Source organism: Pelodiscus sinensis, chromosome 6 (genome assembly GCF_052426305.1).
Source record: "Pelodiscus sinensis isolate ZL-2025 chromosome 6, ASM5242630v1, whole genome shotgun sequence".
NCBI classification, from domain to species: Eukaryota; Metazoa; Chordata; order Testudines; family Trionychidae; genus Pelodiscus; species Pelodiscus sinensis.
Window position 1 is genome coordinate 33,491,407 of NC_143057.1, and position 144,179 is coordinate 33,635,585.

General features: G+C 42.4%; 3 protein-coding genes across 6 annotated transcripts; 2 read left to right on the forward strand and 1 right to left on the reverse strand.

Annotated features, from left to right (window-relative positions):
* Window positions 1-219: 219 nt before the first annotated feature.
* On the reverse strand, window positions 220-54,285 carry PTAR1 (protein prenyltransferase alpha subunit repeat containing 1). 2 transcript variants are annotated; one of them, XM_089779231.1, is made up of 8 exons: window positions 54,153-54,285; window positions 44,823-44,992; window positions 32,448-32,514; window positions 26,036-26,140; window positions 17,394-17,607; window positions 9,545-9,861; window positions 6,368-6,705; window positions 222-1,365 (listed from the first exon to the last, which is right to left on the reverse strand). In XM_089779231.1, the coding sequence occupies exons 1-8, from the start codon at window positions 54,236-54,238 to the stop codon at window positions 1,358-1,360; spliced, it is 1,305 nt and encodes a 434-aa protein (XP_089635357.1). In that variant the 5' UTR covers window positions 54,239-54,285; the 3' UTR covers window positions 222-1,357. The 2 variants fall into 2 exon arrangements, with proteins under 2 accessions (XP_075787813.1, XP_089635357.1); XM_075931698.2 differs by having other exon boundaries at window positions 220-6,705.
* Window positions 54,272-67,388, forward strand: LOC102457766 (uncharacterized). Of its 3 annotated transcripts, none has more exons than XM_006137841.3 (12): window positions 54,272-54,410; window positions 57,686-57,922; window positions 58,019-58,150; window positions 60,253-60,339; window positions 60,751-61,042; window positions 61,985-62,267; window positions 62,416-62,652; window positions 63,914-63,990; window positions 65,262-65,366; window positions 65,461-65,672; window positions 66,011-66,175; window positions 66,850-67,388. In XM_006137841.3, exons 2-12 carry the CDS (start codon window positions 57,699-57,701, stop codon window positions 66,971-66,973), a joined length of 1,938 nt encoding a protein of 645 aa, XP_006137903.2. In that variant the 5' UTR covers window positions 54,272-54,410; window positions 57,686-57,698; the 3' UTR covers window positions 66,974-67,388. The 3 variants fall into 3 exon arrangements, with proteins under 3 accessions (XP_006137903.2, XP_006137905.2, XP_025034646.2); XM_025178861.3 differs by lacking the exon at window positions 54,272-54,410 and adding an exon at window positions 54,502-54,756; XM_006137843.3 differs by lacking the exon at window positions 65,262-65,366.
* Window positions 67,389-76,255: 8,867 nt separating this feature from the next.
* Window positions 76,256-113,173, forward strand: CFAP95 (cilia and flagella associated protein 95). Its single transcript, XM_006137840.4, has 6 exons — window positions 76,256-76,930; window positions 82,850-82,958; window positions 89,838-89,959; window positions 91,796-91,864; window positions 99,471-99,528; window positions 112,878-113,173. Exons 1-6 carry the CDS (start codon window positions 76,833-76,835, stop codon window positions 113,073-113,075), a joined length of 654 nt encoding a protein of 217 aa, XP_006137902.3. The 5' UTR covers window positions 76,256-76,832; the 3' UTR covers window positions 113,076-113,173.
* The last annotated feature ends 31,006 nt before the right edge of the window (window positions 113,174-144,179 follow it).

Sequence of the window (144,179 nt, forward strand, 5' to 3'; positions counted from 1 at the left end):
CGCGGAGCAAAGCCGCGGAGGGGCTCGGGCAGCGGGGCAGCCCAGGCGCGCCACGGCTGTCCCGCTACCGGCATCCTCAGAGGCTTTGCTCCCGGTGTCCCTGGTCTGCTGGAGACCGTCTCCAGCAGACCAGGGACACCGGGAGCAAAGCCGGGGAGGCGGAGGGGTCCCGCGCCTCTGAGGCTTTGCTCTGGCAAAGCCTCAGAGGCGCGGGACCCCGCCACGGCTGCGGCTTTACTCCTGGTGCCCCTGGTCTGCTGGGGACCGTCTCCAGCAGACCAGGAACACCGGGAGCAAAGCCGGGGAGGCGGAGGAGAGCTGCTGGTTGGCCTCTTAAGGGGGGGTAGTCTTATACGGCGAGTATAAGACGAAAATCTATCTTTTAACTAGAAAATTAGGGGGTCGTCTTATACGCCCAGTCGCCTTATACGCCGGAAAATACGGTATCTCTCTCTCCTAATTAAGCTAAAAAAATTTAGATTAAAGTGATGGCTTTATGAAATTATACAATGCTCATTGGTTCACATGGATACTACAATACTGACTTAAATATTTCCAGTACCATGGATTCCAATACTATCTTAACGATTCTCCAATTTTTCTATTATATTTCAACATTACCAAGCACACTGCTACAAAATGAGAACACTGCAATAAACGTAGCCAATTCACAAAGTAAAAACCTGAACAAAGGGAAATGATCACAGTAGGTGTATTTTGCCCTGTAAGAAACATTTTCTTCTGATATTTTATATCACAAATGACACTTGCAATACTAGATAATGAGACTCTATACTATAGATTTATCCATTCATAATGTGTATGTATAAGAAACCATTCTGTAGTATCTAGGTGTCAACTTTATTCACATCTTCTGTGAAATGTTAAGTCTTCCCAATAAAACCTCTCTTGCTTCATCATAATCATCTTCCACTTGAATATTCAATGTGCACAACATATAGATATGTTAGTGTTTCTTTAAAAAACAACAACATGTATTTACTAGTCTTATGAACAAGTTCCAGACAGTACACAGAAGAACGCTTGAATAAAAACTCTTCAGTCAAGAGTTCTGCTCTTTAGTCAAGCTGTAGGATACATACACTGATGAATAAAAACCTTCTGCCTCAGAAAAAGAGGTTTGATTCTAGTGTTCAGACTCAAAGCATGGTTTGGAAAATTAAAAAATATATCATGTGTCAACAAATACAAAATAGATACATTTCTCCTGGTATGCTAAAGCCTGGCTCTGTGAGGTGCTGAGTGCCTTCAATTCCCAGTCACATCGATGGGACATGACCATGGATGCACTTGGGAGGTATCCAAAAGGTATCCAGCGACTTTCAGGATCCGGCCCCTATATCACTATAGAGAAATTTAAGATTCGGAGTAAAGTTTGTGTATAGAAAGTGAGTATTGGGGACAAGTGGGAAAAAGGCTGGCCTAAAGCAAGTAAATAGCTACAGTTTTAGTTAGTGACTATATACACAATACTATTCTAGACTAAACATTTTAAGAGCCCATTATAGATTTATTACTTATGTTTTTTAAAGCCATTGACTATACATTGTAAAAATTCACCCTAATTCACTAAAATAATCTCTGCCCTGAGAAGTAACATTACACACCAAGTAAAAGCCACAAGGAAATATCCAGTTTATAATCATTGAGCATATTAACATTTTGAAAGCATAAACTGACAAACAAAGAATTTTCTTGGAAGCACAAGTTTCTTCCAATACAACGTTCTGTCAGAGGAAGTAGTTGGTGAGGCTATGTTTTTATTTTATTTTATTTCCTCTAGATTTGTTTCTATATGGCCTTACTGAGAAAAGCTTTTGCGATTTGGGCTTAGCCTGAGATTGTGAATGAACCTGATGAATTCCACTAAAGTTAAGGGCACTATATCACAGCATTTTTGGGAGGTAGTCAAAGTATCCTTAGGTTAAATGAGGCCACCTCCCCATAGCTTCATCACATTCTTTGTTAGATGGGGAAAGAGGACTAGCAGTTCAGAAAGAACCATTCTCTGAGTACAATGGGAAAGAGAAGTAAAAACACGGTAGAGAATACAATGGTCTTCTTTTGTTACTAAGCTGCATCTTAAGAACATTTTCAAATGATATATAAAGAAGCACAACATCAAAGCTGACAAGAAAACATCAAAACAGAGGGGAACCAGTACACATGTAGCTACCATCTACCTTTGATTTCAAGATCTCTGTAGAACAGGTATTCTCAGACTGGGGGTCACGAGGTGGTTACATGGAGATTGTTAATTGTCAATTCTGGGAGGCTGAGCGCCCAGAGCCCCTGATAAATTAAATTACCACCCCCACCATTTTTAATTTATAAAAGTGGAGGGCCACAATCACAGGCTTGCTGTGTGAAAGGGTTCACCTATACAAAAAAGTTGAAAATCACAGCTGCAGAAGACTGAGTTTGCCAGCTTATTTTTTAAATAATAGTATAAAGGACCAAAAAGCTCAGTATCACTTCTGTACCTTGGAAGCTGCAATACAGGTTTATAGAGGGGATGTGGGGGAGCCTCATCCAGAAGTTTAAATAATAAAATCCCTGTAGCCCAAAATGTTTCAGTATTCCACAATTGCTGTATTTGGTTCATTTTTAAAATAAGCCTTCTTATGAGATTTGATAGCGGGGTTTGATTGAGCAGAAAAGGCCCTTTCGAGATCCTTTGAATTCTGGTTGTGAATATTATGCAGTACTGTTCAAAGACTCATTAAAATTACCTACTTCAAGGTGAAGAGTACAAAAGGACTCATACATAATATCTAAAGTAAACACAAGACACTGAAATGCTTAAGCTAATTTCAGTTAAACAGAATCACTATGCTCTTTTAACTAGTAATAAATTACTCATTCAACTGACAATTCAATTTTCTCGTATTAAAACAATGAACATATTTTAAAGACTAAGCATTCAGCCAAGCATTGTAGTCATCCATCACTACAGTCATCTTGGATGCACTGTATGTTTTGCCCTACTGACTTCACCACATAAGATGAAAAACCAATTGCTGATGCAATACTAGGCAATACTGCACTATCCATCATTTTAAAAATGTGATTGTTCATTCTGACTTGATTGAAAATACAACTAACTACTTTTGGAATTCCAAATGACATTCATTGTTCAAAGACTTCGATTCATTTCCAGTGCAAAGATGTTACTATAAGACCGAGTCAGCACATGAAAAATGTCTGCACCGATGTAAATGCCATACAATATAATAAAGGACAGAGAGTTAACAGATACTGAACCTTAAAAAGGACCCAGACAGTTTAGTGCTGGATAAAGCCTGATTTATATCTATATTGCCTTTCAAAAAAGAATCATAAAAATGAATGTTTGGTGCTGCATGTCTGCAGTCAGATGATTCATCCAGCACAACCTCCATTTAATTATGGAGTTAGAATGTTCTGACCTATGAAACAGTAAATGCCAAATACAGTGTTACTTAATACTGAGGAGATGTGCTCAGCAACTTTTATGCATCTTAATTACCAATGGTATGCATCTAAATTTTTACTACTATTTATTATGTACCTCCTTCCCCAAATTGGGACTTTAAAGAAACTAGCCAAATTAAAACTAAGTAGTCATGTCTGTGAAAGATCATGGTTACAAGTCATCATAAAACTCTAAATTTGAAGATATACAGTACTCCCAAAGAATTATATTAATCACTTCAGATAAAAGGCTAATGGGCACTGACGTCTGAAATTTTATTAAAAAGACTATTTCCTTTTCTTTTTTACCACCCCCATAGATCTTTAAGATTAAAATAATTTTTAAAAATATACTGTTTTCCCTGGCAATTCTGTTCATTTAGTTTGTTCATTTCTATCAAAATTTCTATTTTGCTTATAGATTCCCACAATGTTGAGTCTTCAATGATGCAAGGTTTGGGTAATGCAAACCTGCAGGAAAGGAGTATTTTATTTACTAATGTAATTGTTTTCTTTGAAATTTTATAGCAATTGTGGAAATCAGACTTTCACTTTCTGAAACCTATTAGGACATCTTTACAGTATGAAAATGCATATCAGGTCTTAAAATGTATTTTTGGTTTGTGTGTGTCTTCCTACACACATGCTTAATTCCCAGTGACAACAAAAGAAGTTGTACATATGTATGAAAGGACAGAATTTGACCCTACATGTTTATGATGATGGAAGGGCTGTCAAATTCAATATCAGAATATTTCTACTATACAGCTCTAGGGAGCTAATTGAGACTTCAGTCTAAAAGTCCAGTAAAAAATAATGAATTTCAACTCTTGTTCTACCACCCACTCTTGACAATCTCTCTCCCCCAAAACAAAGAACTTGCACTAGGGTACAAGCAGAAGAGGGGACTCCCTCTCTCAACTCCCTCATATAATAATTTCCTACTTCACAAGGCACAAATTATCTTCACTTTTCTCCCTCCTCCAATACCTTTATATTAAAAAAGGTAAACTTTGAACCGATAAGACACAAAATTAGGTATTTTCACACTTCTAGGCTTCCAGCAATCACCAGGAAGTACATACAATTAGAAGTATTTCTATGAACTCATTGTAGCCACTGAAGAGCTATGAGAAGAAATGCCAAGTGACAGGAGGCAGCCATCTTTGCAGAGTTAAAAATCTAAGGGGGGAGTTTAAATTTAGAGACTCTGTTGAACCTATGATGGCTGTTTCCTGAATGACCCCACTGGTTGCTCTTTTCCCAGAAGACTGTTAAATTCAACCACATTGCTAAAGCCATACAAGAGATTGGTTTTCCCCTTGACATGCACGAGAAACTCTAGTAACAGAAGATTCTTAAAGGGACTTGGGATTATAGGAATCACATGTATTTCCAGTGCCTTTCTACTGCCCATAGTACTCTGAGCAGCAAATGCAGCAGCATGACACTGAGCATATCGGGGAAGCACATGGTGCAAAGGATTGTGGCAAAGGAGCTCTCCTGAAGCTCTGGTTCCTCTCAGCTAGTTTGTTCTGTTTGCAACAATGGTAAAAGTTGCCTTAGTGCAAGGCTCGCTTTAGAGTGACACAATGCTTCTACATGAGGGATTTGTACTTGCACGACTACACAGATGCTACTGCATGGGTACAGAAGTCCCTCATATAGATTAAAGTTCTGATAAAAATGCCAGTACAAGTATTAATACATACCTGCACTGGTAGCCGAAAGGAAAATTAAGATGAAAAATAACCTAAAACTGTGTAACTTGTCCATCCAGCACACAGATGCTTGAGGGTTGGATGAGAAAAGTTTCATTGACAGAGAAAAAAAAAAGAAATTGATGCCCTGCTTAGTGGGAGGAAGCAACACACACAGGCATGGAGGGGAAGACACCACATATTTTAAACAGTATTCAGAACTGTCAGCATAACTCCTTTTTTTATCCCATCATCTAAGATACTCATATGTCCTTAAAAAGCTATAGAAAAACTAACATGTACTGTTTAGTGGGCTTTGTAGAACTCTGTAGTGTACCTAATACATTCAGAAATTTAAATAAAGTGTCTTAACTCTGGCTTATTGGAGGCAAAAAATGACAAGTATGACATAAAAGAAAGAACTCTGCCTACAAATGCCGCACATTTAACCATACTTCTTCACTACATTTGTGAAACATGGTTCATTTTCCTGCATCTACCAGTAAGTATTTGACTTGACAAGGTCAATTTTGTAGGCTTTGATATCAATCATGTACAATAGATGTGGAAGGCAAATAAAATGCCACAGACAATAAACAAAAAGCACAATTCCAGTACTGTAGAAATATGTGCCCTTACAAATAATGAAAAAGGGGAACTAAAGACAGGAAAAGTGCAGCTTGATCTTTGCTACACAGCAATTCAGAAGAGCTATGATTGAAAAAGATGACTCCACCAACTTTAAGAGTAATTACCAACATTCACTATTATAAAGAATAATTTGGAAGATGGTTCATGTTACAACAACAGATCCACCTATTAGTTTTCCAGACATTCCATTTGGGCCAAAATAATTTTAAACTTTTTTCTGTAAAGCCCTATGGTTCATAGCCATGTTAGGATTAAAAAAAGATTTAAGTAGGACAATGATATGTATGAAGTCTGACAAGTAAAAATATAAATTGTGTAAAGTTTAAGTAAAACTAAATTTGCTTAATAAAAAGGTATGCCCGATTTTTTAATAAATAAAACAAAAGATTATTATTCTGTATATGAAGTTTAGCACTGACCATAAAGAAAGGTGGGAAGTACATGGGTAGCAAACACTTGTGACCATGACATGCATTTGTGTTTGATAAGAGAATATTGCACTAAAAGAGAACCCTGAAGGTTGCAACACTTCTTTCACTGACCTAGAAAAGAAATTAGCCATTTCCTGTAGGCAGTAGCAAACCTGGCCTGTTCTACGTCTCTGCAATTTGCTAAAATGTTATCAATGAATCTGTATTCCATTTCCAAGCCAAGAGAATCCTGTGTAGGGGCACGCTTCAGGCGTTTAGTTTCTTGAGTATAGCCTTGTTTGCTTGAATCATTTAAACCGTCAACATCCATGGCTTGACTCACATGACTGACTGCTGTACTGGGGTGTGAATTATTCAAAGTTCCATCATTGCTGTCCACAGAGATCAACGGTACAGTTGTAAGAGGAAGTTTGTTGCTTAAATGGTGCTGAAGATAGAACACATGCCGTCTTCAAAGGAAGACCAGGGAGGAGAGAAAAAAGTCATATATTGAAAAAAAGCAGCTGCCACTACTAAAGGTATTAAAGTAATAGAAATTACATTTCAACATGTCCTCTGAGCAAAACTCACTACAAAAATCAGCTTATTTTGAAGAGGGATGACTCCAGTTAAATAACGAGATATGAAGCTTTTCACTTCTCTATGACTTATCTGAAGAGTAACCAAAAATCATTACCATTTAACAGACAGTACTTGACATCATCTGTCAGCTGAGTGGGTAGTGTCATTTCCTTTCCTTGCACTAAAATCACCATCAGAATTTGACATTCTGAGTGACAAGTTCAACAGACTTCAAGCACTGAGAATTCAGAATGGGTTCCTTAAGTACAAGTGGATATACATGCTTCCTTTCATTACCCAGGAAGTGTACTTTTATTGTCCATGTTGCACAAGACCCCAGGTTAAAACAGAAGACTTTGTCTCTAGGAGACTTCTGTTAATCTAGTAGGCTACGTCTACACTGGCCCCTTTTCCGAAAGGGGCATGCTAATTTTCAACTTCAGAATAGGGAAATCCGCGGGGGATTTAAATATCCCCTGCGGGATTTAAATCAAGATGTCCGCCGCTTTTTTCCGGCTTGGGGAAAAGCCGGAAAAAAGCGTCTAGACTGGCCCGATCCTCCGGAATAAAGCCCTATTCGGAGGATCTCTTATTCCTACTTTGAAGTCAGGAATAAGAAATCCTCCGGAATAGGGCTTTATTCCGGAGGATCGGGCCAGTCTAGACGCTTTTTTCCGGCTTTTCCCCAAGCCGGAAAAAAGCGGCGGACATCTTTATTTAAATCCCCCGCGGGGGATATTTAAATCCCCCGCGGATTTCCCTATTCTGAAGTTGAAAATTAGCATGCCCCTTTCGGAAAAGGGGCCAGTGTAGACGTAGCCGTATAGTCTTAAAACTGGCATTGCCTACTAATTCTCACTGAAGGTGTGCACTTGTAACCAATTGATCAGCACATGTATTGTGTGTTGCACTCCATGCCTGCCTGCCCCTCAGAGCATATGCATTTCTTATAACTTTCAACTAGGGATCACAATTCTTTGGCTCAAGCAATACCAAGTCATATTTTCAGGTCAGAGGTTCCCACCTCGGACCTTAATATCAGGATGGAGGCTGTCACAAACACAAGGATTTGATTCAGAAAAATGTTTACATGTACACAGTAAGTTTTCTCCAATACATTTTCCATATTTTCTGTACAAGATCAATGTGATGTTTTATATTAACTGATGGGGATACTAAATATTTTTTTAAAAAAACATGATTTTATTGTTCATGACAGGTGACAGATCAGTAGCAGAAGCATACCCTACGTCATACTACCAATGTGCCTCAATCCCGTCTTGTTTCATTTTGTAACTTTTTAACTCAGAAAGTGTGAAGTGCACTACAGATGAGAGGAGAAAAAAAAAAAACAATCAGCAAGATTTCTCACCAGCTATATTCACTTAAAATATGTCTACACTGCATACTTATTTCAAAATAAGCTATTCTGGAAGAAATACTCTGAAATAGCTCATTTCGAAATAGCACGGCTACACTACAAGGAATCCTCAACATTAGTCTGGGCAGGCTTCCCTAATGTGAATGTCCTACCTCAATTTAGAGCCCCAGGAGGCACTGGGGAGTAATTACTTTGAATGACCCTACGGAGGAGCTATTTCGAAATAGCAGTGGGAGTGTCCACAATACTGCTAATCTGAAATAGCTATTTCAGAAGAGGAGTTATTCCTCATGCAATGAGGTTTACAGAAGTCAGAATAAGGCGTCCGTTGTTTTGAATTTATTTTGAAATAATGGAACTGCTGTATAGACGCTCACATTGTTATTTTGGAATAACTGCTGTTATTCCAAGGTAACGCTGCTGTGTAGATGCACCTTAGTGTTGGAACAAGCTGAATGTTGACACTGCGAAATCCCAGAATAACCTGAATGATGACTATGTGAATTCCTGGCCCCACTGAGGTCAACATAAAAGCTCTCATGGATGTCAGTGGAGCCAAGAATTCACGCAGTGCTATGCGAACTGGCATATCACTAAATGGCAAAGAAGCCATAAGCTGTAATTTGGATTTCTTCAGTAAGTGAAAAAGTGAATGTACAAATAAGTTTGTTTCTTTTTGCTACTATTAGCCTCATCCAACCAGCACATCCAAGAAAGAGCAATTTGGATTCTACTCTCTCTTTTGAAAGATAATGGTTTACTGAATTCAAAGTACAGGACTATCAGTTACATCTGTACAAATACTCCGAAGGCAACTGTTACCTAAGGCAAAATATAGTGATGCTATGTGCGAAGACCCCTTTTGGCTATTCCAATTCCAGATTTGGTTTAGGGTTATTAGTTTAAATAAAAATACTCTCTCTAATGTAATAAACTTGATATTGATATCAATGGAAAGCAACCACAGAGTGCCACAATACTGCTGTTACAGTCCCAGATCAGAGTAGAATCAAATATGGATCCAAGAACTAAGGAAAGGGGCAATTATTCAATTACAGTTAGATTTCTGAGCCAATTTAGTGAATGTGTCTTTGACTACACTGTTTCTTTTATCTAGTCAGGCACATTTGGAGACTATGCAGATCATTTGCCTTTTATTCTTTAAATTTAAGCAGTTAATCTCCTAACATCCAGGCTTTATCCTGATAATACTGTTCTATGGAAGGATGTAGATAGCTTATTCCAACAAGGTACCAAAGTCCAATCAGAATTAAATTTGGTCTTTAAATTCAGATTTAAAGCAATTAAATCATTCAAAGGGATATTTTATTGACAAGTCCTCTTACCTGTGACACCACAGCGTTTCATGCCCAGGGAAGGTATCAATAAGATCAGTGCAGAACTCCAACTCTTCCTCTAGAAGATGGGCAAGATCTATCCTCTGATCTTCTGTACTGGCAGCTTCAAACACTTCATTTTTTTCATTCTTTGGAAGACTGGGGGTTTGCTCATTTACCAGCTGATTTTGCACCAGTATAGAATTGTTGGTCACAGTTCTGCTAATCAAGGACTTTATTAAGAACTTGCGATAGTGGAATCCACTATGGTCTGAAACATGCATGGACACCCAATGTTTAGTGGAAGAAAGTTCATCAAGGAGAATCTGAAAATAAGAATTAATAAAATTAACCAGTTCATATGAATAAAGAGTTTATAGGAAACAATATTATCCAATCCTGCCCACCAATAATCCTTCCTTTAATCTTGCCACCAATTCTGTCACCATCACCACCTCCTATGAAGAAAATAGTAAATTTAAAACAATACTAAAAATGAAAGTATCCATTTAAATAAACACTTTCCCCGAGCCATCCTATTATAGACACTTTCCAACATAGAATACTTATTCATGGGCAAGAGAAAAATGTTTAAATGAACATTGTTACCATACAAGTAATTCTGTATTTGTGGAATTAAGATTTGCTTATTTACCAACTACTACAAAAACATTTGTAGCTTTTCTACTCTCTACAAAGGAAGGAAAGACTATCTCAGAGACCTTCCTCAAAGGTGTGAAAGTAGTACCTGTGGAAGAGGTCTAGCACCAGAGTGAAATTTTATGGGGCATAAAGACAACAGACTGAGAGTTTTAAAAAAAAATGGCTAGTGAAAAGGGGGAAAAAAAAAACACCCCAACAACAAACATCTAGTCTAACAGGGGAGTTGCTTCCATCTACTGGGAGAGCGGCAAGCTACTAAAAGTCTTCACAGTAGGAATGACTCCAAAAACTTCACATTCATCCTGTGTTCATCTGTTAGAACTTGAAGTATGATAAATATGCACTTTTTGGGATAGAATGAAGAAACTTAGAACAGCTAAACACTACTTAGCCTGTCAGAAACCTTACAGGAGATTTGAATGAGGTGACTGTTATAATAAAAAGTTATAGTAAAGAGTCCTTTTTATCATAAAAGAACATTGAGTTATTCAGTAAAATGAATGGCCAATAAATTTAGAACCAAAAGAAGTACTATTTAATTTAGGATATAAAATCACCCTGTAGTAACAGCTACCAGGGAACATCTGAGATACTGTGGCGGGATTGAGATCAGAGGAAATCCACTGACAGATATTCAATGGGACAGAATATCAGGTGCAGGATTTCAATAATGAAAATTTGGACTCTTCAGCAGAAGCAGACTTCTCTTCACCCCTTACTCAGGAGGAAACATTCTGAAACAGATGAGAGATATGCTTACTTGCAGATCATAAAAATAGCATTTGCAATGGAAAGCCTCCTGCCATTTCAACAATGGAGTTACTTTCAAGGTCTTTCATAATATGGTAAAAAGTCTTGAGGGCCAAAATATGGGAAGTGCGCTGTTTCACAAAAAGGAAGAGACATTGTTTGAATGTTAACAGAACAATGGTTACTGATGTGCAGTAGGGCTGTTAAATTTTGATTAATCAGCTAATTGAGTAGTCACTGGAACTTCCACCGACTCCTGGATTCGTTGATGGGGGCGGGGTGGGTCGCTCGTTTTAAAAAAAGCAAAATCACACTTTATAGAAGACGCTGGTTGAATATATTTCATTTACTAAGCTACTCGTAGACTCCATCACTCTTTAAAAGGGATTTAAGCAACAAAATTTGTTCCTGGAAAGAAAACTCAACTAGTAAAATAATGTTATAAATACTAGACTACAGATTGTAATAGAAACCACATAATTAAAGTTGCCAATTAAATCAGTTATTGCAAGTAATCAATACAAAATAAACATGATTAATCACAGTTTTAATTACACATAATAGAATACCAATTTAAAAATATTTTTGGATGTTTTTCTACATTTTCAAATACATTTCAATTACAGAGTAAGAAGTAGACAGTGCTCACTTTATTTTTATTACAAATAATTGCAATGTAAAAAAAGATTAAAATATTATTTCAGTTCACCTCATACAAGTACTATAATGCAATCTCTATCATAAAAATACAATTTACAAATGTGGAATTATTAACAACTAGCTGGAGTTACCCGGCGTTGCTCGGTCCTGTTCCCGGCTGGCCGATTCACTCTCCCACGCCCCTACCCACCAGCCCTGCTTTCCTGCTGGCCGGTTCTCCTCCTCCCAATCTCCCCCGACCAGCTCTGCTTCCCATCTGCTGCCCCCGACCCCTATCCCCTGACCAGCTCTGCTTCCCACCATCTCCCCCCCCCCCAACCTCCCCTGGCCAGTCCCGCTGTCCCCTCTCCCTTTCCCCCGACCAGCTCTGCTTCCCGCCAGCCGCCCCTCTCAACTCCCCCCGCCAGCTCTGCTTCCTGGCTCCTCCCCCTTCCTCCCAGACAATTCCTCCCCTTGCCCTCGATCAAGTGTATCCGTTTTTTTTTTAAAACTACCTGATAACCATAGCCACGGGGGGCAGGGCCATTCTGTGCTTGGGGGTGGGGCAAGTCCTGGATGGCGCTAGGGGCCACAGGCAGCAGGCATGTAACCTAGGGTGGGCAGGGCTGCCCCCGCAGCGCAGCAGGTTATTTTTTATTTTTACAGGTTGAGATCAGGCCCGAACAGGTCCAAAAGTACCTTAAAACCTTCTCCTGGAGGAAAGGTTATCCCATGGAAAGTTTGGTTGCGGTAGGTCTCATAGTGTCCAAATTATTAGAGCACAAACATATAAACATTCTCCTTTATATATTAGATTTTCATAACTACACTCAAAACCAAAACACAAAACTTTAGTACTTACAAATTCCACTCAGTCCTACGCCTTGTTCAACCAATCAACATGGCAAATTAATTTATTACATTTGCCTGTTTCTTATTTACAAACTCATCTGAAAATGACAACAGACTTTCATATGGTACTGTGATAATTTGTTTTGCAAGCTATTTACAGGCCAGATATGCTAAACATTCATATGCCCTTTCATGCTTTGACTTGTAGGCTCAAATTTTACATTGTTTTATTTTTTAGGGTAATTGAGAAAAAAAATCCAATTCTACATTTTAAGTTGCACTTTCACGATAAAGACATTGTACTACAAAACTAATGAGGTAGAAATAGTATTTTTCAATTTTTTTCAGTACAAATATTTTTAATATAAAGTGAGAAATTGGACAATTATTGTGTAACTGAAATATATTTGAAAATGTAGAAAATCATTCAAAAATTTATAATTTAAATTGGTATTCTATTATTGTTTAATAGTGCAATTAATCACAATTATTTTTAATCTCATGATTAATTGCAATTTAAAAAAAATAGCCTACAAATTTGACAGCCCTACAAATAAATGTGTTCAGTGGCTCAACTGTATAATATAAAGCAGCTAACTAGTGAACTTCCAGACTGGCTTTCAATTGAATTGTAAGAAATATCTAAAATACTGTAATTGTGGCAGCGTCAGGAATAGAAACCACAACTCCAGACTCCCTGTCCTGTGATTTAGCCACAAAACTACCTCCGCCTCCAGCAGATGTTATCTATAGTTCTAAAGATTTTTGCTAAAAACATGTGCAATCTCAAAAACTGATTAAGAAAACACAACTTTTTAAGCAATTTGTGCCTGTGTTGAGCAGATTGTATTTGACTGATTTTATGAGCTTTTTTATCTTTCATTAAAAGTCTTATCTGAAGTTCCTCATGCCACCTGACACTTACCTAGAAAACCCACTGCCTCTATGAACATCTTAGGCTCCACAACAGTTACTATTTAACTCAAGCACTAATGAAGGTTAAACAATCTATTTTGTTACCACCCAATTGTCTACAAAAGCCCAAGATTATGTTTAGTCTCATCACCAAATAAGACTACTGTGTTTAAGGATATAAAAAGCTGAATGTATCCTCTACTATCCACCACAAAGAGGAGTTATTCCTCAGCTAACCAAATGTGAGAAGGTATCTGTAGCTCCTTGACTGACTAGTTCTGATGGGGAAGCTTTCTTTTTTATCTTCTATGGTAAGACAAATAGGTGGTATTTCCATTCTGCTCCAAATAAAGAATTCATACAACAGATGTGAAGTGAATTTATCCCCATCTGAGCATTTGCCTCTGTTATTGTAAACACTACTGCCACCAGATAAATTTTAGCTTAAGCTTTCTCCTGTGTTTGGTTATTCTGAGAACCTATTCCTCAGAATTCCTCTATTCTTGGTTCCTTATGCCCCAGAGATAAACCAACCTTTTTAATATCCTAGGTTGACACTAGTAATACTCACCTGACCAGATGTAGAGCCAGCAAAAAGAATTCTGCATTTCAGGATTCTATACCAAACAAATTAGTCAGCAAGCGAAAGTCCTGCATAGAGAATGCCACCCTATTACAATGGCTTTTTTTTTTAATTAGGTCAATTCACCACAAAGCCAGTCCACACAATCTAAATCACACATCTTCTGTAGGATTGAGCCATTTGAGTAACCATCTCTTATAGTGAGCCATGTGTGCAAAAGCATTTAATCCTGCACACAGATAACATTTGCAGCCTGCAGTTGGGTTATTGGGTAAGCTCTAAGATATTTTTTTTTTTAATAAAATGAGATTTTTAGGATGAAAGACTTTTTTTAGTTTTAGTGAATGAGTCTGAAGTCGTGGTTGTAATTTTAAGATGTCAACTAAATTTAGGGCCAAACTCTATTTGGAGATATTTCTTATACCATTCCTAGAATAAAGTATATTAGAATGAGCTTCAAAATATTCTAGATTTTAAAATTTAAAAATTCCAACAGCTATCTAGAACAGTTTACAGCAGGGCTACTCAATCTTTGAAGCCCCAGGGGCCACAATGATACTCACAGCACATGCCGAGGGACACAACTTAAGTGTGGTTGCGTACACATGCAAACATAAATGCAAATAGCTTCTTTCACACTGATGGGCATGAATACAAAGATTAAGGCAAGACTACACAATACCCAGGCCCCATTTAAGTCAGTTCTGCTGATATTAATAAAATGCAATATTCACCCAATTTTCACCCATATGACAGCGCTTTTAATGAGCAATGACAGTCTAGGAATTTAACTATTAAAATGTATATCAACAGAACACCATTATATTGATTACTTTTTTTTGTTTGTTTTGGCTCCCACCAGCAGGCCGCAAACAAATAGGCTGCGGGCCGCATGTTGACCATGGGGCACGTGATGAGCAGCCCTGGTTTACAGTATTATAAATGTCTGTAATAGTAATTTTGGGGTAAATTTTTAAAGGCATTTCAACTTGGATGCAAAACTGCAGTTGCTTGTAGTTGTGGGAGTAAAAAGACAATATGAAGAATTCCGAAGGCCTAATTTTTGGTCACAATCAGGCAGGTTTACATTTTAATATTATAACTGGTATTCACATTGAACTACACACATTCAACTGACCGAAGGTACAAAATTAGAGAGAAAAAACGCTACAATTATGGTCCTTAAGATTTTTGAAAAAAAAAAACAAAAAAAAACCCCCTCATTTCTCCCTTTCCTCATTTGTCTTGTCTTTTCATTAATTTTTTAACTATTCACGCACAAATATACCAAATGTAAAATGTCTTTTTTATAATTCTGTGTATTTATATTCCCTAGATTATGTCTTGAGACTCCAATCCTCCTTTGTTTCCCCTGGAAGTTGAACAACCTTCCTGGTTCCCACAGACACTCTAATGCAGCATGGCAATGATGCTTTTGAAGTGCTGAACCAGCAATTGTTGCAAAGGATTCTAGGATCAGCATAAAAGTCTTTCCTACGGATCAAAAGGAGACCAGTAGGGAAACTGGGATGGCTGCCAAGATGAATGGAAGGCAAAAGGACTAGGGAGTTTCCAAACAAATTTAAAACAAAAAAAAGTTAAAGAACAAGCTAAGTGTGTGACTTGAATTTCCTTCATGGATATAATTATTTGTGAATTGCCATTGCTCAATGCAATTCACATAGCTGCAAACAACTTCTAAATCCAAAGAGAGCTATGTTTCAAGCTACAGTCTTCCTCTTTACCTATTTTGATAGTCTATAGCTATGGGACTCGCAGTGGCAAAAGCCCTTGAGATAATGCCCAAACAACTGCTACCAATTAAATAGGAGAATGGCTGTGTTCCACTTAACTGCATGGAAATAGAAAATATAAATACACACAAAATAATACAGTCATCAAGGGCTTTTGTCTGAGAGTACAGAATTCCTGATGAATAAATTCCTCAGAATTCCATAGTTTTGAATTTTGCACACCCACCTTTTATTTGGGAGTTAGATGGGAGAGTTGCTGGACTGTCTGACTACCTCACACTTGTCAAGTGATTACGGAATATGTACAGTTCTTTAAAAATGTGCTCAGGTGATAATCTAAAACAGGAAAAAGTATAAGCAAAAACGATCTCCCAAGGTGTGAGTGATAGGCCCAGAACAGATTTTGTGGTTCTACAGAGTCAGCACTCTTCTCTTAAAAAAAAAAAAAAAAAAAAAACACCCAGATGGGGTGAGAGTAGTGAAAGAATGCAGAGTCAGGAACAGCTGCTATGGAATGTCAGCGCATTAGCAAAACAAAAGCACAGAACTCACCTCACAGCTGAGAAATCACAAGGTAAAAGTAATTAGAAATTTGTGCTTATTTTAGATCATGTCAAGTGTCAGCAGCTTCACCTTCCTGCAGGCCCTGAGCATATTTCATTTTTGGATGAACAATATGAACATGCCTGAGATGCAACTAGAAGATTTTCACACAATATGACTGCTGAAATTGATAAGGCATATTTAAGGACATTTAGTGAGTTTTGCCTAACTGATAACACTGCTGATTCAAGAAACAGGATAAACTGGCATGAAGAGTGTCCTTAGATTTCATTAAAATGCTTATAAGCACCACTTTTCTGTTTCTAAATTGCCTATACTAGTCCGCTATGCACATTCTGACATCACAATATGACATTAAAGAATACTGGGTAGTAAAAAAGAGGAATATTATAGTATTGGAATAACACCTGTTGCATAGAAGCTTTTATTCTAATGGTCTCTTAGGGTATGTCTACACTACCCTCCTAATTCGAACTAGGAGGGTAATGTAGGCATATCGGATTTGCAAATGAAGCCCGGGATTTGAATTTCCTGGGCTTCATTTGCATGAAGCCGGCCGGCACCATTTTTAAATGCCGGCAGTTCGAACCCCGTGCTGCGCGGCTACACACGGCACGGAGTAGCTAGTTCGGATTAGGCTTCCTAATCCGAACTAGCTGTACTCCTCGTGGAATGAGGATTCGAACTGCACGGCACGGGGTTCGAACTGCCGGCATTTAAAAATGGCGCCGGCCGGCTTCATGCAAATGAAGCCCGGGAAATTCAAATCCCGGGCTTCATTTGCAAGTGCGGTATGCCTACATTACCCTCCTAGTTCGAATTAGGAGGGTAGTATAGACATACCCTTACAGATTATACCAGCAGAGAATCTATGCTCCATCTTCTGCTTCCTCTCCCAGACTCCTGTCTGCTCTCTATCAATATAAGTACCTACAGATGGATGCAAGTTACATTGCTAAAGAGCAATAGAATAGTCCATACCCTTGAATGCTTAGTCTCTTAAAGCGTTAATTGTGAACATCAGTTCAACACCACTGAGACAATGATTCACTTCTCCCACAGCACAGTACACTTTGAGGATCCAGATTTAAAACGTATTTACATTCTGCACAGGCAGTTTATACACTCTTTATTGTACCTTGACATCCAGCTTTCCCAAATGTTGCAAAATCCAAATACGATGGGACCAGGCATTGTAGTTGCTTGGATACCTCCCAGCAGCTTCACAGCAGACATCCATTTCCTCCTGTACCAATCGTTGAATTCTTTCCACAGGCACTGTTCCCAAGTTCCCTTTAGTTACAAGAGTTGGCAAGGAGTTTTCCTGAATTAGTTGTTGCAGCACCCATCGTCTGGTTAAATGGTATAGAGGGTTAACAGTGCAAAAGCATTTTTAAGAGAAAAACATTTTGCTTTATTCCTTATTTCTTTATATAAATTGACCAAGATATGTGGTGTTTCCCATCACCTTAATACAGAATAAACTGGAGATTAGATAATCAAGCCAACAGGCTATCACCTATCAGCTGTTCAGATACAGAGTCTTCAGTTAAGAACACATTTAAGAGTAACAAAGAGTGCTGACATTAGATATGACCAATAACTGTAAATTGCTTAATATAGGTTGAACCTCTCTAGTCCAGCACACACAGGACTAGGGATGTTTGAATGTAAACAACTAACCATTTAACCAGTAGTGGATGCTTATCAGTTAACGGTGTCATTTTCACTTAGCAAAGCCTCTTCTATGGGAATGGCCCCACTTCCAGGGAGGCTTACCTGTGGGCTCTGCAGTATAAAGATAAGCTTTATGCTGCAGAACCCACAGTACAGGTAACCATGTAACTGCTGAGATTTTCAGCAGTTACATGGTTACCCTAATACACAGTTTTTAACATCCCTACTTGGGATCTGACCAGTGCCAAACCAAGAGAATCTGCCAAACCATAGGAGATCAATATTGTCTAGCAACATTACCAACATTGTCACTGCTTATTGGGTCCTTAGAAGACATTTAGGAGTGAATTAGAGCTTAAAAAATAGCACAGAACACTCAGAGCCAGGAGTGGTGGCTGTAAACAAAATTTATGGGACCGCAGGAAACTTGGCTATACCCATGATAAGTAGACATCCCACTAACTAAAATCATGCTGAACTATAAATGTTGCCGGACCAGAGATTGCCCAACCAGAGTGGTTCAACCTATAGTGAGAATTTGGGAAAGTTAATAAAAAAAATTTTACCAAAAAACCTGAATATACAGATTTGAAAAACAAACACACACACACAACACACACCCACACTCCATGGAATAAGATTAAATTAGATTTTGAATTCCCTTTTGACAAGACAGCCATAGTGTTTATGCTGAAAAGAGATTATATAAAAATATATTTTACTCAACAGATTTGCACCATGTGGATTCAATTTTACAGGCTGACTTTAGTCAAAAAAGAAAAAAAGACTTTACTGCTTTTTACTTGTTAGCCCTGCAGAGTCAGTACAGCTAAGAACAAGTAAATCATATTCTATTTCTTCCTGTGCATCAGTAACTGTTCACTAACTTCTAATCAGTTACACTTCTTCAAATCTACTGAAAGCAGTGAAGGTACACAGGAATCAATGAGGCCTCCGTTTCACCTGCAGCACCCTTTATTACTGGTGATGATATACAAGGAATAAATAAAAAAACCCAGCTTAACTTTGAGGTCCCAAGCAGAGACTGTTTGGCTAGCAGTTTGAAAAACAAAACAAAGACCTTTTCACTAGGAAACTAGCCACATGTGAGCTGGAATAACTGAGAACAGATTCACGCATTACATTTTATTTTATTATTAATGGACACTTCTAAAAAATGTGAACTGTATTTTAAGCCACTGCCTCAAAACTGCAATAGATATACTGACTGCTTATACCATCTTCATGTCAAAGTAAAGCTGTAAATATATTTGTCCTATTAAGTTTGTTTCAAATACCTTTTATTTGAAAAGGTATTACAAACATACAATGGTCAACAAACAGCATATAAACAGACAGACAATGCTGCAAGAGGGGATTCTATTGAAAGCTGAGTGGACCTCTGGAACAGGACCCACAGGCTATGTCTACACTCATGGCTTCTTGCGCGAGAAATATGCAAATGAGGCTAAGCATGGACTATCGCCGAGCCTCATTTGTATACCTAATAAGCCACCATTTTTGCAGAAGAGGCTTTTGTGTCAGAAGGAGCTGTCTACACTGCCCCTTCTTGTGCAGGAAAAACCCTTTTGTGCAATGTTACTACACCGATTATTTTCAGGAATAACAGCATTGTGCAAGAGGGGGTTTTTTGCGCAAGAAGGGGCAGCATAGACAGCTCCTTCTGGCAAAAGAGCCTCTTCTGCAAAAATGGCAGCTCATTAGGTATGCAAATGAGGCTCGGCAATATTCCACGCTTAGCCTCATTTGCATATTTCTGACACAAGAAGCCGCGAGTCTAGACATAGCCACAGGTTTTAACAATGGAGACCAAAAAATGATACCCTTATATCCACTTTGTTTTGGCTCACTTTCATTTCAAATGCTACCAATGTCATTCCACATGTTTGAAGAAATGTCCTCAATAAAGATCTAAAAACTAAAAACAACCAGTTCAGAGTGTCTCATATTTCTCCCATGCACTCCCCTTTTTTTCCCCCAGAGTTTCTCTTTTTCCCTAATTAGTATGTGCAAAACCCACCTCAATAATAGAGGAAACTTGCTGACCAAATACTGTACAAGAGAAACACTAAAACTAACTATACATAGTCTCCTTGCCTGTTACTTTGAAAATAATAGTACAGATAGATAAAATTTCGAGAGAGAAAATGTGATTTTCAAATTGACTGCATTTCCAATCTGAGATCAAGAATGCCGGATCAAATTATTTGTAAGTCTGCTTCGGATATGACACTCATTGTAGCTAAAAGAGGGCAGCAAGCCAAGCTACAATCTTTGATTACTTCATTTAGAAGAAGAGGGAATCCATGTCACAAATGCAGGAACCAATGATGCCCAAACATGGGAGTTTTTTGCTGCTCAACTGCCAAAATGCAAAAGTGGGACACTGAGTGACAAACACCCAAAATGAGAGATGAAAAAAATGTGCTTATGCAGGAAAATTAAAAGATGCGTGATTTCTTTAACAAATACTGTAAAACATAAAACATGAATTTCTAATTCTTCATTTCTATGTAAATAATTTTAACACTAAACAAATACATGAAGGGCAACAAATACATGTGAAAGAATACCTAGCTTTATTTCTTAAGAAGTCACTTATAGTACATGATATAATTTATAGTCCAGCACTGTCTAACACTGGGCTGGGCAAAATATGGCCTGCGGGCCAGATTTGGCCCGCCAAAACACTGGATCCAGCCCACAGACACAGTGGGGAGCCTCAGGCAGGTACCCTGCTTGCCTCACCCCACCCACATGCCGCTCAGAAAAGAGGCTGCTGGTGGTTCCTTTCACATAACTCTAAGCCCGGAAGAGGAGAGAGGAGGGGGCAAGGCTTCATGGCCTCAACACAAACCCATTAACCAGTTTCTGACCAATGGGAACTGCCCATTCTCCAGCCTCTCCTTCCCCCAAACCTCTGTCCCCTACTCTCCCGTTTTGGATAGGAGAGGTGCTTGCCAGCACCGGGTGACTAATGGGTTAAACTCAGGTAGCTAGTGGAGGTTTGGCAGAAAACCAGAGAAGCCAATGGGAAAGACTGATTAAATTTGATCTGTACAGGCAGTCCCCGGGTTACGTACAAGATAGGGACTGTAGGTTTGTTCTTAAGTTGAATCTGTATGTAAGTCGGAACTGGCGTCCAGATTCAGCCGCTGTTGAAACCGATCAGTTTCAACAGTGGCTGAAACTGGACGCCAGTTCTGACTTACATACAGATTCAACTTAAGAACCCCAGGCATCCCCAAGTCAGCTGCTACTGAAACTGATCAGCGGCTGATTCCAGGAAGCCCGGGGCAGGGGCTTCCTGTAGTCAGCCACTGGTCAGTTTCAGCAGCGGCTGACTTGGGGACGCCTGGGGCAGAGCAGCTGGGGTGCTGCCGGGTTGTTCCAGTAGCACCCAGAGCGGCGCTACGGGACCAACCGGCAGCGCCCCAGCTGCTGTACCACAGGCTTCCGGAGCAAAGCCGCGGAGCACGGGGGCAGCAGGACAGCCCAGACCTGCAGACCAGGGGGACGGGGAGCAAAGCGGCGGAACACGCAGGCAGCGGGCAGCCCAGACGCGTCTGGGCTGTCCGCTGCCCGCGTGCTCCGCCGCTTTGCTCTGCTTTGCTCCCCGTCCCCCTGGAGACCAGGGAGAGGACCCCGTTCGTAACTGCGGATCCGACATAAGTCGGATCCGCGTAACTCAGGGACTGCCTGTATATAGATACCTTGCTGCTCTTCCTTTGTGAGAGTTCTAAGTTAAGGGCTGGAAGGAGCAATATGCAATAATCAGGATCGTTATGGCACGTAAGTGGACAGGGCCATAAAGGGATCATGAGTAAATAAGGGAAAAACATATATTTAGTCACAATCAGGGTATTTTTCTGTGTTTTGGTTGTTTGGTTAAACTTCTCTGTGTAAATTCCATGTGCCTTCCTTCCCCCACTCACCATATTTAAGCTACAGCTGAAAGAGATTGTTCCTTGCGTTTTGATCTGTTCTGTTCTTAGTTGCTCTGTAACATGTAGCAACCAAGTAAGCTTTATCAAGTATATCTTTTGGCTTTGTTAATAAAATCCCCCTTTTCAAGGCAGTGATTTGATTTGTGTATTCTGGAAGGTAACAGGAGGTTTGTGTGTATGTGAGCCTAGCCTGGGAGGCCAGCTATCAAAGACAAAATTTGTTTTCTCTGTTTTCTTTTGTTTCTTTTTTCAAGTTCTCTTGTGGCAGAAGAGCTTTGGGTATCTCTGGGGAAGGAATTCAAGCGTTCCTTCCTGATGTTTTCAGGGTTCTTTAAAAAAAATCCCTTGATGGTGACAGCCTATCTTCCAGAGTCAGTGCATCTGAGGAGTTTTTTGTATAAGCAGAGCCTATAGAGGCAAGGTATTTAAGGTCTTTTGCAGGCCCCCACCTTCTGCACTGGGAGTGCCAGAGTGGGGAATAGCCTTGACACCCCTATAATCCAAACCCTCTGCCCCCCACATCTCCTCCCAGAACCTGTACCCCAATCCCCTGCCCCAGGTCACAGCCCAAACCCTTGCACTCCCTCTTGTACCCCAATCCCTTGGCCCAGGTCACAATCTCCTCCTGCCCCAGTCATATTCCAAATCCCAGTCCCTTGCCCTAGGTCACAACCCAAACCCATGAACCCCAGTCCAGTGCCCCAGGTCATAACTGCCTCCTTCACTCAAACTCCCTCCCAGACCCTCAATCCCTTACCCCAAGCCCTCTTCTATACCCAACTCTATTAATATCATAGAAGAGTGTGTCCCTCGACCACTTTTCAAAATCTCAGAGTGGCCCCCATAAAAAATTATTGCCCACCACTGGTTTAACATGAAGGAGTTTGAGACAGCCAAAGCTAAATCATGGCACTTGAAAGTTATTTCTCTCCTCTCCATCACATCTACTACCCTTTTCGTTCTACATAATGTAAATACATAAAGCAAAGCAGCCAAATAGTAAGAATGAGGTAGAGGTAATAAAAAAAAAATCAAGTTTAGAAAGTTACAAGATAGCATAATTCCGATTACATTAAATTCTGGTGCCATGTCAACCCTATTAAAGAAAATAACAGGAAAGGGATGTGTATGCACATGTATATATATGTACAGAATTATTTTTTTCTACTTTCAACAATTTCTATTGATTTTTAAGATTTTCTTTTGATTTTTGTGTTAACAGATATAGTGGGAATGATTTGAGCAGTAGTGATACTGGGGCTGTAGGGTACTCACTGTGTGTCTCAGGAGTCTAAAACACTAGTAGAGACTCCTGACCTGGATTGTAAAGGGAAGAATGAGCCCCTAATTACAGGGGAATCCACCCTTGTGCTGAACAGCATGTACCTGAGGATGGCTCTGACAGACCTGAACAGTGAATGAGTAGATGTGACAACTGTGGAGGGCTCCCTGCCTAGTCACAGGGTCAGTGACACTGGATCTCTAAAGGCATAAGGTATGTGGAAGGCTGGGGTCCTGGTGAGGTGTAGTACAGACCCCTGGGCAGTGCCACCAGGCTCTGCCACCCTTCACTGCTGCTCCGATAGAGAGGCATCAGCACAGGGTGGGCGGGGGCTCCCCGGGAGTGAGGCTGGGAGCGCACTGGCTGCCAACCCCCTTCCAGGGACTATCAAATAGTCATGTAACCACTAATATTTGATACGATTACATGACTATTCAATTACATACTAATATCCTGAATATCACTGTAAGGGCTTCTGCTCAGGGACAGAGCCATTCAGCAGAGGGGTCACCTCCTCCATAGCGAGCAACTAGAACAACTTCTTGTGGATCTGGCTAGGGTCTCTGCTGCTTTGGGCCAGGACCACAGGCTTGCTTTACCATATACCAGAAAGCATTAGGTGTCACCAGCCAAAGGCATTTGGTGCCTTTGATTGACCGCTGGGTTGCCTTTTCAGATAAAGAGCATTTTCTTTGTTATTGCTCAAGAAGAGGCATTGTCATTGCATAATTTTATGGATGGTGAAATATAATCATAAGAGAAAATATCAGAGTATTGTAATGGGATATAATCTAGCTACAAATTTAATTTTTAATGTATCCTTGTTCTCTGACAGGTCTACAAGTTAATGGAAAATTTTAAAAAAGTAAAATGTGGAAAACCTAACATTAATTTGATGGCAATTTTCAAGCATTCATAATGGGAATACAAAATGAAAAAAAGTTACACACCGCTGTAGTTATATCAAAAGACACATGTAACATGCAGAAATACATGTTTGATTTGAACGCTTAAGTCCTACACATAATTGAGAGGATTCTTTTAAAAATAAAAGCAGTTAATTTTACATATAGTACATAGTTTGGAAATCTGCTCTGTTTCCAAATGCTTGCCTACATCCATCACAAACTGTAGGGTAAATTGAGGCAGTCCATGGTATCTTGCTGAGAACTGACAACTCAAATCATTAGGCTAGCCCTGGGAAGCACCCAGACAGCAGTTAACTTGTTAACTTGACCCTGGCAACCACATTCCAAAAGGGCCTCGCTTTGATAAGGCCGGTACCAATCAACCACGCGGGATTGTTTTTCATTGTCTGCTTTGTTCCTAGAAAATAAGCTTGAATCCCAAAGATCGCGCCAAGGCAATACCTCCCCCGCAGGAGACGCATAATATTTCCGGCCGACAAAATGACCATCAACACGTCTTTGTTTATGTTGGCTTATTTAGCTTGTTATAAATATTTACCTGTATTAGTGATAATATGTTTAATTGGCAATGGGCGGAGATACTGTGTAACTGTTGTAGACCATTGGCTTATGTGCATGTCTCACTTCTGCTGCTAGACCTATCAAATCACTTCTCCTCCATCCATCTGCTACCTATATAATCTAATGTCTGTTTTGGTTAAGTTAGTGCTCACTGGGTTAACCCCTGATGAGTACAGGCAGTCCCCGGGTTACGTACAAGATAGGGACTGTAGGTTTGTTCTTAAGTTGAATCTGTAAGTAAGTCGGAACTGGCATCAGCCGCTGCTGAAACTGATCAGTTTCAACAGCCGCTGAATCTGGACACCAGTTCCACTTACATACAGATTCAAGGTAAGAACCCCAGGCGTCCCCAAGTCAGCTGCTGCTGAAACTGATCAGCAGCTGATTCCAGGAAGCCCAGGGCAGAGCAACTCTGCCTCGGGCTTCCTGTAATCAGCCGCTGGTCAGTTTCAGCAGCAGCTGACTTTGGGACGCCTGGGGCAGAGCAGCTCGGGTGCTGCTGGCTTGGTTCAGTAGCGTGGCCGCTCCTCGGAGCTACTGGACCAACCCAGCAGCACCCCAGCTGCTCTGCCCCAGGCATCCTGATTCAGCCACTGCTGAAACTGATCAGCAGCTGAATCAGGACGCCTGGGGGAGAGCAGCTGGGCTGCTGCCGGGTTGGTCCAGTAGCGCCAAGGAGCGGTGCTGCAGGACCAACCGGCAGTGCCCCACCTGCTCTACTACAGGCTCCCGGCTTTGCTCCACGTCTCCCTGGTCTGCTGGGGGGGGCACTAGCTGCGCCCCCCCCCCCCAGCAGACCAGGGAGACATGGAGCAAAGCTGCGGAGGACCCGGGCCGAACCGTGGCGCTTCCAGATCAGCGCCGCGGTCCGGCCCGGGTCCTCCGCTGCTCTGCTCAGCGTCTCCCTGGTCTGCAGACCAGGGAGACGCTGAACAGAGCGGCGGAGCACCCGGCAGGACCCACGCCGCTTCCAGCTGATCTGGAAGCGGCCGCGGGTCCGGCCCCCGGTGCTCCGCTGCTTTGCTCCCGCTGCGGAGCCAGCAGACCAGGGAGACGGGGAGCAGCTTTTCTTGCCCCGGAGAAGGCGGGCGGCGGGACCAGGCGTGCTGCTGCTCTAGTTCTCCAGGGCAAGAAATCCCTGTTCGTAACTGCGGATCCGACATAAGTCGGATCCACGTAACTTGGGGACTGCCTGTACTCCACTAGCTGTGTGAATCAATAAATCCTCTGCTTGTTTTCACCTGCACCCAGTGTGTTCAAGAACTATTCCCAACACCTTCCCTACTCCAAAACATAGACAGAAGCATTAAAATATACTGGTTGGGGAGAGGAAGGGGGGAAGAGAGAGAGAAAAAAGAAAAACCTGTGAATCCATGTTTCTGGACTCTTCGGGAACTTAGTTAATGCCAGTTTTCCAAGATGTAAATCCTTAACTGGATTTAAAGTGCCAGACAATATTAGTTCTTTCCTGCAAAAGAAAACAAACAATTTGTACACTTTTTTGTTAAAGGTGCACGTTATTTTCTTTGAAATATAATACAACTATGATACCCAGAATATAAAACTTTAAAAATTAAAAACATTTCTACAATTGAAGCCATTTTATTGTAACCAAACGGGTTTTTTTTCCAATGTAAAAATCTGTGTTCCACGTTTTAAATGGGACAAATGGTCTTTATTGCCGTCAGTGGTAATTCATCCTGAAATGATTACACGATTTTATAAAGTAGACCTGTTCTGGAGTTGCACAATATTTTTCAGTAGAAAACTTAATACAGTATGTGCTAATACTGGCATGCAAAACAATTTTTGACTAATTAAGCTAATTTCAAACATCTGATAGCTATCTTCCAAAGCTTTCCCATAAGACACAGACATTTCAAAAAAAGACAGGTATGCACATGCAAGCTCCATTGTCATTAACGTGCCATCCTGAGCTTTGTGGCCCTGATCTAGAAGCACTTAAGCACATACTTAAATAAACATGAGTAGTCCAATGAAAGTAAAGTAAACAAAAAGATATCTAACATAATTCCACAGAAGTCTGACTTAAGTGGCCATCCATAACTAAGAAATAAAAGGAGGTTGAAAATTTTAATTCTAAAAGAGGTCACAGTAATAGCACTAGTGAATGAAGTCAGTTACTTCTAGAACAACCAGATTATTTTAAATGGAGAAACTAGAACAGTTACTTCAGAACAGGATAGAAAAAAAGGGAAAGAATGGAATAGGACAGCTTAGAGCACCCTTCTCTTTTCTTTCTCCTCCTTCCCCATCACCCTCCTCTGTTTCAGGATAAAAAAAAATATCATGTTAAAATAAGATGTTGCTGCAAGAAAACCAGTATCTATCTCCTCGATCCAGACCTATTTTTACAGTATGGCCCAATCCAGCAAAGCGTTAAGCATTTGATTAATAGTGAGCAAATGACCAGTCTCTCATATTCAAAAATAGAATTACCCGTGTCCTTAAAATTAAGCCTATCCTTAAATGTTTGCTAGATTAGAAGTTATATCTGTGAGTCCAATGCTCAGGAAAAAACAACCACCAAACCTTCTCTGCTCCAAGATTAACCTTATTTACTGCTTTTTTTGTCTGTACACTTTTCTTGTCAAGGTTTCATATTCTAATATTTTCTATCCTTTTTTCTCTTCAACTATCTCACAGACAACAAGGCCATTGTAGAGAAGCTAAATGAATTCTTTGCAGCAGTCTTCACTGCAAATGAGGTAAGGGAGACAAGGCAATTTCAGCAACAACAGGCTGGTAAAGCTAATTTTATTATCAGGCAAACTGGTGGAAAATACAACAAAAAATAGAATTATCATGAACAGGTATGTTGGGGAAGAGTGAATATAGCTTTTGTAAAGGGAAATCATGCCTAACCAATCTATTTAAATTCTCTGAGGGTGTCAACAAGCATATATACAAAGATGATCCAGTTGTTGGTACAGTGTAGTTGGTCTTTTAAGAAAATCTTTGACAAGGTCCCATACCAAACGCTCTTAAGTGAACACAGTCCTGGGATAAGAAGGGAGGTCCTCTCATGGAAAGATAACTATACAGGAACAAAGCTCGGCATGTTTTGGTCAGAGCACCACTGAGCTGGTGGTAGGCAACCACACTATCAACAGGCCCGAAGATTGGAACCTGGGGAGGAGAGAGGGGTGACTAGAGGCTGGGTCTCTCTACACTGATCACTACACCCTCCCTTGAGGTGGTGGCCTGGCACCCCTTGCTATTACCTTTGACCACCAGGCTGCCCTTTCCTGAAAGGGAAAGAAGGCTTGGCCATTGACTTTGTCTTGGTAAGTGAGAGCATGGTGGGGACTCAAACTGTTGAGGCACACCGTGTTGAGTCCAACTGCAGGGCTGTACTAAACTTCTACCCCAAGGGTGATGGGCATATCAATCCTGCAACAGTATAGATCATAAAGCTGCTATACAAATCCATGGTAGTCCACATTTTGAGTACCGTGTGCAGTTGCGGTTATCCTATCTCAAAAGTGATATTAGAACTGGAAAGGATGCAGAAAAAGGGTATGAAAAAAGGACTGGTGTATAGAACAACTTCCATATAAGGAAAGATTAAAAAAACTAGAAAGATAGAAGAGAGAACCAAGTGGGGATATGCCACAGGTCTATAAAATCCATGAATGGCATAGAGAAAGTGAATAAGGAAGTGCTATTTACCCAACACATATCACAAGAGGCATCAGGTTTAAAACTAACATAAAAAGCACTATTTCACAGAACACACAGAAAAATCTATTCAACTCATTTCCAGGGAATGCTGTGAAGTGCAAAAAGATAAGTAGGTTAAAAAAAAAGAATGGAGAAGTCAATGGAGGATAGGTAGTAGGGACATAAAACTCTGTTTAATTGGTTAACCAGTTAAACAGGATGAGCCTACTAGTGCTGGGCTGGAACCTACCCTGCCCATGGTAGAACCTGTGGGGCTGGAGTAGCTCCCTGCCCCAGGACTGGGGACTGCTCCAGCCCCCACTGGTTAACTGGGCTTGCAATGGGCCTAAATTGCAGCAAGGGAGGTTTAGGAACTTCCTGTCAGAGTGGTCAAACACTGCAATAAATTGCCTAGGGAGGTTGTAGAATCTTGATCACTGGAGATATTTAAGAGCATGTTGGATAGACATCTATCAGGGATGATCTAGATCAGTGGTCTCCAACCTTTTTACACCCAAGATCACTTTTTAAATATCAGGACAAGCCAAGCTCTACCCCATCCCTTCCCCAAGACCACACCCCCTCCTTGAGGCACCGCCCTCTGTTCCCCTTCTTTCCATCACTTGCTATCCCCGGCCCTTATACACTCTCAGGGTACGGGTACTCTGCTGCTTTTTTTGATCCTTCTATTGGAAGAAAATTCTGACATTTTGGCCCATCTAGACTGAACCAAATGTTGGAAAAAACCCTTCTTTTGGAAGCCCCCTCATTCCTCGTAGAATGAGGAATACAGGGGCTGCCAAAAGAGCGTGTTTGCTGGAAAAACTCCTGCAGTCTACCCTCACTGTGGTGAGACAAGAGGTGTGGGTTCTCCGGTGGGAATGAGGGATTTAGGTTGGGAAAGGATAAGAGGTGCAAGCTCTGGGAAGGAATTTGGATGCAGGAGGATGTGGAGAAGGGCATGCTGGCTCAGGAAGGGGGCTCCAGGCTGGTGAGTGTTGGGCTCAGGTGGAGGGTTGGGGTGCTGAGCAAGCCACAGGCTTGTGGATGTGAGGGTGCAGGAGTTTGGGTTGGGATGTGTGAAGGGCTCAGGGCAGTGAGGTTGGGAGTATGATGGGCTCAGGACACAGATTTACAGTGCGTGAATGATGCAAGAGTGTTGTGACAGAAGACTGAGGATGTGGGGGTGCAGAAGTTTGGGGATGTGAGAGGCTCAGGACAGGGGGTTCCAGTGTATGATAGGCTCAAATTTGGGGTCGAGGTGGGGGATATAGGAATGTTATGATGCTGTGGCCAGATAAGGGCGTGGCCCCAATTGGGGGCTTGTTGGCCAGGCTTCATTTTTAAATAAAATATGTCAAACACAAAAGGTTTCAGCATTGTCTTTATTTATGAGAGGGGCAGGGAACCTGTGTTGAGTCAGGGGTTACTGACCCACAGAAAAGTCAGTTGGGGCCACACAAGTAAGATACAAAAACACAACCCTCCTCAATCCTCATAAGCCTCACTAATGTGGCCCCAACTGTGTTGGTGAGGGCAGGAGACAGAGTGCTGTGGCAGGGGACAGGATGTCTGTGGGTGCTAGTGGGTGCCAGGGCACGGAACAGGGTGCTGGGGCAGGGTGCCAGTGGGGCAAGGGCCTGGGGCAGAGGACAGGGTGCCGATGGGTGCTGGGGCAGGGTACTTGTGGGGATCTGGGCCGGGGGAGAGAACAGGGACTGGGACCTGGGGATCCTGCAGTTGCAGGCCAAGGCCCAGGAAGTGCGTGGGCTGCTCCCACATCCCCAAAACAGCAGCACTACACCTGAAACACCGGTTCATCAAGGGCCTGATCCCCTTTCCCCATTCCCACCCCATGCAGGAAAGCAAGTCCCAGGCCGCACTGGCTCCAGCCGACACGCTGGAGACTTCATTCCCTGTGCCAGCCCTAACCACTTGGGCAGCGTGCGCCTTGCTCCCCTGCTCCCCAAGGCAGAGCCAAATGCCTGAGCAGCCAAAGCTGGTGCAGTCCCAAACCCTCACCCTCTTCCCCGCGTGCAGGAAAGCAGCAGGGGATCAAAATCCCCAGCATGCAACAGATCGGCATTTTAGGTACCACACTGTCCATTCAAGGGGGAGGAAGAGTAGCCTGCACACTTCTGGTACCAGGAGCGGAGCTGCAGAATTCCCCCCAACCCCGCTGGAAACCTGTACTACCTCCGTTGTTCCCGGAGGTAGCATCAGCGCGGTGTTCATCTTAGGGATGGGGGTCAGCAAGGGGAGGGGGGCCCCAAAAGCCTCGCAATCGACTGGTCGGGCCCCCAGGATCGACGGGTTGGTGACCATGGATCTAGATGGTGCTTGGTCCTGCCATGAGGGTAGAGGACTGGACTGGATGATCTAACGAGGTCCCTTCCAGTTCTAGTAGTATTCTATGAAACCAAGCTGGTTATACATTCACCTCCTTAATAGATACCTCAATGGCTACAAGGCAATATGGTAAGATACAATCCCATGTTTTGGTGTCCCAAATCCTGTGATTGTCAGAAACTGGGCCTGGACAATAAGAGATGGACTACTTGATAACTACCCTGTCGTATGGATGTAAGTGACTAGTCGACTATACAATAAGCAAAGGGGTGGGAGAGCAGGAGCTGGTGCTGGGGGGAACCTGAACTGGGTGGAGCCTGCTTAAAAGCCGGTTCCCCCAGCACCATCTCTACAGGGGGCAGGAGAGTAACAGGGACCGGGGGTGTGAGCTGGGAATCAGGCTGATTCCTGGCTTGCACCATCCCAGAAGCTGGGCTTCTGCTTTTTAAATGAAGAGCCTGCCAGCTCGTAATACATTTAAAAATCAGAAGCGCAGCCAGGGGTGGGGGCCTGGCATGCGCCAGAACAGTTGATAAGTGGCTTGTGCTGGTTCCCCCCTCTGTGCTTTAGCCTTTTAAATGTATTAAGAGCTGCTAGGCTTTTTAAAAGGCTAAAGTGCAGCGTGGGGGGAGGGGAAGAAAGAGAGGGGAACCAGTGCAAGCCGGGACAGTTGGTTCCCAGCTCATACAGGGTCCCTCCCCCTGCCATTACACACCAGTATTTTAAATGTATTTTAAAGGCTGGTATGCAGCTGGGGGGACCCTGTGCAAGCTGGGAATCAGCTGTCCCGGCTTGTGCTAGATCCCTCCTGCTGTGCTTTATCATTTTAAATATATTAAGAGCCTGCCAGCTCTCAATACATTTAAAAGTCAGAGCTGCAGCAGGGCTAGCTCCCAGCCTGGGAGCTAACCCACTGCTACTTCCCCACTTATCGACTAATTCATGCAAAGTCCATCAACTAGTTGATTGCACAAAATTTAACATCCCTACCCTCTCGTGTTCATTCCTTCTCACAACAGTCATTACCAGATGCTTCAGAAAGAAGAATATTGAGTTAGATGGACCATTAATCTTAACCCAGTATGCAGATTTTTACCTAGTTGTGTACTTCCATTAAAGAAAGGGTTCAATTTTTGGAAACAGCAGGAATACAAGTGCAGAGAGCATTACTTATAGCAACACCTGAGATGTATACAAATAGTGCTAATGAACGAGTTCAATCCTGGTTTCCATTTAAAATACTTAAAAATACATTTGTCTTATGATAGCTAACCCTTAACTATGACTGCCACATTTCCCTTTTCTTTAATCAATGGCACTTAAAAAAAATCAATTCATAGTACCACCTGGATAACTGCATTATTGGCCAGGAGAAAAATATTTGCTGTATCTGTTCACCACAAATACAGTCTTAATGGGCTGATTTTTCCAACTGCAAGAAACCAATTGAACTGAGAAAATCTCCATGTCTGAACATTTAAAAACCACCTAGATCTAAAGCTGCAATTTCTTGTTTAAAATCCCTCAGACTTATTTAAAACGGTCCCTGGCCCTTGTGGGAGAGCATGGAAAGAGTATGATCAGTGTGCTACTAAGAAAACCAGGAAGGATGTTCTCTCAGTGCATTTCATCAACATAGCAGTTAAGATGTTAAATCCCATTTAAAACAAAGCTTATGGTGGACTCAGAGTTAAGGCAGCTGGCCAAGCTCTTTGTGTTGTCATTTGTTAAGTGCAACATACCTTACGTTCCATGCAGTGGTGAAGTCTGGGTTTAGTAGTAGCAGCGTGCACGTGATATCAATCAATTCTAAAAGATTTAAAAAAAAAAATCAATGATTAAAAGTGTTAAAATGTCAGTGCTTCTCCCTTTTTATGCTCCTGTACTTTCTCAAAGCCTCCTCTCTACGACTTGTTCTTATTGCAAAATATTGCTGGTTCTAGTCCAGAGAAAGACGTAGCTCAAACTGGGACGACGACACACAATTGGTTTTAATTTCTTCTCCTTTCATGTTAAGTACTTAAAATAAGTCCCACCTTTTGGGTTTGCTCATTGTCTACAAACTCCACTATTATGACTTGGAATCTTGGCCCTCCACCCCCTGAACAACTGATTCAAAAAGACAGTATTCTTAAGTGCAATAAAAGGTATTAGATAACTCTGAAACAGAGAGATTGTATGGGATCTTTGAGCACTCTCAACCACTTAAACTCCTGAGTGGATAGAAACTGTATCCGTGATTACAAAAATGGATATCCACGGATGTAGCTACAAAGCAGATATCCGCGGATTTGCAGGGCTACTACTACTTAGTGCAGGGGTGGGCAATAATTTTTTGCTAGGGACCACTTCAAAAATTTTGGAAGTGGCCCCGGGCTGCACTGGAAAGGGCAGGGTCTCAAACAGAAGAAGCAGGCCAGCATGCTTCCAGGCTTCCCCCCCCCCCCAAAACCATGATTGGTCTGGGGGTGGGGTAGCCCCTTTCCCACCAAGCACCCATGCCCCTAGCGGTGGGAGGAGACGTCTCATGCTCCCCCACCTCGAGGCCTATCAAGCTCTTGGGGCAGAGGAGCATGCAAAGCCTCCTCCTGTTCTGCCAGGAGCACGCGGCACTTCTATGTGCCATGTGTGCCTTGCAGGGTGGGGGTAGGGCAGAGGAAACTTTGTGCACTCCTCCCGTCCCCAAGCCAATCAGGACTTGGGGGCGGGGGAGTGCGCAAAGTCTCCTCCCGCCCTGCCGGAGTGCACGGAAGCTCCTAGTCTTTAAAGTGCTAAATAGTCCTGTATTTTGTTTCAAAGGAAACTTTGTGTGCTTTCCCCCGCCCCCAGGTCCTTATTGACCTGGGGTCGGGGGAGCGGCAGGGCCTCCATGGGCCAAAACAACCTGCTTGGTAGGCCGAATCTGGCCTGAGGAGGCCCTGCTGTCCACCCCGACTTAGTGATTAAAATTGAAATGCACTATGGGACAAACACACAGTTCTTAGAGTTGTTTGAAAAATTGTGGATTGAGATCTTAATATTCAAAACTACAATCCTCTTCTGGAACGGCATATCTCCAGTTGTCTAAGAACTCTGAACAGCAGATAGCAACTCACAATAGCTGTTCTATGTGGCACTTTTTATTTGTAGCTAAAGAACTACTGAAAAAAATTGCATCTATGGACAGGGAAACCCTCCTCTCCAGCAACTATGGATTAGGAACAGAGAATATCACAAATTAATTTAGGACGGTTGCATAACTATGTAACACAACATACTGAAGAGGCTATCCAAAGATTGAGATACTATGACTAATCACTAAATAAGCAACAAACAGACATATCCATAAACGTTTGCCTACTCCCCTTTATAGATTGCAGAACGTAGATTTCTGCATATGATGCAATAACTGAAGGGAGCTGTGTGGGTGGCTGACAAACAGAAGAGTTATTCTATTCTGGCCTTTCCTTTCCTTCCTGTATTTTGGGAGCACTAATCAATTAGTTTGACACCTACAAAGGTTAAATAAAAATCTTAGTGTTATGCAGCCTCACATAAAACAGTGATAGTTCTCATTGTCTCAGGTTTGATTCTATAACTCTTGCCTTCAAAATTCACTGAGTCAGGTCAATAATTATTCCCATCACTACAATTCTTAAATACACACACTGACTTAATGAGCTGGGTAAGGTGAAGAAGCAGCACACAAATATTCTCCCAATTCCTGAAACATTATCAGTACTTTTTCTGGAAAGACTGACAGCCTCGATTCCTTACTATACATCATATAGTCCAAAAAATACACCAAAGGAATTTGCTAACAAAATGAGTATTTTCAGTTCAGCTGCATCCCCATGATAAAGGAGAATCACTGGATTACAGTTTGTATTAAGAAAAGAGCTAGGGCGGAGGAGAAAAAGCCAGGGATATCTGCAGGAAGATAAATGCAGGCATGGTTCAATTAAGATGACTGAACATTCAGAAGACTAGTAAATCCACTGCCCATATGTAACTACAACAGGGAACATTAATCCCCTATGTCCTAGGGTGGCCTACAATCAATATTCTATGCAAGCCTAGCCAGTTGCACCCTTCATTTGGGATTTCTGCCAGAGAAAGTTGAATTTAATCATGTGAAATTCCTCAGGTTTGGCCTTCTAGATGACTGTCCAGTAGCCTGATACAGTCAATCAGTGCATCCCTTGGCCACCTTATCAATGTCTCCAACTACAGCCAGCACCACCCACAGTTACATAACACTTGGAAAAAAGTAGTTGCGTGTTAGAGATGTGTCAAAGCCCAGTATCTGGATCTTAAGGGTTTGACAAACTGGGACCTGAAACCAATTCGTGTAGCCCTGATCCAGCAGAGTATTTAATCACATGCTTAATTTTAAGTATGCAGATTGTCCTATTAAAGTACATGGAATTATGCATATGCTTAAAGTTAAACACATGATGAAGTACTTTGCTGGTTTAAGGCCTTACATTGTTTTGGCTTTGGTAACCCAAAACCTGACCAACAAATCTCAGCCAACATTGCTGGGTTTTGCCCATTGCTAGATCAACACATGCATCAAGAGACAACAGGGATGTGCAATAAGGTGTGGCTGCTTCACATACACCTTTTTCATTTTAGCTTCTCAAAAATGAAAAGCTGTAAGAGGATGGAATATTTAAAATATAGTATTTTTTTCAATTTCAAATATAGTTAAAAGCTGAGTTCACCATTACTTTTTTTTAAAAAAAATCACGTTTTATACAAATTGTCAGCCTTATCCTCTTTTTTTTTTTTTTTTTTTTTAAAAGAGCAATGATCAATACAGAGGAGAAAATGACTCTTGTAAAGTAAATTCACCACAAATGCAAGATCATCCAAGCAGTCTACTAGATGGTAAAATGGTCACTTAAGGAAGAAAATACAGAGATGGACATACATCACTGCTAAACGTGAACCAGCATAACTCCCCCACTTGGGCAGTTGAGATTTTCATATCAATCCTCTGATGGCTTCTCCAATCTGTGATTATTAAAACAGAAAAATCTCTTGAGTGTTCTGTATTATAAATTGCAAGCTCTTTTCCTCTCAAGAAAGCCCGAGCATTGTTACATTCTACATTAATAAATAATTAACCTAAGATATTACCAAATCCTGTAATGTGATTCATCATTGGTATAGTATGTTTGCGTCCCCTCATCCACACTTGAAGTTATATTCTAGGTAGGGGCAGGTACCACTGCCTATGATTAAAACTGTCTGACATACCCATTATAAGACCCTGTTTTCAGCTCCTTGTAACTTTGTCCAACTTTAACCATTTGGGCTGAATTTTCCATTCTGGGTAACTGTCTCAGTATGATAGTTTTCGGAAAATTTCATGCTGAATTGTAGCTATTTGTGAGAACAAAGCTAAGAAAAAAATACACTTTTGTCAACATTAAAAAAAACACTGACAAGTTCTTTGAAATACTCTAATGCTCCCATACTTTGGGGAAGAGATTTGAAATTGCAAAGGCGTGCCCATTGCATAAGGGACATGCCTTTTTCCTGTCCTTGTAAACCCCCCCTTCACTTCCCAAATATGGCCATGTCCGAAGCCTCTTGGTGTTGGGGGGGGGGGGGGGGGGAAGCTCTGCAATTAGAACTTGCTCTGTAGCTGGGATCAGGTGAGGTGAGGAGAGGTACAGGAACTGAAAACAAGAGAGTACTTCTCTCCAAGTCTCTCAGTGATTTCCTCCCCCATCTGGCACCCAGGCAGCTGGGTGGAAAAGGCCATCTGCTTCAAATGCATACGGAACAAAAACTAGACCAAGGACAGGAAAAGGACTAGTTTAGGATACGGAGTTTGGTAAGACTGGCACTGGAGAAAGAAAGAAATTAGCTCAGAATCCAGGGAAAGGAGAATGAATGGGAACCAATAGGGGATAAAATGTGTGTGGGGAACACTGAGACCGTATGAGGAGTTGGATGGAGACTGGGACTGATTGCTCAAGGAAATTATGTTTGGCTGTGGGGACATGGAGGAAAACTGGAAGTCAGTGGGGAGATTGGAACTTTGCAAACCTCAGGGTGGAAAATAGGATTGGTTGGTACTAGGATGCATAGACAACCTTAATTCTGGCTTTTTCCTAACTTTGGAGTGCTTGACTTTACAAACTCATTGTTAAGGTTGCAATGTTGTTTTTGTTTGTCATTACATAGTATTACTATACAATGGGTCAACTCTGCTAAACAAATATTTTAGTTACGCTAAATCGAACATTAAAAATAGTTTAAAAACAAACTTGTTTTATACTTCATGAATTAACTTGCCAAAACTAATGTTAATTAATCCAATTAATTACAGCCACGTATTAGACAAATTTCCAGATTAGTGCATCTTCTTATATCAAGCATTAAGACCACCATCAACTTAAAGTCTAGTAAGTTTAAATGGAATAAAGTAGTTTCAGGCGTAATATTTCTATCCCTCCGAATGTGATTGTAAAACCACAAAAAATGATGACTATGTTAGAAACATTTCATCCCCGATGCTGTTTTTCCATAAGCAAGGGAAGCCAATTGACTATGCGGGGAATAGAGTGAAACTAACTATACACAAAGTGTCAAATGAATCACGAACACAAACAGAAAAAAAATACACTTCCTTTACTTAGGTCTTAAGATGGACAAGATATGGCCTGTCTGCTGGTCTCAGCCTTTGCCCAATCCTACATGGGATGGGGGAGGGAAGACTTTGCATGCCGCCCCACCCTCAACCCCATCATAGCAGATCCTATTGACTTGGAAATGGCCAATGGGAGCTGCTGTGACTGGGCTGGGAGGAGAGTGTGCAAAGTCCCTCCCCTCACTGCACACTGCACAGAGGCACATGGAAGTAAAAGTGACCTGCTTTGACCCTGAGGCTGTGGCAAGCAGGGAGCCAGTCTACCTATGGGTCCCACAGGGTTGCTGGCCAGGAGCCACCTAGATAATTGCGTCCTGGCCAGAGCAATTTTCTATTTATCATCCCACCTCCTCTTGCACCCCAACTTCCTGCCCCAGGTCACCACCAAAACACTCTACTCCCTCTATCCCAGGTCACAACTCCCTCCCAGACCCTTCATCCCCATCTATACCTCTCCCCCAGGCCAGAAGTCTCTCCTGCATCAGGTCACAACCCCTTCCTTCACCTGAACTCGTTCTTAGAGCTCACATCCTCCCTGTACTCCCCAATCCCGTATCGAGCTCTCTTGTGCACCCAACCTCCATCCCAGACCCCATACCTCCTCCATAGGTAAATGCAGCCCTTGACCATTTACCAAATCTTGGAGTGCCCCTCCCCATCAAAAATTATTGCCCACAGTTGTCTTACAGTCATCTTAGCCGTTACTTGCAAAAATAGCACATGGTTTTTTTCATGAGAAGGTGGGTTTTGAGCCTGTGGGTTTCATTTGTGATTTTTAGTGGCGTTTTTTACCATTCTTTCCATGGAAAGCCATGTGTCTGCCACAGGACAAAATAGGTGTGGTTTTCTGCTGGTTTTTCATTATCCTATGTCAGTACTGCAAAAGTAACACATGCCTTATGATTATATTAGTTGGTTACTTTTTAATTCATTCACTCCTAGCAGGTCTTTGCTGCTGAGTGAGGTTTGTGCAGAATACAGAGGTTTGTGCAGAATAATTCATTGCATAAGGCTGCTTTCTGAGAAACCGTTTCTTTAGCTGCAAGAAGCAAATGCCCTATTTGGCTATACCAGAAAAAAAAAACAAATTATGAAGTGCACACATTTCAGTCCACAATTGAAAAAATGAAAGAAACATGGTATTTTAATTTCAATGGTACATCTATTCAATGGTGAAAATAGATTACAACACTTTTAGAATTAGACTAGAGTGTACTTTTTGCAAAGACACAAGTATTTAACTTAGAAACCAACAGGATTTATGTATATGCATAAACTCATTATGCACAATCAGGGACCACAGTTACCAAGACTACTACTGTCCAGTTCTCTAAATAGCTACCTTAAGCTATTCTTCCATTTTCTTTTGAGCAACAAACAGTCAAACAATAACCAGTTTCCAACCAGAATTCTACTATAGGATGCCCTAAAATGCCTAAACATTCAACTTGAAAAAAAATATCACTCTACACAATGCTTTCAACTGTAGATAAAAAAAATAAGAATCAGACTTTTTATTCTTTGTTAAAATAAAGAAGACAATGAAGTATACAAAGCTAAAAAGTATGCTGTAATTGAGCATTTTATAGCAAATGGATGGAAAATATTCACAATAATCTCTAATAATCAGCTGAGCAATTTGTGTTGACACTACACCCAGTATATTCAGCATACATCTAAACATCATGGGAAGAAGTACAAAATACATAGTAAACATAGGATTTCTGATTTGTTCAAGTCGGCAATAAACCAAAAACTTCAGTTTCCACAGAAGTAGGAGAAAGAATCTTACTGAAACAATGATGAAGTCCCTTAGTCACTTTTCTATTTTCTGAATTTAAAAAAAAAAACCAAACAAATGAAAAAAAAAAATCCTGAATTTCCTTCTCTAAGTATGTAGCAGAGAGCAGCTGTTACACGAGATCCTGCTAAGCAAAGTTATCAGTTAGCACTTGCAAGAGTTGATGTTTGAAGCAGAACCATTTATTTTCACTCCTGTATTTAAGCTGGCTTAAAGGAGATCCAATACCATTTGAAAAAGACTGGAATATAATTTCAATTGCCAAACTTTCCCCCTTCCACCCAAGAGACTAATGACTTTATCACCAATGCAAACCAAATCTATGCTTGGCATTATAACTAGAAGAGAGCTGTCCATTAGGTGTATAAAAGGTTACTGGGTAAGCATTCGGCTTACTGAATAGATAACTGGTTAATCAGACTGGGTTAATGAGAAGCCAGACAGGGCAGTAGGCAGGGTTGCACAGGCAGCCCTGGAAGCCCTGGCCACTAGGGATGTCAATAAGTAGTTGACTAGATGATTAACTGATAAGACGAAGCTTATTGGTTAATCTTGTTGACTATTCTCATTTCTCTGCCCCCTTGCTGCCTTTGTGCAGGGGAAGACAGAGGAGGCTGCCATGAAGCAGCACCTGTCCGCAGGGGTCCAAGCTCCCCGCAGACAGCAGCTGCTGCCACCGCACACTGCTGCCTCTGTATCAGAGGCAGTACTGGGGGGGGGAGGGGGGGGCAGTCAGTCAGTCCATGAAGGGAGCTGATTTTTAAACTGGCCCCCCTTATGGGCCAGTTCCCTCTGCCATCCCACACTGCTGCCTGATACACAGGCCCTGGGGGTGGGGCTGGAAGCACACTGGCTGCCATCCCTGGGAACTATCAAATAGTCATGTAACCACTGAGATTTTATGCGGTTACATGACTATTCAATATCTAACATCCCTACTGGCCACCCCGGCCCAGCCATGGCTGCAGCCCTAGGAGGGCACAGGCAGGACCCCCAACCTGGCCATGCAGCAGCTCCAACTGCACCAGCAGTCCCGGATGTGAGCTCTAGGTGGCGCTCTGGTCAGCCCATGGCACTTCACAAGCATAGGGTGCTCCAACTCAGCTGGGCCAACCACACCTCAGGGCACTCAAGCCAGGCTGCAGCAGCTCCTCTCCTATAACATGGCAGTGTTGGTTGGTTGGAGCAGTCCCCACCGCAGGATCATGGTTAACCAGTTAAAATGTCATTTAACTGCTTAACTGTTTAACCACGATTTTACACCCCTGCTGCCCACCACGCAACATTCTATTAAAAGTAAAAAGATACACCTTAGCATATACGAGGATATCACAGTTCAAAGTCAAGTAATGTTGTATTTGGAAGACTGTTTTATGTATATCTTCTCATCAGAGCAGCTTATGATTTCTGCCAAACTTCTCTCTCTTGACAAAGGATAAAGCAAGTCGTTCAACATTTAAAACAATCTGGCATATAATCAGGTAATTAACAGAGCCTTAAGAACATACAATAACATCACTTTAAAAGTTGGATAAACCTGCAAAACGTTGCAGACCATCTTGCACCATGCACTTGTGTTTGCTTTATGTTAAAAGAAAATGGAGAAGGGAGTCTCTCTTCAAGCCAAAAACCTGGCTTTCACATTGCTGAAATATTTGTACAATGATAGAGCAGAATAGTCTGTATTTTGGAATTAAAGGACTTCAGATAGGCACTGTCAGAGAAGGATTAAAATACTTCAACATTCAGATCTGAACGTTTATAAGAACAACTGAATGAGCAAATCCTGTGTACAGATGAAGTAGTGGGCCTCACTACAACAAAGCATTTATTTCTATAAAAATAGGACAAACTTGGTTAGACGGGAACTGGAGGTTAAATAAGAACCAATGATTGCCTTCTTGCTTATGTCCAAGGATAAAACAAGCTTTGCACTATATGTTTACTTTGGACTACAGATGTAGAAAGCCTTTTGTCTGCTGTGACTTTTCTGGGGCAGAACTCTTCTGTAACATTCTAGGTCCAATCGAAAAAAATTGCCTGTGAAGGACCTGAAAAAACACACACATACTTTGCTGGTGTCTGTATGATAAGCCAATGTTCTAATCTAACTAGTCCACCTAAGTCCATTTCATTTTAAACAGACATGTGTTTTTGGCATAAATGTCAGATTTAACTATTTATGTTTTGCATTTAAAATTCTTACGGAGTTTTTAGAAGAGTTCTCAAACTGAATGAGATCAGATATTGCCATTTGTTTCTATCAGATCCAAATGCATCATTAGAAACTAAATGGAATCCTCAATGCACCATGGAAATGATCCAGCTCTTGTTAGTGTAAAATATAATTACACTGATGTCACCAATAGAAAGCAAGCTACATTTTAGACACCGAGTCCTTTTTGAGTGATTTTCTGCACCTCTCTCAAACCCTACAGTCAAACCACTTTGACACTAGATCTCTGGGTGGCAGTCCCATTTCCAAACCAGATTAACATAGAAGTCCCAACAGTGTTTGGAATCTTTAAGGTCCCCAAAAGAAAAAGGACTGAGACCAACAAGCTGACTACAATAACCCCAAAACAGTTTTTTCAAAACATTCTTTATTCATATATACATCCAAACATAAATAGCATGCAGAGCAAAGGATAAGAACAAAAAAAATCCCTATACATACATATTCCCTTACTTAAACCTCAATCCTTGCCTTTCAAACTTTGGAAAGTTCCATTCAATCCAGTTACCTCTCGTTGAAGTTTGCATCTGTGTGTGTCTCCCTGTATTCATCATGGTTAGCCTACTGCACACATGGGGAAGGATCCTAGTGTCCCTAATTCTGAACAATTAAAGCCACAACAGTCTCAAGTACAAGTACATATTTTTTATGACTATCCTCCTCCTGCCCTTTTTTTTGGGGTTAAGAAACAGATGCTTTAACCTAATTCCAACAGCACATCATAAGAACTATATCAAATGCAAGTGGCTGCTTAGAAGAGAGAGTTCATTCTGGGCATTAACCTGACAACTGAATTGGGTATCAGTAGTGGAGCTGCTGTTATCCAGCAGCAGTCAACTCATTGTGCATCAGGACAGAATGTAGTCCATATCTGGAAACTGTCAGTGTTTCTCAGACAGCATATTGCCAAACCTTTTTAGGAGGCTATAAAGCCTTTGATAGTCTAGACTAGGGATAGAAGTGACTAGTTGAGTAATCTGCTACCTGATAAGCCAAGGCTCATCAAGTAGTCAAGTCACTACTTGACTATTTGTTTCCCCTCACCTTGCTGCCTCTGTATCAGAGGCAGCAAAGAGTGAGAGGGAAGGAAGCAGGAGCTGGATCCCTCCAGCACCATCTCCACAGTGCGAGGGGAGGGGAGGCAGAGGTGCAGCAGTCTGGGACCCGACTGAGTCGGGACTGCTCACCAGTTCCCGGACCACTGTGCCTCTGCCTTTTAAATGTAGGAAAAGCCAGGTAGCTTTTACTACATTTAAAAGGCAGACACGAAGCGGGGGTAGGTCTGGGATCCCGCGCAAGCTAGGACTGAGCTGGACTGCTGTACCTCTGCCTCCCTTCTCCTGGACTTACTCCCACTATGCCTCTGCCTTTTAAATGTCATAAAAGCTGCAGTGGGGGTAGCTCCTGGACACTGCCTCCCTTTATTGACTATTGTAAAGTCAATACAAATTGTATCGACTACATGATTAGTCATTTACCCATTTAACATCCTTAGTCCAGGCAAAATTATTCTCTGATTCCAAAATTATACTTCCATAAGAGTATATGGAAGACAACTCCAAGTACTGACATGCCTTAACTCGTCACATCACAAAGACTACACCATAAATACTGCTACCTGTAAAACAGATTCCTCTGTACAGTAATCTGGCCTGAAACCTGACACATGGTACCGGCTGTTCGGATTGATAACTTCCCCTATACAGAGATAAGGAATGTAGGATTATACTAATTCTTTAGATCGGTTTCTGGCATATAATGCCATTGTTCACAAAACATTCCAGTTCTACTTGCAAGAGACTAAGGGTGAACTGAAAGAGGTCAGGTTCTTTTTCCCCCCACCCCCATGAACCTAAATAGCCATTGTGGGCATTCTCCTCCTCCTCTCATAGAGTGCTCACAGGTGGAGTTCCAGAAGGCTTAATCGTTTTCCTCCAAATTATCCAGAATACATATAAAGCGTTATGATAGCTGACAATTTAAAAGGGGCTAACATGCCAACATTAGGTTGCAGAGAACCAGTTCTACACCTTACATAAAAGTTTTCAAACTCTGGGTCATGGCTTGTAAGGGAAAGCCACTAGCTGGCCAGCAGATGTTTTGTTTACCTGCACCTCTGCAGGTACAGGTGATTGCAGCTCCCATTACCGCACTGCCTTTGATATTCACATTTACACATCAAAGTTGTGAATGTGACACATCCAGCCTGACTCAGTTAGCATTAGGGATGTTAAGTAGCCATTAATTTGCTAGTTGAGCAGTCGATGGAATTTTCATCAACTACTCAACTAGTCGATAAGAACTTCCGCGTTTTGGCTTTGATATACAAGAGCCCCAGTGGGGGCTTTTGTGCATTTCAAAGTAGGAATGCCGCGTGGAGCCCATGGCTACTGGGAAGTCCTACTGATCCTGGGCTTCACGTGGCGCTGCAGCTCTGAAATGCTGCGAGGAGCCTGATTCCGGGCTCCCTGCAGCATTCAAAGCAGCAGCGCCGCACAGAGCAGCTGATCCTGGGCTCCATACAGCACTGCCGCTTTTAAGTATCTCCTTCTTCTCCCCCCTCCCCTTGCTGCCTCTATCTGATAGAGGCAGCAAGGGAAGAGGGAAGTGACTAGTCGACTATCCTGTCAACGAGCCGATAAGCAAATAAGCTTATCGGATAGTCAACTAGTCCTTTACATCCCTAATTTAGATAATTTACACTGGTACTACAATTGACAGGTAACTGCTTTTGCTGTTATATATACTCTGGATTCTGTAATTTCCACTTCAACTTATCTGACAAAGTGGATTTTACCCACAAAAAATTCATGATATATTATATTTGTTAGTCTCCAAGCTGCCACAAAACTGCTCATTGTTTTTATCCAAAGAAGTCATTTGTCAAATTTCATACCTATTCCTCCTCTCTAAATTATGCTGACCACCTTGTGACACGACTCCAATGAAGCAGAACTTCAAAACTTTTTTAATAAAAAGGACACTAAGACTACTTAAAGTCAGCAATACCTTTAGAAACTTGTGAAACTGAGTTAGTAAAGCTAACAGGAGCTCTGGAATATCAATTTGCTTATAAAAATGATTTCTCCTGGGATTCTCTAAGTCTTGAAAATCTCCCACTCTTCTTCTACCCATAGTTATATATCACTAGCCATTTGACCAAGGAGTGCTAGATAAAATTCACTCCAAACACAGTAACATTTCTCCTAAATTAGGTGGAGGAACAGTAGGAATCTCAACTTACGTAGAAATAACTTGCAGAATGGCCATTGCAGAATGGCCATATTAGCTTGTGCAATAGGTCCCCCTTCCTCATTTCACTAGACTATTCCAAAACACTATCAAATATATATTTCAAGCAGACTGCATTGTATCAGAGATAATAAACTACATACTAGGAATCATACAGGAATTCAGTCAAGAAAGTAACTTACCATCTTTGTTCAGCCACTGCTTTCTTTGTCTATAGAGAAGGAGTTTGTTGTGCACATATGGCAAAAGAAGCTTGACACACCAACTCTCCACACCAAGCTTGTTTTCTACCAGGATTATAGGGCTCCGGTTATACCTGGCTTCAGGACAGGGTATTAACCCAATTTCATCTCTTAAAAATAAACACATGTAAAATATAATTAGAGTACTTATTTGCTTTTACAATTATAACTCTAAAAATAACAGTCTACTCATTTCTTCCATGGGACTTAGCCCATATTTTTCCCCTCTTTACTAATTTTTAATGTCTTTTACTTCAGCCCATCTTTTTGTGCTCTAGATGTGAGATGAGAACACACAACCTGGAAATTTCTCAGACATCTCACTGAAATAAGCCTAACTAAATGTCTCATGCAGTAAAGTTAACTTCACAAATAAGCTTCTTAAAAATATCTCATACTCTATGAAGGCAACGTGGCATTTTTTTACCAGCTACATTAACTAAGAGGCCAATGTGAGAATCCCAGCCATCTACTACAGAACCTATAGCTATCCCCATATCATTAATAACAAAGTACTATGCAACTCAGATCTTTGAAGTGATCTAGCTAGGTAACTTGATACAAGATAGATCTTTGCATCCTAGGCTGCATAGTCTCCATAAGATGCATCTCTGTTCCTGTATTTGATAATTAGATTTGGACCTTGAACAAACTTTTGCCAGCTTTACATCAAAGGACATATATTCTTTGCTTCAGATGGGGGAGCAAGTTATCTTTTTATAAAGTGGGACAATACATACTTCATAACCTTGCAGGTGCATCACACATGATTAAGAGGCCATGCTCAAAAAACCCTATATGCCCACTCTTTATCATGAGGAAAAAAACAAACAAACAAGATACTCCTATTTATTCACTCAACCTCACACCCACTCCACGCAACACAAACATTCATCCAAGCCAAACAGAATTGCAAGACATTTATACATGCAGTATTTAACAAACACATGAGACATACCAAGTTTAAAACTCAGTTCAGAAAATAAATGTTATAGATTGCTGTATAAGGAAACAAATTACGGTTCAATTTGAAATCAGTTTATCCAAACTACCACAAGTTAGAAGAATTAATAAATCTGAAATTACCCTTTGGAAGGCAAGTAGACTACCCTGCCATAATTGATGGTTTTGAAGGAGGGAAAGGGATTTGTGATTTAAAAATGGTGAAAATTAAAAGTAAGCTCTTCTAAGATACTATCCATTACCAGAAGCATCATATATAGCAAGAATTAGATACAGCATCTCTTTAGGCACTAGGTTTTTTAATATTTCCTGTAAAATAAAAATAAATTCTACTTTTTCCTAGAATATATACTGAACTACACCCGTTTCCTAGAATATATACTGAACTACACCCGATAACTGTATTCCACTTCCAAGAACTGTATTAGTTGTATTTAGGGACGTAAAATCCCATTTAATCATTTAATGTTTAACCAATTAACTGCTTAAACAGAGGTGGGCGGGCAAAGGGGCCTCTGCAGCCCCATCAGCCTGGAGCGCCCCCCTTCCATGGCGGGCCCCATAGGGCTGCACCAGCCCCCTACCCATGATGGGTGGAAGATTGCTCTAGCCCCCGCCAGTTAACTTTTCACATTGCTAGTTGTATTGTGGATTTTCAGGTCTACTTGAGACTCTGCTTTAGATCTTTAAGACCCTAGAGATCTATGTTACTGGACTATAATATTGCAGTGGAAATCAGAAGTAGTACTGAGTTCCCCAGATAGAAAGGGGAGTTGCCAACAGTGCATTCTTAATGAAGATCCCTCCACCCTGAAACATCCTGCCCCTTTGGTTTGTCATAGCCCAGATGTGTTGACCTTTTGCAGTATATCTGGAATATTACCTTTTTCTTCATGCATTTGGGAGGGATTAGTAAATTGTAGTTGGATAAGGATTATAGCATATCACAATTATAACAAGAGGTGGAATTAGATTATGGTTGTATTGGCAGGCAGTATTGAATTTAAACAGAAAAGTGCTATTGTAGATTATATTAGTTTTAAATACAGGCAGTCCCTGAGTTATGCGGATCCGACATGTCAGATCCGTACTTATGAACGGGGCTTTTCTCGCCCTGGAGGATGCGGGCTGCGGGACCGCCCATGCGCCGCGGTCCTACCGCCCGCGTCCCCCGGGGCGAGAAAAGCGTCTCCGCGTCTCCCTGGTCTGCTGGGGGGGGGGGGGTGGCCCCCCCGGCAGATCAGGGAGACGCGGAGCAAAGCCGTGGAGGATGCGGGCGGCGGGACCGCGGTGCGTCTGGGCGGTCTCCCGCTGCCCGCGTCTCCCTGGTCTGCTGGGGGGGTGGGCACAGCTAGTTTGCCCCTCCTCCCCAGCAGACCAGGCTTTTCTTGCGGACGCCTGTAGTAGAGCAGCAGGGGGGCTGCCGGGTTGGTCCCGCAGCGCCGCTCCTCAGCGCTACTGGACCAACCCGGCAGCACCCCAGCTGCTCTGCCCCAGGCGTCCTGATTCAGCCGCTGCTGGTCAGTTTCAGCAGCGGCTATCTGGACGCCTGGGGCAGAGCAGCTGGGGTGCTCTGGACCAGCGGCTGACTACAGAGTTGCCGGAGCCAGAGGCAGCAGCTGACTTGGGGACACCTGGGGTAGAGCAGCTGGGGTGCTGCCGGGTTGGTCCCCGCAGCGCTGAGGTGCGGCACTGCGGGGACCTACCCAGCAGCGCCCCAGCTGCTCTGTTCCAGGCGTCCAGATTCAGCCACTGTTGAAACTGATCAGCGGCTGATTCCAGGAAGCCCGGGGCAGAGAAACTCTGCCTCGGGCTTCCTGTAGTCAGCCGCTGGTCAGTTTCAGCAGCAGCTGAATCTGGACGCCAGTTCCGACTTACGTACAAATTCAACTTAAGAACAAACCTACAGTCCCTATCTTGTACGTAACCCGGGGACTGCCTGTAGTAGAAAGGACCATCCCGAGTTTGGACATAGCCCTAAGTGGACCTATGATGTCCATGCTATCCTCCTTCTGATAGTGGTGTGCATTCTCAGCAGGAGTGCTTGACCATCTGATCGGGGACAGTGTGGGGGACCTAGAGCACAGCTTTACACTTGAAATCTTTCTGCTCCTTTCCTCCTTTAGGGATCTTGGCTCTCTGCTCCAAACTAGGAGCAGAACCCAGCCATGCAGGCTTCTTGGTTCTCTAAGCAGGTAACCTGTCAGGATATCTGGGCTGGAAGTGGGTAGTATGGCTGCCAGGCTTTCTTCAAGCCAAGAAACTGACAAGACAGCCAATAGCCATGTAACTAATGCAGTGTGTACACAGAATATAGACACCAACTGTCTTTAACTACACAGACATAAGCCCTTAACCTCTTGTTGAGGAAGAGTTATTATGCCATTGTAGTATGACACATATCAGTGGGAGCAAGGTTCAGCATCTACACTACAGTTAAGTTTGACATAGGCAGCCTTATGATGACATTTAAGATGGACACTGTTAGTAATAGAGTTTTTAAAATCAAAATTAATCTAATGCAAATCTGACTACACTGCATGCAATCGAGCCTCTGGATTCACACTACCCAAAAAGCAGTACCAGACAGTGCCCCTCAACTAGAAAGTGATGAAACAAAGTTCTCTTTTTAATTAAATCATTGTATTTGTTTAATTTTGAAAATAGAAGACTTTTCTGTTTTAAAGTTTAAAAAAGTAAATAGCTGAATAATTCTTATCTATTTCTATGTGATGACTTGAATACTCTTAACAAAATACAAGGAGAATTGGACATTACTATAATACTCAGTGCTTTTATCAACTATGAAATAATTTGCAAAGAAGTTTTTAATACTAGATCCCTCATCTCCAAAAAACTCTTCCATCTAGAGCACAATTAATCCTCATTTGATTCTAAAACATAATAATAAAATCCTATACAGATAGTCTTTTATTACAAATCACTTTACGAACACATTTCACCCTTCACTGAAATAGATGGGGTGATGTATAGCTGTTAGAACAACACCCATACAACAGTTGAGGACGGAAGACAAAAGACCCTGTGCAAAGAGTTCTATATACAGCTGCAGTGAAAATTCAGGAAGATAAGACGTAATTACTTCACAATAATTTTTGCAATAGTCCATAGACCCCTTGGAGATTGGGATCCTATTGCAGCAGGTGTCCATATAACAAGATTCCAGCAATGACAATCTATCTATCACTCTGATATCTGAGACAGGGTTAGTACATGTGGTGCTGCTGCTGTGCTTAAAAAAATAGACATTTACTACAACAATGGAAAGAACTATCCTGTTGATATAACTAATCTAATTCCCAGAGAGGTGGTAGTTAAGTTGACAGAAGAATTCTTCCATAATTTAGTTCAGTCTATACCAGGAACTAGGGATGTTAGAGTTTAACCAATTAATCAATAAGCTGATGCTTATCGGTTAAACTCTGCCTGTCTGGGGAGTTGGCTGAACCCCACTGTGGGCTCTGCAGTTTAGGAGCCAATAGGGTCTGTCCTGGCACGTGCCAGGTCCCAGAAGCAGGCTCCATGGGAGTGGGACTAGCAAAGGCTACTACCCCACTCTTGCAGTAAAGCCTCCTCCCTGGGAGTAGAGCTAGCAGCCCCTTCAAACCTGGCTCCCAGGGAGACTTTGCCGCAGGCTCTGCAGTATAAAGATTATTTAACCTGCAATGCATGTAATCTGTAATCATATAACCACCAAAATTTTAGCAGTTACGGTTACCTTTTTAACCAACTTTTTAAATCCCTACCAGAAACTAGGGATGTAAAAGTGTGATGAATGTAGACTCATCAGTTAACATTCACAGTTACACGCAGGCTCCCGGTATATGCAGGCTCCCAGTACATATGGGGAGCCACCTCCCACCCCACATGTAACTCCTGAAGTTATTCAGTGGTTACACAGTTACTTAGTTATATGCATTTTAACATTACTACCAGCGACGAAGTTGGCTTAAACACGTTGTTCAGGGGGAATGGATTTTTCATACCCCTGAGTGATATAGCTGAGTCGACTTAACTTTTTATAGACTTGGGTTCAGTGTGAAGTGACAGAAATGGGTACAACCATGTTTGAGAGCTCTTTCTTTTAGAATATCACCTGTTTCCATCAACAAGATTCACAGTCTGTCCAATTTTTAAGTTGTTAAATATTTTTTGCAACCTCTCCCTTTTTAAAAATGTGACTTTACAGATTATACCTGTGTTTCAACTACTAGTGCACACAGTTAAGTCTTTGTCTCAGTGTTTACAATCTTAAGTAGCATTAACAGAGACACAGCATGCAAGTCACAGGAAGTGATAGTACTGCTCTACTCTGCACTGGTTAGGCTTCAGCTGGAGCACTGTATCCAATTTTGGTCACTGCTACATAAAAAGGATGTGGAGCAGCTGGAAAGCATCACGAGACACGCGGCAAAGACAACCAAACAGATGGAACACAAGCCATATGAGCAACAGTTGAAGGAAATGGGTATGTTTAGCATGGAAAAAAGGAAATTAAGGGGGGATGTGACAGCTGTCTTCAAATATTTGAAAGACTGCCATAAAAAGGATGGAGAAAAGTTATTGTCTCTTGCAAGAGGGCAGGACCATAAGAGTTGGACAATGGAGCAGATTGCTTCAGGAGCTTGTGGAAGCTTCTTCACTGGAGAATTTCAAAAGGAGGCTAGATTACCATCTGTCTTGGATGGTTTAGACCAGTGATCCCCAAACTTTTTATCTTGCACCCCTCTTATCCTGTGCATGCCCCCTTCCATCACAAATTCAGGCTGCAGCTCCAGGAGGGAGGATGAAGACAGGGAGAAGGGAATTGAGGCTGGGAGCTGAGGCCAGGAGCCGCAGCTGGCAGGACCCCAGATGCAAAGACATATCTGAGGCCCGAGCCAGGAGTGTGGCAACGCTCTTGGCCCACTCCCTATAGGGGCTGGTCTGGGTCTCAGCCTCATCTCCCCAAATGATACTCTTTGCTCCCCTATGGAGGCATATCCCACTGAGTGAAGACCTCTGATTAAAAAACACAATATATTCTGCATATTGGTAGGGGGTTAGACTAGCTGATCCTTGCAGTCCCTTCCAACCTTCAAATTCAATTAAACTAGACAAGACAAGCAAAAACACCATTACTTTACCATTTAATCGGTGGGGAACTCAGACAAAGAAACTGAGTTAATGGAGGTTGCATAAGCAGTCTGTGGCAAAGCCACAGATTTCCTTTATCCCCATCCAGTGCATGACCACAAGCCAAATACTGCAAATGAATTTTGCCTAGAAAAAAGTGCTCAAGATTTGTTTAACATCATATTCACAAAACCAAAACAGGTAAGTAGAATTAGGACAAGGATAGTGCTCAACTCTCTGGCACAGAAAAGGTATTCCTCTTCACTCGACATCAGCAAGCTTGCTGAACTAGACAGGGTGTTTGTAACAGCTAAGGCCCCAGTCTTGCAAACACTTATGTGTTTGCATAATTTTGCTAATGCAACCCCATTAGGCTTGAGTCATATTATACACAAATTTAAGTGTTCATGTGTCTGGTGAGAAAAATATTTTGCAATAAATTTTACAAGTTTTATAGATATTCAAAAACAGGACACAGTATGCTGAGACAGCTTCATTTTCTTTACTGAAACGTGACTCAGCAGGACAAGTGAACATGAGTCTTAGGTTAGATTTTTATTTACAAAATAAATAAATGTTTTTCTAAAAAAATAAAATAAAATACTAATATCCCCTTTGAATTAATTTAAATGCAACATGAAAGACAACAACCCAGCCTAGACTTTTACTTGTTGTTGTATTTCTGTGAGCATAGTGCCCAATAACCTTACCTGAATTCTCTTAGGGGTGGGTGTTGGCCCACCCAGAATGAAGGGCCCATCCATGCAAATGTGTAAGGATCAAAAGTTCTAAACAAGGGACCAGATGGATATTCTTTTGAAGGACAATGGTGGACAGTGCCCAAAGGAACGCTGAATGTGTGAAAAGGGCATGGAAAGAAAGAAAAAAACCCAGAGTCTCTGATCACCCTGTTTAGCATCAGCCATCCATTAATCGGGTCTTATCTTGGACAGTGCCAAGGCTGAAAGGGAGGTCTTATGACTTGGTGGGGTCATGGATGGAGTATACAGGGATGAAGAAAACTGCAGCCAAAATCTCAGAAGGAAATTCTGGAGGAGTCAGAAAAGGTGCTGCAACTTAGCAGATTGAAGGTAGGCATATGCCAGGGTCATCTCCTCACTGCAGAAGAGAAACACACTGGGGAATCTGCAAAGCACATCAGCCATATGCCCATGTTCATCTTAAGGAGCACAGCTTGACAATCTTGGACATCATCATCTAATAAACCATCTTGTTAGTCTTTAAAGTGCTACATAGTCCTGTATTTTGTTTCAGCTACACCAGACTAACACGGATACATTTCTATCACTATTGGACACAGAAGTCTCTTGATTATCCAGAGAACAGCGGTAACAACAGCAGCAGCTTTCCTGCACTGCTCTACCAATAGCTATCTAACTTGACCTGCAGGGCCTACACAAGCACACTATGGTAGGTCAGTCTCAAAAGCACACAGACTTTTACATCTAACCTATTTTTTCATGAAGGAAGATGGCAACAGCCACACATTCTTAGTGAATAAGTGGTTGAGTCCGCTACCACTGAAATTAAAGGGAACTTTGACAGAACAGAATGTGAAAAGAAGCAGAAGTCTTTCTACAGGTCACACACAGACATTTACTGTTTACAGTGTATTATGCCTCGTAACCCTAAAGGGAAATTTTATGGCTAAATCTAATTTTAAAAAGGCTTCTTTCTGACTATATCCATATGTTGTAGTTTAAAGTTTGGCTACCTGCCAAACTGCTAGCCACATTTATGTAATCCTAAGGATTTCTGTCACATAGAAGAGAGGTATTGTAGCTGTGATAGTTCCCAGGAAATTGAAGAGACAAGGAGCGTGAGGTAGCATCATTTACTGAACCACTTTATGTTGGCAGAAGAGTCTAGCTTTTGAGCTACACAGAACTTTTCTGTCCCAATTCCTGTATTAACTAGGGATGTGAAAGGTTTAACAGGTGAGGCTTACAAGTTAAGGTTAACAGGTGAGGGATGGAGGGCGGTTCTGGCCCAGAACAGCTCCCTGCTCACACCCCATTTAATCAGTTAACTGCTTAAACATTGTTTAACGGGTTAACCAATTAAACAGGATTTTACATCCCTTCTATAAATGCTAGGGACAGACCTCTGAGCCATGTAGAGTCCACTGGGGCCTTAAGAAGGCACTGTTATTTCAAAATTTAGATTTCTTTAATATTGAAAGGAACGTTTCCATTCATTTACCAAAAATACACTTGAAGCCTGTTTTTTCCTTAGTACACAAATACACACACATTGCACTACAATATGCAGTACCCAGGTGACATAATCCACTAGATTTTGCCAAATCAAAGAGATTAAAAAACAACAATAGGAAGAGCTATGATTTTTGTATTGTGTTTAGCATCATGGGATGCAAGTGCCACAAAAATGTTTGCAGAGCAAGGGCTGCAGGCTGCGCCGCATCTCTCCATCGGAGGATACAGAAGATTTGGTTTTTAATCATCATCTTCTGTCCTCCCCTCTTCAAGCGGCCACATGCTCTGCTGGGGGCTGGTGCCATGATTCTCTCCTATTCAAGGTGAGCAATCAGATAAACAAAAGCCAAAAAGCATAGAGGGGCAGAAATGAGATTCACAGTTATTCACAGTATTGAGAGCGGTTTTGAGTTTAGGAACGCCAACAGAATCAAAACTAGTGTCCCTCTTGCCCACCTCACTTCTGATACCTGCGAAAGAAGTTAACCCAATTCAGGCCCAGCGCCTAGGGGAGCTCACAGAGCCAGAGGCCAGCCACAGCTGACTTCCTGTGTGCGACCTTGGGCGAGACAGTCGAGAGAGGAGGGCTCCCGGAGCCCACTTCCCGCAGCTGCCATGCCTGGTCACCTCCCGGAGGCCGGGCGTTAGCGGGGGAGGGGGGGGTCTGTGAAGCGCTCGCAGAGATGCTGGAGAAGGGAAAGTCTCGCGGGCTGGTTGCGCCGGAGGCTGCTTGTCCTACTCCCGGCCGCGGGGCTGGCGAGAGGGGCCAGTCGCCGTCCCCAGCCAGGGCAGCAGCGGCCCCAGTGATGAGGATGCTGCCTTGCCCCGGACGGGACGAGCGGAGACCAAGTCGGCGCCGGGGTCTCCGCCTGGCCCCGCCGGAGCTGGGCCGCGTCAGCCGCAGCCCGGCCAACCCGCCCGCCGCCGCACTCACATGTGGGGGTTCCGCTTGAAGGCGTTGTGCAGGTCCTTCACCACCCGCTGCACCAGCACCGCCACCTCCTCCGGGGACTCGGCCATCTTCGGCCGCCGCGCCGCTGAGCCAGGCTGGGCTAAAGCGCTTCCGGGTCGGCGGAGAGACGAGCCGCTCCCTGGCAACGGCGGCTCACCCCGGCCCGCCCACCCACAGCGGGGCAAGCGGCGGCGGAACCCGGGCGGCAGCGGGACAGGCGGACGCGCCGCACTCAGCCAGGTAACCGGGCGCGGTGCCCCAGCTCCGCCCTTCTGCCCTGCGCGCGCCAACGGCCGCACTCGGAGCAACTGGGCTGGGTTCTTCCGCCAACCGCCCTGTGCCTGGGCCCCTGGGGCCTCCCCCCACCCCGGGCTGTGGCTGGCGTGGAGCTCGCCCTTGCACCAGCCCTAGGCAGAGCATGTGGCGGCTCGGCGCGGGCAGGGCCGGGAATGACAATTAAAACCCAAGTCCCCTGTGTCTCCCCGATGGAGGGAGGCGGCGCAGCCTGTGGCCCCTGCTCTGCAAATTCTCACGGGTTATTGCTGCAAACATGAGTAGTCCCATTTAAGCCACTGGGATAACTCTGGTGGGTGAAGTGATGTGGACGACCCCGGCTACTCCTCTGAGTCTTGTGGGTGACGTTAAGGAGCACAGGCATAAGCGTTTGCAGAGCTTCTGCTTCTTGTAATAATACATGCTTGCTTGCTTGCTTAATTAATTGACACACAGGCTTGTGATTTGGGGTCTTCTTTCCCATGCTGCTTAAAGGAGACTTAAGGGGAATCTTATATCATCAGAGAATATCCTCCTCCCTAAAGAGAGAGGAGACCCCCCCCCCTTTAAAAAAGTCCTTACAATTGGTTCAAAATATAACTTGGCTGGTCTGTCAACTTTGCAGAAGCGATGAGGAGTCCTGTGGCACCTTATAGACTAACTGAAGTGTAGGAGCATAAGCTTTCGTGGGCAAAGACCCACTTCGTCAGATGCATGTAGTGGAAATTTCCAGAGGCAGGAATAAATATGCAGGCCAGGATCAGGCTGGAGATGACCAGGTGGATCCAATCAAGGAGGATGAGGCCCACTTCTAGCAGCTGATCTGGAGGTGTGAATTCCAAGAGAATAGAAGCTGCTTTTGTAGTTAGCAAGCCATTCACAGTCTTTGTTTAATCCAGAGTTGATTGTGTCAAACTTAAAGATGAACTGTAGCTCAGCAGTTTCTCTTTGAAGTCTGGTCCTGAAGTTTTTTTGCTGCAGGACCAGACTTCAAAGAGAAACTGCTGAGCTACAGTTCATCTTTAAGTTTGACACAATCAACTCTGGATTAAACAAAGACTGTGAATGGCTTGCTAACTACAAAAGCAGCTTCTATTCTCTTGGAATTCACACCTCCAGATCAGCTGCTAGAAGTGGGCCTCATCCTCCTTGATTGGATCCACCTGGTCATCTCCAGCCTGATCCTGGCCTGCATATTTATTCCTGCCTCTGGAAATTTCCACTACATGCATCTGACGAAGTGGGTCTTTGCCCACGAAAGCTTATGCTCCTACACTTCAGTTAGTCTATAAGGTGCCACAGGACTCCTCATCGCTTCTGCAGATTCAGACTAACACGGCTACCCCTCTGATATCTGTCAACTTTGTTGACTTCAAATGTTGTCCCTGATTATGGTTATATTTGAGAAGTCTTTTAAATAAACAGCTGGTCTCAAACTGTGGGCTGGACTTCAAAGTGGATTGCCACCCTGTTTTAAATGGGTCACTGGGGCTGGCCTGAGACTTGCTGGGACCAAAGCCTACTCCCACTGCCCAAGACTGAAAGTTCTTTAGCCCCAAGGGAGGTGGCAGTGCTGGTGTAGCAGATGACGAAGGACCTGCACAATGTCTTCAAGAATTAGGGGTTACCAAATGAAATGAATAGGGTTAAAACAAGCAAAAGGAAGTATTTCTGCACATCTCACAGTCAACCCATGGAACTGCTTGCTAGAAGATGTTGTGAAGACCAGAACTTTAACAGGGTTCAAAAAAGAGCTAGATAATTTCATGGAGGTTAGGTCCAGCAATACTGATCAGCCACGATGGGTAGGAATGGTGACCCTAATCCAGGGCCAGCCCACAACATTTTGGCACCTGAGGCGGGGAGCTCAAATGATGCCCCATGCCACTTTTTCTCCTGCCTGTCTGTTATGTCTCTTGTGCCCTCCTTCCTCCATCGCAGCACTCCACCATCTCTGTGCATCTAGAGCAGAGAGAATACATATGCACCAGCAGCAGATACAATTTTCTACACTCTGGGTCTTAGTGGTGCCCTTCCCCCCCTCCTCCCGCAAAGTCTGGCACCTGAGGTGGCCTCCTCAGTTCGCCTCATGGTAAGGCCAGCCCTGCCCTAATCTCTGTTTTTCAGAGGCTGGAAATGGATGACAGGAAAAGGATTACTTGATAATTCCCTGTTTTATTCTATGTGGGCCTTTGGTTTGACCCAGTATGGCCATTCTTATGTTCCCTCTGCCCAGGGCAGTGGGATCAGGCTTGGCTTTGGCTGGGCAATGGGGTGCAGTCAGGATCAGGTTTTGGTTGCCTCTTCTGGGGTCATGTAGTAATTTTTGTTGTCAAAAGGGTGTTGCAGTGCACCCAATTTGAGAACCACTGAGCTTGATAAATCGGTCACTTAAAAATCTTACTTTGGATACCAAATAGATATCAAATTCTTTTTGTAAGCTTTCTGTTTGTTTTCTAATGTTTGACAGTAAAGTTCATATTCCTATTTTTTTCGTAACTTGGAAAATATGAAACATTTTATTGAGATGTAATACAAACAAATGAGTGCCTTTTATTTATGCCTCAGCGGTCTTTAGTGATAGAAACTAGTGGACTACATATTATGTGATTTTGTGTCAACAGCTTATATTGGCATTACATAAAAAACAACAAATAGACTAGTAGCACCTTAAAGACTAACAAAACATGTAGTCATGAGCTTTCGTGGGCACAACCCACTTCTTCAGGTGACTGGAGTATTAGAAGTCCAGATCCAAGAATAAATAAGGAAAGGGGCGGGGAGAGAAAAAAGGAGGGGAAAGGAGAAAAAAATAAAAGGAGAGAGACAGAGAGTAGATGGTTCAAATAGTTACAACAGGCTGATAAGAACAATTAGAACTTCCGTTGGTTGGTAGGTTAAGTCATACGATGTGGAAGGTAGTGTGCAAGCCAGCCGATATCCTTGTTCATACCATTTGCATAAGAATTAAACTTGTAAATGAAGTTAAGTTCCAATCTTTCTCTGTGTATTTGGCTTGTGGAATTGGCCTGAAACAACATGGTGACTTGGAGATCCATTAATGAGTGTTCAGGTAGATTAAAGTGTTCTCCAATAGGTTTTTTGTGTATTGCCTTTTGTGATATCTGATTTGTGTCCAATAATTCTTTCTCATAGAGAAAGAATTTGAATGTAAATTCCACAAGCCAGATGTTTAAAATTAAATGTTATGAATAAATTAAACATTTAGTCTTCTTTCTTAGTTAAAAGCTTGAAATGTCATCTTCGTCCTCTTCATCCTCACCATCACCACCTCCAAGACGACCTGGTAGACCCACCATATATTCCCCATCAGAAAAAAAGAGGAGGAGAAAGAGTCTTGAGAGAAAAAGGGCTCAATCAAGGATATGTATAAGAGAACAAATAGGAAGATGGATGTCACTTAGGGAAACGCTTAATGTCTTCTCACATGCTGAAGTTGCCAAGTTTTTACTGGATTTGTAAGTAATATATCTAATATATATCAAATATGTTTATCTAAAGAGAAATGTGAATTTTATTCTGATTGGTTTCTTTCATCTTACTTTTTAATATAGATATGACAGTTATGAAAATCGAGATGTTGTGTGCAAGGAATCAGAAGGAAAAATACAGGAAGTAGATGGAAACACAACATTAAACATAGAAGAGGATGTGCCAGAGACCTCTTTAACAGCCAGCACTGAAAGGTAACTTGAAATCTTTTAAAAAATTTTTTCTCTCAGCTTTTTCCATGAAATTGTGTAAAAATTAGGAATGTGCAAGGTTAACCAGTAAGCATCAGCCTAAATGGGTGATGCTTACCGATTCCGTTTAACTGGTAATCGGTGGGGGATGGAGCTCCTCCCTGCTTGCTGCAAGCAGGGGACTCCTCCAGCCCTGTAGGAAGCCTGCTGTGAACAGGGGCTCCTCTCATCCGAAGCAGCCTCTGTCTCCAGGGAGCCTGCTCTGCCGTGGATAGGGTCTGCTCTTGTGAGTGCTGAGATCTGGTAGCCAGCCCCCAGCGTAGTGATGGGGACAGGAGCCCTGTGGACTGGGGGCTGCTCCAGCAGAGCTGTAGTGGTCCACAACCAGGATCTCACGTTAGTCGGTTAAGCAGTTAAATGTTAGGTTAATCTAACATTTAACTTGCTAACTGATTAACCGGGATTTTACATCCCTAGTAAAAATTTAAAAAAAAAAAAAAATCAATGAAATGACTCTGTCATGTGATCATTCCTCTGCACCAAAGGTGGGCAAAGACCTGCCTGGGTGCTGGATCCGGTATGTCAGGATTAGCCCTGGTGTGTATTTACCTGTGCCTCCACAGGCACGGCAACTGCAGTTCCTATTCGCCATTTCCAGCTAATGGGAGCTGAGGGAAGCAGTATCCTGGTCCATGCTTCTTCCCACAGTTCCGATTGACTGGAAATGGCAATCTGCAACCAACAGGAGCTGCAATTGCTAGTACCTACTGGGGTGCAGGTAAATATTGTAGAAGCTATTTTATGTTTAGCTAGAAGCCATCTTGTATAACAGAAACCATTTCAGCTTTTTGTCTTTGCACGTAGGCCAGAGTGAACTTTCTATCACCCCATGCGCCAGGCGAAGACAGATGTGCTATTGGAATGTGTTAATTAGGCTGATTCAGAGAGGAGAGGTACTCCCTCATACCTGTCCGCCATCTTGTTGATAAGGCTTTGTTTTTTCCTAGTTTAATTGATTATTTCTGTAATTGGATGCCCTGACGTCAGACTGTTTGGTTAAGGGTATAAAGATACTAGGATTGATTGTATTAAGCAGCTTTACTGGGCCCGACTTTGCTGGGACCACGTTTGGCTCACTTTGCTTTACTGATCAATAAAGCAATCAGTTGTTAGCCGCCTAAACCGAGAGGAGAGTGTTTTTGCTTCGACAGTATAATGGCAGCATCCCACCAGGGGCTAATCTAATACTGACTATTAAAGACCTTTTTCTATCTCCCATAAAAAGGCTGCCTGGAAATTCATCCTTGTTCTGATAATTAGTCCATTCTGCTGTGTCTTCTAAGAAAGTGGAGGCTGCTCTATGCCAGGGCAGGCAAAATAGGGCCTGTGGGTCAAATTCAGCCTGCTAAGCCATTGGGTTCAGCCCACAGGTACTGTGGGAGCCTCAGCTTGGTTCCCTGCCTGTCCTGCAACTGCACGTTGCTCAGAGCAGATTTCTGAACACTGTGAGCCTGGGGGAGGGAAGCAGGGGAGAGGCTTTGCACATTGCCCCCACCCCTAGCAGAATTTTGCAGCTCCCATTGGCTGGTTTTGGCTAATGTGCAGAACAGGCAGTGCGCAAAGTACTTCCAGTATACAGAGCAGTACCCCTGGCCTACACCTGGCTGAGGAACCTGCTGGGTGGGGCTGTTGGCTGGGAGCTGCCCAAGTAAGTGCCTCCTGGCCAGAGCCTGTTTCTGGCATCTCAGGTCCTCCTTCCTCCAACCCTCTGCCCCACGTAACCAAAACCCTCTGCACCCATACTAGGCATGTCAATATGTAGTCGGTTACACAATTAACTGATAAGCATGGTTAATCCTATTGACTCCCCCCCCCCCCCTCCTTCCTTGCAGCCTTTTTATCAGAGGCAGCAAGTGAGGGTGGTTTGGATGTTTTGCTTTATTATTTTATGTAATGAGATTATGTAAGTAGCAGAGAAATTTGCATCTTGATTATATGGTATACCCATGGTTTGCTACAGGGTGAAGAATCTCAGGAGCATAGCATTTTATTGCCAGGGATACATGACATTAAATATTACTTCTTTGGCTCAATTTATTTAACAGATTGCCATGTGAAGATTTAGAGCATGAATCTACAGACAATTCAGGTGAAGAGTGTACTATTGATAATGATTATGATCTTTCTAAAAGGTAAGTAGTATTTAAAGGTATCTCGTTGAGTTATATTTGTTTTTATTTAGTACTTCCAGTTTTAATACATCGTTATACCGATCATATATATAGTTTGCCATTCATCTAAGTTGTTTGCTTAATTGTTCACACACTTATAACGTAGAATGGTCTGACTCAATTTTCACTTTCTAATTCTTATGTACTGAAGCTGTACAGGGTAATGTTTTACTCTATTGCCATTTAAATTTAAAACACCTTATTCATATTAGGCTTTCTACAATCTTTTATTTCCCCTTCTATAGTTACCTTTTTTTTTAAAAAAAAAAACACCATTCCTGAACCCAAACTTTCAGGGTCTAAATTACTCTGTGTGTCTTAATTCATGTGTTATTTTTATAATGCATTCTAATTGTCTTTTAATTTATTTAGTTTTTCTTCAGTTAAACACTTGAAAAATGTGTCTATAGCAGAGGATATATTGGGTATCACAGATGAATGTGATGATGGGTCACAAGGTGACTTTACAGAAACCTTTGAGGAGACAACTCTTGATATGACTTTGGATGAAACCCAGAATATTGCTCATGAAAAAATTCACATCATTTATGAACACTCTCTTCTTCAACTAGCCAAAAAAATTGTTATACCAAAATGTTTGTTTTGTGCTGGTGAAGTTGATATTTCTATACAACCTGTTTCCTCCTGTGTGCATTTGAAATGGGTGAGTAATAGCTCTTGTAAATATCTCTCTAAGTAATTCTCAATATATTAATAGTAATTTAATTTTGTAAGGTCCTGATCCTGCAGTCAGATCATCGGGGCAGGGCCATGTGGAGTTTCACTGACTCAAATGAGATCCCATGCCTTCTACATAGTATCCCTTTGAAATTAATTACTTCCACAAAGGTCAGCCCACCTGTGTCTAATTGCAGGATTGAGACCTCAATGTTTATTTGTAATATATTCAGGCCTGTTTCTGCAGATTTTACTTTGGTCAGTTGTTCTCACTTGCTCGAGTAATCATGCTGAGCACAATGGGGTTACTCATATGAGTAAGGACTACTTGTGTTAGTAAAAGAATGCAGATAAGTCCCTATGTTTTCTGATGTGAGCTTTTCTATATCTTTTATCATATATCCTATCATTCAGTGGACATACTTAAATAGGGTCCAAAAAGTGTATACTGTAAAGTGAAGCTTTTAAGAAACTGAAGACCAATAAAAAACATTTCCAGAATTAAAAAAAAAATGAAATAAGCAAATATCAGTCCAGTAGTCTCTTTGAAACTCTGATGTTGCTCTATGAACTGGAAAATGAAGATGACTGATTACAAAAAGGTAAACTAATTCATTAATTTTTTTCATTGTTCCAGTTGAGAGACATGTAACCAGTAAATGATATGTAACTCATTACTATTTATGCTTCTTAATTGAATTTCTAACAGTCATTCATTTTTAAGGAGTTGATAGTAATATATAAGATATTTGGTTATGAGAATGGGGAGTCTTTAATTAAAGGTGCCCCTTAAAACTATCCATATAATTCTTGATCTGATTTTTTTTTTTTTTTTTTGGTCTTCTGGCTTGTTATAGTGCAAACATTAAGTACATGGCCTCACTTATTTCTTTTGTTTTGTCCTTTGCTTAACTTTCAACATGTCTAGAAATGTAGTGCAGGACATATAGCATTTGAATGGTCTTCTCAACCCTTGATAAAAGGACAGACATATGCAGGAGACCTTGCTTTATCTGCTGCAATCATACTGTCAGGAAACAATTTTGGAAAAATTTCACAAATGGCAAACTTTATGAAGTTGACATTCGTAAGTGCAAGTACATTCTTCAAAATGCAGCGTCACTTTATTGTCCCAACTATAGAGTCCTTCTGGTGTCGAATGAAGCAACACATTTTAGAGGAACTACATGGGAAGGAAGTAGTCATTATGGGTAAATAAAGCCTTTCAAAATTTAATATCTCATTCAAGTTTGTTCCTTGTTTGTTTTTTAAAATTTTCTTACTACCATTATTAATACAAATAAAATCAAGGTCACTTATCTCAGAATAAAACATTTCTATTTAATTCCTAATGTGCAGGAGATGGACATATGGATGGCCCTGGCCACTCTGCACAGTACTGTGTATACTCATTCATGGATTTAGAAACTAAACAAATTTTAGCCATTGAAATAGTGGATAAACGCAAAACCCAACTGAACTCCCCATTTATGGAGAAGGAAGCCTTTCGAAGAGGATTACAAAAGTTGTTGGATGAACAGCTAATGGTCAAAGAAGTGGTTACTGATTCACACACCCAAATTTCTGCTTTGATAAGTAATTATCACTCTTAATTTTTTATGAAAGCTTTGAAAGCTCTACAAAACTCTGTAAGTTCAAGGCATACTGTTATAGTTTTTCCTGAAAATAATATCTTTGTAATATCAACTGCATTTTCAGTCTGTATTTTTAAAAAGAAGTCCATTATACCAATCTCAGAAGAATTAGAGCCATGGTTGCATTTTTTTTTTGTTTGACCTATGCAAAAAGAATGTTTCTAGTGTTGATTGTCCACTGTTGGCTTTCAGTAATTTACTACTTGTAGGTCACATTTCTTCCGTCAGAATTGAGAATGTAACTTCCAGTAATGTCAGATAGTATTGCCTATGGATATCTTAAGAGAATTTGGTCCTAGAAGCCAGATGTTGCTTTAAACAAATTTAGTAATTATTACTCACACAAGTAATCCCACTAACTTCCATAAAATGGTTTGTGAAATAAGGCATTTCCAGCATTTGGTACTTAACACTGTTCACAAAGCATTGCTGAACTAATCAGTGACAGTAGTGCATAAACAAGGAAAAAAAATACAAAACAGCATTTTAGTGTCATATTGCTAAATTCACAAGTTAGGAAGAATCAATATTGCAGCTAGAAAGGACACAAACAGCAAGAAAAGACTCTTCACTTCAAGTTTCTAAAAAAACTTTGCTAGAGCTGGTTGAAAAATGAAGATGCTTTCTATGGAAAAATGTTAATCTTTGGCAGAAATTAAAAAATGCTACTGCACTGTCTCATGGGTGCTGTAGTTCAAGTTCTCATTCTCCTCTGTCGACACATAGTCAAACCATTTTACCATCCTGTTGTCAACTGAGGTCTCTTAATGTGAAGAGGAAGTAGTGTATCATAGGAGTCTTTGGCCATGGTGAATCCTGGGAGATATAGTATAGCTAAAAGCGTGGCCATAGAAGAGAATGTGGACATGGAGATGTATTTTGGTTGCTTTAAGAAGGCACTACAGGAGTTTTGCTAAATCAAGATATTTTGGTTTTCAGCTAAAAAATTGAAATTTTCTGTGAGAATTCACAAAATGTTCACAAAAAATAGTCAAATATTCAATTTGCTGTTGAAAAACACTTTTAAAAGAAAATGTTCAGCCAGTTTCAACCAGCTGGAGCAGCCCACTACGCACAGCAGTGCTTTTGGGGAAAATTATGAATGAATTTGGAAAAAAAAATGTTTAATGTTATGCAGGGACTCTCATTAAATTGAACATCATGAAATGTAAATCTAATTATTGTGTATATTTTTTCCACAGCAAAGAAATTCCCCTGTGTAATTCATTCATATGACATATGGGGTGGTGCCAAAAATCTTGGAAATAAATTAATTGAGGTAACATTTCTCTGAGTACAGAATAATTATATATTTTGTAGTTACTTGCAATAGTATAATAAAATTGATCATAGTACATTTATAACACAACATTTGGCTTCATAATTTAGAAGATTAATAATATATGTAGTGTCTTCAACCGGTTCAAGTCCAGCTCAGGTTAGTAGCAGTAGAATGTTATCATTAATGTATATCTGGTCAGTTCTGTGTAATATGTGCGATTAGCAGGTGAAGTCCGTCATTGACCGTGGAAAGTCATTTTGTGTAGATTACACTTATAGGAAAATTCAAGAAATTAAATATATGTAATATAATTTTTTATTAATGTGCTTGAAAAAGGGAAGTAAAAGAACAGTTTTTAAATTTGTAGGATTTCAAGCCTAGTTCATTTTATTAAATAATTACCATACATAGTGAATTTGAATCAGAAACTCATAAAGCATTCATTACTCTTTCCATACCTAATCTGAATTATTTTGTGATTTTTAACAGTATAAATTTTCTTTTCACTACAATGACAGTTGAATAGGCTATTTGATTTTAATTTTGTTAGGAAATATTTATGAACTCTAATCATAATAGTCATGACCAAAAATAATTATTTAAATCTTTCACCCTGTATATTCTGGTGTACAAAGTAGTGCATTCAGCTAATTTAAGTGGCAGGGTTGTTTATGGAAAATTTGGTATCTGTAGCTAATCGGGAAGTATAACTTTATTTTTCACAAACAAGTTTCCAAACAATCAAGTCCGGCATCCTTTGGTCTGGAAACATCTGTAGTCCAACATGATTTTAGTTAGCCAGATGTCCACCTATAGGTATGGGCAAGTTTCCCATGGTCCCATAAAGTTTTTTTATAGCCACCAGTCCTGGCTCTCAGTGTTCTATGCAGTTATTTAGCTTTAATTTACCCTTAAATGTCTTCTCAGAGCCCAATAAGAAGTGGAAATGTTGATAATGCTGCTAGACAATATTGATCGCCTGTGGTTTGGCAGATTCTCTGGTTCAGCACCCATCAGGTCCCAAGGTTGCTGGACAAGAGAAATTCAACCTGCATCTCTATTTTCTGGTGATATTATATGGTATTGCCCAGAATTCGGTAGATGCTATAAAGAATACAGGAAGACATTCCCTGCCTATGAAAGTGTTTAAACTATATATAGTTTAACTACATATAAAACTATATATAGTTTCAGTAGATAAGTAGAAGACGTACATACATAGGCATGCCATTTTGTTTTTAATAGTCATGCATGCCTTTATTTTTCAGGCTAGCAGACAGAAAGATTGTCACCGTCTTTTACAGTGGTGTTCAGATATTGTCAATTACTTCTGGTTTTGCTGCAAGGAAGCAAATTCATATGAAAAATTTATTGTAAGTTGTAATTTAGAGCTAAATTGTAATATTCCAATACAATGTTTTACTGCAGTAAATTACATTTTATTATCATGGTTTCTTACCATTGTAGGGAATGTGGTGTGGCTTAGTTCATCATGTGGTCAATGAACATCAGTGGGCTAGTGGAAACGGCATCATTAAGGAATGGTGCAAACATGGTCCTCAAATGGATGAAAGAGAAAAGGAATGGCTAGAAAAGGGAAGCAAACCTCACACTGAAATGTGCAGAATAATTTTGGATAAAAAGTTTCTGAGAAACATCCCATACTTTCTACAGTTTAGGTATAATGAATTTGAATTGTGGATGTTAGGCTGTCTTTGTTTCCTCCAAATCATTCTCTTCCCTTCCTCTAAAAATGAATGTAGACTGTGTGCCAAAAAAGGTAGTTTTGCATATATACTAAATCATTCAAACTGTCATTTAGTAATACTAAACCACATAACGCAATTGAAGATAAGTGAATTTTAAATGTAAAAATTGTAATGTAAGAGTATAGGTTACTTACTAAAAAAGTCTTTCTGCATTTTATTAATATTGATGTGTTAGTTACATAATGTTCCTAATAATTTTAGTAATATGTTAAACATTTTTCTGAAAAAATAAATATTTTTTTATAAAGATCCACATTTGATCTGGAACAATTTCAGCAGCATGTGCATATGTATGCTACCAAAAGATTTGAATACACCTATCCAGTGTACAGAGCAAGATGTTTTTTGGCTGCTATTGATTACAATATGCATTTGAACCGGCAAACCATGCACAATCAACAGAATCAGTTAATGTAAGTCTGATCCCGCACTATTCTATTGTTTCTTTTGTTAGCTAATACTTAGTTAGTTGACATTTGTTCTAAGAAATCAGTATATACTATTACATAGAGCTTTACACAGACACTATTGATCATTTTCTTGCTGAATTCAGGGATTTATGCCAGAAGACCGTTTGATTTTTTTTTCTTATGTTAATAGAAAGTTAAGGAGTCTTCATAATTTGCATGAGAGAGAGAGAGAGAGAGAAAACACAGATCTAGAGGTGATTCAGCACTTGGAAAAGTGTGAACAAAAAGTGCATGGTTCAGTTACATCCCAAAGTTTGACTCTACAGAAATACCTAAAATTAGTCTCAGAAAAATCACAGACCTGGGTGAGAGAGTGAGCATAGGATATATAATTTTCGATCTTGTATCACTTGATATCAATCTTTTTCTCTATGTAAAATTGATGGAGCTGCGTTGACTTCAATTGTAAAATAAAAGGATAGAGACTAATTACAGTTTTGCAGGCTTTTAGCGGCTAATGTTGTAGCCTTTTGCTACACACATTTCCCCACTGAAGTTGGTATGTGAATAAAGTTCGCAGGACTGTGGTCTTTAATTTATAAATACTCATGGATGAAAACACGTATCTTTATTTTTTCTCCTAATGAAACATCTTCCCCTTTTTATTTTTATAATAGATACCGTAGAATATACCATAGAAAATCTGGAAGATGGACTTTGGTACCCAAGAAAGAAAATAAGCACTATGTATATATTGATGACATAATGGAGGAGATATTTCAACGCCATTTAGGAATATAGCGGGAGGTCCTGAAGGCTAACCTCTCCAACCAAATATTTTGAGACTGATTGCAAAATTAATTGTACTAATTAGGCTTTTTCACAGTGTAAAAAAATCTTCTCCAGGGTTATATCTATTGGAATTATTTAGGGTCATGTTTGGTTTTTAAAGAGGACATGGTTCTATTCTAGGGGTGGGAAGACTGAACTATTTGTATCTGTATTAAATCACCCCCATGAGAAATGGATAATAGTCAAGTTACAAAAACTTGCTAACTTTTTAAATTGTGTGCCTGTGTGCATACACACTCATTATAGTTTTAACTTTGAGAACAATGTTTCTCAAAGAGTAAAACTACTTTTTGATAAAAGTGATATGCACGTTTATGTATGGTACATTTGTTTTTAATGAGTTATAATAAAATGTCAAACTATACATTTTTGTATTCATTTCAAACTATCAGTATCGTTAAAGAAAAGGATATTGTTAAGTCTATTGGGCCTAAAGTTTCATTTAACTTAATATTGTTATAATTTGATAACTGCTGTATGAATTGATATAGTAGTTTATTTTTGCATTGTTTTGCCAATATGTTATTAATCCTTATAATTCCTTTGTGATTTAGATATTAATCTACTAGTGGGAAACTGAGAAAGGACTTAAATGACTTGTCCAAGGACACAGAGAGGCTTTGGGTAAGAATTGGAGCAGTCTGTAAAGAATTCCTGACTCCTAGTCTGGAATTTATACCTTTTATCTAATATGGCAGTTTAAGATTTAAATTCTCTATTTTAAGTACTTTATTTTGTATGTCTGAAAGTATGTGCTAAAGTTTCTGTACATAGATGACATTATTAATTTTATCATAATGTGATTTATTTTAGTTTTTCATATTGCTTATGCAGGGCGCTAGGAAGAGATGGTCAGGTAGCACATTTCTCAGTGACTTTTCTGGGAGAGAACGCCTCGCTAATATGAGGATGGTTCCCTTCGTAAATTTTGGTACCCACACACTTTGCATATTTTCTGTATATGAAATATGTCCTTTCCACATGTGTTCGGAGTCTGATTAGGCAGCCAGCCTAGAAAGGGGGTGTGTGTGTGTGTGTGTGTGTGTGTGGGTGTGTGTGTGTGTGTGTGTGTGTGTGTGTGTGTGTGTGTGTGTGTGTGTGTGTGTGTGTGTGTGTGTGTGTGTGTGTGTGTGTGTTGGGCTTACCTGGATCTGAGGAGAGCTTGGGAATATCATAATTTGGACTGAAATTCTTTTCGTCCTTTTTTTTTTCTCCCTTTAACTATTATACAGTCTTTTTAATCTAACAAAGCTGTATTAGAACCATCCCAAAAATCTTGTATGAAAGTATTATTTAACACACAACTTATTTTAAAATTAAGTTCATGGAACTAGTTAATTGATAGAATTATAAAAATAAAAAAGCCCCAATCATGCAGTTCACTTTGCCAGAGTAGTCTGTCCATTGGTTTCAAAACTCTTATATGGTGGTAAAGACTAACATATTTCCTCTATACTTCGAGAGGCACAAGTTCCAAAGTGCAGTTTCAACAACTGCTCCTGTTCTTTATCCAATTTTTAAAAGTTTAATTTTGACTTTGTTTTTCTATTCATTAATCTGTAATGAACACAAATTCAATAATAAGGTGCCATAATCACTCCAGACACTTTTGCTGTACTGTATTATTGCTGGGTATTCAGTTATTTTCTGTTTTATTTTCATATAGTACATAGTATACTAAGTGCTGAGTATGAGGGATTGTCTACAGTGCAAAGTTAAAACTCACATAAAACAGCTTACATTGAACTATGTATGGAAGTGTGGGAGCACACTGCAATGCTCCTTCTAGTTTAACTCTCCTGCTACACTAACATAATAAAACCACCTCAAAAAGAGATGTACTGCTTAGGGTGATGTAGTTAAGCAAGCGTCTCCACTGATTTTTTATGTTTCAGTGGTCTCCAGGAGGTGTCCCACAGTGCCCACTGTGACTGCATTGGTCACCAGTTGGAACTCCACTGCCCTTCAGTCAGGTACTCAGGCATGTTCCCCTCTCTCTTTAGACCCCTGAGAATTTTTTTAATTGCTCTCCCTGATTGCCCAGTGTGAACAGTTCTAATAGTATCTCTTCAACTGACCCTGCCATTTCCCAGTAGCAAACACACCCCTTCCTGGAATACACCAGAGGTAGTAGATCAGCTGGGTCTTTAGGAAGAGGAGGCTATGCAGTCATAACTTTGCTCTCACTGCAGGGACTTAGAGACATATGGTCAGATTACTCATGACATGGAGGAGAAGAGGTATGATAGGGACACACAGTAGTGCTATACAAAGATCAAGGAGCTGAGGCAGCCCTACCTGAAGGCAAGAGAGGCCAATGGTTGCTCTGATATATATCTCTAAAGACATGCTCCTTGTATTAGGATCTTCAGCAACAATTCTACTTCCACTGGGAAGAGCCCTATGGATATTTTAGGGGGACTGAAGATGGTTGCTAGTGGAGCAAACCCCAAGAATGATATAGTGAACAAGGAAGTGGAGTTGGAAGAGGAGAGGGGATGGGGACATTCAGTAGCGTGCTGAGTCAGGACCATTTTTAAACTCTGGGAAGGTCTAACAAGTTCCAGAACTCCAGCTCTGGCACATTTGATGCAGGAAAGGGAAACTAGTAAGAACTCATTGTGCTATGATGCTGCAGAGACACATGAGGTAATGCTTTGCTTTTTTAATCCGAGTAGAACAGGCATTGAAATAACAATATAGATACATAGCGATAGAAATGTAGCCGTGTTAGTCTGGTCTAGCTGAAACAAACAGGACTAACAAGATGCTTTATTAGGTGATGAGCTTTTGTGGGCCAGACCCACTTCCTCAGATCAAATAGTGGAAGAAAATTGGCACAACTATATATACCAAAGGATACAATAAAAAAAAAAAGAACACATATGAAAAAGACAAATCAAATTTCAGAACAGAAGAGGGATGGGGGGGAGGTAAATGTCTGTGAGCTAATGATATTAAAGGTGATAATTGGGGAAGCTATCTTTGTAATGGGTAAGATAATTAATGTCTTTGTTTAGACTGAGGCGTAAAGTGTCGAATTTAAGCATGAATGACAGTTCAGAGGATTCTCTTTCAAGTCTGGTGTGAAAAGGTCTTTGAAGCAGGATGCAGGTAATCAAGTTGTTGAGACAATGCCCTTTCTGGTTGAAATGGCAAGAAACTGTTTTTTTTCTTTGTGATCCTGTCTAATATCTGTCATATAGTCATACCAATTTTCTTCCAGTATTTTATCTGAGGAAGTGGGTCTGGCCCACGAAAGCTCATCACCTAATAAACCATCTTGTTAGTCTTTAAAGTGCTACATAGTCCTGTTTTTTGTTTCAATATAGGTACAGTTTGTATTGGCTTCTTATTCCCCTGTTCAGCAAGGCAAAGTGGCCCTGCAGAAAAGTTTATGTACACTGGGATGTCCCAGAAATCCCTCTTCCCACATGATAGAAAATTTTGCTATGCCATTCAGCAATTACTTCTACAGGTACTATGGCAGCACATAACTGAGCAGCATGTGCAGTTGGTCTGCAGTCACATACATTCAGGACCTTCATGCTTGCATCCTCAGTTATCTTCAGGAACAAGATATCAGTTACTATAACCCCACTTGAGAAAAACAGTGCTAGGCCAGGAGCCTCTGGGCAGGAGGGGGGCATCAGGGTGGCTAACCTTTCCTCCATGCTGCGTACGCACCGGGTCTGGTAGTGGTCGTGTCCCACAGGCTTCTATCACTGCCCACTGGAGGAGGATAGGAAGGGTGTTGTGGGAGGTGTGTGTGAGCAGCAGATACTATTTGCTGGAGGAGCTGCTACTGGGGTCCCCTCTGTTTCTTCCCCCTAGCAGGTTTCCACGCAGGGGCTCAATGTCCTCCTTGCTGCGCTTGCGCGGGTACGACTGCTGCTCTGAAGGTGTGGGCACGACCATGTGCAGCATTGCTGTGTGTGTGTCCATGATCCCAACCTCCTTAGTGGTGGGAAGTTGTCCCCGCAGGGAGTCTGGAGTATGACAGGCCTCTCCACCAACCTTGTGAGAAGGAGTGAAAGGCTCCTGTGTGGCTGTCTGCTCCAGACTGGCATTCCACGTGCGAGAAGGAGTGAAAGGCTCCTGTGTGGCTGTCTGCTCCAGACTGGCATTCCACGTGCACAGGCGTTTGCATGAGCCCCTGGCCTCCTCCATGTATGTTGCAGCAAAATAACGGAACTCACCTGATGGGCCTTCCCTAGGTTCATCCGAATGCTAGGAGACATCCCAGAAGGGAGATGATGGCCTGCTGCCTAGTGGACATCATGTCTTAGCTGGCGGCCTCTTCTTACTACTCGTTCTGGAGCACAGCCCCACCCTCTTGGAGGATCACAAAGGGCATCTCCAGTCAACAACAAGGGTCAGGGAAGGGACTGACCTTCCCCCCACAGGATGTGGTGCAGCAGGTCAAAGTAGCAGCATGCCTGGGGTGCTGCCCCTGATAGGGAACGCCATTCCCTGGCCTGTCTGTCGGCCTGCCTGTGTTCTTTGATTTTAATGCATACCTGCTCCTGGGTGGGCATGGGGCCCTTCTGGCTCAAGCTGGCAGTCGTCTGACCGTACACATCTGCATTCCTGCACCTGGCATGGAGATCCTGGAGGTTAGCCTCCTCTCCCCTGTCCTCAGTGAGATCTAGGATCTCCATACCACACCAATAGGGGCCTTCTTGTTCTGCCCCGGCCAGGGGCTAAAGAGCTGGTTGCCAGCTCACTAGCAGCTGGGGGGGGGGAGGGGAAGTGAGGAAGCTAGGTGGGGTCAGCTGTTACTATACAAATGTGTCCTGCTGTTTTCCCTCTGTCTGCAGCTTTAAAGGCTGTAGAGGAAGGGAAATTATGGAGTTCTGAGGGGTGTGGACAGAGTGGCCACCAGAGCAGCTGTGAGAAACTCTGGAGGCCAATTATTTTGATAATAAGCACAGCTGTGCCATCCACAGTCACCCTATTTTGAAATAAGCTTATTCCTCATGAAATGAGGGTTTATTATATCAGAATAAAAAGCCTGTTGTTCCCAAAATAATTTTGGAATAACACACTTGGGCTGTGTCTACATTGGCACCCTTTTCCGGAAAAGGGATGCTAATGAGACAAGTCGGAATTGCAAATGCCGCGGGGGAATTAAATATCCCCCGCGGCATTTGCATGAACATGGCTGCCGCTTTTTTCCGGCTCGGGGCTTTGCCGGAGAAAAGCGCCAGTCTAGACGGGATCTTTCGGAAAATAAAGCCTTTTCCAGAAGATCCCTTATTCCTCTTAAAATCAGGAATAAGGGATCTTCCAGAAAAGGCTTTATTTTCCGAAAGATCCCGTCTAGACTGGCGCTTTTCTCCGGCAAAGCCCCGAGCCGGAAAAAAGCGGCAGCCATGTTCATGCAGATGCCGTGGGGATATTTAAATCCCCCGCAGCATTTGAAATTCCGACTTGTCTCTTTAGCATCCCTTTTCCGGAAAAGGGTGCCAATGTAGACACAGCCTTGCTATGTGGATGCTCACCTTGTTATTTAGAAATAACTCTGTAATGTAGACATGACCTGATTGAACTTTAGGTGAAACATCTCTGTGCTCATATCCCCTTGCAGCCCTTACAGACTACTTTTCATGACCTTCCTATACTCTTCCTCTCCCTACATTCCTCACAGTGCACCTGGATGGGGTTGTTTCACAATGATAGTTGGACACACACATAGCAGCTGTGAGAGTCTCAATGGCAAATATGCTTGATTTTCATGTACCTTTCAGAAGATAGAAATATTTGTATCGTCATCCCATATCTGTATAATGATATGATCCCACAACTCAGTGCTTGTTTTCTGCACCCAGAACTGACAGTCCACCATGTACAGCTGCTCCATAAGTGCCAACAGCAATCTTGAATAGTTTCTGTCCATTGCACAGAGTAGTCCAGACACCATGATGTCATCATCGGCTATGTAGTTCATGAAATACTGCAGGATCATCCATTTTGTGTTCATAACATTCATCACAATACTGCAGAGCAGTACAGGATTCATGCTTTCTGACAAATATCAAATGCACAGTTTACTGCAGCGGTAGGGAATTTTGGGGGGTTAGGAACCACTGACCTGGGAGCCATTGGGGGAAGGGACCAGCTCCAGGCTGCTGATGACCTCCTGGCTGGCAAGCATGGTGTCCAGGCTGACTTGTTCCTCCTCTTAGACAGCTCCACCCTTGCTGAGGCTGATGATGGGTGTGTCCTGCCCGGAGTTGATGACACGGGGGTGTGTGTGACTGGCCCCCCTCCCAAGATGGCATCCAGCTGCTCGTAAAAGCAGCAGCTCTGGGGTGCCATCCCAGAGTGGGAATTTTGTTCCCTTGCCTTCATGTAGGCCTGCCACAGTTCCTTAATTTTCATGTGTGCCTGGTATGGGATGCAGCTGTGCCCCTTCTGGGCCACGCTGGTGGCCATCTGACCATTGACACTGGTGTTTTGCCATCTGGTTCAGAGATCCTTGAGGTTTGACACCTTGCCCCAGACCTCAATGGGATCCAGGATCTCTGCACCAGTCCAGGCTGGTGCTCTCTTTTGCCCCTGGCTTCTGAGGTAGCAGCAGGTGTACTTGCAGCCATGGGGGGCTTGGAGGGAGCACGAGTGTCTGCTGTGGTTCCAAGAAAGCGTGCTGCATAGTGTGATGCCATCAGCCATTTTCCTTCTGCCTGCACCTTTAAAGAATGCAGGAGAAGGGAAGCATTATAGTTGTCAGGGCTGTGGCCAGAGCAGCCACCAGGGCAGCTGTGAGAGGCCTCCGGAGGCCAATTATTTCAAAATAACAACAGCTGAGCGTCCACACTAACCCTATTTTGAAATAACAGTTTTGAAATAGGCATTATTCCTCATCAGAAGTGGGAGTTATTTCAAAATAACAAGCCCATTATTTCAAAATAATTTTGAAATAATGGACTTTTTGTATGGATGCTCATCTTATTTCAAAACAAGGGGAGTTATTTTGAAATAACTCTCTCGTGCAGATGTGCCCTGAAAGAGCTACCTACAGTGCACCTCTCTCTGTTTCTTCAGGAGCACCTACTAATGACAATGCTTTCTCAGAGCATTGGGTGGTTGTGCAATAGTGGTAGATAAATGTCAATGTAATTTAAGTCAACTTAACTGTGCATTGTAGACATAGCATTATAGTAGTGGTTCTCAAATTATGGGTTGGGACCCTGTAATGGTCACAATCCTATTTTAATGGGTCACCAGGGCTGCCATTAGACTTGCTGGGGCTAAAGCTGAAGCTTGAGGTCTTCATCCATGAATGGCAGGACTCAGGCTTCAGCTTCTACCCTGAGGGGTGTGTGGGGGGGGTAGGCTCTGGTTACAAGCCTTCCACCCAGGGCTGAAGCCCTTGAGCTTTGGCTTCACCCTTATCTACCCCTGCCTAACAGGGGGTGGGACTTGGGCAGGCTCAGGTTTCACTACCTCCTGGGGTATATGTAGTAATTTTTGTTGTCAGAAGGGATTAGGGCGCAATGAAGACAGAACCCCTACCTTAAAGAACACCAACATCAATTAAAGGCCTAATTGTAATTTGTAAAGAGGAGTAAATGGCCAGCTGACTTGAATCATCCATAAATATTTACATACATACTGAAAAGGAAGAAGTAAATGGCAGTTTAAATGCACGCTTTTCAGTGGTTCAATGGAGCAAACTAAAAGTTAATTAACTTATTCTGCAACATGTTTAAATATTTCATTCACTCCGAAAAGTGAATTAAAATGGAAGTATCTTACTCAACAGATATCTGCTCTTTGAATGTATTCAGGATTTTATTTGATCACTTTAATGATAAAAAGTAAGGATCCACTACATTTTATTCCCATTATTCCAGCTGAGCCAAAATAGTTAAGAGGATGAAAGACTTTGAAATGGTGTCTCTTCCTTCTTGACAATAGAATTCTGTGCCAAGTTCCAGTCTGTTACACCAATGCTATCCTATTAGTGACAATGTAGCTAGTTTAGCTATGAAATCAATGGAGTTGCACAGGTGTTGCTGTTGCCATATTTTGGCCTGTAGAATCCTCATTACAGGTTCTGATGCTCAAGTGGCAGAGTGACTCTCATATGCAGGGCCAATACTTAGAAAATAAAACATACTTTTTTTTAAAGCTTGTAAAATGAACATATTTAACGTAGAAATAATGGAGACAAAATAGAGATGGATCCCCGTAATGCCACTTTTTACCAAGTCACTTCTCAGAATAAAGCCATACTTTATATACAGAAGGAAATAAGAACAAAGCAGCTTATTTCTAAGACTTGGACAATTTATAGTTTAAAAAAACTGCAAAAAAAAGTACAATAAGTGCAGTAATAGTGCAAACAGAAATAACATATTGGTAGTCAAGGGTTACCATTTTAACATTGGAATCCTGTTGTGTCAATTAATATTTATATTCTGCTCTGAATGAGTTATCAGATTTATTACAAGGAGGACTTACGGACATAGACAGTAAATTAAAGTATATATACTACTTTGGATTTATTTGCTGGAAGTAACTTTAAACCATGGGATGAGCTAAAATTGTAATCACAATACTTATACATTTACTTGTCCAAAGAGAGTGAAGATTTAAAATATCAATAAAAAATCCTAAAGCATTTATACTACTTGGGCAAATCATGCCCAATCCTGTAAACCTCTTGGCTACATCTACACTGCAGGCTTCTTGCACAAGAGATGTGCTTTTGCACAAAAGCATCCATGGCAGTGTGGATGATTTCTTGTGCAAGAAAGTTCTGATGGCCATTTTAGCCATAGGGGTTTCTTGCGCAAGAAACCCTGTTGCCCGTCCACATTGCCTTCCTCTGTTCCAACACTTTCTTGTAAATTTACTAGTGCAAGAACATGCGTGCAGTGTAGATGCTCTGCAAGTTTTTGTGCAAGAACAGCGGTCCTTGCACAAGATGCCTGCAGTGTAGATATAGCCTTAAGGTGAAATCCTGGCCCCACTGAGGTCAGTGGGAGTTTTGCCATTGATCTTAATGAGACCACGATTTCACCTTTAGCTTGTAAAGCTGTCTGTATAGCTGGATAGTTTTTTGGTGATCACAGGAGGGGCAAAAACAAAATGATGTGTTTATCACTGAGTGTGCAAAATTCTCTGAGTACCCACCCTGCTTGGCTGGTCTCCAGAACAGGTATACTGCTAATTTAGATTATAGCTCTTTGGGGCAGGAGCTGTTGCCACAGGAATTAGTGAGTGTACAGATCTATGCCTGGGTCTCCTGACTGCTACCAGATTACACAGGTAATGATGAGAAATAGCTGTGTAGTGCTACAGGGAGCTGGAAGCCATCACAACACAATTTGCGTGTCTCTCTGGCCTCCAGGCTAGGCAGACGGGAGAGGTTAGGCAGTGAAGAGCGGTGGGAAATGGGAGAGAAAGGTGCAACTCCCCTCAAAGTGAAGTCACGTTTTGGCTTAATAGGCATCCATCTTTGCTGGACTACATTTCCCATCACACAATGCTCCGCATTGAGCCGTTGTTCGCACGGGTCAAAGCGTAGCCTTGCATGCTGGGTAATGTAGTCCTGTGCGGGACAGCCCGCTAGAACTCTCAGGACATAGCAATAGAGCCCGCGCGGAAAGCGCTTGTTGCTCCGCCCCCGCTTCCTCGCAGCGTCTCTCGTTACCAAGGCGACGAGGCAGCGCCTGCGTGGGAATGTCTCCTTGTAGCAAGGGCTAGAGGCGGGCATCTGTTCGGGACTGTTTCCGTGCGGGGGGGAGGGTCCGGACGGTGCAGTAAGTCCCGCAGCCCCAGAGGGGGACACCTGAGAATGGACATGGGCCCACCCGACGTGCTGGAGCGCAAGGGGACCTTAACGCTGCGCTCGCGTGGCTTGCACTATGGGAGACCCACCCTCGTGTACCGCTGGTAAGGGGCCCCCACTGTCGCCCCCTTGGGTCTGTGAACATACGTGGTGCTCGGCAAAAGGCCGGGGGGGGGGGGGGAAGAGACATCCGCTCCTCCCTTGTGTACTGCACACCTCCCAGATTATGTTGCACAATAATCTATACTGGTAGGACCCCCTTGCAAAAAGTCACTACTCGGGCTTTTTAGATTATGATGCGCTTTGTGAGGAGCTTTTGGCCTGGTCTGCCCCCAGATGTTGTAGGGCACTTGGGTTAGGGGTGTGTTTTGGCTCAAATAGTTGCCACTGTAAAGACCTTGAGGGTGGAGGCAGTTATACTGGCATAAAGGAACCTTAAAGATACAACAGTCCAACAGTCTCCCTGTAAATGTATCTTGTAACGGGTATGTATGCACGTTTAAACATATAGAAATCTCAGTGGGGTAACCGTGATAGTCTGTAACTTTAACAAAAACGAGTAGTCCTGTGGCTTATCTGAAGAAGTGGGTTTTGCCCATGAAATCTCATGATATACATATTTGTTAGTCTCTGAGGTGCCACAGGAATACTCATTTTTAAACTTATAGAATTACAATTCTTGGTGTTGCTAGAAGGAGGTCTGTAATGCCTATCTGAAATGAGACACCGTGATGGACTAGGAAATAAACATGTGCTACCTTCTTGTATATGAACATTGGCATATGTGCTGGATTGGGCAGAGGGTAGTAACTATTTAAATAGTATGGTAATTGATACAGTATTTTGAACTTGGGTAGCTTATTGGCTAGCAAGTAGTACTGTCAACACTGTGGCTGCGTCTAGACTGGCAAGTTTTTCCACAAAAGACCCTTGACTATTTGCTTCCCCCCCTTACTGTCTCTCTTAGAGGCAGCAAGGCAGGACAGCAGGAACCAGTGCTGGGGAGACCCAGCTTAAAAGCCAGTTCCCCTCAGCACCATCTCTGGGGGACACAGGGGAGTAGCGGGGACCAGGCACGAGCCAGAAATCAGCTAATTCCGGCTCGCGTCCAGTCCCAGACACTGTGCCTCTGGTTTTTAAATGTATTAATAAGTATTAAATGTTATTAAATGTATTAAGAGTCGACTCTTAATACATTTAAAAGGCTCCCCCGCTTATCAACTAATTGGCAAGCTGATTAAACTAAATTTAACATCCCTAGTTTGCTGCTTCCCACAGCTTCGCTTGGCTGCAAATGGTGAACTGGAGCCAATGGGAGCCTTGAGGCTCCGTGGCTGTGGCACTGGTAAGTAAACAAACTGGAGCAGCTAGTTATCATGTTTCTCAAAGTGATTTTGCAGATCACTTTGAGAAACACTGTTTTAGATCAGTGTTTTTCAACCTTTTTTAATTAAAAACATTTCAAACAGAAGTTCAGACCTCTTTTGGAAATTTTAGACAAGGTCTGTGGGCAGGGCGAGTGGGCGGGCGAGTGGGGCGGCTTCCCCAGGCCCCGCGCTGCAATAGGCCCCGCGCCGAGCCACCGTGCGGGGCCCAAACAGCCGCTTGAACCACTTGCTCCTGCACGGTGGCCCGGCTGAGCGGTGCAGAACTCAGCAGAGCGCCGTGGCGGGAGGCGAAGTGCCGGGACAGAGGCTCCAGGTCCTGCCCCCTGGCCATGTACGTCACCACCCCGCCTCCCTTCACCTACCGCCATGGTGCTCGGCTGAGTTCTGTGCCGCTCAGCCGGTCCACCGTACGGGAGCAAGCGGCGCAAATGGCCGTTTGGGCTCCGCAAGTGAGAGGCAGGAGGGGGAGGACTAAGGAGAAGAGAAAGAGAGAGTGAGGCAGGAGGGGGAGGAGACTTAAATACAAATGAAAATTTTTAATTATTAATACAGAATTTTGTTTAAGAATGACTTACAATATAATTAAAATAAAAATTATCCAACTAAATTAAGTTTCTATCAAATTTACCCAGTTCACATTTAGTATGAAAATAGCCTTCAATTTGCACATTTGACGCCTTTTTTCTATTTTTTCTTCAAAGAGGGGCAAAATTGTGCTGGCCTGGGCCCCGCAAAACTCTCATCTGCTCCTGCCTGCTCACATCTCCTGACCACAGATTGAAAGCCAGTATTTTATGGTAATGAGAACGACAAGCTTTCATTTACCCCTTAGGCCAGTGGACTCCAACCTTTTTATACCCAAGATCACTTTTTAAATGACAGACCAAGCCAAGATCTACTGCCCCGCCCCTTCCTTGAAGCCCCGCCCCCTCTATTCTCCTCCTCTCCATCACTTGCTATCCCCAATCCTTATACTGCTACTTTAAAAAACAATTCCCACCATTCCTCGCAGCTACTCACCTGTGCTGTTGCTCGGTGAGTAGCTGCTCCTCAAATGAGGAAGTATAATGTAAATGTACTGCACAGGTGCGCAGTTCAGAGAGGGCTCAAGAGCTACTCTTAGAGCCTCCGAGATCTACAGGTAGATCGCGATCTACTGGTTGGTGAACACGGCCTTAGGCATAGTCTGTGGACCCACAGTAGTCTGTGGACTACAGATTGAAAGCCACTGTTTTAGATGTTATAATTTAAAAAGAATAACACTAAGAAATGCTCGGGAATCCTTGAATTAAAACAAAATAACATAGGACCAGATCCTCGTACTGTAGTACAAATGTGAGATTGTTTCCACTGACTCCAGTGGGAGTTGGATCAAAACTGTAAACATTAAAAAAATATTACCAATGGTCAGACCTAAAGCAACAAAAGGGAGGATTTTAGATTTTGCTTTGCCCTTCTCTCTATCCATTGTGCTTAGGCTTGCATATTTTGCAAATGCAGATTTTTATTTTTATGTATTTATAGCGAGCCATCATTGTGTTAGATATTTTAAAAGTAAAGCCCCTTTACTGAAGAACTTAAAATGACCTTTACACAGTTCTGTAAACACTATGCAATATTTAGCAATAAAGGGGAAAGTTGTTTATTTTATTTTTGTTTTGTTAAATTCAGACTCTTGAACATTGACATTAGTCTTTTTTAATGCCAGAAAAAAGTTAAAATGACAATTTAACCTCCTGCTTAGACTTCCACTGAACAGCTTGTGAGAGGCATATGTGGACCATCTGTCTTGCCTCTTTGAAAAGAAATAATCTACTGTAGTAAAAGAGTCCTTTTAGTATCAAAGCTTAAAAGCAACCAGTGAGTCCACAGCCATTAAAAGGGAGACAAACATTGAAATAGAATTCCCTACTCCCATAAGAATGTAGGGAGTGATAATTTTTTTAAATTAAACAAACATTTGTGGGACAGGAATACTTTCCTAGTGTCTTTAAATATCTATTGCATTTAGAGAGATTATTAGATTATTATAAAGCAGTAAACAAAATTAATCACCGTCCAAAACAGAATCTTGCCCCAATTTGTATAATTGGTTTTAATGTTATGGCAGTATCTGCAGGCCCCAATCAGGTTCAGGATTCCATCATAAGGTGCCCTGCAAAAACACAAGGTTTGTCTACATGGAGCAGCAATGATGCATTATGGGAGTGTGATTTCTAAAACATATTAACATGTTTGCAAACTAATTGGTCCATATAGACCTTGCTGGTGTGCACTAATAGTTTCTGGGTTCACTTTAACTTAGTACTGTTTCAAATAGCACTCTATTTAAATGTAATAGAGGATGTTTAGTGCTCACTAGAGGCATCTGTACAGAGAAATTAGTGCACAGCACATTAATTTGCTTTTAGAAATAAAATCCCTGTAATGAGTATTGCTGTTCTATGGAGGCATGGATGGACTCAGAGAATGGTTTGTGATTACTGGTCCTCCTCTCTTAAAGCCCTATATTCCACAGGCCTCAGTTCAACATAAAGCTGGTTATAGAGCTACCGTGAGAGCACATTTTAAAATGCCATCAAAATGCAGATGACATCCAGATCTAAATCTCCTTTACGTAAACTAAATTCTCTCAGTCTCACATATGCACATGATGAAATCCTGATCTTGTTTAAATCAACGGCAAAACTCCCATTGAGTTTTCAATAGGCTCAGGATTTTACCCACACCAATTAAGGGGAGAAGAAGGAGGGTTTTTTTAGGGTTTTCTTGCACTTTCCTGCTGTTCAAAGTTGCCTTTTTGTATTCTACAATTATTCCTTAGCAGTTCTATTGATTTTATGTATCCAAAAGATTTCTCGTTAGTGTCACTGCATAATCCTTTCCTGTGTGTCTAAAACAGGGCTGGACAAAATATGACCGGGGCCAGATCTGAGCCCCCCAGCCACCGGATCCAGCCTGCCAACCACCCTGCCCGGACCCTCGGACACACAGCTGCCGTGTTATAAAGTACAGTCCTTGTGGCTCTTTGCTCTGGAGGGAGGGGAAGGCTTTGTGTAATCTCTCTCCACACCCAGACCAATCCTCAGCTCCTATTGGCCGGAAACAACCAACCAATAGGAGCTAAGAGATTGTCCTGGTGTATGGGGGGCAGCATAAGCCTCTTCCACTTCCGGGAGCTTGAGAGCCACGTGGAGGGAGCAGCCGTCAGTTTAAAGTGATCTGGGGCTGTAGCAGGCAGGAAGCTCAGCCTGCCTTGGGGGTGTTGCAGGGCTGTTGGCTGGGAGACACTTAGGTAAGCACCTCCCAGCCAGAGCCTGCCTCTGACACTCCACCTCCCTCCCCCAGGGCTAGGTCTACACTGTAGCCTTCTTCCAGAAAAGCTTATGCAAATGAAGCACAGAGTGGAATATCGCCGCGCTTCATTTGCCTACTTAATTAGCAGCTGTTTTAGCGCAAGAGGCTTTTGTGCAAAAAGGAGCAGTGTAGACGGCTCCTTTTTGCACAAAAACCTCTCAAGCACAAGAGCCGTTCTTCCTGAAAAAATGAATTCCATCCTAGACTACTTGCCAGCTGTCTACACTGGCTGCTTGAATTTGCGCAAGAACACTGACAATCTAATGTAAGATTGTCAGTGTTCTTGCGCAAATACTATGCTGCTCCCGCTTGGGAAAAAGCCCTCTTGCGCAAATGCTTTTGCTTAAGAGGGCCAGTGTAGACAGCTAAAAACTGTTTTGCGCAAAAAATCCCCGATGGCGAAAATGGCAATCGGGTCTTTCTTGCGCAAAACCGCATCTAGATTGGCACGGACGCTTTTCCACAAAAAGTGCTTTTGCGCAAAAGTGTCCATGGCAGTCTAGACGTTCTTTTCCGCAAATGCTTTTAACGGAAAAACTTTTCCGTTAAAAGCATTTGCGGAAAATCATGCCAGTCTAGACGTAGCCCTTGTCTGTCTGACATTGGTATTGCCTTAGCTAATGAATGCTTTTCACTAGCAGGCAGCTTGAGTTCCTTACTTGGTGTAAATAATTTCAATTTATTTCTAGATTAATATGTAATGCAGTATTATTTGTGTGGTTTGCATAACATTTATTTCACTAAATAAAATCTTTCTGATTTAAATGTTAATTGTTTTATCAAAAATACCTTGATCTAAAATTACAATATCCTTTTTCAATGCTTTTTTTTAATTCTTAAAAGGTAGTGATGGTAGATGGTACTGGGTCCTGCCATGACGGCAGGGGACTAGACTTGATGACCTCTCGAGGTCCCTTCCAGTTCTGTGATTCTATTAAGGTTTTCAAAGGGGAAAAAGGGGAAAGTGATAGGTTAGCTGTAGCTTATCCAACAGGTTTGTTGCTTTCCTGATTTCTTCCTGCTATAGATTTTTTAAAAAATCCTTTAATTATATTTGGTTCTTTATTATTTTCTCTAGAAATCTCACTTTTCACCTCTAGGTGCAACAATATATGATAATTATAGTGGCATAAAAGAATGGGTGGTATAGTAGTGCCAGGCCTATCATAAGCATAAATGTGGAGAGTTTCACAATATCCAGAGAAATTTTAATTTAGATTTCAAAAAAGGACATTATGTTTGCATTTGTCATCTCACAAATATAAACTTTTTTTAAAGGCATCAAAACAGAGAGGCTGAACCTAAAGATTATGATATAAATGAAGTTCCTTTGGGTTCAAAGAATTTATGTCAATCTACTTACTCGAGGTTTGGAACTTTGGACGAGGTAAATATATTTTAACTCAAATTATTCAATATTGTTTATTTATTTATCATTAGGGCTTTCACCTTATTTTGGTTTTAGAGTCATGTGTTGTGTTTGCCTTCAGCACAACCTATTGGACAAATCTAATAAGATAATATTTAAATTCCATGCCATTAAGTTAACTTTTCTTTTCCTTCTCTAAAGGCTACCTCCCTTGTTTTCTCTCGGATGTTTTTAGTATTTTTTCCCCAAAGTCAGTCATGTTAGGGTTATGTTTATGACAGCACCTATGTTTTCTTGTCACTGAAACAAGATTTAATTCCTTAACTGAGGGAATTTTCTTATTCAAAAGATCTAATAGAAAGCTATCCAATCTTGCATTTGGCATCTTGGAGATGGTGCTGGGGCGAACCGGCTTTTAAGCCGACTCTCTCCAGTACTGGCTCCTGCTCCCCCCCCCCCTTGCTGCCTCTGACACAGAGGCAGCAAGGGGCCTGGGAAATGTAAGTTGTCAACTCGGCTACCGATAAACCTTGGCTTATTGGTTAGTCGACTATTCGCTTACATCCCTAATTGGTACACTGCCCTCAACATGAAAGATGCCTATTTCCACATTACCATTTGTCTGGCTTACAGGCGATTCCTAAGATTCAGAGTCGATCAATTTATTGTGCTCTCATTTGACCTAGCCACAGCTGCCCTCTCCCACCTCCCAGATGTACCAAGTACATGGTGGTGGTAGTACCCTTTCTCTGCAGGGGCTAGACAGATGCAAGTGTATCCGTACCTCAGTGATTGGCTTCTGTGGGGGTGCTCCAGGGAGCAAGTGAAGTCTCACGTGAGACTAGTTAGAATGACCTTCAACAGATTGGGACTCTTCTTCAACTTAGACAAGTCAAGAGTCATACCTACCCATAGAATAGAATTAATAGGAGTGGTTCTGAACTCGGTGCAGGCAAGAGCAGTCCTGCTGGAATCCAGGTTCCAAGCCATGGCACAGCTCATCCAAATAGACTCTGTCAAGTGGTGATTGTCTGTCAAGGTAAGCATGCCTGAAATTATGCCAATGGTGCCATCCACGGTGAGCGTGGTGAACAGGAACGGGCATCGAAGATCCTGGAGGAAGGTGCTATAGACACAGAGAAAAGACAGTGCGAGTAATGGGCATGATCTCTTTGCGCTGCTAGAAATGGGGAGGGCAGCCTCTGGTGTGGAGAGTGAGGAGATCTGCGTTGGTCCGTGTCAGTCCCCATAATACACGAGGTTCGAAGGGATGCCGGAAAGGATGAGACCACAACTGGGGGTTTTAAAAAGCACAAACTGATTTTATTTTGATGACGCCAGACAATCATCAGAACAAAAATTAAACAGATTGCCAGACAACACAAAACAATTCCCTGAGGCTTTTCTAAATCACAATAATTCCCAATAACTGCCCAGGGGTTGGGAACAGTTGAATTAACACTGTTATTGTCCATAGGGCTGATTATTTACACAACTTTATACAAGGAAACAGTAAAAAACCTAAACCACAACTATTTATAAACTAACTTAGTAACTTTTTAGCCACTGTCACTTGACAAGCAATAAGGACAACTAAAAAATCAATTAGGATAGGGATGATGGCGGGGGGGGGAGGGGGCAGTTATACCAGTTCTGGAGACAGCAGGAACACAAGTACCGGTCGCATGCTCATAAACTGTCTCCACTCGGGTCAACCAACTCGGAGTACGCTCAGTAAGACTCGAGAGCGGGGGGTGCAAGGCGTCTGGGTGATCAGGCCAGGCGTTCACTCAATGCGAATCCCCAGTGAGAGAGGGGCTGCCTGCCTGTTTTATTGCCTGTGAACTTATCACCCCATAGGTTGGTTTTTGCTGCAGTGGGTGGAGTAGCAGGCCTGAGCACAAGTCAGCCCATTGGCTGATCTTTCACTGCAATGGGTGGAGCGAGCAGGGGAAGATTATTAATTTACATGCCCTTATATGGAAAACACTCCACCTCACAGACAGAGCCCCCTATACCAGCCTTAGAGGTATTACAGGCTATAAAACAAGCGGGCAGCCATTGTTGTAGTTCTGACTCGGACAGTCCGCACCATGAGATCTTGGCGACGTCAGTGCCAGTGGAGAAGGCGATGGTGCCAGCGAGAAAGCGAGTGATGGTGAATGAGGAGTAGGATTTTGGTGCCGGGGTGTCCTAGATGTGGACTTCCTTGTTTCGGTACCATCCATGTGCGCAGCTGGTACTATCAGCACCGGTAGAGCTGAACTCGATGCCGAGATACCTGCCATAGATGATGTCGGTGCCACCAGTGCCGATGACAATCACGGCACTGTTGGATCCGTTGGCGCCGAGGGTTTGGTCACTATCGGTGCCGATGTAGATTTCGTTGGTGACAGTCACCGACCTCTTTATCTTAGGTGCTGCGAGGGTCCTAAAACATGGCATGGCAGTGCCTGAGGTGCCTGGTTTGTTCCCGATACTCACTCTACTCTGCAAAGTAGCAGGTAGAGACTTAGTTGGAGATGCCTTGGGTCTTTTGGGCAGAGCGGATGTAGGGGACAAGGCTCTGCGCTTTGGTAGCTGGTCTGGGAAGACCGAAGGCTCCAACCCTGCTGGCTGGAGAGCCTTGTCAAAAAAAATAATCCGCAGCTTCATTTCTCTGTCCCGGCGAGCCCTCGCGGTTAGCTTTGTGCAGTGTGGACATTTCTGTGCAACATGAGCCTCACCGAGGCACCAGATAAAGCCGAATGGCTGTCAGAAGTGGGCTTGGCCTCACGGCATGTGTCGCGTTTTTTAAATCAGGGTGAGGCAGGCATTCTAATTGTTTTTTAAACTGGGAAGTAGAAAGAGGGATTCAACTATATCTATATCTATAATTATAAACTATGGATATTAAACTGAGGAGAAAGGGATTTTTTTAAAAATGAGAACTAGGGAATATGAGGGAAAGAACTATAACACAAATAGAAACTATAATTAAGACAAAACACTCTCATGGATGGAGAAGGAAGAAAAGTTGAGGAGACCAGTTCACTCCGTATGCAGTCTGAGGCGGTTGAGAGCAACTGGCAGGTGAGGGCATATTTATCCCTCCAGAGATTTCAATCTATCCAAAATTTGATAGAGGTTGTTCAAGGCAGCCCACTGTCCAGATAGGCACTTGTTTACAGCTCATGGGCCACATGGCTGCCACTACCTATGTGGTCCGTCACGCCAGACTGCACTTTCACAGCCTACAACACTGGTTAGCGTCGGTATACAATCACATGAAGCACTATGTATACAAGTTAGTAACACCTCCACAATCGGTCCTACGCTCCCTCAACTGGTGGATGGACCACAGAAATCTCCTCCACGGTGTGCCCTTTTGCCAGCAACAGCCTTCCCTTTATATCACCACCGATGTGTCCCTCCTTGGGTAGGGAGTGCAAATGGTTGCCATTTGCCAGAGCCAATGGTTACCTCATGAGACACGACTCCACATAAATCATTTGGAACTCCGGGCAGTCTTCAATGCCTGCAGGTATTTCCACACTCACATTCTCAATACAACTATAAAAATTCTCACAACGTCACAGCAATGTATTACATCAGCGGCCAAGACGGGGCACGCTCTCACTCCCTATGTGCGGAAGCAATCTGTCTTTGGAACTGGTGCATTCAGCACGGCATCACATCTGTGGCATCCTACTTACCTTCATCACGAACATTGCGGCAGATTTCCTGAGCAGGCACTTTGCGCCAGAGCACAAATGGAAGCTCCACGATGGAGTCCTCCACCTTCTCTTCCGATGGTGAGGCACTCCCCTCATAGATCTTTTTGCCACCTGTCACAACAAAAAATGCCGCAAATATTGCTCCAGAGCAGGACTTGTTTGCGGGTCTCTGGGCAACGCGTTCCTCTTCGACTGGAACGGGCCTCTCCTGTATGCCTTCCCACCCACAGTTCTCATTCTCAAGGTACTGCAAAAAGTCAAGGTGGACAAGGCCACCGTCATACCAATAGCACCAGCATGGGCACGTCAACACTGGTTCCCCTTCCTTCGACGCATGCTGCCGTGCAGACCTTACCCGCTTCCAGCTCTCCTGGACCTCCTCACCCAGAACCAGGGGTCACTGAGACACCCCTAGCTACACACCCTATAGCTTACTGCATGGCTTATATTCAGCTCAATGCATCCAAAGCCCTCTGCTCTACACAGGTCAGAGAGATACTAATCCACAGCAGAAGACAAATGACCAGAACCACTTACCTCTCAAAATGGCATAGGTTTGCTTTGTGGTGTTACACACAATATCTGCTCCCGCATTTAGCTCCTCTTCACGTCATCCTTGACTACATGCTGAACCTAAAACGCACGGGATTGGCTTTAGCTTCTCTCAAAGTGCACCTCATGGCAATTTCTGCCTTCAGATAATCCACTGAAGGCACCTCCCTGTTCACCCATCCAACCACCAAGAGGTTCATGAAGGGACTTAAGTCCTCCTCACAAACCCATTCCTCCAGCATGGAACTTAGATATAGTACTTGGGGCTCTAACCACACCACCATTTGAACTGTTGGCTACTATACCCCTGCAAATAATGATTATGAAGGTAGTCTTCCTCCTCGCCATCACATCAACACGCTGGGTCAATGAATTATTGGTGCTCATGGCAATACCACAATATGCCATTTTCAATAAGGATGGAGTAATTTTAAGGCTTCACCCAGTATTCATCCCCAAGGTGTATTCGGAATTTCATGTCAATGAACCAGTTATTCTACCATCATCCTACCCAAAACCACACGCCTCACTACGTGAAACATCTCTCCACACCATCGATGTCTGCAGGACACTTGCTTTTTATATAGAACAGACTAAATCATTCCAAAAAACTGACCGACTGATTGTTTCTCTCGCTGAGTGATCTAAAGGGCAGCCAATATCATCTCAGTGCATCTCAAAAATTATAACTTCATGTATAGCTGAGTGTTATGCCGCGCGATGTGTACCTCTTCCAATGCAACCTAAGGCCCACTCCGCTAGAGCGATGGCAGCATCAACGGCCTTCCTTAGAGGTGTTTCCTTCAAAGACATTTGCAGAGCAGCCATCTGGTCATCGCATGACACGTTTGTAAAACATTACGCGATTCAGCAGCGATGGCTCTCAGACACCTCAGTGGCATCCTGAGTACTCTCAACAGCAAACAAATAGGGACTCCGAGTCCTGCCTTTTTTATAGATCTGGGTTCTGCTACTTAGTCACCTACAGTGGAGCACCCATGGGCACATCACTTGAAGAAGAAAGCGAAGTTACTCACCTTGGTGCAGTAACTGTCATTCTTCGAGATGTGTGTCCCATGGGTGCTCCACTACCCGCCCTCCTCCCCGCTTCTTTCTTTCTTGTTAAGTCTTCTGAGGCGGGTTCGAGGAACTGGCGGGAGCTGGACCGCGCGACCGTTCAAAAGAGCGCGACCGTTGCCGCGCATGCTGCTAGGGAATAGTCTCCGATCTGCAGCACTGGGGCAAGCCCAGCACCTACAGTGGAGCACCCATGGGGACACACATCTCGAAGAACAACAGTTACTACATCAAGGTGAGTAACTTTGCTTTCTCTCTATTTTTATTGTACTACTGAGAGCTGATTAAGATAAGATTTTAGACAGTTTCTGCACGTTTTTGAATAACATGGTGTTGTATTTTACTTTTTGGCTACGTCTACACTGGCATGATTTTCCGGAAATGCTTTTAACGGAAAAGTTTTCCGTTAAAAGCATTTTCGGAAATAAGCATCTAGATTGGCACGGACGCTTTTCCGCAAAAGCACTTTTTGCGGAAAAGCGTCCATGCCAATCTAGATGCGCTTTTGCGCAAAAAAGCCCCGATTGCCATTTTAGCCATCTGGGCTTTTTTGCGCAAAACAGTACTGTGACGTCTACACTGGCCGTCTTGGCAAATGATTTGTGCAAGAGGGCTTTTGCCCGAACGGGAGCAGCATAGTATTTCCGCAAGAACACTGACGATCTTACATGAGATAGTCAGTGTTCTTGCGGAAATTCAAGCGGCCAGCGTAGACAGCTGGCAAGTTTTTCTGCAGAAGCAGATGATTTTGCAGAAAAACTTGCCAGTCTAGACACAGCCTTTGTGTTATAAAGTCACTTATTCATGTAGCTGATTTGAGTTAAATCTCATTTGGCAAATGTAAAAAAAAAAGGTTTTCTTAATGTATGTAAAATAATAACAATGCTATTCTGAGAAAAAATTAGAATGAAAAAAGTTAATGGCTATAACATAGACTGATTATCTATTTGTACCTTGTTGAAATAGGTCTTGTTGAATAAAATTTTGACCATTTTGATAAAATCATGAGCAAATGTGACCAGCTTGTACTCTCTTCTCTATTTACACAAAGGATGCAGAATGTTAACAAACATACTAAAAAGTTAGCCCTGTGAAATAAAATAAGTTGAGATTAGTCTTGAATATTCTTGAATACTTATACAAATGATACATTTCAATAATAAAATTATTCCAGCCCTTTCCCAGCATTACTGTAATCTCTGTGACTTTGTCTGAGCAGATTTAAATTATATTTCATGTCATATGTATGAGAGTTTTTACACCATGAGCATTTTTTACCATTTACAAGTTACAGAGATAGCACTTTTCCTACAGCAAGAGGCTAGGAGGTCAAACCTAGCTATTGCCTATGTATAAACCCCTATTTTTAGACCTCCTAGCCAGGGCTAAACTTATGCAGTGCAAAGCAAAATAGGGCTATGATATATAGCATCCATCATAATAATTAATTAATAAGCAACAAACAATTGTATGGTGTCTCAGTTTGAAAATAGTCTATATAATGAAAACGGATTTTTTTTCTTTTCCAGTATCTTTTTATGCTGTTTTTCAGGCATGGATCACCACATACCAGGATCATTTGTCTCAACCGTATACAAATAAAGAATATAGAGAAATAGAGATTCGTAAATCCATGCTGAACGAAGATAATTTTGAAGATGGTGTTCTTGACAGGTAAAATTAATATTGTGTACACTATAAAATTTTGTGTGAGACCATTCAAATAGGAATTGCACTACAAAGAAAGATAAAATAAGATCCTCTCTACCCTATTCCCCACATCCACATTCCAAGGGAACTCTCCATGTCCAAGTTTTCCCTTACCCACGCCAGTATCACAGACCCCTGTCCTAGGATCATGTCAAGCAGGGGCTCTCAAACTTCATTGCACTGTGACCCCCTTCTGACAACAAAAATTGCTGTACAACCCCATGAAGACTGAAGCCTGAACTCACCCGAGTCCTGCTGTTTCAGGTTAGGTGACCAAAGTCAAAGCCTGAGTGTGTGTGTGGGGGGGGGGGGGGGGGGGGGGGGAGGGGAGGGGGGCAGGGGAGGAGACCAGAGTTGAAGCCCTAGGGCTTCAGCCCCTGGCAGTGGGTCTTTAACCTGAGGACCATCATCCAGAATTAAAACTCTTGGGATTTAGTGTCAGCTGGTGGGGTTTTAACTCCAGGAAGTAGGGCTCAGAGTTGCAACCCACTTTGTGATCCTGACCCCACAGTTTGAGAACTGCTGATGCAGAAGATCCTTTGTGGGTTTGGCAATCTGGATAAGAGGAGAGTGGGATAGAACCTGAAGGAACATATGGCATCTTCCCACCAAACTTTAGGGAATCCACTCCAGAATTAAAGATTTATGAATTTTTGAATTGAAACATCTCCATGCTGTAGCTCCTCTCTTTTGAGATTCGGTTTCAGAATTGGGCCCCAACTGTCATGTGTCCACTCCAGCTACCAAAGTAGTACCCTTACAATCTAATAAATACTTGAGATGGCTCTGTACATTCTAGCCCATAGATGGCAGTGATAAATATATGTGCAAACTATAATTTGTATGGTAATCTCTCTCTTTCTTTGTGTGCATGTGTAATATATATATATATATATTTTCCTCCAAACCTTGGTGGACAACTAGTCGCACCAGGTCAGAGCAGCTCTGGCTGCATTGGACTGGTGGGACCCTGCCTGTGTTGGGATGAGGTCATGTGACAGGCATGTGTGGCCCTGGCAACAGTTGTGCCAGACCTGGTGTGCTGGGCAGGCAGGGCCATGGATGCACTGGAGAGAGCTGATTACTGGCCATGGCAAACTGTTCCTGATGGGCAGATGGGACCCCGGCCACACTAAAGCAGCCCCAGCAGGCAGATGGGACCCCAGCCAGCATGGCCCCAATGGGCAGGTGGGTCCCAGTACTTTGGAGCAGCTCCGGCAGGCAGGTGGGACCCCAGCTGGAGCAGCCCCAGTGGACAGGCAGGATGCTGGCCATGTTATATTAGCTCTGGCAGGATCCCAGTTGCACAGGTGGAACCGTGGCCATAGCCACATTGGAACGTCCTGGGCAGGCTGGTGCAATCTGGCCACAGCCTCAGCAGAGTGGCCCCGACCCCATCCACAGATGGATAAACTGACTTGGAGCAGCCCATGCCACACCTGCTCTACAGATCCAGTTGGATTGCAGCCCTGGTGAGACCCCAGCCCCAGCTTCTCTATGCAGGCTCATCAGCGGTTAACTGGTTAAACTATATCATTTTAATTGTTTCACCAGTTAACTGTTTTGACTAATATTTACATCCCTAGTGCAAAGCTAGATTTTTTTTCCCCAGTGAAGCAGGGAAAACCTGTTATTTGCTGGTTTAATGATGTAGGCAAATGTTTTTCATAGCTCTGAGAGAGTTCTCTTTTAAATGTTGACACTTCAGACTTTGCTTCTACCACTTTGCATAAAATATGTTTGAAAAACTAAACTACTTATGAGTATGCTAATTTCTGAAAATCATCTTTTCTTTTGCAGGGAGCCTGGGTTACCCAAAACAGGAATTGGAGCTGTATTGCCAAGACACCCTTCAGATCACTTTACAATGTTAGTAATCTTTCAATGGTAAATAGTGATGTACTCTTTAGCGATAAATTATATTTGTTCTCTGTGGCTTTAAAAGTCTCAGACTCCTGGCCCATGGAACAGTCTGGGTGGAGTGATTGCACAGTTCATCCTGGGACTCCCAGCAGGCCCTAGAGGCCTGTCTGTTACTGATATCCAAGCCCCATCTGTTCCCACCATTGTCTGCCCCCCCCCCATCACACCCTGTCTCTCAAGGGATGCGGCTTTGAGGATCACAGGGGAGGGCCTGGTGCTGCACAGTGACAGCCTTTGCACACCCATCACCCTGCCCCCAGACATCCTGCAGTAGCAAGAGCCCTGGGGGAAGCAGTGTGCAGCTGAGTGAGTGCACCCATCCAACATGCTGTGCTTCCCCTGAGGCTTCTGCCACTGTGGGGAGTGCAGGGTGGGGCATGAGCTCTGCCACCACATGGTGGCAGGTCACACCTCGGTTATCCCCAAAGCCGCATTCCCTTTTGGGAAAGGGGTGTAATGAAGGAGAGAGGGCAATGGTGGGAAGAATGCTTACGGTCCAGTAATGGAGAGCCCCCCCCAACCTACCAGCAATCCCTGGATTGTACAATTGCTGTGGCCATGGAGTGTGAGACCCCTGCTTTAGAGTATCAGGGTCTGGAAGGATCACTAAAACATTGGTTTTACATAAGTTAATTGAGAATTATTTCTTGAATGTTTGCATTTAATTCATACATAGTATTATGTGTGTATGGTTTTCACTTCCAGCATAACTAGTGACTCAAGTAACCTTAATTAGTAATGATATATTGGTAAAATCATACTATTTTTAATATAAGGAAAAAGCAATGCATACAATACTCAGGGCTGTAGCACTGTCTATTATAAAGATTATCGGACACTTTCTTAGAAGGCCTGGTTTTCTCTCAACTATATGTTTGTCTATGGGCAGTTGGTGCAGCTAAGGCTGGGAGAGGCACGTCCTGAGCCCTACCTACACCCCTGCCTACAGCCCCCCCCCTTTCTAAGGCCTTGCCCCCACCATGGGAGAGGAGGAAATGGGTTAGCACGCTAAGCATGCACGCATCCCAACAGATACCATGGGGAGGAGATGAGCGCACACATCCCAGATTCCTTGGCCCTGGAGCACTGGAGAGGGAGGAGGCCACACAGCCAGAGCCTTCCTGGCCTTCAGAACACCAGAGAAGGAGTAGGGCCCGGGGCCAGAGCCTCCCCAGCCTCTGGAGCACTGGAAAGGGAGGAGGCCATGTAGCCAGAGCCTTCTCAGCTCTTGGATCACTGGGGAGAGAGGAGGATGCATGGCTCCAGCCTCCCTGGCCCCAGAACACCAAAATAATTCTGCTGTGTAGATGTACCCTTACTGATGTTGATAACTTGTCATTAATTGCCCTCTCTCTATCCTTTCTGTTTTGGGAAAGGTTAGTGAGAAGACTATGACAAAGTAGTTCTGTAATACTTGGAATCCTCACATATCCGGTTCCTATTTTAACCTGTCTTGAAATGTGAATATGGACCAAAAGCACTGCAGTCATCTCTGATCACAATCTGCTCATGGCATCTGTTTTATACTATTGACCATGATATTTGATTGAAACAGACTGATCTAGAGACTGGGGGGTATGTCTACACTACCACCCTAGTTCGAACTAGGGTGGTTAATGTAGTCAATCGAAGTTTGTTACCAGATTTGCCCAATACCCTGGGGTATGCTCATTTATCAGGGTTACCCTTATGGGACTGGGGGAAGGTTAACAGTTCTATCAGTGTGCTGTTGGTGCTTACTTGGGCTCTCATATGGAGCTGAATTCTCCCTGCTGCCAATTCCCCCTCCCACTGGAGCTCTCCTGCAGGAACTAGGTTCCTCAGGATGGGGTTCTTCCCACCTTAGCAACACACACAGACACTCACACCCACTAATCAGAGCACGTCTGAGAGGACTGGGTACTCAGCACTCACAAGCTGACCCCCTCATATGTCCCTGGACTCAGCTGGCTGGGTTTCACAGCAATGCCACACTGCACCCTCATGTGCCTTTGGACTCCGTGGGCTGGATTAAACAGCACTTTAAGCTGCCATCCTCATAAGCCCCCAGGTTCAGCACCCCTTATCCCCACTTTCACACCACAGTCATTCACAGGTAAACCACACGATGAGCAAACCCCACAGGATTTTGGGCACTACAGGGATCTTTTGCTTGGGTACAAGAAGCGTTGTTGCAGAGCGAATGGGGAAGCCAAAACAACACCCCTTAAGGAAGAGTGAGCAAAAGAGAAAGAAAGAGAGAGAAGCAACCAGTTTAACAATGAAAGTGATTTATTTCTGAGTAGTGAATAGATATCAAACAGTTACAATATTAAATCTAACAATTACAATATTAAATCTAAATTGAAGCTGATTACACATGTTAGGTAACCATATAACAGTTTACACAGGGCAGGGTCAGGAGGCTATGCTTAGAGAGATAGTTGAGAGAGAGAAAGAGAGAGAGAGAGAGAGAGAGAGAGAGAGAGACCTCACCACTCCACGGAGCTTGCACTGATCGGGGTTCCCAGATGATGATGGTAGCTGGGGGTCCAGAGGGCAGGAGAAAAGCAGGACAGAGCCCCCAGCACGATCAGACAGGAGATGAAGTCTCAATGGAACTGATGCAGTTTAAGTCCAGGTATCAGAACAGTTTTCTTGGGACAAGGATAGGAGTTTTTATAGGGATAGTTCAAAGAGAAAGAGGAGAGACAATAGAGACTGATCACCCCTGGTTATGGGTGATGTTCCTTGAACGAGCTCACAATGCAACTAGGCAGTTTCAGTATTTTAGATGTCAATAGGATCGTTTACTAGAATTGGTCTGATAATGACTAATCTGGGTGTGAGCAGGCCTACGTTCATTAGCATCTGGAGCAGGGATTTCCCATCAGGCAGTGCTTCTCTGCTTTCGGTGTCCCATAGTTCACTGCGGTTCCTGCCTTGGAAGAGCTGCTCTCCATTCTGTATGCTAATGAGATGTCCCTCTGTTCCATCTTTAATGTAAATGAGGCTGGGGTGTTTCCTTAATTGTATCACCCTTGTCTGAAGCAGTTTAGGTGCGTCTTCCCCGGCCTTTTCTTTGCTTTGTCTTTGATTCTAGCAGAGGCCTGAGGGAGGGGGATGGTTTTCCATGAATGTCACTCCCTGACTCCCCAAGAGCACAAGGCTGACAGGCGACCATGTTCTGGTTCCCCAAGAATCACAGAGGTGGTGGGTAACAAGTTGCAAATGAAGCCCGGGATTTAAATATCCTAGGCTTCATTTGCATCTTGCCGGACGCCGCCATTTTAAAATCCCCGGTAGTTCGGACTCCGTGCCCGCGGCTACACGCGGCACGGAGTAGGTAGTTCGAATTAGGCTTTCTAATTCGAACTACCGTTACTCCTTGTGGATATTTAAATCCCAGGCTTCATTTGCAACTTCGATTGACTACATTAACTACCCTAGTTCGAACTAAGGTGGTACTGTAGACATACCCTGGGAGTGTTTCAGAAGAGTACGTGAATGGCTATGTGGCTTACTGTCTGAAAGGACTGAGAAAGTATTGGCTGATTGTTCTTCTGTCTTGATGGTGCGTCCATGAGATGGACCAAAGTCCTATTCTGGCACCTTTCTTCACTGTGTAGGCCAAATCACTAGGGGTGATAATGTTTTCTTTTTTATGCATCTATATTCAGATAACTAGTGTTGACAGGTACTGATTTGGTGTATTTACCTTTTATTGTTTGATTTCTAGCATCTGGTCTACTTCTCTATATGTACTCTGTTCTGATAGTTGGAATCAGCTGAGGTATCAAAGCTAACAATTCAAGGGGAAAAATAATTTAAGTGATTTACAATTGTGAGATACATAACCTTTGCAAATGTTATAAACAAATTAGAAAGTAATGGATTAACTTCATAAATTGAGAATTTATTTTTCATAAACTTTGATGTCTAATTTGATTAGTATTCCTTTCAAGCATATTTTTCTCTGTTCTGGCTATTATTAGACATTTCCTGATTTATTGCACTAGATTAAAACAGGGTGAAATAAAATCCTTTTTGAAGTCAAAGGCCTCTTCCTGGGTGTCAGTTCATTGAAAAATAAAAGTCTGGCCTGGATTCTCAGTACATCTTTTTCTGCAAATCTTTGTATGAAGATCTTTGTATGGTGAAGTGACTTTAAGTTGTTGTGCACTTCCTAGCCAATCACATTTGAAGAATATCTAGGCCAAAATTTTGAAGTTTGGATGCACAAAGCTAGAACCCTATATTCAAATTTAAGTACCTAAAAAAGTCAGATTTCAGTTATACTAAACTAAATTTCAGTTATATTAAACATCCTGATTTATACTAAGCTGATTTCAGTTATACTAAACATCTTCCGGTCCTATTGACTTAAAAGTGTGAGCTCTAGGTTCTTGGTATTGCTTAAAATCAAGTATTTTATTTAGGTATTAAATATGGATTTAGATCCCTAACTTTAGACAGCAACATTTCTAAATACAGACCTTCACTTTCAACAAAATCTAATTTAAAGACAATTTTGGAGTCCCTTGTATGCAATGCTTTAAATCTTTCAGAGGAAGGTGAGGGGAGCCAATGTGACATTATTTTTTCAACCTTTTCTAACGTTGTTTTGAGAGAGCCAATGTGACAGTGGTTAGGGGAGCATCATGTGTGAATATTGATATGGCTCTGCTATATAGAGAAAGTACCTGACATGACACTAGCACAGTAGGTTCTGATACATGACTGGAGCTCCTGCATACTGCTGCAACACATATAACAGTAATGTGAGGGAGCTGTATTGCCAGGATTCATTTTGAGGGAATGGGGAATAGTGCATAGGCCTGATGCTCCACATGAGGCCTGGAGATGCACATGATTTCCTTGCCAGTCTCTGTGAACTTGCATCATTGCAGGGCCATGTCCCCTCTATAAGACCCTTCCTATTGAAAATAAGTCAGGAATTTTGTGAGTTACATCTTGTTGAATTTCCTGCATTGGTTTGCCTTGCCTGGAGATTATTCAAATACATATCAGTTTATTTATGATGAGAGGTGATTGTCAATCAACAAACATGTATGGCTGGTTTCAGCAAAATGGGCACAATTTTCTTTTAAGTGCAAAACTAATTATGTAGCTGCACAATTGCAGATATATACTTTTAAATAGAAAAACTGAAATAAAAAATGAAGGCAATGATAGTCCTGTTGACTATAATGGTGGGTAAGCTTGCCAAATCCACAAATTTTATATTGACCATACAGATTCCTTTTAAAAGCTACATTTTATGAGGTTCATTTTAAGTGGATCATCTGCTTTTGATGATAACTTTGAACCCATTTCAGAAAGTTAGTCATGGCTTTGGAGTAGGATGCTCAGAAAGGGTATACTTTAAGACCAACACATAATGTTTGGTGAGGATGGTCAAAGCAGTTGTTGCATTCTTTATTTTATAAGGCAAATTGTGAAGTGGCCTACCACTGCCCCACCTTGTGTCAAACTGTTAAATTATACATTGCTTTTTTATATTGCTTTTTTGGGGGTGCAGTCTCAGTGTTCTGATTTGTCTGTGGTTTAATGAACCCTGAATAATCAAGTGTTCTAATGTTGTCTCAGTCCCACCTTTTCAGTCTCAAGGCAACCGACCTGTGTGCACAAAACTACAATCACCAGAGTTCAATTTCCTTAAAGTGGTGGTGATACAAATATATATTCTTTTAGGAACAAGGATTGCTGCTTTATACATTTACAATACTTTTTGAAATTTAAATTATATATATTAGCAGTTTTTCAGTGTTTTATGCACATGCTTACAACCACTATATAATAACCTTGTGACCCCTTAAAAGGAGTCATGACCCCAGTTAGAGAGCCCCCATCTTAGACAAATGCATTGACAGCCATCTGTTTTTTACACTGATCTAGCTCTCTCTAAACACTTTCCATATATGACCAGAAACCTTAAAAGAATGGTTTATCGAGCCCCTCTCTCCTCAGTGTAATCATGCTCTGGAGGGTTCCACCTTGCTGGATATAGTTCTTAAATAGTTAAATGATGCCTGTGTAAACTGTGTATCTGTACACTCCTATGTTATAGAACAAGTCCTCTGTCCTAACCTATTTATTTTCTGCTGATTATCTACCTATAATTCTGCTGATTAATTTCTACCCCATTGTACTTTAAGATGAGTGCTAATTCCTTTGAACTGAAGGAACAAGACTGGGAAGCATTAGCACTGCATATGACAGATAGACAGTGAGCGGAAAATATTCAGGTATTCTAACAATACTGCTAACCCTACAGGCTGCAGCACATAAATGTTGCTCAACTGTCGGACAAAATGCCAATTTAAACTTTGAATTAGAAGGTTGTAGTTGGAATTGCTCCACTTTTGCCTTGTGAATGATACCTATGGTTAACCTCTCTACTGTGTGTTAACTTACATATCTCTTATGAAATAAAGGATGTCCTTTTAATTCACGCTATAATAGTAAAAATTGTTATATTACAGTTACAATATCTTACAAAGGAAGATATTGGGACATATTTTCAGACATATATATGCCCAGCTTATGGGGCTAAGTATTCAAATGTGCAAATGGGGGGCTCTGCATACACTTCAGTGTGTGCATGCAAACCCTATATGTATGTATGCACATCTCAGTACTTGCTTGTTGATTGTATGCAAATAGGTGGGTGAATTTTTGCACACAGATGTCTGAAAACATAGCACTATATGGCTCACTATAAGGACTGCTCCCAGAAAAATTCATATAAAAATAGCCTGCCTATGGATTCTGACCTGGAAATTCCCACTGCCTCCCTCCCCCCTTTTTTTGAGTAGAAACAAGGAAATAAATTGCAGCATATATTTGCTTAGTCATCCTTACTCATGAAGTGAAGGGCAGTCTTTTTGGACTCTGTTGCGATAAGATTTGACAAGATTTTAGAGTTTAAACCAGGGCTACTCAACATGTGGCCTGCGGCCTTTTTGTTTGCAGCCCATGGTGTGATTTGGGTTTATGTGGGGCTCAACACGCGGCCCATGGGTGGGATCCTTTGAATCTGGCCTCCACTGGGAACATGCTCCACAACAGCAAGAAATCTCCCAGGTGGGGTGAGCATTGAAAGACACAAGCAGACGGGCTGGCTGGAACAGACAGGTACAAGGTGTTGGCATTTCTAGCCCCAAGGGAGGAGGTGCCAGGAGCGCCGGGGCACTGTGGGAAGTGCTGGCTGCTTAGCCTTATGGGCATAGCCTGAGGTTCTGACTGGCTCACACTAGCCACATTTGGGTCCAGCGCCGCAGTCTAAGGTTTAATCTTTATATTCACGCCTGTCAGTGTGAAATAAGCTATTTGCATATATTTGCATGTATATACAACCACACTTAAGTTGTTCATGTGCTGTGAGTATCATTGTGGACCATGGAGCTTCCAAAGTTGAGTAGCTGTAGTCAACTGCACTTCCAAATATGGCTGCAACCCAAATGTTTCCATTGTATATAAACAAAGCTTCCTTAAATAAAAGTTGTTTGAGCTATCATATAGCTTACTTGTTTGTTTTTGTGTTTCATAGGTATCTGGATACAACATACCGTATAGACTATGTTCCTCCATATGATTATATGCCACAGGTAAGTATATAGCACAGAAAAATACGTTTTTACAGAAACGTTTTACATGCAGCTTCATATCTAGAGCATTTAATTAACCTTGGGAAAAAAAGAGGCTGCTTTTGAAATGTTGATTTGTTCATATTTCCATAGAGCCATTAGCAATATAACTATGGGAGTCAGTAATGAAATGAGACAGTTATAACAGATATAATTTATTTTGGAGTATATATACTACTGGGACACATTTCTTCATTTCCGTATAACTTGCTAGCAAACTGTTTATTTAAGATTTCCATTCACAGCTATTTTCTTCCCTTTTCTTGATTATCCACCACATGAGCTCAGTATTTTGTGGAAAATAAGGCTATGTCTAGACTATGTGGTTTTTCCGGGATACCTCTGGTTTTTCCAGAGGTATCCCGGAAAAACTCCACCGTGCCCAGGGAACGCATCTCCTCTTCCACTTTTTTTTGCAGAAAATCAGAAGCACTCTTTCAGAAGCCCTGTCTTCCTCCTCCCATGAGGAAGAAGGGCTCTTCTGAAAGAGGGTTTTTTTTTTCTGAAATTTGGCCCAGTGTAGATGGGCCAAATTTCGGAAAAGCCTCTTCCGAAAAAACTATCGGAAAAAAGTACGCAAATCGTGGAGCGCAATTTGCGTACCTCTTTCTGATAAAGCCCCGTAGTGTAGACATAGCCTAAGATATTTATAACATTCTTTCCATCTTTGCTTGAACTTTAATGATGCTTCACATTAATAAAAGCTTACACATAAATGAATTGTTTATCTTCTTTTTAACCACCACATGCGTGAGTATCAGTGTTCTCTTGATATACAAAGTGAAAGAATTGTGCTATTATGTGGTTTGTAGCAAATACAAAATTGGAATTAAATTATAATTAAAATTAAATAAAATGTAAACTGAAAAGAATAAAAAGTTTTGGAAGGCAAACCAAAGGTGTTAGAACTGTAGCTTTTTTGAGTGTTTCCTCTTTCCCCCCAAGTGCTCCTGCCTACAGGTGGCCACACCAAGCAGCTTCTTCCCCTTCCTCCCACTGCTTCCCACCTTCTGCGATCAGCTGCATTCAGGCGGCACTGAGGGGGATGCTGCAGAGGGAAAGTATGATGTGCTCAAGTGAGGGGACAGAATGGGGCAGGAAGAGGTGGGGTTAAGCAGTTTTGGGAAGGTGTGGGGATGTAAGAGGCGGGATGAGCTTTAGAGGAGGAATAGACTAGAGGAGCAGTCTGGACTAGAGTGGGAGATGAGCACTCCCAGGGAAATGAGGAAGCTGGTGCCGATGCATAAAGGTGTTAAATTGTACGAAATATATATATATTGACTGCTTTACATGTACTGCATATCTTGAGAAAGTTATTAAACTGCAAACCAGAACCTTCAGTCCTGTGGGCGGAATTCTGGGAAAAGGGAGTATTCTGAGTAGGGATGCTAAAATGTGTTTAATTAAGTAACTGCATAACTGCTGAAAATTTCAGCAATTACACAGTTACACGCGGGGCAGCAGTCAGCTTCCTGGGAGCTGCTGTGTGCGTGGATCTGGGTCCCACCTTCTCCTCCCCCTGCAATGCTGCCTCTGATACTCAGGAGCCTGTGTGTAACCATGAAGGTTAACCGAAGAGTCCAGGCTCTTGACTGTGTACACAATTACACTTTCAGGGTATGTCTACTCTACCCTCCTAGTTCGAAGTAGGAGGGTAATGTAGGCATACCGCACTTGCAAATGAAGCCCGGGATTTGAATTTCCCGGGCTTCATTTGCATAAGCGGGGCGCCGCCATTTTTAAATCCCCGCTTGTTCGAACCCCGTGCAGCGCGGCTACATTCCACGAGGAGTAACGGTAGTTCGAACTAGGAAGCCTAGTTCGAATTACCTAGTTCGTGCCCCGTGTAGCCGCACTGCAGGGGGTTCGAACCAGCGGGGTTTTAAAAATGGCGGCGCCCTGCTTATGCAAATGAAGCCCAGGAAATTCAAATCCCGGGCTTCATTTGCAAGTGCGGTATGCCTACATTACTCTGCTAGTTCGAACTAGCGGGGTAGTGTAGACATACCCTCACATCCCTATTTTGGATTGACCGGGGTATCTCAGGCCTCATTCGTTGCTGATCATGGACCAGAGCAGAGGGCTGAAAAGCCCCATTTTCTAGAAAGATAAAGCCTTTGAGTCAGTGCCCAGGAAATAGGCCAGATGGTCTAGAAAGGAATCAGTATTGCTGAAGCAGCAGGAGCTTGAAATACCCTAGGGATCCACAGCAGAAGAGTCTTGGATTCCTGCTTCAGCAGTCCTGGTGGGTAGTTGGAAGAGGGCACTTGCTAGGACCTTTGACAAGTATTTACACTCTTTATAAAAACTTAATTAAAGGGAGGAGAATAGTTTTCCCAATATATATATATATATATATATAATTAATGCATGTGTTTTGTATCATTTGCTATGTTTTCTTCATTTATAAAGAAACACTTTTAAGCAAACATTTGATACATAGAGGGGCTATGAAAACCCCATGTTTAGGTGCTTAGTAAAAACATTTTAAAAAAAGATACAGGCTGGAAATATCAATCAAATAAGAAATACGTTGTATGTTAGTTTATTTTAACAGCACACAAAGGAATTAAATTCTTCTTCAGTAGTGTGCAGATAAACAATTAGAAATTAATTCTTCACAGAGCAAAACCTTCATTATTTCATGACTGTTTTGTAATTTAATATATCATGGAAGAAACTCAAATAAAATGTCTCTTTTATGACTTGTAGTTTTATACTTATTGTTTTATACCTTCTTTCAAGCCCTTAGGCAATAAGTGCGTAAGGTTACCATCTAACCTTCTAGTTCAAATAGAGCTCAATACTCAGATTCTGTAATCAGACATAACATTTTTTATCTCTTTATTGTTTTGTTCAGCAGCTCTGGTCATCTAATTTTCAGCATCCTTGGCAAAGTTTGGCTTATTAGTTTAGGATTGCGTGCTCAATATCCCTGTCAAATATAACCCTGACCTGTTCCTACAAAAGTAATCTTCCCTTTAGGATGTGCAGTAATTTTATTACATTACATTACATTTTACTAAATTAAACTAGATTGCAAATAAATATCCCAAATAGTGCTCCTTTACTAAGGCAAATTCATAGAAGGAATTAATAGTGTTGTTTTTTTCCTTGAACGCTGTCTCTAACAATTGCCTTGATAGATTATTCAACAAATCCAAGAAATGAAAATAATGGGTAGTGATATTACTCTTTTGAATGGCTGTTATTTATTATTATAAATGACAATTACAAATATAATTACCATACTCTGCTTTTTAATACACTGTAAATTTGAAATGCAGGGGTCCTTTGATGTTTAAAAGTCTCAGCCGGGTAGCTATGTTAGTCTGTAACTTAAAAAACAACTTAAAAAACAAGTGGTCCTGTAGCACCTTAGAGACTAACAAAAAATATATAGATAGCATCATAAGCTTTCGTGAGCACAACCCACTTCTTCAGTGATCATCTGAAGAAGTGGCTTGTGCCCACGAAAGCTCATGATGCTATATATATATTTTTTGTTGCTCTCTAAGGTGCTGTAGGAGCCACTTGTTGTTTTTAAAGTTTTTTTCAGGGTCTCTTGAGTCCTGGTTCCTGGTTCCTTGGCTACTCATGCACCCAAGACTAAAGATTCTTCACTAGCAGTGTCCATTATTTTTTCCTATGTCTTCATGTCCCCCCTTAATCTTCTTTTTTCCAAACTAAACAAGCCCAGTTCATGAAGCCTGGCTTCATAGGTCATGTTCTCTAGACCTTTAATCATTCTTCTCGCTCTTCTCTGTCATAAGCGCTACACAGGCAAACTGCTAGTTCAAACTTAATACAAACTAGCGGAGCGCTTAATTCGAACTAGGTAAACCTCATTCTATGAGGACTAATGCCTAGTTCAAATTAAGTAGTTTGAATTAAGGGCTGTGTAGCCACTTAATTCGAACTAGTGGGAGGCTAGCCCTTCCCAGCTTGCCCTGGTGGCCACTCTGGGCACAATCAGGGAAACTTGTCTGCCCCCCTCCCGGCCCCGGAGCCCTTAAAGGCCGTCTAGGGCAGGACAGCTGCCAGCCTGGCCACCCAAGAGCAGGTTTGCATGAAAATCAAGGTGGTCCAGTGAGACCCCCGACCCTGAGCCCTGAGCTTAGAACATAAGAATGGCCGTACTGGGTCAGACCAAAGGTCCATCTAGCCCAGTAGCCTGTCTGCCGACAGCGGCCCACACTAGGTACCCTGGAGGCGATGGACCGAGGACAATGACCAAGCCATTTGTCTCGTGCCATCCATCTCCAGCCTTCCACAAACAGAGGCCAGGAACACCATTTCTACCCCCTGGCTAATACCACTCCATGGACCTAATCTCCATGACTTTATCTAACTTCTCTTTAAACTCTGTTAGAGTTCTAGCCTTCACAGCCTCCTGCGGCAAGGAGTTCCACAGGTTGACTATGTGCTTTGTGAAGAAGAACTTTCTTTTATTAGTTTGAAGCCTGCTACCCATTAATTTCATTTGGTGTCCTCTAGTCCTTCTATTATGGGAACTAATGAAGAACTTTTCTTTATGCACCCTCTCCATACCACTCATGATTTTATGGACCTCTATCATATCCCCCTTTAGTCTCCTCTTTTCTAAGCTGAAAAGTCCCAGTCTCTTTAGCCTCTCTTCATATGGGACCGGTTCCAACCCCCTGATCATTTTAGTTGCCCTTTTCGGAACCCTTTCCAAGGCCAAAACATCTTTTCTGGGGTGAGGAGATCACATCTGTACACAGTACTGAAGATATGGCATACCATAGTTTGATACTTCCCCTCCTCCTTCTTCCCCTGGCTTCCCGCTTCCAGCTCCCTCCTCCCAGGTTTCCCCTTCCCCTCTCCCACCCTCTCTCTTCCCCTCTCCCACCTCCTTTTCCCAGTCTCCCCAGAGGTTAATCCCCTCCCCAGTTTTGTTAAGTAAAGAGAGTTTCTATTTTTGAACACACGTGTCCTTTATTTTGTACATCAGGAAGGGGGGCTAGGGTGGGGTAAGTGGAAGGAGGTGAGGGAGGAATGGGGTACAAGCCCCCGATGGGGAGGACTGGGGTGGCTCTGCGGGCTCCTCGGGGTGGAAGCTCTCCTGCAGCCCCCCGATTGACCCCCCCCCCCAGATGGCAGCCTGCGGCAAGTGCAGCCGGGCTGATGGCCGAGTGCTGTGATGTGCCGAGTGTGGGCACTCAGGGCACTCCAAATCAGGACTGCTTTGCTGTCCCTCATCGAGGTAGACAAGCAAACAGGGAACCCTGAGAACTGTCTGTCCGGGGTGAGGGTTGGGTCCCTTTAAGCACAGCCCTCGGCTAGCCTGATACAGCAGCTCCACGCTCTAAGTCCTAATCTGTTGCCCTGCCGGCACTGCTTCCGGCCAGCCTTAACTTCGGCTCAGGGTCCACTCAATGTGGACATGCTAGTTCGAATTAGCAAAACGCTAATTCGAATTAGTTTTTAGGTCTAGATGCACTAGTTCAAATTAGCTTAGTTCGAATTAACTAATTCGAATTAAGTTCAAATTAGTGCTGTAGTGTAGACATACCCTTACAGACAGTGTCTTGCTCTCCAGCCCTTCTTCCATCAACAGACTTATGAGCCATCCAGAAAATTAGAAGCTACACTACTACTGATAAAATGCACCCCATACCAGTGTTTCCTCTAAGCTTCATGGCAGCATAGTTTCACAGGTGATTAATGAGCCCCACCCAGTCAGAGACTCAGGGCTCTGTGCATGGAGCTGACTGAGTGGGCCGGGCTGATGAATCAGTCACCTTTGAAGCTGTGCTGCCACGCAGCTTAGAGGGAACACTGCCCCACACCGTTCCTTCCCCCCTCACCAGATAACCCATTTCAAGAAGTCATTTTAACTAAGTCAGAGAGTTGTTGTTAACGGTTCTAAATCCTGCTGGAAAGGGATAACAAGTGGAGTTCCTCAAGGGTCTATTTTGGGACCCGTACTGTTCAATATCTTCATCAATGATGTAGATATTGGGATAGAGAGTATGCTTATTAAGTTTGCAGATGATACCAAACTGGGTGGGGTTGCGACTTCTTTGGAGGATAGGGACATAATTCAAAATGACCTTAGCAAGTTAGAGAAATGGTCAGAGGTAAACAGGATGAGGTTTAATAAAGAGAAATGCAAAGTGCTCCACTTAGGAAGGAACAATCAGTTCCATACATACAAGATGGGAAGCGACTGTCTAGGAAGGAGCATGGCAGAAAGGGATCTAGGGGTCATAGTGGACCACAAGTTGAATATGAGTCAACAGTGTGATGCTGTTGCAAAAAAAGCAAATATGATTCTAGGTTGTATCAACAGGTGTGTTGTAAGCAAAACTTGTGAAGTCATTCTGCCGCTCTACTCTGCACTAGTTAGGCCTCAGCTGGAGTACTGTGTCCAGTTCTGGGCGCCACATTTCAAGAAAGATGTGGAGAAATTGGAAAGGGTACAGAGAAGAGCGACAAGAATGATAAAAGGTCTAGAGAACATGACCTATGAAGCCAGGCTTCATGAACTGGGCTTGTTTAGTTTGGAAAAAAGAAGATTAAGGGGGGACATGATAGCGGTTTTCAAATATCTAAAAGGGTGTCACAAGGAGGAAGGAGAAAATTTGTTCCTCTTGGTTTCTGAGGACAGGACAAGGAGTAATGGGCTTAAAGTGCAGCAGGGGAGGTTTAGATTGGACATTAGGAAAAAATTCCTAACTGTCAGGGTGGTCAAATATTGGAATAAATTGCCAAGGGAGGTGGTGGAATCTCCCTCTCTGGAGATATTTAAGAACAGGTTAGATAGACATCTGTCAGGGATGGTGTAGGTGGAGCTTGGTCCTGCCTTGAGGGCGGGGGGCTGGACTCGATGACCTCTTGAGGTCCCTTCCAGTCCTATGATTCTATGATTTTGATGAGACCTTCAATAGCTACAAAACAGTCTTGGTGGAGCCATGGGATCTCATTTAAGTCAGTGGTCAACTGTTCCATTTCTTTCTAGTGTGGCAACATATTACTTCAGACAGATTGGTCTTGGAGACCAGCTCGATTGGTTACACAATAGAATTCATTTCCATTCGTCTACACAGGCAAACCTCTATTTCAAAATAAAATCGAAATAGCGGAGCGCTTATTTTGAATTTGGTAAACCTCATTCTGTGAGGAATAATGCCAAATATGAAATAAGTACTGTGCCAGCCAGCCGTCCACTGCTCAGTCCCCCAGCTCCCATGAGCCAGCCAGGGGCCGGAGACGGCAGGTGCCCTCCTGGTCTAGTGTGGAGATCATGGACTTCATTGAGGTTTGGGGGGAGGCCTCCAATGTCCATCATCTCCGCACTAGACGGAGAACGCCGCTGTGTACTGCCGCATAGCTGCCACCATGGCCACCAAAGGCCACATGCACACCCAGGAGCAAGTGCGCATGAAAATTAAAGAGCTGCAGTAGGCATACGCCAGGGCCACATGGGGCAGCTCCCCAACAGGGGCAGACACCTGTCCCTATTTTGATGCCCTGGACCGCGTCATGGGAGTGGGATGGAGTGTGCCACCCTGTGGGTAAGCAATCCGGGACCGGAGGGCCATGATCAGGGTGCAGAGGAGGAGCCGCCACGGAGGGTGCCTTGCCGGCTGGACCCCAGAGTTGTCCCAGCAGCGGAGTCACCAGGGTCATCCGGGGAGGCCACACCATGTAAGTGCACTGTCCCCTTCCTGGGGGGGTGGGGAAGGAAACCAGGGACTGAACACGTGGGCCTTGCTTACCACAGATCATGCAGCAACCTGTGCATGTGCAAGCACATGTTGTGCCACCCCAGGGCAGGTGGCTCCAGCTGTGTGCCACATAGGGGCCATGGCCTGATAGCCACATGCGTGTATGAAGAGACCTGACATGCTTCTGACCCCGGGACGAGACAGAGCAGGACGCCCTCCCTTCACAAGCCCCCTCTACACAGAGGCAGGGGACATCTCCCCCCCACTTCAGCCGCACTATACACAGCACAGGCGCATGGGTGCGGTCTTGGGTCAAATCTCACTCCTGGGATAGCTGGACATTCCGACCATGGCCTCTGTGCAAGTACAGCGGCTCTGACGGTGCAGGGCACAGTCATCCTCACCTCGCAGAGGGGGGCTGGGCTTCATTCACTTGTGTCCCCAGGGACAACTAACCACTTCTCTTCTTTCTGCACAGCCGCACCAGCTGCGCGTGCAGGGCACACCACCCTGCCCGGGACATCCTCCCGCACCCGAGGGTTCAGCAAGTCTACTGCAACACTGCAGGGTTACCGAGACCAGCAGCTGAATGCTCTCCCACAGCTCCCAGATGGCAGCCTGTAGCAAGAGCAGCCAGGCTGATAGCAACGCATCCACGAGATGCACCGGAGTGTGGTGTATGAAGGCACGGACTCCGGCCGGTGCAAGCACGAAATCGTTTTATTGCAAGATTACAACTATCTTTATACCCCCTCAAACTTCCCAAAAGTCCACATCCTGCTTTTCATAAACTGCTTCTTCACAGTCCCAAACACAGCATTCTCGAAGGTCGTTGACTCAGGCAGATGTTGTTATTGTTGGCTCAGGACTCTTGCTTGGTTTCGTCCTTGGGATGCCCTGTCACGCAGCCAAAGCACTATATTTGTTGATTCTCTACACCGGAGTGCCCAGGGGCAGCTCTGGCACCCTGTTACAGAGTGCTGTGGTGTCCCGAGTGAGGGCAACCAAAGCACTCGGAGACACAAATGCTTTGCTGTCCCATAGCGAGGCAGGCAAGCAAGCAGGGACACCTAAGAACTGCCCGAGGGAGGGGGATGTCCCTTTAAGCACCGGCCTCAGATAGCCTCAGGCAACAGCCACACAAAGACACTCCTTGCCTGATGCCCTAACCCTCACCTGGTTCCGGCTAGCCTTAAATCTGAATCAGTGTCCACTCAGTGTGGACGCGGTATTTCAAAATAGCAAAATGCTATTTCGAAATACATTTTGTGTGTAGACGCATTATTTCGAAATAAGCTATTTCGAATTAACTATTTCGAAATAAGATATTTTGAAACAACGCTGTAGTGTAGACATACCCTGAGATATTTCCTCATTTCAAGAAGGAGGAGGTCCATTCTATATCTTAGATGGGTGGATGTCTTCATATGTTATTTGAGTTCAAGATGACCACTCTGGAGTCCATTATCTGTATTGTATAAATTTAAGTGAAATATATGAGCTAAATGGGTAAAAATAATCTAGTCACTGTCCAAAATTAAACAGTATGAAGCAAGGTTTGGGTTTTGGGCCTGATTAATGCCATAGTAAACACACTGTTAAAAATCCTTTAGATCTTTTATTAAAGACAAGGTGGGAAAACAGTGTTTGAAAGCATGGAATATTACATAAAGCCTTCATAACAACAACATCCCTATTTCCTTTTCCCTTTAGATGGAGAGTGCTTTTATAGGGAAAACCTCCTTTGTCTGAGTTTTTAAGGCGATATTAACTATTACAATAATTAACCTTTTGGGAAATATAAGAAATTAGTTGAGATGGACTGGAGCTTTTGCTGCTTTTTCATCCTGGGTGGTATTTTTGGATCCAGAAGTGACAGTGTCATCTAAGTCCCTCTATCTGGCCTGATCAGAACAGAACATCTCTTAAGATCACAATGATGAAGACCCAGAGTCCTAGGATATGGTGGGTGACAGCCATGATTATGAAGATCTCTCCAATAGTCAGTTTTTTACCCCAAAGTCTCTTTAACGACCTGATAAAGAAGTGATGGATAGAGTAGCTCATCCTCTCATTATTTTGTGCATGAATTAGGCCTGGTATCCAACACACCAATTTTCATCACTGACTTCTGGTTCCCACTTTTTTTGTTTACCAAGCATGATCTTAACACAGTTCTAGAGTTATATCAGTCATCATTTATGTTTAGACTAATTCGGTCTGTCTCCCTTTCTTACTTTTTCCCCATCAATGTTTGTTATAGATAATTATCCCATAAACTTTCATGTACTTTATACAGTTGATCACACAATTAGAGTAAATTTGTAGCCCCAATTATAACAATATCCCAACAAAGGCAACTGCTTCTCAGTTCTCAGTTTGAAGGATGTCTTTCATCATATAGACATTCACCCGTCTCACATGGATTTTCTGTGCTTTTTGGTGGAACTAAAACATTACCAGTGGAGGGTTCGTTCTGGCCTCACAGCAGCCCCAAGAGTGTTCATGAAGGTGTTCTTGATAATAGCAACATACTTGCATTGCCGGACAATCCAATTTTTCCTAACCTTGATAACTATCTGCTTGCAAGATCATCATTTGGGGAAGTTCAACTGACAGTATGCTCCGTTTCCTGCAATCTGCAAAACTTCAAATGAATTTCAAATGTCCACTTTAATCCCCAAGCAGATTATAAAATTGATTAGAGCAACTCTGGATTTGACATAATTAACCCAAAACTAATTTACCTGAAAAAGGAGTCTTGCAATCAGGGATCTCAAAAATCACCCAACTTCAATTGAGTCCATAAAAACAGTTAATTTCTGTCTGGTCTTTCTACAGATACATAACAAGCACACTTCACCAGGTTCCATCTGTATTGCCTTGAGAAATGTATGTGCATAGTCTGCACTCAGAACATAAACATGTTAGATAAGTTGTGATCCCTCAGAGTGTTCTGACTTCTCTTATCTGGTGGGGGGAAAAGAAATCTGTGTTTGTAGGGGTTCCTTTTGTTTCCCCTTTAACTACAAAGAATCCCCTCTCTCCTAGGTTAGGGAGCACATCTGGACTGCCAAGAGGTGCAAGATTCTTGGGGCTTGTCTTCACTGCCACGGTCAATCTTCTGGCATTTGATTTAGTAGGTCTAGTAAAGACCCGCTAAATCGAATGCTGATGGTGCCAATTGTGAGGAGTAAAGAAAGTCAATGGGTATGTTTCTCCTGTTGACTTCCTGCTGTGGGGATGGCACTGAAACTTGGCTTAAGGTATGTCAACTCCAGCTATGTTATTTATGTAGCTGGAATTGCATACCTTCTGGCTTTAGTATAGACCTTCCCAGAGTCCCAGTAACACATCAGTCTTCTCAGACTTTGGACAGTTCATGAGGCTTGCCGTAGGCTTCTGTCTTTCATATGTTCCCATCATATCAAACAACATAATGTCAGTGTTCTACCTTAAAAAGAGACAAGCTCTGGAATTGGTGCAACTGACATATGATCACCCTTTTGCATAGTAATGAACCTTGTAGCAGAGAGCCTCAGCAGAGGTCGCTTTCACAGAGACTGCATGTGAGTACTTCACAACTGTCAGTGAGGTCCACTGTCATGGGACCTGTTTGCATCCTGGTAAAGAAGAAATGTCCAATCTATGGCTCCTATGTTGCTCAAGGGCACAATTCCAGAGGGGATTTATTCATGGTTCAGGGGTCAGATACACTAGTGTATGCCTCCTCCATCATGTCCTGAATAAGATCAACCAGGACAAATTGACAGTGATCCTAGAGGCTTCTTGATGGCTGAAACAGTTTTGTTTACCAGTATCTACCAAATATCCACATGTTGCTGAACGTTCTGATTCAGAACAAAGGCAAAACCATCTATCCCAATCAGATCTCCCTCCAGCTTACAGCCTTGTATTTGGGTGACAAGCATAGAAGTTTTGCTGCAAGGACGTCCAATCCGCTCTCAGCTACTGAAGAAGGGCTTCCAGATTAAAATGTTATACTGCCAAATGGAAGAAATTCTTCACCTGGTGCCAGCATTGCCATACACATGCATTGGATTGGATTTTGGCATTCCAACCATTTTGGAATCGCCCCTTTCCCTGAAATCTTTGGGTTTATCCATTACCTTATTGTTTGTGCACCTAGTAGCATTCAAAACTTTCCATTCTCCAATAGATAAAAGTGTGGGGTATATTCACCCTTTTACCATGACATTTCTGAGGGGGGTTTTCAGAAACCAGCCTTCCCTCCAGTATTGGTGCCAATTCCTAATTAGGACCTTTCTCTCCTACTGTCAGAAATTATGAATCCACCATTTGAGCCTTTGGCCTCCTATTCCCTTTTCTAACAGCAATCATTTCAGCTAGAAAAGTTGGGGAGTTTGTGGCTTTTGTAGCAGACCCTCCCTACATGGTGGTCCATATTAACAAACTGTCACTAAGGTTACATCCCAAATTCATTGCGGAGTTCCCTCAAGATTCCACCTGAATTGGCCTATCCATCTACTGATGTTGTACCTGAAACTTCTTACCACTAGAAAAGCTAGAAGATAATTCCTTGGGTATTTGTAGAACTTGGGCTTTTTATTTACCATCAAAAATGAAGTCTTTTTGAAATTCTCTGAGATTATTCTTCTCCTGTGCTAAGTGGATGAAAAGGGAGGAAATTTCATTTGACACAGTCCCAAATTAGATTGAAGGCTATATTTTACTATATGCCGGTAACTCCTTCTCCTCAAGGTATAAGGGCCTATTCAACTACTGCATGTACAACTTTTCTCAAATCTGTAGAGAAGTGACACAGAACTCATTGCATACCTTTACTAGACTTTATGTACAGGTCCAGGCTTGTTCAGCATTCTTTGGCACAGCAGTCCTGCAATCTGTGGTGTACCCTGGGTCCTCACACCCGCCTCCTCTTCAATGGGTACTGCTTGTGAGTTACCCACATAAATATAGGGGCCAGCATTTGAACAAAAAAGGGACATTACTTTCCTTTATAGTAAATAAAGTTCTTCAAGATGTGTGATCCCATTGGGCATTTCATGCCTGTTCTCCTCCTCTGCTCAGCTAGTCACTTGATTTTCAGTAAAATAGGAACTGCAGAGACAGATTGTCTGTGCTTCCACTTGTGTGGTTCGTTTAGAGCATAAGGAGGCACAGGACAAAGGTGAATCAATAGATACTGCTAGTGAAGAATCTTACAATCTCTGATGCTGGAGCACATGTGAACTCCCAATGAATATCTGTATGGACTGCACAACTTGAAAAATTCCAATGATAAGGTAAGTTATTTTCCTTAAAAATTGCACAAGAAGAACAAATACTTTTATTGTTCAATTTAATTAGAAAAATAATTTCCAGAAGCCAAGAAATAAATTAGTCTTCCAAGTTCACCACTAAATCATAGATATCCTGTGGTCCCCAATTCAGTATATCAAATATAGTAACCAGACATTTAATTCAGAGATAAAATTATATTCTGTGAAATGCTTTACTTTTTTGAAGGTTAAAGTTTGACCATAATATGAGCAAGATGTCATCAAGCAACATGTTTTTTAATATCTCTGTTTGCTGAAGGATAAACTACTATAATCTCTCTTATTTCCACAGGCTGGAGCCCAACCAGATGGTTATTCTATAGTTCATAGAAAATGTCATTCTCAGTTTACTGACACAGCAGATTACAGAAGACATGGTATCAACACATGGCAAGATGAGAGTGGGATATATGCCAATGCGGATACAAAGCAAAAGGTCTTCCCAGTAACTAATCCTATATCCTCAAATGTATGTCAAGATCATTTCTAAGCAGTAATAATGGAATCTAAAATAGACACATTGTATCTCATGTATTAACTATTTTTCCAAATATTTCAATAAATATTTTTGAAATGCTTTCTACAGTAGATGCATTCTGCAAGTGATCTCTTTATATTGATTTACACTATACCTATATTATATGAAGGCTTTTTACTCTCTGGCCAAATGGGCTAATGCAATCCTTGGATATATAAATGGGAGTATTGAGTAGGAATAGAGTGGCTATTTTCTTCTATATTTGGTACGGATGTGACCATTGCTGGAATTCTGATGTCATAATTCAAGAAGGATGTTGGCACATTGAAGAGGGTTCAAAGAAGAGCCTCAAGATGAAAAAAGGTCTAGAAGACCTGCCTTATAGTGGTAGACTGAAGGACATCAGTCTATTTAGTTTAGTAAAGAGAAGGATAAGGAGTGATTCAATCAGCCACTAGGACTGTGTCCAGACTCAGGGGTTTTTTCGAAAAAAGTAGCCTTTTTTTGAAAAAACTTCACCTGCGTCTAGACTGCAGCCGCGTTCTTTCGAAATTAAATCGAAAGAATGCGGCTTTTCTTTCGACGGTGGTAAACCTAATTCCACGAGGAAGAACGCCTTCTTTCGAAAGTGCTCTTTCGAAAGAAGGCGTTCTTGAAAGCAAACAGGCTTTTTAGAAAGAGAGCATCCAGACTCACTGAGTGCTTTCTTTCGAAAAAGCGGCTTGCTTTTTCGAAATTCCGCATGCAGTCTAGACGCTCTCTTTCGAAAGAGGCTCTTTCGAAAGTATCTTTCAAAAGAGGCTCTTTCGAAAGTATCTTTCGAAAGAGCCTCTTTCGAAAGAGGCTTGCAGTCTAGACATAGCCTAGGTCCCTACATGGAGAACAAATATTTAACAATGGGATCTTCAAGAAAGGTATAACATGATCCAATGTCTGGAAGTTGAAGCTAGACAAATTCAACCTGGCATTGTGACATACATTTTTAAGTGAGGGTAATTAACCATTGGAACAGCTTACCAAGGGTCATAGTGCATTTTTATCACTGGCAATTTTTAAATCGGGATTGTTTTTGAAGATATACTTTGTAGCTCAAAAGGAATTATTTTAATGGAAGTTCTATGGCCTGCCTGTGTTATACAGGCAGTCAGACTTGATGATCACAGTGGTCCCTTCTGGCCTTGGAATCTATGAATATGTGAATGTGAAAAAAGACTATCTATGTGATGTACCGTTTGAAACTAAAGACTGAAGACATCACTGCCCATAAAATTCACTTTTTAAAAAAACAGAGCACAGTAGATTTCAGTCATGAACAAAGAGTCAGCAATCCTGCCTGCTGATCCTTTTTCACAATTGCCATGGTGCTTCCCACACCTGAACTTTACTGATGGTTGTTCCACACAATTAAGAGTCTATGAGTGTACCATTGTAATTGGCACATTTGGAGCGCAGAGACACTCCAGAGTCATTTGCTGATTGCTGGAATCCCTGTGGTAATTGACAGATGCACTAGCCTATGTTAGCTTTAAAGGCAATTGAGCAAGTCAGATGAAGCAAATCAGTTGGGCCTGCTGCCAAAAAGTAGTATGAGCAGTTTGGAAATGTACACTTCCCCTGCTTAAAAGCAACATAATGGGACCACCACCAGCAAAATAGTGAAGAAATGTTACCATCTTTAAAATCTGTAAAGACTGCAAATAGAAAGCAGATTAAGAACATTTTGAATCCTGGTTTCTTGCCATTGACCACCCAGATGTAAAGAGCTAGGATTTGGAAACTTATTTTTCCTCCCTTTAACAGCTCCCTCTCCATTAAGACAGGGATCAGAGATTTGATAGATCTAAGGATTTAACAGTTACCAGAAAAATCTCTCCTTGACAGACAAAGATAGAGACTGAGGAACAGAGAGATCAGCAAAGAATGCTAATATATTAGTGATCTGTAAAAGTATCTGGGAGTAAAGAGGAATCCATGTAAAAGAAGTTGTAAGATTCAAGAAGAGCCTGAGAGAAGAGGTAAAGGAAAACACGTAACACCCATCTCCTTCTTTTCATCCCCAAATTTCCAGAAAGAGTATTCGGCAGCATTTCAGCTGGCAGCAGTAGGGACCTATAAAGAATTGTTCACATTAATGAGAAATAATGTTTCACATAAATGAAATCCCTCCATAACAATTTTTGTCTCTACTGAGACACCCAAAAGTAAGGAGCAGAAAAGACCTTCAGTTTATCATCTCATGTGAAAGACAATAACTCTACCAACCTAGCGGCCTCAATAAGTCACTACAGTGGGAGCACTAGTGCGAATGTGTCTTGGGCTGTCTACACTGGTGCGAGCTCATGCAAAAGCGGCCGCTCTTGTGCAAAAACTTGCTGCCTGTCTACACTGGCCACGTGTTCTTGCACAAGTAAACTGATGTTCTAATGTATAAAATCAGGGCTTCTTGCGCGAGAACTCTGATGCTCCCGCTCAGGAATAAGCACTCTTGCGCAAGAGCTCTTCCGGAAGACGCCAGTGTAGACAGGCAACATGAATTTCTTACGCAAGAAAGCTCTATGGTTAAAATAGCCGTCAGAGCTTTCTTGCATGAGAGATCGTCTACACTGGCATGGATGCTCTTGCGCAAAAGCACATCTCTTGCTCAAAAGCACATGCCAGTGTAGACGCTCTCTTCTGGAAGAGTTTTTGCAAAAGAACTCTTCCGCAAAAGAGTTTTTGCGTGAGAACGCGCCAGTGTAGATGTACCCTTGGTGTGCCACAGGAATCTTTGAGATGCGTATGAGAATGCTATCACCAGAGAATAAATTTCTGTCCTTCCTTGTGCCTGCACAAGCTGTTTCTTATGGTGAGGGCAAAATCTGGCCTTAACCAATTAAAGAAGCTTGGGCTGTCCAGAAAGTTGTCGTATCTGAGGCTCCATGATGTATAATTTTTTTGTAGAAATATGATCCTGATTACCGTCCCCTATCTTTTCTCCTTCTTTGTAACATATACATACAAACATGCAGAGATATGAAAACCAAAATAACTGTCATTGTAATACATAGTTGTCCTGCTTTGACTGAACACTCACAACAAGATATCTCCCTCTAGTGCAAAGATACTTTATTTACTTTAGTACATGGAGAAGCAAGATTTTAAAAAGAAACCTAAGAAAGTTAGATATCCAACTCCTCTTAAATTTCAGTTGTATTTGGGCAACTATTTCCCAAAATGCCAAATGAAGCTCTATTTTGGCTACAGGCTGAACCTCTGTGATCTGGGACTCTCTAGTTCAGCAACATCCATGGTCTGGCAGCAAAGCTGGTAGGGCTGCAGGAGCTCATGGGCTGTGCAGCCTGGAGAGCTGCTACAGCTGGGGGACCAGGGACAGCAGTGCCAAGTCTCTGGGGACAGGAACCCAGTGGAGAGGCTGGCACACACACCCCAACCTCCTCTGGTCCATCAAATTTCCTTGTCAGGGACCAGTTGGATCCTAAGGGTGCAGGACCAGAAAGGTCCAACGTGTAGGATGCTGACTCTTCAGAAGGGCAATTAAACATGACTAAACACATTTAACTTGAGGACTAGTAATAGAGATGTAGCCGTGTTAGTCTGGTCTTGCTGAAACAAAAGACAGGACTATGCAGCACTTTAAAGGCTAACAAGATAGTTTATTAGGTGATGAGCTTTCGTGGGCCAGACCCACTTCCTCAGGTCAAATTGTGGAAGAAAATTGGCATGACAATATATACGAAAGGGATACAATAAAAAAAAAGTGAACACATATAAAATTGACAAATCAGATTTTAAAATGGGAGGAGGTGAGGGGGTGAGGTCAGTGTCTATGAGATAATGATATTGGGGTGATAATTGGGGAAGTTATCTTTGTAATGGGTAAGTAGTTCCTTAACAAAGATGCTAACTACCTGCTAAAAGCCCTGTTTTGAAAAAAAGCGGTGGCCGCCATTATGCAGATGAAGTGCGGGATATTTAAATCCCCCTTCATTTGCACTTTCGAAACATCTAACTTACATCCCTTTGCCAACAGAGGGGTGTAATTTAGACATAGCCAAAGATTGGTTTTCTTTACACCACACAAGACCATGGCCTCCTGCACTGGGTGTGTTGTCAAGGGACAATGAAAGTCAAAACAAATATCAGAAGACTAGTAAGAGACAAGTCCTTTTTCAGTATCTAGCTGATGACTCTGGAACTACCTGTCATAAGCGCCGAGGATGAGCCTGATCTGACCATCTTCAGGACAGGCTATAAGGACATCTTTTTTACTTGACCTTCTGACAGCTCCTATCTACAGACACATCAAAACTAAAAAAAGTCTCTACTAGTTTGCCCTCAAAATGAGGGAAAGAAGGGCAAGGAAGAGCAATAAGCACAGTCTAACAAATTCCACCTATGTCTAGTCAATGGGAGAGATACAGGAAAACAGAGCATTCATATGCATAATTTAAATGTGAGGCACTTGGGTGTGATGATGATAGGCACAGTAAAAGAACCCTAACAGAAAAGATTAAAGACTTCTGAACAGTTTTAATAGGCAGGAATCACCTGGTCTGTCTGGTAACTTGGAGGAAAGGAAAATGTAAAAAGTGTCATAGAAGGCATGTGATATGACTGAAGGCTTCAGAAGATTGTGTTTACTCCCACCATTCCCCACTCTAGGTATAGGAAACTTGTTCTTGTCAGTTGGAGCATTAAGAAGCTAAACTAAATGTAGGTCAAAGTATTTATGCATGACAACTCCTGGGGGAGAGTTTTGTAAATACTGTATGATATGTCCAACAGAGGAACAAGGCCATGCTTTCAAAGAGAGGTGGGTAACCTCTCTTTTTCTAACTTGGCTTTCTTTTCTGGTATATATGACAAGGCTGTTCCCCACTTTGTCACCTTGCATACAGAAGGTGAGGGCCCGCAAGAGACCTTAAAATATCTTGCCTCTAGAGCCTTTCTTCTTGAACCCAGGAAGAAATCATTTGTGAACTTCTTCCAGAGGGGTACCCAAGCTCTTTTACCACAAGAGAGCCTGAAGAAAAAGAAAACAAACTGTAATCTCTGATAGCTGACCTCTCAGTCTTAGGTATGCATATACAGACCTCCTATTACCTCCCAGGACACAAGAAGCAGTCTTTAAAAAGGTAATCATAGAATCATAGAATAATAGGACTGGAAGGGACCTCGAGAGGTCATCGAGTCCAGCCCCCCGCCCTCAAGGCAGGATCAAGCTCCGTCTACACCATCAAGCTCCGTCTACACCATTAACAAAACAAAAATATGTACTTGGTAAAGCATACTTGGTTGCTGGGTGTTATAGAGGAACTGAGAAAATAGCTTAAAGCACAGAGAATGGCTTCCCTGGGATTCAGCTTTAACTACAGTATATGAGGGGGCAAAGGGACTCAGCACAGAAGAGTTTTAACCAAACAACTAAACAAAGAAAATAACCTAATCATGGCTAAATAAACATTCCCTATCACTTACATATCTGTATTTTCAGGGTCCAGTCCATTTCTAGGCACGGGTATTCCTTTTCTGGTTATGGATATCCCCTGGTTCAATTAATCTTCCCCCTCCCCCAGCTGCTGCTTTAAAACTCCCTCAAAAAAAAAGTGGCAAACAGATTTCCTTTCAATTCACATCTCAACACTTTCTTCCCATTGGTTCTTCTGGCTTCCTGCCAACATTTCCTACCTATCTGGGTTTAACCCTTTAGTTGCTGAATGCTGAGATGTTTAGAAAAGGACAGCATCTCTTCCATCCATTACAATATGTAAGCGGGGGAATGGTCCTACTATTTTGGGGAACTTTCCTGGCTTTTATACTACCCCAGTGAAATGGACCAGCAAAAGGATCTGAGTCCCCGCTCCCACTTCTTTTACCCAAAGGCTTCCCTGACCCTGAGGGCTCCCCTTCTACTCTCCTGAGTAGCAGAGTCCTCAAAATCCCAACAAGGCTGGGTTCAGGTTTTCTGAGGCTTAATCCCCAACCTTGTAGTCACTTGGGGCAGGGGCTAGGATGTCCCCACTCCGGGGTGCTCTCTGCACACTGCATGCTTCCTTGACCCAGTGATCATTTCATATAGTTCAAAACAAATACAATTTATTAAACAACAACTGATTAAAAAGAAAAGAATAAGGAAAAACGAGAAAGGTTAAATAAGAACACAAAGTCCTGCTCTGTAGCATGGGGACATCACAAACAGCAGTCTGCAGAGCGTAAGGACAGTTCACAGTCTGTTCCTTATAGGTCCCAGGGCTCTTTCTCAGGCTCTGACTGTGCTGCAGGGGGGCTGAAGATTGGACACACTTGCTCTGGCTGTGACCACATGGCCTCAGGCTCCAGGTGGAAGGACCCCTCTCCCAGTTGGAGTTACAATCCCTCACCAAGTCTGGCCTACACGGCCTCTTGGCTGGTGGCATCTCTCTGCCCAGAGCCTCTTTTCCCCCCTTTGCTGGTCTCCGCTGCTCACCACACCCAGCTGCAGACTGTGCTGCTTTGCCAGACTCCAGCTCCTTGTGTTGCTTCTCTGACCCCTTTGGCTCTCTGGTCACTGCAGGTCTGCTGCTCAGCACAGGGTGTGTGCTCCTTGGGCTGTGTGTGTGGCTCTGTCACTGCAGGTTTGCCTAGGATTGCAAGATGGTTGAAACAAAAATACTGCCCCCCCCCCCAAAAAAACCCAGGAAAAAATTCTGTTGAAGAAAAAAAAAGGGGGGGGGTGTGACCAAAGTTGTTGAGCAAAAAAAAAAAAATTAAAATAAAACAGCATGTCCCCTTTAAGAGTGAGTGCAGGGATAGGAACAGGGGAGCGGTTGAGCATTAAGACCCAGAGGAGTCATTACTTTCCCTTGGTCTTTTTGCAGGCATCCATTTTGTGCTGGTAGCCTTGCGGAACCAGGTAAACATAAGGTCTGGGGACTGAGGGTGTTGGGGATGGGGAGGGGAAGGCTGGGCGCTGAGTGTTTGTAAGGTTGCCAGGTGCCTGGCATTTTCATCTCCTGGCCGGGGGAAAAAAAAATCAGAAAATACCAGACATCTTAGGTGTCTAGTATTTTCTGAATTTTTTAATCGGACAGGAGGCAAAAATACCAGACTGTCCGGGTTAATACCGGACACCTGGCAACCCTAGGTCTGCCCCTCATTGCCACTTACACTTCTTGGGCTGTGTATGTCTGGCTCTGACACTGCAGCTCTGTCTCTCCACACAGCTTTATTTTCCTTCTGCTCTTATCTTCCTTTTCTCACAATGACCCAGAAAATCCCAGCTCACATGGAGGACGGGACCTGGCCTTCTAATTTTCTCATTGATCTGTCCAACTTGTCAATCAGGCTGAGCTAGAGTGTTGGCCTCTTCCCATTGTCCCTGGGGTCTGTCAGTCTCGGGTCCCTGATTTCTCATGGACCCTTCCTCTTTTGGTACTGGGAGCTGGCCAACTAAAAACTCCCACTGAGTTTTAGTAAGGAGCTATCTGTCCCCTTACAAATATATTGTGGCAAGGGCTCCTCTTACCCTGGCCACTGCTGGGGCTAGCTTCTTGCTCCCAACCCCAGAGTATGGGGGTTTGCAGCAAGTCTCTGTGGTAGAGAGCCCGATCACGCCTCCTCAAACTTCCTCCCTCCCTCCCTTCTTGGCTGGCTGTTTCTGTTCTAGTGCTGGTATGAATCACTCTCAAACCTTTTGCTCCCTGTTTCTCCTTCACTTCCCTTCTGTCCTTTCACTCTCTCCCCCAGCTTCCAACTGCTGAAGCTTTTAAAGGCCTTCAGCCAGCCAGCAGAGGAGTCAGCTGGCCCCAATCCACCTGAGCCAGCTTCCTCCCAGCTGCATCTAATTGTCCTGCAGCCCTCTGCTTCTAATTACAGGTTTTTACCCTTTCTGAGCTGCCTTTTTCCCCCTCTGCAGCAGCTCTCTGGTCTGACCCTACCACAATATATTTTAGATTACATGAAGAAAGAAGCTGAATTTATTTTAGTTTCTCGAAATAAGATTAAGAGAAGACTTAAACACGGTCTAGAAATACCTTAATTTAGCACAAAGGTGTAAAATTGTCCAATGGAAAGAAGCTAAACCTAGACAAATTCAGACTGGAAATAATAAGCAATTTTTAAAATAGGAGTATGTGAAAAACAAATCTAGGGATGTGGTAGATTCTCCAGTGATTGAAGTCTTTAAATCAAGACTGACTGTCTTTTTGAAAGATATGCCCTAGATCACTGTGCATAGATCAATCACACATTGCAAGAGAAAGTCCAAGATCTGTAAGCTCAAATGCACAGCTACCTTCATATATAAAATTACTGTGACTGCATGTGCAGATGACTATTTTATGCACTAACTAGATATCTGTATACACAGTGACCAATATGAATGTGTCTGTGCAAGTTTATGAGGGTATGTCTACACTAGCCCCCTAGTTTGAACTAGGGTGGCTAAGGTAGGCATTCAGACTTGCAAATGAAGCCCGGGATTTAAATATCCCGGGCTTCATTTGCATGTTCCTGGGCGGGCGCCATTTTTAAATCCCCTTAGTTCGAACTGACTGCCCACGGCTACACGCGGCAGTCAGAAGTTAATCTGAACTAAGTCCTTAGTTCGGATTAACTGTTACTCCTCCTGCAATGAGGTGTAACAGTTAATCTGAACTAAGGACTTAGTTCAGATTAACTTCTGACTGCCGCATGTAGCTGCGGGCAGTCAGTTCGAACTATGGGGATTTAAAAATGGCACCCGCCCGGGGAACATGCAAATGAAGCCCAGGATATTTAAATCCCGGGCTTTATTTGCAAGTCTGAATGCCTACCTTAGCCATCCTAGTTCGAACTAGGGGGCTAGTGTAGACATACCCTGAGAGTTTTTTGTATATGGCCCTCAGTCCTCCTTTCAAAATTTGCCCCCTAATTTAGAAACAAGATAGATAGTTATGCATATATGCATTCATATGTGTATATGCATTCAACGAAAACCGTTGAGGCCAGGCTCCTGCTGGTGACAAAGAGATATAATTTCTCTCTTTTGAGGTGGAAGCAAGGGAGGCCAGGAGTACTGTGACAGACACAGACCAGCTGGCTGCTGCATACTAGTAGAGAGAAGACATGCTGGGCTGAGCTGAACAGCTTTCTCCTCCCTGAGTAGTAAAAAGGGTAAGCCAACAGCACAGCATAATCAGGCAGGCACCTGGGGTCAATTAGAGTGTGCTAGAAATGACAGGCTAATTAGACACCTGCAGCCAATTAAGGCCCGTGGTGCTGCTTTAAAAGGTTTCCCCCAGGCAAGGAAAGGGGGAAGGACAAAGTGTAGTGGAGAAGTGCTGTGTGGGTGTGAGCTGAGGACTGATGAGCAGGTACCAAAGGAAAGGTACTGGGAGTGATTGTTTGGGGAAGTGGCCTGGGAAAAAGCTGCCAGATTGAGAGTGGCAGTAACCCTGCCTGTTGCTGCTGCTTTAGGGTCCATGGGCCAGAACCCAGAGTAGTAGGTAGGCCTGAGTTTCCCCCAAGCCTCCCCAGGACATCACAAAACAATCTAACTCAAGATGGGAGATCAGGACTCAAGTGGGGAGTTTACCTCAAACTTATGAACTAGTCAGTGATGAGTATAGCTCAGTAGGCTGTGGTTCCTGCATCTAGTAAAGAGAAAGAGGCTGCACGGAGGGCCACAGTGAGCCTCTGAGGCTAACACTAGCTGCCAGTAGTGCAAAACCCACAGGAAATAATGGCCAGAGCTTTGCCACTATAGATACACACATGGGCTGTGTCTACACTGGCGCGATCTCATGCAAAAGCGGCCGCTCTTGCGCAAAAACTTGCTGTCTGTCTACGCTGGCCGCATGTTCTTGTGCAAGTAAACTGACATTCTAATGTATAAAATCAGGGCTTCTTGCGCCAGAACTCTTGACGCTCCCGCTCAGGAAGAAGCCCTTTTTGTGCAAGGGTATGTCTACACTACCACCCTAGTTCGAACTAGGGTGGTAATGTAGGCAACCGGAGTTGCAAATGAAGCCCAGGATTTGAATTTCCCGGGTTTCATTTGCATCTTGCCGGGCGCTGCCATTTTTAAATGTCCGCTAGTGCTCACGAGGAGTAACGGTAGTTCGGAATAGGAAGCCTAGTCTGAACTACCTAGTCTGTGCCGCGTGTAGCCGTGCGGCACGGAGTCCGCACTAGCGGACATTTGAAAATGGCGGCGCCCGGCAAGATGCAAATGAAGCCCGGGAAATTCAAATCCCGGGCTTCATTTGCAACTCCGGTTGCCTACATTACCACCCTAGTTTGAACTAGGGTGGTAGTGTAGACATACCCCAAGAGCTTTTCCAGAAGAGGCCAGTGTAGACAGGCAACATGAATTTCTTGCGCCAAAAAGCCCTGTAGTTAAAATGGCCATCAGAGCTTTCTTGCGCAAGGGAGCGTCTACACTGGCATGGATGCTCTTGCACAAAAGCACATCTCTTGCGCAAAAGCACATGCCAATGTAGATGCTCTCTTCTGGAAGAGTTTTTGCAGAAGAAGTCTTCTTCCAAAGAATTTTTGCGTGAGAACGCGCCAGTTTAGATGTAGCCATGAGGAATGGCAAATTCAGTGTAAATTCAGACAAAGATGTCTCATTGATTGTATAGCCTCATTGCCATCTGCTGTGCCATTGATATGGAATGTCCAAAGCAATTTTAATATAGGCATTAGCTAGCCTTAACTATGTTTGTCTTTAGATTGAGATTGGGTATTATTTGATTGAACTGTCTTGTTATTATATTTGATTTCCAGATTCAGCAATGTACGTAATGAATAAAATGTTCCAGTGTGGAAGTGGAGAGACAGGTATGGTCTGCAGTCCCATAGGACTCGGACTGGATTTTCCTTCTGGGTAATAAACCTTGCCCAGCTAATCTATTTCCGTACAGTTCATTAACTCTGATTGTGAGGTAGAAATTAAAATCAGCTTTGGTAAATACAATGTCTTTTGCTGGTTTTAATAAAACTGATTCTGAAAGGAATGTAATTATATTGTTTTCCTATTTGCAGGCATAGATGAGTGACCAGTGATTCTATTTTGCATTTGAAACCCTGGGCAAAATGAGGACTCTTTCTCTTCCCCATTAGTATGGTTTTTCATTAGATAGTCAGGGACCTGTTAGAGGATGTCTTTAAGATATCTCACAATTCATGGGATAAAGAACATATGTTTCTAATAGAATATGGTACTCAGTTAACAATACTGTGTATTTCAAGTTTGTTGAAATTGTTCATGCATATCAGCCTCCATTCTATTGAATGAACTAATTGCTCTCCAGTGTAGTGGATCCAAACACCATTAAGCCTGGGTTACTGATGTAGTATCACCAGTAGCCATAGAGTACATCTGACATGGATTAAAAGGGTCAAACGTGCAGTCAGCTCTGAGTAATTCTACCCTCTCCCCCCAAAAAACTCCCCCCAAACCTCTGCATCCCAGAAAGACTTTGCTTTGGAGCCATTCATGTACTGCAGATGTTCAAACTGGCAAAAGGAGAAAAAAGCTGCCTGTCAAGGAAACAAATTGAACAGGAAAAAACAAAAGCAAATATAAGTAAAATTAGACTAAGAACAGTTCAGAAAGTCTACAGAGCAGAAGGAACTACTTATAAATAGAGAACATTGTGTGGTTCAGAGCTGTCCATTTGTTGCTATGCAGTCTGATTTAATACAAGCATTTTCTATCCTTAAAATATAAGATGTTTGCAAATGACTGCTTCAGATAATGTTCTCACATATAGACTAGAAATTATTTTGTAGATATCAGGTTAAAGTGAAAAAGTTATTTACTTATTCCCACAATGTAAAAACTAGGGATCACCAAATGAAATTAATAGGCAGTAGGTTTAAAACAAACAAAAGGAAGTTTTTCTTCACTCAGCATACAACCTGTGGAACTCCTTGCCAGAGGATGTGGTGAAGGCTAGGCCTTTAACAGGGTTCAAAAGAGAGCTATATAGATTCATGGAGGTTAGGTCCATCAATGGCTATTATCAGGGCTCGACAAACAATGTAATCTACTCGCTTGTGGCGAGTAGATTACACCCCGGAAGAGCCAGTGCAGAGCGATCTGCGCATGTGCAGAGCGCAGAACCACACAGCTGGCGAGCGGGGCTCGCCACTGCTCGGCAAGCCCTGGCTATTATCCAGGATAGGTAGGAATGGTGTCCCTAAGCCTTTGTTTCGCTGGAGGTGGGTGATGGGGAGAGCTCATGTGAGGAGTACCTGTTGTGTTCCCTCCCCGTAGAGCATCTGATATTGGCCACTGTCGGCAGACAGGAGACTGGGCTAAATGGACCGTTGGTCTGACCCAGTATGGCCGTTCTTATGTTCTTATGAAAAGTGGCAATTTTGTACAAAGACATACAAGGCAGCACAGCCAAATATTAGTCACTGCTCTGGATATCAAAACTATACACAATGGCTACGTCTACACTGGCCCCTTTTCCAGAAGGGGCATGTAAATTTCACCAGTCGTCGTAGGGAAATGCGCGGGGGATTTAAATATCCCCCGCGGCATTTAAATAAAAATGTCCGCCGCTTTTTTCCGGCATTTAAAAAAGCCGGAAAAGAGCGTCTACACTGGCCCCGATCCTCCGGAAAAAGTGCCCTTTTCCGGAGGGTCTTATCCCTACTTAGGGTAGGAATAAGACCCTCCGGAAAAGGGCACTTTTTCCGGAGGATCGGGGCCAGTGTAGACGCTCTTTTCCGGCTTTTTTAAAAGCCGGAAAAAAGCGGCGGACATTTTTATTTAAATGCCGCGGGGGATATTTAAATCCCCCGCGCATTTCCCTACGACGACTGGTGAAATTTACATGCCCCTTCCAGAAAAGGGGCCAGTGTAGACGTAGCCAATAGCTATATGTATTATTTCTAAGCATTGGTGTTTATTATCCAGTGAAGCAATATCGACTCTGAACACAACACCAATCAAGGAGATAAGCAGCAAAAGTCAACAGGAAATCTTAGAAGTAAAAGGTTTCCCTTATAGGGGCCCTCCCTCAGATAAACTGCCTGAAGTCCATTCAAGTGTATAAATATCTTTCCTAGAACAATAACACAGAAAAAAGATGATAGTATTTCTAATTTCACTGACTAGTTATAGGATACTAGCCATCTAAGAAAAGCAAAGCATCCCCAAAGAAGTTAATGACTGTATTACTGGAAACATGCAAAGGAAAGAAGACTTAAAAATACATGAGTAAAGTGAAGTCAGGTGATTTGGATGAGGGCCTAACTTTAGAATGAATCATCATGCATTACCGGGGAACATGGAAAAGAAATATCCATGAGCCACCTCAAGAACCAGTATAGTAGATGTTGTTATAAAGGCCAAGGAGGCCTTTTGAGGATCCCTGCAGGCATAACAGACAAAATTGAGAAATCGGATGGAACATGCTGGAGCTTAAGCGTCTACGTGTACATGTTAGGAATAAGCAGAACTGATTTTACTGATGTCTCTATATAATCTTCATGCAGTCATTGGTGCTCAATAGGCATTAAGATGGCATAAGAGGAAATGTTCCAGCATTCTAAGAACCTCTCATGAAGTTTTGCTCCACTAAAAATAACAATAATAATGATTAATAAAAAAATTGACACCATTTTCACAAATCTGCAAAAGGCAAAGATCCACCTGCCAAATCCTTGCAGAGGTTTAGAGATGACCTGTTTTTAAGCAACCCGAATATAAGTATACAAGACATTTCTGCTATGCACAGATGGAGCATCTGAAAAAAAATCCCCAGTTATTGCTTCACTCTCAATAATTTTTGCTTATGAATTCTCAAAGTATTTAACTGGCTTCCAAGGTATCAGTCATAGCATTTCTCACTGAAATTAACAGGGGTAGAAATCATGGAATCTGTCAGTTCCAACTGAATTAACTGTTATTGAAGTTTTGATGTTTCTGCCTTGAAGAGGGTTACTTTATCTTATTTCCTTTCTCAGTTGATAGACTAGCCAGCAGTATTACAATTTAGGTTGCATCTATTAGCTAGTAGCACTGGTCAGCATTCAATGTCATTTCAGAAAGCAAATCAGCCACGTCTAAGGCACGTCACAACTGCCATTGATGTGACACATTGAAAAGGCATCCTGTGACATGCCTTCCATTTCACCGCAGAGTGTGCCACATACCACCAAATTATGCAAGTCCCTGTTACATTCTGTATAAGCATTTTCCAGTCTGTGTCCGTTCCATCTCACACATGGTGTTCGGAAATAAACAAAATAAGCCAAATTCTTTGCTCACATCACCCCATTGAGGTAAATGGGGTTATGACAGGACAGAATTTGACCCAAAGGGTATTTTTACTTACACTGCTAGCTAGTTTTGATTATATTAAGATTATGAAAGGAAGATTATTTCTCATGATATTATCATAGTTAGAAAAACTACATCCCTGGGTAAATGTAATCAATTGATTAGTTTTATGGTCCCAAGGTACTGCAGTGTTAATCTCAGGTCTCCCTGCTGCATGCTGGATTTTAATTTGAGTCTACATTGATTTGTTAGAATGATACAGTGGTGGCTATTTATTGGCTACATGTGATTTTTATTCCACCATATACATGGAGTACCTTACATTCAAGAAACTTATTTTGAAATTTGTGTTTGAATTGCAAGGAAAGGAACCAAATCATATAAATAATATTTGATTGGTATACCTTTGTTAGAGTATCACAGAGATAGTTGGAACATGTATTAATTATTTTATTATTTAAAGTTGTGAAATATAGTTGAGAAATCTGTTTGCATATTGCTTGCCTCTTCTGTAATTAGGGCACACAACGGAGAACATTTAGTTAATTTATATGGAAAAATACAGGTACCACAAATTCATAACATTTTTTTCTTTAGCCAGCTTAACTGTGAGTATCTGTCAAAACTACTTCTGAATCAAGCATCTTTTCTGTGTTTTGGGTTTTATTACTTTTGGTCACTTTTAATGTCATGATCCAAATTTGAATGGAGTTGGATCAGGTTTTTATAATGGCAGGCTATTAGATAGCATGAGATTATTTCTACTATTTCTCTTCTATTCTCAAAAGCTATACAGTTTTGCTTCCTTGCTCTCTGATAAAAAAGTCTTTTGTAGTTTCTTATACTTCAAGAAAGTATCACACCTTAATATTATGGCCAGTGAAGCAGAAAATATCTCTTGATTTTGCTCTGACACATTTCACACTGCTCTAGTCATGAAATCACGACTACTAAGTCAATAGGAATTTTTCTCAGGGGCCAGAATTTCATCCTACATTTCCACTTTGTGCTTTGTAGTTCCCAATTTCAATTTCCAATTTGTGATTGCTGATCCTGTATTTGTTCAGAAAGGGTATGTCTACACTCCAAAGTTAATTTGAACTAACAGACGTTAGTTTGAATTAACTTTGATAGGCGCTACACTAGCAAACCGCTAGTTCAAACTTAATTCGAACTAGAGGAGCGCTTAATTCGAACTAGGTAAACCTCATTCCACGAGGACTAACGCCTAGTTCGAATTAACTAGTTCGAATTAAGGGCTGTGTAGCCACTTAATTTGAACTAGTGGGAGGCTAGCCCTCCCCAGCTTTTCCTGGTGCCCACTCTGGGCACCACCAGGGAAACTCGTCTGCCCCCCTCCCAGCCCCGGAGTCCTTAAAGGGGCACGGACTGGCTACTGTGCCTGTGCCAGGTGCAAGCCTGCCAGCACCCAGCCAGCAGACCCTGCACCTGGCACAGCTCGAGCCAGCCACCCGCTGCCACCCAGCCCTCCGCCTCTTCCCGGGACCAGGCTGTCGGCTCCCGGGAGCCTGCCCGGGTCCGCAAGAGGTGGGCACCCGCCTGGGCTAGTGCAGACATCGTGGACCTCATCCACGACCTCCGCACTAGGCACAGGAAAGTGGCCATCTAGGGCAGGATAGCTGCCAGCCTGGCCACCCAGGAGCAGGTGTGCATGAAAATCAAGGTGGTCCAGTGAGACCCCCGACCCTGAGCCCTGAGCTTAGAATGGCCGTACTGGGTCAGACCAAAGGTCCATTTAGCCCAGTAGCCTGTCTGCCGACAGCGGCCAACACCAGCTACCCTGGAGGGAATGGACAGAAGACAATGACCAAGCCATTTGTTTCGTGCCATCCATCTCCAGCCTTCCACAAACAGAGGCCAGGAACACCATTTCTACCCCCTGGCTAATACCACTCCATGGACCCAACCTCCATGACTTTATCTAACTCCTCTTTAAACTCTGTTCTAGTACTAGCCTTCACAGCCTCCTGCAGCAAGGAGTTCCACAGGTTGACTATTTGCTTTGTGAAGAAGAACTTTCTGTTATTAGTTTGAAGCCTGCTATCCATTCATTTCATTTGGTGTCCTCTAGTCCTTCTATTATGGGAACTAATGAAGAACTTTTCTTTATGCACCCTCTCCATACCACTCATGCTTTTATAGACCTCTATCATATCCCCCCTCAGTCTCCTCTTTTCTAAGCTGAAAAGTCCCAGTCTCTTTAGCCTCTCTTCATATGGGACCTGTTCCAAACCCCTGATCATGTTAGTTGCCCTCCTCTCTCCCACCCTCTCTCTTCCCCTCTCCCACCTCCTTTTCCCAGTCTCCCCGAGTTTTGTTCAATAAAGAGAGTTTCTATTTTTGAACACACGTGTCCTTTATTTTGTACATCAGGAAGGGGGGCTGAGAAGAGGTAAGTGGAAGGAGGTGAGGGACGAATGGGGTACGAGCCACCGATGGGGAGGACTGGGGTGGCTCTGTGGGCTCCTCGGGGTGGAAGCTCTCCTGCAGCCCCCCAATTGACCCTCCCCCCCAGATGGCAGCCTGCGGCAAGTGCAGCCGGGCTGATGGCCGAGTGCTGTGATGTGCTGAGTGTGGGCATTCAGGGCACTCCAAGCCAGGACTGCTTTGCTGTCCCTCATCGAGTTAGACAAGCGAGCGGGGAACCCCTGAGAACTGTCTGTTCGGGGTGGGGGTCGGGTCCCTTTAAGCACAGCCCTCAGCTAGCCTAAGACAGCAGCTCCACGCTCTAAGTCCTAATCTGATGCCCTGCCGGCACTGCTTCCGGCCATCCTTAACCCCGGTTCAGGGTCCACTCAATGTGGACATGCTAGTTCGAATTAGCAAAACGCTAATTCGAACTAGTTTTTAGGTCTAGATGCACTAGTTTGAATTAGCTTAGTTCGAATTAACTAATTCGAATTAAGTTAGTTCAAATTAGTGCTGTAGTGTAGACACACCCAGACTGCCTACCTATATTTTATCCTATTTTACTGGGTTAAATCAGTGAGTTAGAAGAAAGTTTCTGTTTAGGGATCTGTGGTAGTGTAGCCATTGGTCTCTTAGGGCATGTCTAGACTACTTTTTTTTTTGAAAGGAGGTATGCAAATTTGGCGCTCATTTGCATATCTTCTTCCAATTGCTTTTTTGGAAGTGAGTTTTTTGAAAGTGAAAGTAGTCTGGATGCGTTTTTTTTAGAAAAAAAATACCTTTTTCGAAAAACCACATAAATCTCCTTTTTTTTTAGGAAGAGCAGTTTTTTTGAAAAAGGGTTTTTTTTTCCTGAAAAAAACACGTCCAGACTACATTTACTTTTGAAAAAGCGATCGGAAGAAGATATGCAAATTAGTGCCAAATTTGCATATCTCCTTTCAAAAAAACCCATAGTCTAGACGTGCCCTTGGGGTACAACTACACAGTGGCGCTATTTCGGGGCACTTCTGGTATCCTGAAATAGCTATTCCGTGTCTTGACAGCATGCCCATTTATTTCAAAATATATCTTTTGAAATAACGGGTGCACTATTTTGATATCTCAGTAAACCTTGTTCCACAAGAATTAAGGGAAATTTCGGAATAGTGGTTTATTTTGAAATTTGGCACTGTATAGACAGTGCCAAATTATGAAATAAGCTATTTCAGAATAAACTTGAAATAAGCTACGCAATTTGTATAGTTCAAATTGCGTAGCTTATTTTGAGCTAAGGGGGCAGTGTAGACGTACCTTTAGGGTTTTTTTCCTGTAGTGATATGGGACTCCATGATGCATTTAGGTACTGCTCCATATTGGAATCTACATAGAACCACTCTAATCCTGTAAGAATTCTGGGAGGCATTTTGCTGTCACAAGCTCCCAGGCATATAGGTATGTGTCCCTACACAACTACTCATAAGTAGGTGCATCATGTCTTTTTCTTCATGGCTGGCCAACTCCACTGGCTGGTGAGGAAGGAGCCATAGCCTTATGGCCCCAGCTTCTCCCTGCCTCTTTTTGGGCACTACTGGGGGACAATTATTACTATCTGAATTGTCTGAACACAAGGAGGCTGTGTCTAGACTGCATCCCTTTTCTGTAAAAGGGATGCAAATTAGACACATCACAATTGCAAATGAAGCGGGGACTTAAGGTTTTAAGAGGAATAAGGGATCTTTCAGAAAAGGCTTTGTTTTCCGAAAGATCCCCATCTAGACTGGCGCTTTTTTCCGGCAAAGTTCCGAGCCGGAAAAAAGCGGCAGCCATGTTTATGCAAATGAAGCGGGGGGGATTTAAATCCCCGCTTCATTTGCAATTGCGATGTGTCTAATTTGCATCCCTTTTATGGAAAAGGGATGCAGTCTAGACTCAGCCGGATTGTATTCAAGTGGCTGGCTGCTGCATATGGGATACAAGAGTTGGAAGCTCCTTTTGCATCTGTGCAGAAACTGGCTATAATCTGGCCTTTGTAAATAACGTAACATTTGTTTTTGGGGTGAGGCGTTTCCTTCATCGCTCTGGAGGATTCTGTTATTGGAGCCAAGGAGTGCTGCTGCATAGAAAGAAAGAAACTGGGATTCAGTTTTAAAATCTTCCTTCATTTTGGGATTTGTCAGGCACAAATGTTAAGTGTCATAGATTGCTGTTCAAATACATTTTAGAGGATGCCAAATTCCAAGAGAACTAGAGTTTAACAGCAATTGGTTGCTGTCTGTGCCTCAAAGTATTGCACATTTGGGTGATACACATTTATGTATCTGAGTTTGGGATTAGACCAAAAGTAATATATATATATATATATATATATATATATATATATATACACACATACATCGGCATGCATGTATGAGCTACATACAGTTGCTATTGAGACTATAACAATAGGCCTATGTATAAACTTTGGCATGAAGGCCCAAACAGCTTGACAAGTACTATTTCTACATAATAACTAAAATGAACCTTTTGATGATAACTGAGTTATTTGAGTTACTATATTAAATGTCATCAGAGAAGCAGGCTTTTATTATCGAAAACCAAGGTTTTTAGTTGTTAAAGTAGCCCTTAAAATGAACTGCTTAGTAGGACTCGAGGATCTTTTTCTTTTCAATGTACATTGTACATAGGAGTCACCAAATGAAATTAATAGGCAGTAGGTTTAAAACAAACAGAAGGAAGTTTTTCTTCACTCAGCACACAGTCAATCTGTGGAACTCCTTGCCAGAGGATGTGGTGAAAGTTAGGACTTTAACAGGGTTCAAAAAAGAGCTAGATAGATTCATGGAGATTAGTTCCATCAATGGCTATTATCCAGGATGGGTAGGAATGGTGCCCCTAGCCACTGTTTCTCTGGAGGTGGGTGACAGGGGAAGGATCTTGTGAGGATTACGTGTTGTGTCCCCTCCCCTTAGGGCATCTGGTATTGGCCATTGTCGGCATACAGGAGACTGGGCTGGATGGAATATGACTGTTCTTATGTTCTTACATTTATCTCTTTTTACATAAGATAAACATTTATGTCTGAATAAACTACTGTATTCTGAGTTAAGTGGGAGCATGGCAAATCCTTCATCAGAATGTCATCCTGTTTTTCACCTAGCTCCATATCTCCAAAGCTAACACACACACAGGTAGGGATTCACTGCCATCTCATTTTTCATTCTCAGAAGTGCACATACACCAATATCCACTTCTGATTTGATTTCACAATTCCATACTACCTGTGAACTTCTAGCCACACAGAAATCAGTATTAAAGATACTGAATGCTTATGATTTTTAGCAAAGCAACCAACAAAATAACTTCCACAGGATATGTTCATGCAAGCAAAATGTAAACATCAATTTGAATGTTATTATTTATCTGATGGTATTAACTATTATTCCTGTAGGGCAGTGCAAATACTGGCCCATAGGCTAGATACGGTCTGCGAGGGTTAGTATCGGGTTGGCCCCCAATACTTTATTTACCTGCGCTTCCACAGGTACGTGCACTTCCAGGTAAACATAAGGTCACCAGCGCCCAAGGGCTTATTCTGGCGAACTGACACTGTGTTATTGCCCACTCCTGCTGTAGGAGGTCTTTAATGTGTTTTCTTTCTCATTTTCTTTCAATGTGAACCTGTTATTTGTTTTGGCCCAAGCAAAATTCAGGGTCTTGATGGTTGTTTCTGGTAGGTGTTTCTTTGATGTAATACTGTTAATTTACCAATTATGTATAATTATGTACAAACTCCTGTTTCCTTGAACACAGGAATCAAATATCAAAAGATGTTTCTTTGCTTACAATTTCAACCCCTTTTCCAGCATTCTGCCCAAAAGCTATTTTTAGCTCTTCTCAGGGTCATGTTGCATTGGCTGTCAGGCTGGCAATCAGGCTTTCTTGATGCGTTCTGTGTATTCCTCTTCCATAATCAAATGAATCCCCCATTTGTGCTTGTTATTAGACCCCTGGATAAACCCTTGGATGTTGTGCTTAGTCACTGCTCAGGCTTGCATGCGGTTTAGTCCTTGGGCGGTGGTTTCCCCTGCTTTAGCTATCACTAAACAAAGGGATATTTAGTTGTTTCTTGTTTAGCCTGACTGGAAGATGGTTATCACACCCAACAGCTTCAACAAGAATGATTCAATTGCCTTAGCATAAAACATTCATCACAACAGGAGATGAGCATATGTTAAAAGAGTATAAAACAAATTAACAAATGTCAGTTAAGACTCATTTTCAGTTGTTTCCAAACATAATCTAACCATACAACTGTTCTTTTTCTCTGCTCAACCACATTTCCTTTCTTCAGGGCTGCTGAGAAAGGTATTATCCCAGTAGATTTAAATCTATTCTACAAGTGAATGAAATAAATATAACACTGTTTTCTCCCCCAACCCAAAGTTACATACGATATATTTCATTTAGGGCCCTTCACCCAATAAGAGTACTCAATCACTGTATATATCGGGATATAAAACTAATTTGGAGAGTAATATGGTACCCTTCTATATTATGATATTTTGTATATTAAGAAAAGGTGCAGTAATATCCCTCTGTGAAATCTGGAGAAATGCAAGTGTGATAATCTCAAAATTCCAAGCATTTAGCTTTCAAAACTCAAATGAAATTTAATCATCAGTATCCCATGTTACATCGCCATCACTGCCACCATCCCTTATTCTGAACAGCACAGAAATGATGCTGAGCTTGAATTAAGATCGCACTTCCCAGGATGTTCTTGAGAGATAAAAAACTAATTGGTTTTGGCTTCTGCAAAGCCTGCAGTACACTTGGAGCCAAAGATTTTTAATAATTTTTGTTGCTGTATGTCATCCTCCCAACTACCACCAAATATGCCCATACATGAGCTACTTCCTTCTACTTACTATCCACCCAGCAAAAGCAAAGTAACATCTAATTTTAAATATCTCATCATTATTAATTAATTTGGGATTTCTTATAGTAGCACTAATCACAGTGAACTCATTTGGTAAATGTGTGGATGACATGTACTGACATGGTATCTGCTGTGATTTGGAATTATCCACGGTATCATTAAAATAAATTGTTACAGAAAGGAAAAAAAAACCAAACGTGAATTAATGGAGATGGAATTCTTTTTCTCTTTCTTTTTGATGGCTTTTGTACTTTGTGCATTTGAGGAAAAATAACAGTGTTTGATCTGCTATATTTAATGGATACACTGGAGATCAACACTGAGAATTGTAAATAATCTGCTGGTGATTATCTCTGAGCCTTTAGGATTGGCATGGACTGCATTTTAAACTAGGAGCTATAAAGAACTCAGAAATGCAGGTGCAGAGCAATGCCATAACTAGCTAATTTTGTACCTGAGGCAAGAATATAAAATTGCGCCCCTTCGTGTATATTTTCATAGTAGTTATTTTGTAGAAAAATGGAAAATACATAAATAATAATAATAATTAATAATAACAACACAATGTTTATTTATTATAGTTATGAGATCTGCATAAACAATCAATTAATACATATATACATATAATTATAAAATATCACCATGTCAGGTAGTATTAGGTATTTGTTTATAATTGTACTTTGCACACTTTTAATGAGGCAAACTCATCAATAATTGTGTTGAAATTAATATTATTCGCTATCTCGTGTTCTAGTGATAAGATGGACATATTTGATAATCTCTCCTGACCCATGGATGCTCGAAGGTAGTTCTTAATTAATTTTAATTTACTAAAACTTCTTTCACAAGAAGCCACAGTCACTGCCTTGTCCCCTTGGTTTGTGTAGCACATTCAAAGCACTTGGCACAGGTGGCTCAGCCGCATGGGCTCCAGTTTTTGGAGGAGAAACCATGACTCCACCACGCTAAGGGCCTGGACCCTGACCCATAGAACCCAGGGATCATCACATATCCCTAAGTCCTAGAGCCACTCCCCTGGCAGAGGTAAAACAAGACCCAGGAATCCTGGCTCCCAGCCTGACACCCCCACCTCACACCCTGCACCTCTACCTCTGTGCAGGGCAATCTAAGCCCTTTCTCCCCCAGTCCCACGCCCCATGCCTGGGAATTGCATTAGGGCCCCTTAAGGCAGCACTTGGCTTGGAAGCAGCTGATGCGCTGGGTGGCCACCAGGGCTGGTGACTGTGGGATTGCAGAGCGGCAACGTGCAGCCTGACATGTAAACTGTGGGCCAGACAATGCTAATGGGCGGGGGAGGGAAGCGGTGCTGTCTTAAAATAAGTAGCTGTCTTAAAATAATTAGTTTTCTATATTATTCTCTGTACCCCCTCAGCTATGCTCCCAGGGTAAGTGCCTTGTTATGACTCTGGTGCAGAGTAAGCTGGTCATGGAGGAGAATGGCATCAAACCCTATAGAAGTTGGCATGGGGGTCACCTACTTAGCACCCTGTTGTGCTTCTCACACTGGAAACTACCCTCTCAGGAAAACAAAACAGGCCTGATTGAAGCACATTTGCTAGGGACATTTTTGAGAAATAAGCCTCTATCTACAGGATAATTGTATGTGTTCTGTATGTTTTTTGGAAAAATATAAAACAACAAAAACAGGCCTTTGCAAGGACACTATCCAAATCCAAACTTCTCAGAGTTTTTGGATGTTCTCATTCCTGTTTTGCATCCTTCTCTAAACAGTAATCCTTTCTACTTATATTAAATGATACTGTCGGGTTACACTGACATTAGAATTCACAAATTGGTGCAGACTGTGCTTTCACTTGTTTTGCTACAGACGTTTGTGTTCATTCCATCCTATCCTTAATACATTCACTTTGGCCACACTGCTCTCTGCTTTGTAAATAGTATAGAAAGGGACAGAGAAGGGAGTGAGTTTACACTGTATCGACTGTATAGTCAGAGAAGGAAAATATGCACTAGTATGGCTGTCTTTATTTTTTATTTATTTGTATTCATTTTTTTTTGGTCATAAACTTGGATCACAAATGCAGGGATGGGTCTAATCCTAACCCCACTGAAGCACCCCAGTAGCAAAACTACCATAGATTTTCACAGGGCAGGATCCCATCTAGTAACAGCACTGACTGATGCTTTATTTTTACATCACTCTCCCTCCAAAAATTCAACAGATGATGTGGTTAGTTAAGGTCAGTCCCACTCCCATGCATGTCAACTCACGTGAACTCTGGTGAGGCAAGAGCAGGTCTAGGGCTGAAAGATATTCATAAACACTTAGTGTTGGCTTGACTCTGTTTCCATTAAAATTAATGGGAGCTTCACCAATAGTTTCATTTGGGCGCAGAGCTAGGTCAATGCTAAGCACTTTTGAAAATCCCACCCTACATGTCCATTCTGACAATTCACAGTTAAAGAAGAAACCCAATAAATTAACTTTCTGTTAAAGTGTCATATTTGAAGAAGAACATATTACAAGGAATTTGTGCTTTTTAAATAGCAGTCATAGGTTTATAACGATGACAAACTTTCTTTCTGTGCTGCCCCATAATTTTCTTATACTAAAAGTTCAACAACTGTAGCATGCTGCATGTATAAAGCAGAAAATCCGTTGTTGTCAATACTTTAATACTTACTCTTCCTGATACTATTTTTTAAAATTAAACAGAAGTTGTTGACAGTACCAGTTATTTTCTTGCATAGATTATAAATGAGAGGGTGATAGATATAAAAATAAAGAGGAAATGCAGCAGAGTTGAGGCAGTATAGCTGATGAAGGACGCAGATATTATTGCTATAAAGTTACATTAATAATTGTCTTTAAATCAGTTCATCCTGGTTGGCCTCTTTCTTCAAATAATTCACATTTTAATCTAATACTGACAGTAAATTATCCTGTTTCTCAATTCTTTTATTCTGTCTGACCACATTTCTATAAATGGTATTTGTGTTTGCATCCATAGTGATTAACTATATTTATGGGTTGTAATCACAAATAATATGGGCCGATTTCCATCATAATTTGATTCAAATCAAGATATTTTCCTGATACCAATGAAGAAACACTATTGTACAGAAATTTTAGGAATATTTGTTATCTGCAGGGCTTGCCGAGCGGTGGTGAGCCCTGCTCGCCTGCCGCGTGGTTCTGCGCTCTGCACCGGCTCTTCCAGGGTGTAATCTACTCACCATCGGCGAGTAGATTATATTGTTTGTCGAGCCCTGGTTATAGGATACTACAAGTATGCTCCAGTGGGAACCCTTTTCTTCTCTTTGGATGCTGAGGCCTTCAATCAAAAAACAAATAGGGGAAAGATCTTTTGAATGGGTGTATCAGAGAACCTTATGTAATCAGGGTCTGAATCAATGCTTCCATTACAGCTAGCTGGTATGGAAGAGAAACCCTGTGTGTGTCTATGTAAATACAGTTTGCCCCTGCCTTGCTTAGACGTGTTATTCAGCTGATGGAATAGTGTTTTGCTCATTGTAATCAACTTGGCTGGTGTTGGGTCACAAATTGTGTTAATATTAATTGCAATGTCTGTAATTATTGTGGGAATACCAAAAAAAAAAAGTCTCTGCTTAACTTAGCATAAGGGAGAGAGACACCGTCCGTGTAAATAAACGTGGATGGACAGAGGGTCCACTTCCAAAGCCCTGTGAGCTTAAGCTGGGGAAGGCAGGACTCTGAGTCAGCAGGCTACATGCTCTCCAGGTGTGAGCAAGAAAAACTGCTTCAGCCTTTTTATCCCCACTGTTCCAATGATAGAGCTAAAGATAGATTCCATAAGGAGTCTCTTTTATAATTTAAATTTATCCCAGTGGATGCTGGAATTTTTGTGGCTGGACTGTGCTTTGGGCTAAGAGCTGAAATCATTATGTTTCACCCAGAGCCAAATGCATCAGAGCCAGCAGAAGCAGAGGTGGCGGAGAGATGGAGCAAGTGGATAGCAGAGTAATGGCAGCACGATGAGGCGTAATGAGCGGCCAGCAGGGTGGCGGCAGAGAGGTGAGATTAATGGCTAGCTGGGAGGCAGTGTAGAGTTGTGATGAGCAGCCAGCAGGGCAGCGGCAGAGTAGTGAGCAGACAGGTGGCAAGTGACCAGCAGAGTAAGATGCCTCTTTACCTCTCTCCCCCCAACTCAGCATGGGAGGTGAACTCTGCAGATGTACCTCTGAACTCTGGTCTCCCCTGACCAAGGGCAGCAATTGTGAGTGGGGTGCAGAGAAAGGCATGGGCATTTGAAGAGGACATTTACATTGCTAGACTTATGAACCTGAGAGGAAAAGGACCTTGCCCAACCTACTTGGGGTGGGACTGTAACTCATGGTTTTGGATATGAATTCTGTTTGTGGCATTTTCCCACATTAATTACTCCCCTCTCCATTTATTTAAAAGTTTCAGACTCTGTGCTTGCAAATGGAGAAGCATTGCCTCCCCAAAACACCCATTGTTACTAGGTGGGGGCTTGCACCAGTTCTGTGTTGGATGGATGGACAGGAACCCCTAGATATTGAACTTGGCCCTGGCTGCTGCTGGTGCTACCCGGCAGAAGGGTTACACTTAGAATTGTTAGAGCTGGAAGGAATCCACTGCTGGCGAGAGTACTTTTCAAGCCTTTGCTATGCAGGACCCAATGATAAACAAACCACCGAGTTTCTTCTGTGGAATTGGGTCCTTGACAAAAATATTGAATGGGTTTGAGTTCTGGGGGTTGTCTCAGAAGTACTGGAAAGGTAGTGTGAATGTTGATAGATCCACTGTCAGGACTACGAAGCATTGCACTGTTTGTTGCCAAAGAAAATTTTCTAGCACAGTTCATGGCAACACACTGGTAATTAGAATAGCTTGAGGAGCTCTGTGGCAATCAGGGCAGAAGAGCTCAGACCAAAACAGTATGGCCAGGTTTAGATAATGTAACAGTGACTATTGTTGAATGAGTTGGGTGTCAAGCACAAACACATTGGCTACGTCTACACTGGCCCCTTTTCCGGAAGGGGCATGTAAATTTCACCTATCGTCGTAGGGAAATGCGCGGGGGATTTAAATATCCCCCGCGGCATTTAAATAAAAATGTCCGCCGCTTTTTTCCGGCTTTTAAAAAAGCCGGAAAAGAGCGTCTACACTGGCCCCGATCCTCCGGAAAAAGCGCCCTTTTCCGGAGGCTCTTATTCCTACTTCAAAGCGCTTTTTCCGGAGGATCGGGGCCAGTGTAGACGCTCTTTTCCGGCTTTTTTAAAAGCCGGAAAAAAGCGGCGGACATTTTTATTTAAATGCCGCGGGGGATATTTAAATCCCCCGCGCATTTCCCTACGACGATAGGTGAAATTTACATGCCCCTTCCGGAAAAGGGGCCAGTGTAGACGTAGCCATTCTGTCAATGGCATTGTTGTGTTTTGTGTCAAGTTAACCTCCGACTGAGATGAGTGTTCTGGGGTCTCAAAAAAGATTATTCTGATCTTTACCTAAACTTAAAAAGTTTGATTGTATTTTGAAAGTTAATATAACATTTTATTTTTTAAATAAAAAGCACAATGCCACCCTAACTTTTCCTGACGCCTTAGAGGGCATTTGTGAGCTATTATTTAAGAAAGAACTACTCGTGTCAGAGTACTGGAGACAGATCAAAACAGTCATTTGGCTGCTATACCTTTGGATCACATTGCATAACTGAGTCAGGGCTGATGTAAGCCAAGTTAAGGGCATTTTTAAGGAGATTAAGGTAGGTAGTTTTAGGGACACACAAAGTGTGATGTTAGAATTCACAGCTAGAAAGACAATCCTAACCCTTATGTTTGAAAACATAGCTTTAGAGATGGCAGATTTGAAGGGATAAATCTTTCCAGGTCTCCAGAGGCAAAGCTACAGATAAATCAGATCTGCTTGGAGCTGCATTTGAATATTCAAGTGCCAAATTTACCAGGCAACAGCCACCATCATTAATGCAGTGTGAGACTTTGGCTGCACTCCCTTCCCTAGTGGTAAGAAAGAATTCGCTCATTATAGCAGTGCACAAACTGACAGTCTGCAAGAGAGTTTTAAGACAGGCAATTTGAGAGTAGGAAAAGAAGAGCACCCTGCAACTGTAGCTTCCTCTAAACTTAATTCACTTGTTGTTAGATTATCATGTTACAATGGTTATCCAGCTTTTTACCATCTGTGTCTGGCCAGCAGGTAGCAATCTTTCTTTTTCAGGGGTAGACTTTTTCCACTATTATTTGTGTCTGTGGTTACCTTCAGATTAAACTGTTGCAATGCAATTTATATTGGGCTAAATATTAATTATTCAGAGAAGGAAAATGGTGTAGGAGCTTGCTTATTGAGCATGATGTCTTGCGGGAAGCATCTGGCACCAGTTCATTGGTCGCCTGGCGGAGAATATAATCTTTGTTTCGAACTATAAAGAACTAAATGGCCTAGGAATGACCTGACTGAGTGATTGCCTCTTTCCTCATGCTGTAATATCACAGCTGTGATCACTAGGAGTGCGTGGGCTGATCCCTCTGGTTATAAAATGAAATTATGATGTTAATGCTGGTGGAATTTTATTATATTTTGTGCTGATGCATCAGGCTGCCTATATCCATGGTTCAGTCTCACTCCTCCTTTCCAGCAAACACAGGTTTGGACAATTCCTGCAACACACAGCTCTGTGAGTTCAGGGCAAGCCGCTGAGGTACTGCAGCTCTTTGGATCTGCAGCAGCTTTTCTGGTTCCCTCCAGCTCCCTCCCTCAGGCCTGACTGGGTTAGTGTTGCTGGTAGTGAGGCTGAAAAGGAGTGCTGGTGGCGGGAAGAGAAATAAATGCTGGGATCTTTTTCTTTCTTTCTCTCCCTCATTCTATTTCCCTCTCTTCTCTTTCCCATCCTATGTCTCGTTAGCTAGAGGTAAGTAGAGACCTATTGGCTATGATTTCTTGGGTGTTGACAGGTGACATTATCCATAATATTATTTATTTTTAGAATTCTTTTTTGACTGGAATAAATTACATAGTATCTGACTCAGTCTCAAACAGGTGGTAACTGTGACATTTTAATGTATATGAAAGCTAGAACAAAGCTAAATTTAAGACCAAGTGAGAGTCAATATATTAAAGCAGAGAATAAGATTGAGAAACCCTGGCACAATAGCCCCGAAAAGAAAATTACCTGTAGACATTCACAACAGAAATAATATTTCATTTTAATTTACTAGTGAAAGAAACCATAGCTCAAAACTTAAGAGAGCCAGTGGTCTTTTTAGACAATTGTGAAGTCTTCTTCTTCTTTGGTTGGAAAGCAGTGTGGATGATTATCTCTTCTGCCATTAAGGCTTGTTTCAATAACTACTGCTGAATCTCCCCTCCTTTGGTGACTGTTTCCTACTGTAATAGGCAGTTGCCATCTGAGTGATCCTTTGTGGCTATGTGGGAGAGGACGCTTCTTTCAGGACTTTTAAGAACTGTTTGGCTATGTCTACACTGCACCATAGTACAGAGTATGGTGCTGTGAACTGCAGATCTCACCAAAATGTGCTCTTGCTGCCCTGTGTGAATGCTGCTGGCATGAATTAGAAGGTGACTACCTCATTTGAATTAACACAGCCATGTTAATGCAAACTGAGTACCTCCGGCAGTGCCAACATAGGACATTTTGGTGTACCCTGCAGTTCACACCCTCATAATTCAGAGTGAAAGTGCAGTGAAGACAATTATTTTCTTTCCGTTCAGTGATAGCCCTCCTTAGAGTCTGGTTTTACCGGCATGAGATTCAAGGAAATCCAAAAACAGTCTTCTCCTTAGAAGCTGGACACAGACCCTTCTCCCCATCCTGGTAATGTCTAATAATTTTCCTTGCATTTAAAGGTCTTTCTTTGCTTCCTCCCACTAGGGTGCAGGTGCCCTCTTTTAAGAGTAATTGGGGGTCATTTGCCCAATCACAGTTACACTAGCCTCTGTCCTCTTAAAAGGACAGGGTCATCCCATGACACACAAAATGGGGAAATCTCCACCTATATCTTCAGCCTTGTGTGGATTAAGTGTCCTCTCTGAAAGATCTGTACATGAATTCTGCTGTCAGCCAGGAACTTTTAGTATGTTTGTCTCTGGGCAATGTTTCCGTTTTCTGTAATAACTATCCCTTCTTAAATGTAATCCAGAGGTATTAACGAATGTTTATTTCATTGGGATGATGGGATCAGACTCCCTACGCATCTGTGTTCCTGGTGCTCTGATATTTTGTGAACAATATTGGCTCTCAAGGAGTGCATATCTCAGGGGTTTGGTCACATACTGACAAACTGTGATCTTTGTAATCTGAAAGGCACAAAAAGGAAAGCAATCTACAGCTCCTAAGCTAGCACCATGCTGTGGAATCATTCCCTCTTGGTTGTTTATATAGCAGCAGCACAATTGTTAGGGTGATCATGTTGCCTAAAGGGAAAATGGAACAGTGCTTGATGGTAGCTCAAGCCGACCCCACACAGGGCTGGCCCAAGTTGCTCATCCTGGACCCCTCAATTCCATGCGGAGCTGGCATTGCTGCTTACCTGAGCCCTGCCTACCCCCCGTGTGGGACTGGCATCACCACTTGCTCCCCTGCACTTTCCACTCCACTCCACCTTTTTGACAAATGTGGGCTTTTATCCCATTTGTTCAAGCTTTCTTAGCAGTCCAGAGATGCCTGGGCCACTTCCAGCTTTTGGGGCCCCTAGCCATAATGAAAATTTAAAATGATGACACATGAAAACAAAATAAGTTACCAAAAAACGTGAGACACAATTTGAATATTATATTATATTATATTATATTATATTATATTATATTATATTATATTATATTATATTATATTATATTATATTATATTAAAGTACACAATTAGCAGTTATGAAGCAAATGAGTACATCTGGGGTCAGGTTTTGGGGTTAGAGTGAGGGGGTACCCAGCACGTGGGAGCCCAGTTACGTGGCCCGTTCCATGATACTCGGCGTACCCTGTGGGTGAGACCCACTGGTGGGGTGTCCCCATAATCCAGAATGCCGCTCGTGCCCCTTGCGTGGAGAATACAGAGTATATGTAAATTCCATAGGATGATGGGGCGGGAGGGGGAGGAGTTACAGAGCTTGGTTTTTGAGGAGCCCATAGATAATAGGGGGGGAGTGTGGGGCCCCGGACGTAATTAGGAAGCGGTTTGGTGAAGGGCTGTCTAGAGTATAAGGAGTTGGGTGGGGGCGCTCTCCCTGGACAGGAGGCCTAAAGGTTTTAATAGGTGAAGCTATAAGAGTAGGGAGATTGAGCGCCCCACCGAGTGCCCTATTCTAATATCCCTGACAGATTGTTGGGGAAAGGTATGTGTGTGAGGCCCTTTGGATGGGCAGAGCTTTGGCTCTCCCAGGGCCTGGCCCTTGTCAGGGTTTTGTCCCAGTCGAGTGGGTGGGTGAGTAGTGGGTAGTTGGGGAACCACAAGTTGTGGGAAGGCCAATGCTTCCTCCGTTCCCT

Excerpts from the sequence above, each read along its gene's own strand:
- PTAR1 (XM_075931698.2), bottom strand. The coding sequence starts at position 54,238 with ATGGCCGAGTCCCCGGAGGAGGTGGCGGTGCTGGTGCAGCGGGTGGTG. Across the intron at positions 26,141-32,447 it reads ACCACTGCATGGAACGTAAG|GAAAGAACTAATATTGTCTG; the intron begins GTATGTTGCACT and ends TTTCTTTTGCAG. Across the intron at positions 17,608-26,035 it reads CCAGAAACATGGATTCACAG|ACGATGGGTGCTGCAACAAC; the intron begins GTTTTTCTTTTT and ends CCATTTAACCAG.
- LOC102457766 (XM_006137841.3), top strand. The coding sequence starts at position 57,699 with ATGTCATCTTCGTCCTCTTCATCCTCACCATCACCACCTCCAAGACGA. Across the intron at positions 57,923-58,018 it reads GCCAAGTTTTTACTGGATTT|ATATGACAGTTATGAAAATC; the intron begins GTAAGTAATATA and ends TTTTTAATATAG. Across the intron at positions 63,991-65,261 it reads TTGGAAATAAATTAATTGAG|GCTAGCAGACAGAAAGATTG; the intron begins GTAACATTTCTC and ends TTTATTTTTCAG.
- CFAP95 (XM_006137840.4), top strand. The coding sequence starts at position 76,833 with ATGGACATGGGCCCACCCGACGTGCTGGAGCGCAAGGGGACCTTAACG. Across the intron at positions 76,931-82,849 it reads CCCACCCTCGTGTACCGCTG|GCATCAAAACAGAGAGGCTG; the intron begins GTAAGGGGCCCC and ends CTTTTTTTAAAG. Across the intron at positions 89,960-91,795 it reads GAAGATGGTGTTCTTGACAG|GGAGCCTGGGTTACCCAAAA; the intron begins GTAAAATTAATA and ends TTTCTTTTGCAG.